The sequence below is a fragment of the Parasteatoda tepidariorum genome, chromosome 3 (assembly GCF_982258835.1).
Source record: "Parasteatoda tepidariorum strain Cologne lab strain chromosome 3, Ptep-v5.0, whole genome shotgun sequence".
In the NCBI taxonomy this organism is placed as follows: domain Eukaryota; kingdom Metazoa; phylum Arthropoda; class Arachnida; order Araneae; family Theridiidae; genus Parasteatoda; species Parasteatoda tepidariorum.
In genome coordinates, this window is record NC_141757.1 from 65,733,391 (window position 1) to 65,853,288 (window position 119,898).

Sequence of the window (119,898 nt, forward strand, 5' to 3'; positions counted from 1 at the left end):
TTTTTTCAGTAATTTTATGTTAAACTATATTTGAGATTTACTTGTAAAATAAAAGTTCATGGAGCCTAAATCTAATTTGATTTTTAAAACCTTTGATGGATTGTAAAATTTTACTTGTAGTAAAGAATTGATTATTCTGCGCTTATAAATAACCGGATTTATAAATTCTGTTTGTAACTAGAGAATAAACTTAATTAAAAGTAATGAATTGAAGGAGCACTTTACGCACTAGACAAAATATTTCCCCGGATTTGGCCTCCATTCTTGCCAGCCTACTACTACCCTTAACTACTTCCAGCATTTATGTAAACAAATCCCTTTGGTTTTTTTTCTTTTCTGAAATTATTAGAAGATGGCCCCAGAAATAATCAGTGAATAAATAGCTTATCAAAAATATTTAAAAATTAATGCTGTTGGTAGGAAATATTCTTCCTACCGACTTATATAAGATAAAAATGCTTAATAAAATAAATTATCTGAAACTAAATGCGTATGTGGTAGATAACTCTTTTAAGTTTTACTGAGTTGAATTAATAATTTAACTTTTCGATCAATTAGTCAGTGATCCCTCTTAAGCATTTTGAACTAAACAAATATTGTATAACATAAATGAGCTAAATACCACAAAACTTCACATTTTCAAAATTAAAAATTATATAAATTAAAAAAAAAATTCTGCAAAACACGCGTGGACAGTAACTAATTTATTCTGAGATTAAGACGATATATGAGATGTTGAGAAATTTTAAGATATTTAAAAATGTTGACTACATATTAGCATTAATAATTATAAAATATATAGTGAAGAAATCGATACACATATTATTCCAAATCTATGCCTACCTTTGTATATTATTAAAATTGTATCAATTATTGAAAGAACAAACTAAAAAATAAAATTAAAAAGAGCTGATGTATAATTACATTCTATCAGAAACATGCTTTTATAAAACTCAACATTTGTTGAAAAAAATGCTTTTTTTCAATAAAATGTTTTATTCAAATCTCTTTATTAAATTACGAATAGATTTTTAGACGACTGAAAAGGAAACACCCTATTTTATAATTAAAAAAGAAAAGGAATAGCAATCGGTTATTCGCGAAAAAAATGTGAATGAAATTTTGCTCTTTGCGCGCGTAAGTCAAGTTTCTAAGTTAACCACTTTTAAATATTAATCGTCCCATTTAAATACGTCTTCATTGTCACCAAATTATTTTTTTAAAAATAATTAATTAAAATTTTTCTGGGCTGCTACCATATAAAAACTCTTGGAACTTTACATTTTGAAATAGAAAAATAAGTAGATTAATATGGTATTAAAAAAGTTATACCTCATAATTTAAGATTTTTTAACCCGCAATTAAATAAAATAATAAATATTCATTAAAAATTATTTTTTGCATTAAATAATCTTTGGGTAACTGGGTATAAGTGAGAGCAATTAGTTTTAAAAATATGACTAAAACTCAAAAAGTGAAATTCTGTCCAAACTATGGGGACCGTATTTTCCAGATTGCGGCTACCTCCTATGTTTTTAAACTATTACCTTAACGCTAGTTTCGTGTACAAAATGAATAAATTATGAAAATATGACCAAGATTACACTTAATCGTTCTCATTTATCTGCGAACTCGTTTTTCTGCTATATAACCAAAGTTTTTCTGGAAAGTTGGTATATCGCCAACGAAAGACGAAGCACAGCAGTAAGTTGTAATTCTGGGATGCAATAACCCAATACCTAGTTTTGTTAGGAGAGCAGTCCAAAGTTTTGAGCAATTAATGTTAATTCTACTTTTTGATTATTTCACCATATCCCCAAAACCTTTATAGGAATTTGAAATATTTTTGCGCTCAGTTATAAAATTCGTTTATCTAAAAAGAATTCTATGCAAAACATAACTTATAATAAATGGTAATTATTTTATTTAATAAGAGTCACAAAATTGAATAGCAAAGTAGAACTTTCACTAATTGACCGATTTCACTGATTTTTTATTTAAAATTGTTATTTAAAATTGCATTCTCTTAAATGATTGTCATTGTATACAATGCAAAATTTTTCCGACTAATATTAAATAAAAAAACTAATGATTATTTACTAAACGATATATTTTGTGTGGATTTATATTTGAATAACCGAATTTGACAATTGTGAACAAAAATTTTTTTCAATTCGATTAAAAAGTATTCCAGACTTAGTAAAATACACAAAAAGTAAAATTAATATTAAGGGATTCAAGTTTTGGAACTCTCTTCTGTTCAAACTATTAGAACCATATTTCCTTCGTTCCGGCTACCCATAATATCTTGGGGGTCAGAAATCCACACGCGTAAAAAAAGTAGATTCACTCAGAGAAAGTGAATTTTTGTGTCTGATTTCGTAAAATATTATTACTGTAAGACTATGTCTTTTTTGTGTTAAAAGGGCATTTATATTCTATTTCTTTACGTTTTGATTAAAAGCATTTAGAGGCCAAATACTGTTTTAGGGGATTCTGGACCTCATTTTAAATCAACTTAAATAGAGTTAAACCGTTTAATTCTCATTATATGAATTATTTGTATTTGCTTAATATTACATGGTTACTGCTACTTTATAACCTGAATTAATAGTGCTTTGTTTTTTTAATCAAGTGGAAAACTGTATTCTTTCTTCTAAGATGTAATTTATCTGTGCTTTTAGCATGACGCTGATCCACCTTAATAGGACCAACAGAACAGAAATTAACAATAATGCCTGCTACGTGCCATGAGGACATATGTTGCCCGAAGTGGTGGGCATTGAAAAAATATTTCCGAGAAGTATTAATCTTCGGAATGTCTCGCACATCATTAAAGGTTATCTTAAGAACTAACAGTTAAAATTAAGTCAGTCACTTTCAAAAAAAAAATCTTATTATTTTTTTCTTGTTTGTGTTTGAAATTTTATAAATTAGAATGTTTTTAAAGAATAACAGAATATTATATTTCAAGTTTATACGACTGTATAATATTTTTATGACTGAATTAAATAATAAATTTTATATTATGCCTTTTGAGCTAACAGTTTTAATAACTTTTTAAATCTGTTCTGGCTCTTTCTTATAGTATATTTTGCTTTTTTTGATGTCTCATGTTAATGCATTCTTTTATATATATTTAACGTCGTTGCCGTGAGGAAGGATAAATACTAATACAGGTCTTAGACAGGGAAAGAGGGCACAATATTTAATTTTTAGAGACAGAACAATCATCAAAGTTATACAAAATCCTTGAGCTCCTTAATTAAAATTTTCCCGTAACTCCGGCTTTTCTTCAAGTCAAGTACTAGCTTCTATTGGTCAATGCTTTCTACTAACATACTTTAGGACGTATTTTCTAAATTTAAGAAGTTTTTAATTAAATGTAGTAGCATTAAATTCTAACTTGAGAATCATTTAAACTGAAACAGTTGTAGTGATATAGTAGAAATGATAAATAAATGAATAGCTTGTATATAAAGTTAATTAAATACCTAGAATAGATATTCTATAAAATAGTGTATTTCTCTTAATATGTATCTTCAAGAAATGATAAATAAATGAGTTACTTTTTCTTTTGATAATCTTTATTTTAACCTTTTTATTTATTTATTTTTTAAGCATAGCTGCCAACACTGATAGGAAAAAATCCAGTAGATGTTTACTCAGAATTTTGAATAGTAATAGGCATTTAATTCATCAAAGATAGTTAAAATATTTTTTTAATTAAATTAAAAAGAGAGTTCTGAATAAAAATAACCTGAACATTTTTGAACAAAAAAAAAGTGTTGAACTATTTTTTATAAATGAGGCTTGCATCATTATGAATTATTAATACTTATTTAAATATTCAAGCAATAATCTGCACAAAAATTCTATTTCAATAAGGATTTTTTTTAGGAAATTTCCTCAATATTAAGGAATTTTCTAAAATGTACAAAAACCAGGAGAAATTTTAATGAAACCAGTAAACCAGGAGAAACTGGCCTAATCCAGTAGAGTTGGCAGCTATGTTTAAGTGGTAATTAAGAGATAAGCATATGTATAAAGTACAAAATAGGAAGAAAAAAAATTTATAAATTTGGATCTGAGTATTGGTAGCCAGAGTATTTGGACAAGAGTATTGGTAGCCAGCTTGACTCTATGAAGGTGCTTGCTGGTGCCATCATATAAGGTCTATGCCCACTACTAGTGGCAACATCCTGAGGAAAGGAGCAGCTAAAAGTCTTCTTTATAACTATCGTCTGGTTAACCAGCTGTAAAATAGAAGCATTTTTCTTGATAAAAAAAAAATAGAAATCATGTTACCTTAAAATTCTGCAGTGGGTCAGAATTTAATCTAAGACTTCAATTATATTAATATCTGAAAACCATGCCAAACAATAAAGAGCATAATTATTTTTTATGAATTTAAAAAATATACAATAATATTTATTACAAATTGCAAAATCAATGACTGAAATGTTATCATGTTATGGCACAAAGATATTCTTCAAAGTAAATGAAAATCTGCATAAACCATTGTAGAAACATAGTCCTGGTAAACATATCTCACAGAAAAGCTTTAAGCAGACAATGCTGTGAGACTATTCCCCGGGACAAATATGGATCATCAGTAGAAGAACAAGCTGCAATCTGAATACTAATTAAATTTTTAGATTAAAAACAAACTATATTAAATAAGTAAAGAATAATTCCATATATAATCCAGGCAAAAGCTAGAAGAGAACAAGTTGCTTCTAATAAGTATTGCAATTAAGATACCTTGTAAAGATTTCAATCAATGGTTAAGTATATAACTAAAAGCACAGCTTTTTAAATTGTAAATCTATAAAGGATTGCATACATTACCTTGAATCAACTTGAGTAACAGAGTGACATTCAACACAAAAGTATACATTTTAAGATATTTTTAATTACTGGAAAAGTGTTAAGCATGCACACATGCAATTACATATATATATATTAAAAAAAAAAAAAACATTCACAGGCTCACTCATGTTGACGCAGTCAACGGAACATTGGAGCACACATCCACAATTAGACAATCTCTCTAGTGCTTTGCTAGTTGACCAAGCCCCCATTATTAACAATAAAAAATTGGCCCACTTCCTCCATATATGTCTAACTTGTCATGAGGTTGAACTAATTCTCTCAATTCACTCTTTTAGCATTCAGATGTATTACAGTTATTATGGGTTTTAGTCAATGAGAGTTAAATTGCTAAAATTAAATAAATTATTGTTATGACAGGTTTGTTGCTCGGTTTCAGACTTTCAATTCTTTTGCTGGTTTCCAATTTAGTCAGGTTACTTATGTCTAAAAGAGAGGGGTAGTGTCTGTTTAACCTTATTTCATATTTCTATTGCAGAACCCATCAGAGTTTAGACATAAATACTAACAGCATTAAGAAAAAGGCAACCATAGGACATAACATCACAACATTTAATAGTTACTCATAGCACAGATTTTTAAAAAAAAATAATTTTCTTTACATATGACATAAACGACCTTACAGCCAACTGCTTGGTTAGCGGGTGCACTGCCTACCAAAGAGACTAGTTGTAGAAATGTGGTGGGCAATAATTTTTTACAAAATAAGAGATTAACAGCAGAACAACAATTTTGCACTTTGTATAAACAACTGAAGTTAATCTTTGCCTGGTCCTGTGAGTGAGCCATTTACATAGCAAATGTGAAATTGTATTGAATGAAATAGCTGTAACTTTATCATTAGTCATTATACAATTACTATGTCTGGAATTTTAGATTCAAGAGAAAGAAATAATGGTTTCTACATCTAAACTGCTAGTAATAAACTGTGCTACTGGATAACTATGCCCAAACTATGTAACTGTAGTTTATTTGAAAACATGATAAATATTTGTGTTATGAATTATGCTAATACTACTAAATCAGCAAGTAAAATTTAAATAGAATCAAATATTAAAAAACAAACCTCATATTTCTTTTAGACTGTCTCTTATACCACACAACTTGCAAACTTAATTCTGGTTTTTCCGATCAGACAGTAACAGACTGATGGCTGAAATAAGAAATTTTAAAAAAAATAACATAAACAACTAACTTTCTGATACAAGAACTATGTTAACCTTAAAGGGGAAAATACAAATCTTTAAAAAATAACCACAGCATCAAACCAATATTAACAAAAATATGGTTTAATAATAAAAGTTTATAAACTTTTCATTGCTTTTTTTTCTGTTTTCTTCTTTAGCCCATATGTCATTTAGGGAGAAAAAAGAGACCTTACATTACTTTGAAAGTTTTATAAGTAAAAATCAACCATGTTGAATACTTATGCATGATAATTCATTTATTAAGAGGTTTAAATACTTTTAAAATCTTTCACCATTTTTAGAGATTGAATGCTAAAATAATAAATTTCTAAAATTGATAAAGCAAATAGAATAAATAATTTTTAAAATAATTAAAATAAAAAATATATTAATAAATTTATTGTTTAATAATTGTTGTCATTCCCTGGGAAGGATAGCTACGAAGTCTTTTTCTTTTTATACCGCCAGATGGCGTTCTTTTTAAATTTGCATGTGTTTGTTTGCTTTTTGTTAATAAACTTTTACTTTCTGTCTGAATCTCGATCCACGGACTACAGTTGGCAGCACGGCTGTGGTTTTGAAAATTATGACGCAGTAAATAGTTTCACTTAGTTTCGCCGTGATTTACATCGTTTGGATTCCAAAATCAAAATGAACAGGGATCTGCCGAGTATCCCACTGCTGAACAGTGAGAACTTCTATCAATGGAGTATTAAAGTCAATGCTTTGCTGACACTTAAGAAAATTGCTAATGTGCTAACTGAAGAAGCCCCCGTTGATCCAAAATTGCGGGAACAATGGACATTAAACAATGATGACGCAGTTGCATACATACAACTATCGCTTTCTGATGACCAAACCCAGGTAGCAAAAAGATATGATCTAATATTAGAAAGGTGCAATATAATACTGCCGTGCTAGAAAACGCAATACTATTGAATCCTATTTTCTAATATTAGAGCTAATATTATATAAATTTAAATAGTATTCGATCTAACATTCGAACTTTCAAAATTATCACCTATTTCATTACTTTTGGTCCAGTGCCACATTTTTGCGAAAGATTATCCCATATTATTAATAAATAAACATTTATTTATGAAAGAAAACGATAAATTAAATATTACTTAAATATCATTTTTAGCCAATGCAAAGAAAACAAAAAATAATATTCGCGGTAGTTTGCGAACGATTGAACTCGAAAAACTTTTTCAACTGTTGTTACTTCTCAAAGTTTGTTTACGACGCCATTGCTCGAGCTTGGCATGGGAGCTTTCTTTTCAATTACATAAAGTATTTATAATTTAGTATTTATTTGGAAACTTTGTAAATTTCAATGATAATTACATGAAACGTTAAGAAGTATTGTAAGTAATGTTTTTGCTTTAGTTAAAAATCAGCTAGAAAAGTAATTTAAAGCACGATGTGTTTGAGATTGTAGATGTTGTAGAAACATTCAGTGTACCTACTTAATAAACTTCACCGCTAAATTAAAACATCTAAGAATTAATTTATTGATCATGTATTCAATAAGGTCAGTAAATATTTTATATTGTGATCATTATTGTTCACTCGTACTTGTTGACTTCTTTGTTGATACGTATTGTCTAGCTGTAAGTAATAAGCACTGTTTTTCTGCAAAAATGAAAAAGACAAAAGTAATGGTCTGTAAATAAATTAGCCGTGTTAAATAAGAAATATATATATACATGTATAATCTGCTACTTTTAGCGCAGTTAAAACCATTGTATTGTAGAATGTTTAAAGTTTAATACAAACAATATTGCTAGCATATTAAAATTTCATGCTTAAAATATTGTACAACAATCAATTAAGCATTTTTCTTTAAATATAGACTGATTTTTATTTGAATATAGGCTAATCTGTATGTTTTTGAGGCATCATTATTTATATTAATTTGTAAATGATTAAAAAATAAACAATAATATTGTTTATTCAAAATGGTTATTATGGTGAATGTAGAGCTTTGATTAAATTATATTTTTTAAATAAATTCCTGTTAAAAATAATCTAATGCTGTAAAAATTTAGTTAAACTATAAGAAAAAAAAATATTTGACAAATGTTGGGTATGCATACTGACTTTTAAGGAATGCTATGTCAAAATATTTGGGGGAAGGGGCGAACTATATTTTATATATTTACAACTTTGAATTATGTGGATTGTTAGAGAATTCTCCTTCTATATGATTTTTTCAACCATGAATTGATGATTTTGAATTCTCATAGTATCTTTTTACATTTATGTTCCTTTTACATTAATCAAATTTTAAATTATACAATGGAAGAACATTAGCAATTGTTTATTTAACACTTTTCACCACTTTTTAAAATATAAATAATAAGTAATGTAATTGGTTCAAAATATGCTTGTAAAACAATGTTTGCTAAGTAATTCGACCCTGACAAAGTTTTTCTGCAACAATGAAAAAGATAAAAAATAGTTGTCTGTAAACAAATTAGCCAAGTTAAAACAATTAGAAAATTAATGATCTGCTACTTTTAGCTCAGTTTAAACCATTACATTCTAGAATGTTTAACATTCAATACAAACAATATTGTTACCGTATTAAAATTTCATGTCTAAAATATTGTAAAAAAAAGAATTAAATATTTTTATTTAAATTTCTTGGGGATATTTCAGTATCGTGATCTGTCCCGCCAACTGCAATCGCCAAATAGATTTTAAACTTGCAATTTTTTTTAAAAAAATATGTGCATGTTTGCCCGGAGTTATAACTTTCGAGTTCGTCCTATTCTGTAATGTTTCTTTTAGTTTAATAAATATTTATTAAATAATTATTACAATAATAATTAGTCTAATAAATAATTATTGTTTTGCAAAGTTTTTAAATAAATTTCTATTAGATATAATCTGAGATTAAAAATTTAACTAAACAATAAAAGATAAATATTATGCATAGTGACTTTTAATCAACGTTATGTAAACATATTTGAGGGGAGGGGCAAAATATAATTAATATATATATTACAACTTGGAAATATGTGAATTGTTAAAGAATTCTCCTTCTACATATTTTTTTCAACCATAAATTGATGATTTTGAATTCTCATAGTATCTTTTTACATTTATGTACTTATACGATTTTTAAAATAAGCATTTGTTTATTTAATATATTACGGCACTCTTTTTGTTGATTTGCCACATAGCGAGTAGTTATTTTCTGTTCTAATAAAAGAAGTTGAAAGGTTTTGATTTTTTTTTTTAAATATATGATAGTTTGCTTGGGAGTGCTTATGAGCTAAATTCTTTTTGTTGATCTTCTCACAGTGTTATTTTTTGTGTGACACTAAAGAAATTTTTTTACGCTGGTATCGATACCAGAATTAAACCATTTAATTTCGTTGTAAAGGATATTACAATTTCTGAAAAACATTTTCAAATTAAATAATTAAAGTTTCAAATAAGTATTAAATGTTTAATAGTTTTAAAATTTTTTTTCCCTTGCAAAATCTGATGTATTTTCTTTTTAAATTTCAGTATAGCTTTTCATCTTCAAGGAAATCTACTATCAAAACACTATGAATGGAAATGGCTCACTCTGATGGAATTTTAAGTTCAATTCTTAATGCGAATGATTTTAACAGTGATTATTCAGCAAGGACCACTTTAAATCTGCCATTTAAGTCATCATGTTGAAGAAAGATGCTGTCATGTTGAAGTTTGGAGAAAGAGGGAAACTTGTGAAATTCATCCCTGTTTTTTTGTGGTGCATACAAAAACTGTTGCTGAATTTTTCATAAAAGCATTTAACGACCACTTGGAAATATATTTTCAAGCAAATATAGACTAACAATTAGAACTCAAACTGTATCAAACATTTTAAAGTTATGAAATGAAAATTATTTTATTTAATAACAATTAAGTATTTTTAACTTTTGTTTTACCACAAGGTTGTCGACGTTAATTTTGAACAATGAAGGTAATGTATTGCATTTACAATTGGATGAAATTTATATTACAGTGTGTTTTGTTTTTAAATAAAAGTATTATGCTGTGAAATAGTTATATTTATTATGGATTTCTTTTTTCTTAATTACTGTAACGGTTGAATATTTAAATTTTTTTTTTTTTTTTTTTAATCTTTCGGTATGATATCGAAAGCAATTTTTTTTTAATGCTGATTTTGAAGTATAACTGAAACTCTTGAGGATTTTCATTATCAACATTGAGTTTATTATTTTAATTTTGGAAATTTTAACATAATTATTTATTTGAAATTTGAGACAAGAATTTATGCTTTTTTATTTTTATCATGTTTAAAATCATATTGTAAAATAATTATAATCGTGAAAAGTTCTTTTGACTGAATAACATTTATATTATGATTAAAATTCCTAAAAGAATATTGCTGAAACTTTCATCTTAAAGGTCTTGTATATTCTTTGTGAAAACGTGTAGAATTGCATCGTCTTTTTTTTTTTTTTTTTTTTTTAAAGTCTCATTCAAGACATTTGCCTATAATGTTTTGTTTGTTTTTACTATGTTCATGAAGCTTAAACTCTTATCAGCGAAATACAAACAATGAATTAGTTGATTTTAAAGAAAAATTTTGTGATAGCAAGGTTTTTAAAAAGTAACTGATGGCAGTCAAATTTGGATCAATACAAAAGCAACTCATAGTAAAAAAGTATGTTATGTTTTCTCGTCTCATTCTTGTATGCAATTTAATGTCTGTGAAAATTTAATTCTGATAAAATACAATATTTACAATTTAACTAATTATTGAATAGTTAAAAATTTCTGATGTCCCAATGTAAAATTATTTTTACATTACAAAAAATAATTGCAAATTTTTTTTAATTAAAAGTCATAAAAGCTTTTTTTGTTTCCACTCCCTGATAATATTTCTACAGGTGCCTTTATGTTTCGTTTCTAGTGTTTCGTAGGTAAAATTTCAGATTCTAAAATGATAAAGTTACGTAAGTATTTCTCTGTTTAATTTCAGTGAAAGAAGTGAAATAATTTATGCAAATAAGTAATTTGAATATTTTTCAATTTTCTTTATTGTGTCAGTTATTACAAAAAATAACAATTTAAAAATTTGAGATATAATTTAATTTTAATATTTTTGGAAATGAATAACTTAGTTATTTACTAGTAGAAAAAAAAGTTAAGGTAAATTTTCAACTCAATTCAAATGTAAATTTAACTTAGCAATTATGTAGTGTGGTTTTCTTAATTTACAATTTCAGAATATAAATAATGATTGATAATTGTAAAATTACAAATGGCTTAAATTACAAATTTTAATATATATATATATTACAAACTAACAAATTCAATTGAGCTTTTGATAAAATAGGCTTTTTTTTTAAAAAATTAAGAGTACATTTTAAATTGAAAGACTTGAAAATTATTAATGATATAAATTTTGCTTTAAAACCCATTGTATGAAGAAAAGAAAAATATCAATAAAAGTTGCAATAAAATATTTCCTAATTAAGTTTGAAATATTCAAAAAAATCTATCTTTGGAGTAAAGAGGAGAAAAATGGAAGGTAGCAGAATTCACTGATATAACTTTATTTAGTATTTCTGTATTGCTAAGTAAATAATGCATTGAATGACATAAAACTATTGTTCTATGTTTTATTGCTTCACAACAATACAGAAAATTAAGTAAAATTATATCGCCGAATTTTTCTACTACTATCCATATCTTCCTCTTGCTTACTCCAAAAAAAAAATAAAAAGCAAACCAAAATAATATCAGAAAATACAAAATCTAATATTATATAGCATAAAAACTAATGCAAAATAATATTATGGCGAACGCTAGATAATATTAGTTTGTATAGAATCTAATATTATATAAGGCTGAGCAAACAGCGACCTTTTGTATCTTTCTAATATTAGAAGTTGTGCAAGATAACGTTAGATTTTGCCGGTTTTCTGATATTATCTAACATTATGTGCTACTTGGGAAGTCTTCAGTTCGCAAACGAAACTAACGCAAAAATTCTATGGGAAAAAATTCAAAGCACATTTACTGGTAAAACCGAAGATCGAAAAATCGATGCAAGTAACGAAATAAAAAATCTTGAAATGAAAGAAAATGAAAATGTGTCAGACTATATTGCAAGATCACGAGGACTTCAAACGAAATGTTCATCACTTGGACTGCAAATTTCTGAAAGAGAACTTGTTTATTATACTGTTAGAGGATTAAGAGGAAAATTTACAAAAATAAAAGAAATCCTGAAAACCCAACGTGAAAAACAAATGGATGAAATTTTAGAAATACTGCGTGAAGAAGAAAACATCTTATCAAGATTAAGAAATGATATTCCTAGACGAGTAGAAGCATTCGGAGTAAAATATAAATATGAAAATAGAAGCAGGAAGAAATGTTTCATCTGCCATAAAACGAATCACCTAGCTAAAGACTGCTACTTCCGAAACAAGACCGAGGGAAATCAAAACCAAACATCTCAAGAAAAAAGAACATTTTCGAACTATAAATCGGGCATGAACAAAATCAAAAACAATAACGCTCATTGTGCATTTGAAAATCAAGATAAACATTCTAGTGAAAATTTCGCACTTACCGCTGAACAAGAACAACATCGCGTAAATTCTAGTGCTACCGGTAAAAACAAAACTGTTTTCATTTTGGATTCTGGTGCTACTTCACACATGGTAAAAGATTTAAACTTTTTTGAAAACTTAAATCATGTTAATGGAATAATACAATTAGCAGGTAAGAAGTCAAATTTAATTTTGAAAGGTATTGGTATTGTAAAAGCTACAACAACAGTTGATAATTGCAGTAAAAATCTAACAATATACGATGTACTATATGTACCAGACTTACGAAACAATTTAATTTCAGTATCTAAATTAATTGATAAAGGTTATAAAATAGAATCGAAAGGTAATAATATTTTGATTTTAACTAATGATAATCGCAGTGTTTTAAAAGCTGTAAAAGTAAACAATCGTTTTGAAATTTTAATGGAACCGTGTAGTAACATTTCACCTAAATTTTTTGATTATAAAGATGTAAATAATTCTGAGTTAGAATGTAATGAAGTAAGTAATTTGGATACTTATAATATTTGGCATAAAAGACTATGTCATTTAAATCCACAATACATGGTTAAAATGCAAAATGTTATTGGCATAAATTTTAAAGATTTTGAAAATTATCATTGTGAATCTTGTGATATAAGCAAAGTAACTCATAAAAGTCATCCAACAATTAATATTGCACAAAGTAATTCTGTATTAGAGTTAATTCATGCGGACCTTGCAGGCCCTATAAATTGTGATTCATTAGGAAATTCAAAATATTTTTTAGTACTAGTGGATGATTTTTCTGGGATGTACTTTTCTTATTTTTTGAAGCATAAAAATGATGTATTTGAAATGTTTTGTATGTTTAAAGAAAGGTATGAAAATTTAATGAATAAGAAAATCAAAAGATTCAGAACAGATAACGGTCTAGAATTTGTCAATAACGAGATTGATAGTTTTCTAGAAAAATACGGGATCATACATGAAAAAACAGTACCGTATAATCCTTCGTCAAATGGGCGTGCTGAGCGAGCCATAAGAGTATTAGTAGAAAGGGCTAGGACATTATTATATGAAAGTGAATTACCATTAAAATTTTGGGCTGAAGCAATAAATTTTAGCACACACATTTCTAATCTTACACCGCGTAAAAATAAACAGAATCTTCCGATTGAAATATGGTCAGGAAAAGAACCTAAACTTAACTACTTAAAAGTATTTGGATGCGTCGTTTATTTTCATATACCTAAACAATTCCGTAATAAATTTGATGTTCCGGGAAAACGTGGGATTTTCGTCGGTTATTCTAGAGAAAGGCGCGCTTATAGAATATATGATGTCGATAAAAATATTGTAATTGAAGAGCGATCTATTAAATTTAACGAATCATTAAGGGGAAGTAAATTTCTTACAAACAAAAATGAATGTAGCATATGGAACATTGAGGATTTGACCCAGTTTAATATGCCTCTACCACAGATCGAAACTGAAACCCAAAACTCCCCTCCAACTGAATCAAGCAGTGAACATTCTTTTTCTCATAAATCTTCTCAAGAAAGTGCTGATTCACAAAATGAAAATAATCAAAATACTCCTGCATTAAGACGTTCTGAAAGAATTAAAAATAAAATATCCGCAAACGCGAACTTAGCCTTGAAAGGATCATCTGTTCCTCAAAATTATGACCAGGCGATAAATAGTAATAAATATTCCGAGTGGAAAACCGCAATGGAAAACGAACTTCTTTCGATGGAGAAACATAAGGTTTTCGAATTAATTGAGAGGCCTAAGAAGGAAAAAATAATAAAAAGTAAATGGGTGTATACAATTAAAAATGACAATAATAACAAAATTTACAAAGCGCGACTGGTTGCAGCAGGGTTTAATCAAATAAAAAATGTTGATTATTCTGAATCATATTCACCTGTGGTAAATATTGAATCATTCAGGTTATTAATTGCTTTAGCAGCAAAATTGGATTTATTTGTTAAATTTTTTGATATCAAAACTGCATATTTATATGGTGATATTGATGAAACTCTGTATATGGAAATATCTCCAGGTTTTGAAGATAAATATGGTAAAAATAAAGTGTGCAAATTAAATAAAAGTATTTATGGTCTACCGCAATCTGGTAGAAATTGGCATATAAAATTAAAAAATGAACTTAAAAAGATTGGTCTCACTCAACTTGCATCTGACAATTGCGTATTTACTAAAATTAATGATAATGACTTTTTCGCAATTTGCGTATACGTAGATGATTTGGCAATATTTTCTAATAATTCGAAATTATACAAGGAAATTATTTCAAAACTTAATCAAACATTTGAATTAAAAGAAACAACTAATGATTCAAAATTTTTAGGCATTGAGATTTCACAAAAAGAAAAAGGAATTGGTCTATCTCAAACTCATTACATTGAAACTTTAATGAAAAAATATGGTTTGGAAAATTGCAAGAAAACAAATATTCCCATAACTAAAGGTGAAGATAGATGTTTTAATCCTACTGATGATTTAGTAGATCAGACTGATTATCAGGAAATCGTCGGTGAACTTTTATATTTAGCAAATAGAACCCGACCAGATATTGCTTTTGTAACTAGTTATTTATCACAATTTAATAAACGTCCTGAAAAAAGGCATTATGTTTTGGCCAAGAGAGTTTTGAAATATTTGAACGGTTCAAAAGATAGAGTCTTGTTTTATAGTAAAGAATTTGGTTTTTTAAGCTGTAGTGCGGATGCCAGTTGGGGCAATGCAGAAGGAGGAAAATCTTTTTCAGGTTGTGTAATTATGATAGGTAATTCTCTTATAGCATGGAAAAGTAGAAAACAAAGATGTGTAGGACTTTCAACATGTGAAGCTGAATTATTTGCTGCAGCTGACACAGCTCGAGAACTTACTTGGATAATAAATATGTTAAATGAACTGAACTGTAAAAAATTTATTGATGCTCCTGTTACTATGTTTTCTGATAGCCAAGCAGCTATTGACTGGTTGAATAATGGTAAATCTTCGAACAAAACCAGGCATGTAAATCTTAAATTTCGTTTTGTGCGAGATATGATTGAAGATAAAATATTAAAAACTGTTTATAAGAATACTAATGATAATATTTCTGATTTTTTAACTAAAGCTGTAACTTTTGAGAAGTCAATTTTTTCTTTGGAAAAAATAAGTTTAATTTGAAATTTATGTTAAGAGAATTAATATTTTTTATGTGTATATTGTTATATGTGTTAAAAAGTAAAATCCTTCTCGCAGGGGGAGATTGTTGTCATTCCCTGGGAAGGATAGCTACGAAGTCTTTTTCTTTTTATACCGCCAGATGGCGTTCTTTTTAAATTTGTATGTGTTTGTTTGCTTTTTGTTAATAAACTTTTACTTTCTGTCTGAATCTCGATCCACGGACTACAATAATAATAGAGGAAGATAATAACCAGCAAAACATTGACTTTTTCTTAACCTACATTTGATTAAAGACAAATACTGATAAACATTAAAAGATATTTATTTTGACTTTTATTATTTTATTAAAATTTTAATTTGCAAACAGAATATTACAACAATATAGTTGAAGAAAAAAAACTAAAACACTTAAAATGCCACAGTTAATATACAATTAGTTGAATAATCAAAATAAAAAACATTATACTAGTAGCAATAGTACTAACTACTGATACTAACTGAAATACTCGTATTGGCTCCTCTTAATCTGTCTGTCATTTAAGCTAAAAAAAGAATAAAATTAGATGAATCTCTGTGCAATAGACAAATTTTTATTACAGTAATCTCTCTACTTAGTTTTGTATAATGTTACTTTGTATATACCAAATATATTTAAAGTGAAAGAGTATTTATAATTCAGGGGCAATGTTCTTAGCGATCTTCCCTCTGTCCCTCAGGGGCAGAACCACAACCGTTGTGAGAATTAGTACTTAAATTAACTCATAACATTCTATTGCCTCTAAACATTTTTCTCCATTGTGTAAAGTAGTACAAAGAAGAATATCAGGGAAAAAAACACTTTCTACTGAATATTTTTCCTTACAGCATCAAAGTGCTAAGTCTGATGCCGTTCTTTGACTACTCTCTCTTGTTTGAATGGGCTGAGTTGTGGTGATCAGGCTTAAATGTCAAGACAAGAGTACAATGTTTTCATGAATCTAGTTAACATATATATAAGTAAACATAAAGTCGTGTATACATACACTTTCTTTTTAGCAACTTTGTCATGCATTCTTCACAGACTGAATATTGCCCTGTCAGTTTTAATGAATGCCATCTTTGCTAATACATTCATCTGCGACAACATCAATATCTCAATAAGGTTAAACATTTAAGAAAACAGTTAAATATGTCACCATGGAATCCCTTAGTAAAAAGAGTAAAGGGGACAGAAGTACAGAAGAAATAAGCAAGGTTTGGTTTACATAGTAGTTTTTGACTTAAACATTAACTGTAAAAAATCTTGGAATTTTGAGAAAATAAAAATTATAGATAGAAAAAAATATAAATAGTTTGTAGTAAATGAAAAATTTAATTTCAAATTAAAATCTAAATAAGTTAATTTAAATTGTTATTAATTTGTTAATATGAATTATATTCTAAAGAAATATAATAATTTTACATGCATTTGAAATAAAAATTAAATTATGTGTACAAATTGTTTTGCACATAAATGTGATACATATAGAATAAAATTTCTTGATTATAGTATGCATGCTCATAATTTATGTAATAGTTTAGACAATCTAAAAGAATAATAAGAGCAGTAATTGTGAACGAAAATGATACATATTATCTAAAATTCAAAATAAGAATTTTTCTGTTTCTTTACAGATTCATATTTAGAATTTCTTTTTAACATAAGTTTATAATAAAATTGAAACAAAACTATTTTGAATATGATTTAAGAACTCTCCCCTGTTATGAAGAAAATTCAATACAAAAGCTTCCTATCAAAATAAAATTTAATTAATATATTTTCTAGAAAAAAAATCTCTTTGTATTATGTCTCTGAAATAAACGTAAATCAACTCATTTAAATTTAAGAAATTTCATTACTAAACTGCGTTGCTAATTTTAGACAATCTAACTAAAGATTTCTGGAAACATGGAAAAACTTTGATAAATGAAATTTTTTTCTTTTGGTTTATGATTTTCAAAAATACATAAATTTTACACATAAAGGAAAACAAACTATGTAATTTAAATTCTAAATCTTTGCATTTTCAGGAAATTTAGTATGATCTCTTAATATTAACAAAATCTCATGATTTTTTAAAATATAATGCTTTTAAAACATACACTTATATTATAAATCTTTAATTAATAAGAATTACCTGTAAATAAAATTTTCATGATGACAAAATATAAAATCCAGCTCAATCAAATCTAGAAAATGGCTTTGAAAAATAATTTTGTTTATGATATGACAGGAAACTATAGATGCAAAATAACTGATTTCAGTAGTTGCAATATATGGGTAGCAAGTAAAAATATCCAAGGCATTTTGAATTAATTGAGCAAATGGTGCAGCTCTTAGCATTCGAAAGAACATTGGAGATAATATAGTAAATTTACAATTAAAAATATGACTTACCTAGCGAATTCGTTTCATTGCTTAATCATTCCGAGTACGTCCAGCTCAAACATTTTCGCCATTTTCAATCACGTTCAAAAAGCGGGCATCCAAGCAGTTGGCGATAGATTTCGTTTGGCAATCACCCATTTCAGCTGATCGCCAAAGTTTAGGGTTATAAGAGGGCGGTCAGCCAAGACAGTGCGATAAAATTTATCCACTTAGTTAACACCAGTGGCTGCTAATCTAGATTTTAAAGTTTTTTTGATATGGAATTAGTTACATGTAACTGTGACCACCTAAATATTTGTTTGTTTGTAAACAAATCGGTGAAGTGTATTACCAATTTCTCATATATTTTTATAAAATTGTTAATGAGCAAACTTTCAAAATGTCCAAGTTTAAGTTTTTCAGATTACTAAGAAAATCAAATTTCATGAATAATCGAAGTATATTTTTAAGTGTTAGTTTAAGGGATTCACAGACACTGCCAAAGAAGCCAAATTTGAAATCTCTTTTGAATAATTCAATTTCATATATTGAAAATAATGTGTTGGATCCTTGGATAACACCAGAGTATTCCGTGAGAAGAAATAATCAATCAGATCATTCTATCCGTTTGAATGTCAATCCGCGTGAGACATCTGTGTTACTATTTCCTGGGCAGGTTTGCTTATTTTAAATTTTTGTTTAAGAATAGGTATTTAACTTCATTGAAGTAAAAACTGTTTACAAATTTATATCTGTTGCTATTTTGTATTGTTCTATTTCTTATCAAATGATCAATTTGTATTTTATATTTGTACAATATTTAATTTATTTTTATTTTGCTGCAAGAAGTATTAGTTACTTTATCTACGTCGAACTACAGCTGCGCACTTGGCTATTGGTGTTGGATAAATCTCTGAGGATGATATGGATCTGCCGCAAGACTTTGTATTAATTTGTGTGCACACAAACTATTTCACTTTTTTATTTTGCTTACTTTACTATTTTGCTTTGTTACTAATTTTACTTTGTATATGCTATTATATGATAAAAAAATTTCATTTATAAAAAGTGTGGGTACTTATCCTTTATTGTGATCATAAAATCATGTTTTCTATCATGTACAACGTCTGATTCAGATTTACACTAGTTTTTGATTTTGGCTATCTATCATACACAAAAGTGTATCAAATACGACAATATCGCAATATTTATATAACGATACATATTATGTATGATTATACTGGAATTATTATTGATAACATGTCAGAAAGATAATATCTTAAATATTATACTTAACAATAATTATTGAATGTGATATTGTGAGCGTTGGTCAAAGGGAAATATTAACCTATGTAAAAATAATATAAATTAGTTTAATTGGAGAAATATTGCAATACATGGCAAATTATCAATATTTTTTTAACCATTCCCTGCAGTATTAAAATTGTTATAGGTATCAATGTTTGAGTTGTCAAGAATTTAGAAAAGCTGTTGACTCAATATGTGGTTCCTATAATTGTTAAATACTGAAGTGTGAGATTTCTAATATTATTGCATGTTGTATCTTTTGTTAAAATTTGTTTTAGGACTTTGCAAAAGTGTTATTGGGTTGGTAAGAATTTGCATTACCCAGTAACTTCTTCATATTTCCCGATTAGTTGATACTTATCGATCTGAAATTGACGGGATTCAAGGTTCCATCCCCAGGGGTTTTAACCTCAGTCTTTCATAATACATCTCAGTTGCTTAACCACCGTATTAAGGTTACTCATATATATATACCATATATTTTTTAATATAAAAACTTTGTTTGTACAGCTGTTGTACCAAATTTGTTTCGATTGTAACCTAAAAGTGCGGACTACCAAATCTAAAAATAAAAATTTATTTTAATTAACATTGATAAAACAGTAACAAAATGAACATAATGTCATGTACTGGTGCATACTGAAATTATTTTCTTAAAAACCTAATACTTCTTTAAAGGAAAATAATTATACATTATGTATAATTGGAAATTTTTTTAGTATTTGTTTGCTTTAAAAAAAGCTAAACATTTTATTCACATGCTGGTTTCGAAATGATTTTAATCTTGCCTTTCTTTGTTTAAATTTTTTTTTTTTACAGTTTTTACTACTTAAAAAAACTGAAATAGTTTAATTTACTTTTAGGGTTCTCAATTTGTTGGTATGGGAAAATCTCTTTTGTCATATCCTAATGTTAAAGATATGTTTGAGTGTGCTAGTGAAATATTAAGATATAATTTATTGGACCTTTGCATAAATGGACCCCAAGACATGCTGAACATGACTGTACATTCACAAGTAGCTGTTGTAGTTACATCATTAGCTGCTGTTGAAAAACTAAGGGCAGAATCTCCCAAGGTAATATCTCTTCAGAAATATGTCATTAGTATACTAAGTATATAACATTCTAAACGTTTTTTCTTAATTTTTTACTTTATTATATTTCTGAACAATAATTTAATATTTTGATTTGATTTCATTCTTTACTTGTGTTACAATTTATTTTTATATGTTCTTTATTTTTTCATGTTTTTTAAGCTGATATACTTGATCTCATAAAATTCTGGATATTTATTACTTTTTTTTTACAAAATACCTTTTTTCTAAGCAATTTTTTTCCACAAGCTATTTCTTATTTTGAAAACAAAAAATATTTCAAAGAGCTAGATCAGCAGCTCCCAAAAATAATCCTGTAGTTCTGTAGAAGAGATCCGGGGGTTCCAAGAGTTAGGACTTTTTATGATTTACAAAAGCGCAACATGAACATCATTCCTGTTAAGTTACAAGGCAGGACGAGTTGGAAATTTTTACACCATTGCAGAAAATCAAGTAAATTATGTATGACAATAATAGTTGGTTGTAAACTTGAAGATGCAGTGAAGAACTTCTTAAGAAAAATGGCATCTCTAATTTTAAGTTGAAAACTGCCATAACTACAAAATACCTGCACAAATATGGTTTAGATTTTCAAACTTTCCTTTTTTTATGTAATGCTTACAAAATGTGAGTTGACTATTTAGATTCTTGTTCTAGGCTTGGCGATTATATATATGTGTGTTTCTGAACTGTATTGAGCTCTCTTTCATAGGCTGATGTTGGTCATTCCTATGTTTGGCATATGATAAAATTTTTTTTTTTTTTTGCTTTCTTTGTCATGTTAAAACTAAAATTTTAGAATCTATCATACAAAGATAAGAAGAAACTGCATCTTTATTAGTTTTTATGACTATGAGTTATTTTTAAAATGGTTTTAATGTTTTTTACATAAAAAAAATATATTTCACTTTTAAATATGATTGTTTTTTCTTTCAAGGCAATAGAAAATTGTGCTGCTACAGCTGGTTTTAGTGTTGGTGAATATAGTGCTTTGGTATTTTCAGGAGCTCTTGAATTTGAACATGGTACGATTTATTTTTTTAATTTTAATTCTGATAATTTATATAGTTTAAGTGTTATATTTTTTAGGAAAACAAAAATCCTTAAATAGTCTATACCCTTGTTTTATTGTCCATTAGAATGTTCAGACTTAGATCCATTCTTTGCAATTTTGAATCACTTCTGAAGGAAATAATTAATGCATATCTTATATGCATTCTAAGCCGAGATGGCTCAGTGGCTAAGGCACTGAACTGTCATTGTGAAGAACTGGGGTTCGATCCCCAGTGGCAGCTCGAAGTAAATACGGCCTGTGCGTAGTGCTAAGCATATTGTCACAATCATGCTGTTGGTCATAAAATTGAGTAGCCTTAACCTCCATCACTCCATGGCCATGGGCGGATCGTGAATTTGTGGGGCCCTGGGCTGAAACTACTTTGGGGCCCTAATAGCCGTTTTGTCAAAAAACTGTTTTCTATAGGAATGTAGATAAGTATATAGAAAAAAATAGGACAGTAAATTAATCTTATTTATTTTTTTTTTTTTTTTGTCTATACAAACAGCAACTGTACAACATTATTGCAAAAGAAATAGACAGGTTATGTGTAGTTATGTTATATAAATTATAAAGCAACCTTTCTGCATTTTGGAGCTGCAAATTCCTTTATTTACTCATCACATTGTAAGTCCTTCGTTAAATCACAATTTATGGAAAGAACTGGTTAATGATTTAGTCGATGGTTCGACATTGTTGTCCTATATTTGTTTTCTATATATGACATCCTGGAGAGAGAGCGCTCAGCTTCACAGCTAGTGATTGGCAAAAGTTAAAAAAATCTTTAAGACAGTGTAGCAATTTGGGAAAACATCAACAAATTTATTTTCATAAATTAGCATAAAAATTTCACTGCAAGAGGTGTAAGACTCTGGCTTAGACTGAAGTAAATAAGATTTTAACTGAATGCACTCATTCACTAAATGCTCGTCTACGTCATCTGGATAATAATCAACATTATTACGTACACTTTCCAGATTTCCATATTTTTGTCTTGCAAATCCATTAAAAATTTGAATTTCTTGTTATACATCTCATAGACTTGACTCCTTTTATTTAAATCCATAATCAGCTTATCCAACGCAACGTTTAAAGTGTCTCTTTTAAATTTTTCTGCTCCGTATACTGAGAATTTATCTGTAGACTTATCTGAAAATTTTGGAGTAATGCGTCTCTTGTTTATGTCATTGTAGTCTATTCCCACACTAGTACTTAATTCTTTAGCTTTCTCTCCGTATTCCTTTAGCTTCTGATCTGATTGGTGCCTTATGTTTTTCACGAGGTCTTTTAATGATACAATTAATTTGTTGCCTTCACAAATAACTTGTTGCCTTCACGTGTCAACCACACTAACATTGATTTCTTATATTCATTAGAATTTTTCATGATTTTCTAAACAAGTTCCTATGTGTTTCCAATCAGAAAATCCGGTTGTGTATTGAGAAGAAATTTTAGAAAAAAGTTTGCAAGTCAAACAAAAAACAGTACCAACCCTGATTGAATAACATAACCAAGATCTTTCCAATGATTGACCATTTTTCATTTTCTTAATGAAATACCTATTTGAAAATGTTCTGTTTTGTTCTTTGCATTTCTATATTGAAGCTGAATATATATTTTTCGGATCTTTATTTTGAAAGTCAGTCATTTCATGTGAGAGTATGTCATTAATAAAATCATTATTTAGCAATTCTGACCACAAGCCCACGTCAACATATTTCTCAAACTTAATATTCTCTAAATTTCTTTCCGCCTCGGTATTACCGTCCTCTTGCTGAACACCAATATAGTTTTCAGTGGGATCAGGAGGTTTCTGGTAGTCAAGACAGTTATTAGTAAACTAAACAAGTTTGTCACTTTGACGACGAGAACAGAAGTGTGGGAAAAAAACAAAATTGCATCGGGCGTTAAGCGGCGCTGCGGGAAGTCCCCCATAATAGACGCGAAAAAATACACTGACCAAAAACAAGCGACGGGTAATTCCCTGTTCCGTTCGATAGACGCGCACATGCATGGGTTGATTGATCTCAGGGTTGCCTACCTTATAATATATATTTTTTTTAATATTAGATATTTTTTTAAATTCAAAATATCACATATTGTTTCCAGTGGGGACTGGGGCCCTTTATATCCACGGGGCCCTGGGCTGCAGCCCAAAAAGCCCTTAAGTAGATCCGCCCCTGTCCATGGCCCACAACAGGTTGTTGTGGCAATGTTTTACTTTACTTATATGTATTCATTAAACATAATAGAGTACAATAAAGTTTAATGTGCCTGACAATATAAAATAAATGAACAATGTTGACTACGCTTCAATGGATAGAACAATCACCTACCTCTCAGGTGATCCACGTTAAAATCCGAGGGATAGCTGGTCAATAAATATTCTGCTCGCATCTCGATCCGACCATAGTGCTCATGTAATATATTTTCAGTGGTTGACAGATCATGGGTTAGAATCCCCTTGCTGTCAGGCTAACAGCCGGAGCTTTTCATGGTTTTCCTCTCCATGTAACGCTAATGCAGATTATTTTTATCAAAGAGATCTCCACAAAAGGCAAATTTCTCCTTATACTTGATCTAGAGCTCCCATGTTTTTTTGATTGGGTTGAAAATTACAAGGCTACAGAGTTGATCATTGGTAGTCGCTAACTCAAAATAGAGTCGACTGTTTGACGGTAAATATAAAATTAAGAATCTACATTCTTTGCTATTTTGTAAGGTATTTTAAAATACATTATATTTCTTTGTGTAAAATATAACCAAAATACATGGAAAATTCTATAAAAAGTTATTTAAATAAATAATAGTTCAAAAAGTAAACTATAATTTTTCTTTTTACAAAATGTTGTACATTGTGTTAGTTCAGTTATACCGTTCAACTGTGTTTTTAATTTGTTAGAAATTCTTACTCAAATTCAAAATATTCTAGCACAATAAGTGTATTTTGAAAATGGCATTTCTTTTACCGAATTTGCTTTTTTGTATGATATTAAGTTTTTAAAATATTTTACCTAGTCTTGTAATAAAATAACTTTTGCTATGCTATTTTTGATAATTCAGTGCATTTTTTTACTTTCGATAAATTACTCACAAACATATGAAATTAATTAATAAAATGCTACTTTTTTAAGAAAAAGACAGAAATTTCTGTAAGAATAAACATTTTAATTTATCCAAAGTTGACCAACATGAACTGTGAAATTACTATGACTTGTGTAGAAAAGATGCAATATTATTTGTGCTTGTCCATTAATACTAATGTTTCTTAACCCTTTCATGAAGAATTTTCATGTAACGTATTTTTCATACTTTTTTCAACATTTTTCATTAATTTAAGTCAAAATAAGTGAAAAATATTATATTTAACATTTTTATAATTTATGATTCTAAAATAATTTTTATAAATTATGATCCTAACAATAATACCTTCCCAACAATAATTTTTCAAATTCGTACTTATTTGCAGTTATTTTGACCTAAAAGAAACAGCTATTCACCATTTTAATTTCTTTAATTTACAAAATAATTTATTGATAAATTTTTGAATGAGAGTTAAAAAAAAACTACTTTTTTTAGATTTTATATTTTAATACAAATATAACACTGATAATCTGACAGATTATTTTTAGTGACTAATAGACTATTTTTTATAATGAAAAGATATCAAAATATATTTTTTCCTTGTAATTAGAGCAATATAAAAGGGACACTGGTGTCCCATTTGTACCAAAGGGTTAAGAAGAGAGCATTTACTAGAGCATTAAGAAGAGAGCATTTATATTTATTTGTTGAATACAACATTGAATTACTGATATTAGTTGTGAAACAAAAAATCACATTGTTCATTTAATGTATAGGATAGATTAGTAATTTCTAAGTAATATGAATGCAAATATAGTTTATGCTATTGTGGTTTTGAAATACATATTCAGAGTGCCTAAAAAAGTTAAACATTTAATTGTTAGTTTGGAATATAGTTCAAGGTGCATGGTTTTCAAATTGCAATACGAATTTTATTTTTGAACAGATAATAAAATTTTTATTCTTTGCATTGCAGCTATCAAATTACTAAAGGTACGCGGTGAAGCAATGCAGGCGGCCTCAGATTTGGAGCCTAGTGGCATGATGACAGTTTTCTTGCATCCAAGTGCCAAAATTAAATCTGCATGTGTTGCTGCAAGAGAATGGTGTGAAAAGCAAACAATATATAACGCTGAATGTAAAGTAGCTATTTACATGTTTCCTGATTGCAAAGTTCTAGCTGGTCATATGGAGGTAATATTATGTTTTAACATCTGAAACCAGGTGTCCTAAATATGAGAGAGGATTTTAAAAAAATCAATTGAAGAAAAATAGGAATGGTTCAAGTTTGGGGAACCAAGTAATTTATCCTCACCAAGTTTCAAAATTAATTGCAAAGTTAGTTAGAAACTGTAATGTGTTGCTGGATGCGATCCATGCACATCTGATAGAAAGAGAAGGAAGGAAGAAAGGTAGAGAACCTGATTGGTAGAATATATCCATCCGCGGAGAGCTTCACCAATCAGATTATCCCTTTCTTTTGAGGGCATTTGAAGGTATACAGATTGCATACAGCCTGAAGTCCCTAAAAGAATATTTTCTGCTCAATGTCAGACTATTCCAAATGAAATATTTGTACAGAGGTTTTTTGACTTTGCCCTCAATTACACCACTTTGTTGCTACAACTGGTGTATTTTGAAAACATTATATAGTTTTCTCATATAGCAGTGACATCTATTTATGAGCTTTGTAATTAATTCTAACTCTTGGTGAGAATAAATTTCCAGTTTCCTAAGAATGCTGCAAACTTTCGTGATTCCCGTTTTCTTTAGTTGATTTGTCAAATTGCTAATCATTCTTGATACATACAATAATTTCATATTTTTTTTGCATTACAAAAAACTGTAAACTTAATATTTTCCCCAGGCTTTAAAGTTTCTGGAATCCAATGCTAAGGAGTTTGGGATAAAGAAGATGAAATACATTCCCGTTAGTGGTGCCTTTCATTCAAAACTCATGAATCCTGCTAAAGTAGTTCTGAAAAAAGCTCTAAAAGCAACACCGTTTGAAACTCCAATAATACCAGTACATGCAAATGTTGATGGCAGACCATATAGTAGTGCAGAAAAAATAAGAGAAAAACTAGCAAATCAATTATGTAGTGCAGTTGCATGGGAACAAACAATGCATATAATATATGAACGACCTCCGGGTGATAGTTTCCCAGATACCTATGAATGCGGACCTGGAACTGCATTGAAATCTATTTTGAGATTTAATAATGCACCTGCTTATAAGCACTGTTTAAATGTATCTGTTTAAATTCATGTAATATTTTATTTATTAATAAATTTTTAATGTTTTCTGTTTTAATTTGTTTCCTGAACAATTATAGATATTCTCACTAACTGTAAAAATTTCCAAATACCGCATATTAATGCTTATGCTTGATTTTAGCTTCGATGAAAAATTGAATTACAAAAAAAAATTTGTAAAACTCAAAAAAATTTAAACCGAAGATTAACTCTTGTTTCTACACAACTTGGTGTGGTCTAACAATTTATTAAGCGTACATACTATTATGTACAAAAAAGAAAAAAAATACCCCCCCCCCCTCGTTCAATATTCTACTTTAGAAAATTGCAAAAAATTAGGAATAAGGTAACCCACCCATTATATTGTTCCTAAAATTATTCTGTTTTCCAATAACAAATGCTTGATACCATGAAATTCACTGGATTTTTTTCACTTCGATACATATGATTATTTTAAAAAAAAAAGGTTTGGTGGGAATTGTTTTTCTTAGGTAAGTCAGATTTTTAGATTCTTATTAAGATTGTTTGACCAAAGAATTTTCAAAAGAAATTATGTTGAATGCAGAATTTTAGGAATTGAATCTAGTAATCTTTACATATCTAATTTGTGAATTAAAATTTTCAAACTGTGAGAATTGCACGGAAGAAAATAAAGGTGATTACAAACATTTGATTCACCCCCCCAAACAAAACTATCCTCTTTTTTAAATAAAAATAAATAAAAGAAACCATTTGATTTGTAATCTTATTAGAGTGGTGCCAGAGAAATATTTTTATTGTATTGTAATTGATCATAAAGGCTGATAAAAAAAAAACACAGTTGTTACTTTTTAAAGAACTTTTAAAATTAGGTGCAACTATTGAACTTTAAATTTGGAGTATATTTTGCATTATTAAAACTATAAAATTACAATCCACAAAATTTGCCATTTGGTGTGAGAACTACATTAATTTTAAACTTGTTCTCAAACGAATGGTACCCCAAACAATGTGATTTGAGTTATTTAAATAAGTTGTAAAACAAGTTTTTAAGATGTGAGCATGACTTGGGAAGTTTTTTAAAAAAAATTAGTATACACAATAGAAAAAGGTTACACAATTGAATAATTTTAGCGTTTGAAGAAACAAAATATTTTGTGTTAGAGAGCAGACTATATTAATAAATTTCACTCTGATTTCTGTACAAATTTTCTTATTTTTAATCAATTTTGTTAGAAAAATGAGCTGGCAGAAAACTAATAAAAATTTGTAATTAAATAGAATGTTTTTTCGGTATGTTTCATTAAATTTGTTATGTCCAAGCGGTGTTATAGTGATATAAGTAACAGGCAGAAATATAAAAAAAATCTGTTTATATTTTCATATAAATGCACTCAATAAAACTTATATTCCAAGACTAGCTCATGTAAGTATAAAATTAACAATTTATAATGTAGCTTAATATAATATCACCAGAAAGTATTTACAAATCAAATTTAAGAAATTTTATACATAACAAGTTTATTTAAAGGACTTCATAAACTGCGTATATATATAGTCATTTCAACATTAAATTAGTCTTAAACAAAAGAATAAACACACATATACATAAAGGGGTACATAATGTGAGGAATGTTTGATATTAAAGGTATGTACAAGCCAAAACATGATATCTGCCAACTAAAACAAATTTTTCGAGATTTCCTTTTCATATTTTAATTGGTAGAAATGAAACTTCATGTTAAACATTTGATTTAAAATAGGTTTGAGTACCATGAAATATAAATCGTTTAATTTAATATATCAAAGATCTAATCAGCAAACAGACCAAATTAAACTCTAGTTGCAATTATCCTCAACATAACAAAAATCTCTCATAGAAACTAAAAGTTATTACATATGTAATATTTTTAATTGTATATTATTTTCTACTCACAAAAAATGTAATTATTTTCATTTCTTGACTTAATTTTCATAAATATGGTTATAGGTTTGAACATTATTATAGGCATTTAGATTGATTTCATTAACGTAACCTTTAATGTTAGTTATAAAACATTTTTAACTCCACACAAATTTTTGTGATTGATTAAGAACTTCATCATCATTGCATCTTTTTCTTACTCATTATTCAGTTTATATTTTAATTTGTTCAAATAACTAGCAGATATAATTTGTGAGATGCTAATTTACTGATTTCAGGGTTGCTACAGAAAAAAAATGAACAAAATAGTTGCTTTTAGTAGCCTAAAGCATGAAAATAGTTGCCTAAATAAAAACTAAAATTCAGTAAAAATAAGACTAAAATGTTATTAACTGACATAATTGTCATACGCCATGATCCATTTAGTCAAGTTGGTGGCAAATATGATAATTTTTACATAAACATTAGTGTTCTAGCACTAAATTTATATATTTATAAAAAAAATTTAGCATATTTGCAGAAAATTAAATACTTTTAATTACTAAAATTCATTCAAAGAATTATTTTTCATTAAAAAAAAAAAACACTTTTTCTAAGAAATTTTCCCTTTTATCAATAATTGATTTAGCAAATATTTATATATTATGAAAAGTGATTACTCAGATTCGAAATTCAGGCATTGTAATATCATATTAAAAATTGTTTTTTTTTTATTTTTAAATCATGCAGAATTTCATAGCAATAACCATTGAAAAGGCAATCGAAAAACGAAAGACTTATGATAGAATTTGTGCAAATTGAACGCATTTAAAAGTGATGACTGAAATTTGCAATCTAAATTTTTTTATTATTTATTTATTTTTTGTATTTATTTATTTTTACATTTTTTATTTTTTAAGAAAAGAAATTCCGTGTGTTCAGAAGATTTTGCGGTTCGCAGGTTTTCAACCCAATTTATGCTAAAAAACATTACTAGAAGTACAGAAAAGTCTCCTAATAGTCTCCTTTTCCAGAAAATAGTTGCTTTTTTAGCCTTTTCAGGCAAAAAAATTGCCATAGTCGCCTCATGCTGAAAATAGTTGCATTTTAGTCGCCTGTGGCAACAATGTGATTTGGAAATGAAACTTTTATTTCAAGAAGAACAAATAATTTATGTTTTAGTTGAAATGTTAAATCAAACTTGTAGTAACCTTTATATTAAACATTCCTCATCATTCAATCAAAAATAAATAAAATGATATATTATTGTCATGTTCTGAATATTATATAACAAGCATATTTTTAGCACAAGAACTTTTTAAATTAATCCCTTAATGGTAAAAAATATCTATTTTCAAACTAAAAGTAATACATACCTAAATTTCTAATTATGGAAACTTGTGTATTGAGGTCCCTAAATAGTGCATCACCTTAAACTGTCTATACAAATGCAACATGACAATTGTAACATTTTTTAAAAACAAAATAAGATAAATTAATGCAAATTAAAATAGAAGGCTTTTTCAAAACAGATAATATTAATAACTTAACATAAATATATTTCAATACACTTTTTACTGGTGATTCAGGATCTTGCAGACCACTTAAATTAATTCCTAATTTCATAAAACTTTTAAAAGTAAGCTAGAAAAAAATTAGAACGTGAGGTTAGTTTTTTTCCCTTTCTAATTCATTTACAAAAATACATTTAAGTGGCACATTGAGAATTACATACCTGATTTTAAACACAGTTATTCAATTCGTTTATAAATCTACAACATAAAGGTACAAATAAATATTTACCCACAAAATCACTTGTGTATATAATATGGATACTTGTGTAAAATTGCATCAATCAGGAAAGTTGGCACAAATTCTGCCAAATTGACAACAAAAAGAGAATAAGAATTAAAGTAAAAACTGTTGAAATTAATATTTTAGAACATGATTACCAAAAATTGAGGCAGTTCATTTGAAAAAATAACTAAACATAAGTATTCTAAATTAATTATAGGGCAATTCCATATGTGACGGAATGACATTTTGACTTGCAAAATAACAATTAATTGAAGTTTCTATGTATCTAATTTCAAATAAACATTTTTTCTCATGCATATCATTATTATTGGCATAATGCGCTTCATAAACTAAAAGAAACAGGATTATCTATCTTTTTTACTTTTAATTTTACGAACTTTTTATTTGCGTGACGGAATGACATTTTGGCAACCAAGCTTTTGGCATGCCACTTAGAACTGGTAGTTTCTGCAAATTTTGAAGCTATTATTTTTCTGAACTATTTTATACTTTTAGTATAATGTGTAAGCAATGTAAAATGTGAATTTGGAAAATTAACCTCAGGTTGGCTAGCAGTTATTAACATCTATTTGCTGTGACGGAATGACAAAAATTTAGTAGAAGAAAGTCTTCATTTAAAAAATGTTTTATTAATATGTAAATGATAAACAGAATGTAACAGATAAACAGGATTAATATTTTTGTAAGAATTAGTAAAAATTTCAACAGTTTGAAAACTAGGTTGTCTCTGAAGAGGTTTTATATCTAACTTGCCAATGTCACATCTTATCTTCGTTCTCAGGAAATTTATGCATTATTAAGACATGTTACGGAATGACGTAAAAGTTACTTTTATTTTATATATTAAACTTAAAATGATAATGTTTTAAATGTTTAAATATTGTACTATATGCATATTTTTATCAAAATATTGCAAAAGAAAGATACATTTCTTTTATTTTATAAGTATTTTTCAAGAAAAGAATTTGAGCACAAATGTGAACAATTCACTTGTCAGCCATGTGATTACTTTAGAATGCCCTCCGATTCAAAAAATTTAAAATTATCAAAAATGAAACGGCAATATGTAGACTTTGGCTATTTTTGAACATATTTTTAAAATTAAAATATGCAATTAATAAAAAAAAATTTCACTTAAAAGGTGACACTTCCGTGGAATTGCCCTATATTTTAACAATAACAACAAAAAAAGCTATATTAATAAAAAACCTTTAAAAAAACCCCCAAGCATTTGGTATATAGTTTTCCATTGTGGGCAAAAAATTATTAGGTACCATTTTTTGATTTTGCTAAAAATGGTCAGCAGGATTTCACACAAGTACCATAATATGAAAAAAATATAATATGTAAACTATATTGGTGTTGGTCACATTTTTATGTATGAGGCTCATCATTCGAAAGGTCTTGGACATAGTGTAAATAGCATTGTTTTATAAGGTTAAAATATAACATTCAGATTGAATATTATGAAACTTATACACAAAACAAACCTTTTTTTACAAAAATAAATTGAATGAAAAACATAAATTTGTTTTATGAAACTTATACACAAAACAAACCTTTTTTTACAAGAATAAATTGAATGAAAAATAAAATGTAATTGTAATTAAAAAAAAATCAAGTATGAAAGATAAAAATCCAAATGGATAATCTGAAATTTTTTTCTTCAAAATAAATAATAAATTTTTATTATTATGAAATAAAATGGGATTAACACCAAAATAAGTTACTTTATGCAACTAAGTATTAATAATTTGGATTGAAAATTTTTAGTTGAAGCAGTAAATTAATTATAAACAATTATTTAAGAATATTTATACTTTAATTAAGGGCATTTTAGTTTTGATCTCTAAGGGCACTTTCAGCTACTTACACAACTATCTCTTTAATAGCCAGCTTTTTTTTTTCCTTCTGAATTTACACGCAAACAAGTCACAGTATTACTTATATATTTTACTTAAAATATTTACTACAAATAAGAAAAATATATGATACATAACATGTGAATATATAGTATACTAATAAGGCACTGAGAGGTAAAAAGTTAATCAATGAAACAGTCAAATTTTGACTTTGAGTATGAATCACTCAATTGACTAGACAATTTCTATAGAATAGTGAGATAAAAAGGTATAGAGAAGTAATAACAATTAAGAATTGGACTGATACACAGTTATTAATAACAATAAAATATAAGCACCAAATCAGATAAAATAATTTATAAACCAAGTTAAAATTTATAAATGTGTGAAATTAGAAAAAAATCTTTTTTTTACTAGCTGGTGCCATAAAGAAATCAGAAGATTGAGAAGAATTTTGTGAGTTTATGATATATACGTAAGATGACTTTAAATTTTAACATTTTTACTGAAATTGTTTTCATCTGGTGTTCAACTAAAACTTTTTCTAGCCTACTCACTTGTATATAAAAGATTAAAAAATTTACGTTAAAAATGTGTCAACTCATCTTAAAGCTTTTTTATTTTTCATAATTGAATGATTATAAGTTTGCATATCATCTTGTATTTTCATACACATCTCTTCTTGCCTTTTCTTATGCAGTTGTCTTATTTTAATAAATATTTCGCTTGTAATGTGTGAATGCAAATGTTATTTTTCAATAGTCTGTTTAAGAATGTTTACTACTTAAGTACAATTCTTCACAGTTCGTTGAAAGTCTTAACTGTATAAAATTAGATAATAACTGTATAAGTTAAAATAATATTAACTTCTGAATTTTTGCAAGTGAATTTTGCATATACACAAATTGAAAAGAATAGTTTCATATAAGAAATTAATCAATATAGATGTCTATAATTTTATTTACCAATATCCTATTTTTCAATAATGTGCTTAATTAATGAATGCTCTGTAAGCAACTGGAAAATACTACATAGAAAAGTGAAGGAAACCTTTTACTTCATTTGAAAAATTTTGGGACAACGCAAAATGTTAACAATCTGTTATAAAACATTACAAGATTCTAAGAAAAAATAGTATTTTTAGAAATTTATTCTTTAAAATATATATTTGATGCAAATTAACTAATTAATGAGTCATAAAGAAAATTTAAATCACTTTTTCACCTGAACATTGCGAAAATATTTTCCCTTTGACTGTTTGAGAAAACATCTAAGGTTTCAAATAAGTATTAATATTATATTCAATAAAATCTATCATTTGTTTTAAAGGTTCCACACTTGTCATTGGAATGCATTTCTTTTAAGATACAAAGGTATATTTTTTAAATCAAAAATTTAAAACATGAAGTTGGAAGTTTAAAAAGTTTGGTCATAAGTAAAGGTAGATTGAAATATAATTTAAGTACAACTAAATCAAAGAATGTTAATACTACAACAATTTGTATCAATACCGTCTAATAAAGGCACATTTTATTACAATATTTTAAAAATACAATAGTGCTTAGAATTTGTATTAAATGAATACTGTATACGAGAATGTAAAGTTTGAAATTGGGACAATTAGCTAACTAGCAAAAATTTGAAAAGAGGGGAGTTATTTTTTTAAAAAATATCTAAGAATTTAAGTTTGTTCAATCAAAATTTTCAGACATATGTATGTTCCATATACAAACTTGTATATACATACATATTGATAAGCTCATCTCATTAAATCAGAAAATTATAATTTCAGAATAGATAATAAAACCACTGTCAAAATTTAATTAATAAAATATTAGGTTTCTAGGTTCATTTTATTTATATTTTAATGTTAAATTTCTATTGATTCTGTTTTACACAGACAGACACTTTAAATTTCTTGTAATAAACATAAAATAATTTTGAGTGTAAACACATCAAAATTTGTTTAAAAATGAAAGAAATCTTTTTAAAATTATTTATAATTAGTTACATTCTAACCTTTGAATAATGTTAATATTTTTCTACACATATCTTATAAATTAAAGCTGTATGATAAAATGACTAACTTTGACATAGTTTCAGCACTTAAAACACAATTCTGAAATTTTAATTTTATTTATTGAAAATAAAAGCTACAATAATCTAAAAAATAATTTGTTTCATTGATCAACTTTAGTTACGCAATTAATAATTTTTATTTTATTTTACACTCATCGCAGCTAAATTTGAGTTAACATACATTGCAGGTTTCTAATATACAGAGTAATGAAACAGAGAAAATAATCATTAAATGATAGAATAAATGTAGGCAATAAAAAAACTTCAAGTACCTATAAACAACTTTTTGCTTTCTAAGATTTCATCTAATAAAGCAAAAATTTACTAAAGCACGTGAACATTTATAATATAAAATATAACAGAAATTGTATTATTTTCTTATAATTTTTTAATAGTGTTTTGGTTTGCCAAAGAACTTTTTAAAATTAATTAGAAATATTAATTAATCCTAAAGACTTGTGTACAATAATTTGGTCTCATGATGAACAATAAAATGATGAGATCAACCAGCATATAAACTTACTGAGTCGCAGAAACATAGACGTTTGAAATTCTGATGAAGTTCAATAAAAAAAATTATCAACTTTGTACATGATTTAGGCTTAAACAAGAGACACATCCCATTCTGATAAAAAAAGTATTAAAAAATCACTCATACGTAATGACTTGAATTCATCTGCTTTGATGAAAAACTACACCAGTAGCAGGGCACTTTACTCAATATTCAAACAAGAAAATACAACACTGTTTTTGTTCTTCAGTAAGATCAATTTGCAAGCTAAGAACAATTTGTGCAGATATTTGTTGATTTTTTTTTCATTGAAATTGCAAAATGCTGTTGCATTGTAAAGCAACGAACACTGGGAAGCCTTTATTTTAGGAAGCAAGTAATAGTCAACTTTGTTAACTAGGGACCGAAGATGTCATCATAAGGTTCATCTGCGCATTCCCATTGCTGTAATTGTCATGCAACAAGGCCAAGTCTAATTACTTTAGCTGAGAGGAAAGTATGTAAGGTGAATATAAAAGGTTTAGGTGATTGCAACAAATCTAATTCCTAAAGAAAGAATAAAAATATGTTTGTAAAATTTATCTAAAAATAAACAGAAATCACTTAATTAGTTCATACTGTTGAAAAGTGACACTATTACATACATACATATGAAATGGTCTAAACAAAAACTGCAATGGTGCCAAAGCATTGTTAATATTGAAATGACTTTCACTTAAGTTTAGTTTCAACCAACTATATTATAAAATACTAGGAGGCTCCACCCCCTGCTCGCTAACCCCCGAGAATTGCTAAGCAATCCTATGTGGTTCACGCCGTGAACCATGGCTCGCTGCGCTCGCTCGCCAATGAGCACAATGTTCTAGCACAAAGACATAGTATATTATCATCAAAGACACAGTATTTTATCATCAAAGACATAGTATTGTTCTTATGTAGAAGAATTCTATCAATGTTCTTATTGGCTTTTAAAAAAAATATTAGCTATTTAGATTGTACATGGTGAAAAAATCAAAACATTAGCTAAATGAGAAACATATTAGCAAAATAAATTATCAAATATTGAAGTTACTCATCTAAATTCAACTAAATGTGTATAATAAATTAGTTAATGCTAGAAATTCTGAAAGTTTTAGAAAAAAATTTTATTATTTAAAAATATCAACTTTAAACCCTAACTTTTCCTTGTGACACAATAATCCAAGAACACAAAAATTTGTTTTATCGCCAAATGAAATATTTTTTGGTGATCAGCATTATTGAAATCAATTTCTATATTAATTAACATTTGTGATAAAGTACATAACATTTTAGAACAAAATAAGGATGTTTTACATACAATAAATTAAAATGTATGGCTGTTAGCAATACCCGAGAAATACCACGTGGATGTCGCCATGCTGCATTTCTACTCGGGGAGTTTTGATTTTGGCAGTTCCCCTTGCCTACTGCCAATAGAAGTTTCAATTAAATTTTTTCCAAAAAACATTTTTTTCTGCAAAGCTCTAAAAAATTAACACTAAGCATTTAGAATTTCCTTAAAAACACAATCATAGATTTGGCATCTTGGAGCAATAACTGAAAGGCTGTCAAATGACTTAACAGGCCAACATAAAGTTGTCCATGACTAAAAATTTGTTTAGTCAATACTAAACTGATTTTCTCAAAAGTCTGACCTTGTGACTTATTTATAGTCATGGAGAAGGCCAGCCTAATTAATTCCTAATTGAGTATTATCATGTTTTTAGGGCATGAATCCGAATTGAACAACCTGATAATGCTCACTCTGGTTATTGTTTCCGTTTTTAAAAGTGCTATATGTTGAGCCACCTCAAGTGACATATGCCATGTGACATTTTTAGCAGCAATCATTGGTCGATTTTCTGAAGTTGCCACGGGGAGTAGTAATGAGGCTTTTTTTGGTGCCGTGTAAGAGAAATATATATATATAGATATTACAGTAGAGAACCAATTATCCGGTATCCAGATAACCGGAAAAAATTTTGCTCGGTTTTCCCTCCATTATAAACTAGAACGATTATGAAAAAAAGCGGAAATTGGACTCATTCTTGAAGTTGAGTAGAGGAAAATGTAAGGAAGGGGAGAATCCCCCCCCCCCGTTTACCCAGAGAAACGTCATTTCCTCCGTAACCTTGAAGATCGAGTGGAGGCAGGGAAGGGAAGAATGTTTTATTTTCTCCTTTAGGCCGTCAATCAAACTCAAGGGTGTGGCATGCTGATTTCGTTTTCTATTTGATTTACGAGGGGGGTGGGGAAAATGCATTGCATGCATATCAGTGAACAGAAGATGAAAGAGAAAAATATATTTATCTATTTGACATCGATTAGTAAAAATAAAACCTTTTTCTTTTGAATAAATTCTGATTCTTTGGAAGTGCGATATCATTTGCAAGTTTTTCTTGATGTGGAATCACATCTGCTATAATTAAAAATCGTGTTTTTATCAAAAAAAATCATAATAAAAGTAAAATTGTTTATTAATTTAAACATAGAATTATTTTGTGAAGCAGATTGCAGTTTTGTTTTTCTGATTCCAGTACCTTTGAATTTTTTTTTTCTTTTCACAATAAATTTCGCACTCAATAAATTAATTCTTTTTATTCATAAATTTTATCATTAGGTTTTTTTTAAAAATTCCGTTTATCTTGCCTTGTTCTGGGATTTAATATTTATGCTAGTGCCTTTTTTAACTATCTTTTTGATTCGATAATTTTCAAGTGTTTTTTATTTAGATAAATAAGTTTTCCTTTTATTTTATCTTTTTTCTCTTACTTCAAGCGCTAAACTTTTCCCATGTAGTTCGGGTTCGATAAAATATAAATTAACGACACTTTTTGGTCGATCCAGAAAACCGGGAAATTCAGACAACCGGGATAGCGATGGTCTCGAGCATCCCGGACAATTGGTTCTCTGCTGCATTTATGAAGAGAAAAATCTAAAATTGTAAACTCAAAATAGTAAACTTCTGCAGTGTGTTCCAAATAAAATCAAACGGACAGGAAAAAAGCAATGAATAAGTAAAAAGTGAAGGGGGGGGGAAGTGTCCCATCAAAATAAAGCCACTTCTGATTAAAGCTAATATATCCGTCATTTTAATATATGACTTGAAATGCATGATTATTTACTAAAGCCTAGTGGACATTTGTGTCAGTATTATTCCATGATTCAATGATAGCAACCTTCTATACTGTTACAAACTGAAATTACTACTTTTTTATGCATATAATCCTACTGAGGATAGCCCTCACGTTTTCTAGTGGATATAGGTCAGGCCATTCATGGCATGCACCTTATTATCCAAAGACTAACGCACCAAAGATTTTGCAACCTAAATGGGGGCACTGTCCTGCTGGAAAATCAAACTTGGGCAACCAATTCTCTCTGCTAATGGAAATAAATGGATTTCTAAAACTTTTTGATTGACGGCAGCCTCCAAACATTCTGAAGAAGAGGCTGGGCATTGTTTACTGCCATATCTGAAGCCTTCCCACACAATTAATGAGCCTCCACCTTGTTTTATAATGGAGAATGAAATTCTCTTCATTTTTCACGCCACAGTAATAGCAAACAAAACTGTCTGGGTCATTTTTCAACACAAACAGGGTGGCCACTCAAATCAGATTTTAAATTTCCCTGATTTTTCCAGGTTTTCCAGATAAAAATCTTAAAATTTCCAGGTTTTTGTTTCTTTCTTCTCATAAAGTGTATGATGTGTACAACAAAAGTGTCTACATTATAAAATATTTTATTCAAAATGTTATTTTTTTAACATATCATCTTGAAAAAAAATAACTTATTTCGACAATTTGGCAAGATTTTTTATTTATTTTTTAATGTTTTGGTACAAAATTTTGAATCAAAAATCAAATTTTGACCAACAGAAGAGTAAAATTAAATATCAATATATAGTTAGTTCTTAAAAAAACCTTTTTATTTAAAACTAAATAAGCTATAAAAGGTTAAAATGAAATAGAAAAAATTAGTATTAATGCAACAATTGTAATAATTTGTCAACAAACATTGCTGTTAGTGAATGTAAAAAAATGTGTGATTGGTTGGTTTGCTGAGAAAAATTAATTCACAAATTTCTCTGAATGGGAATACAAAAGCTTTCAGAAAAAGAGTGCAATATAAAATCTATTAATATTATTAAATTATAACCAAATAATTTTTGGAGAATTTTATAAAGTTAAAAATAAAAAAACATTTTGTCAAAATGGAAAAAAATTACAAAATCATTGGAACAAACTTAAGCAATAAATTGATTCAGCCCAAGGACAGAATTTAAAAACAGAAGCTAATATCCAAATCCCTTCTTCCACCTCCACCACAATCTTTCCTAAATTGCATAGCGGTCAAAGGTTTCCACATTCGTTTAGAAGCAGTGGGAGAATTTTATGTGGCATTCTAGTTTAACAGAGCTGTAATGAAGCAAATTTTGACGCAAGCAAAGTATCGCTAAGTTGATGATATTTCAACTGTTTGGAGATACATTTCCGTCTAAAAAAAGTGGGTATAATGGATGAAATAATTTAAACTAATGAAATTAAACAAATAATCAAAAATTTCCATCTTTTCTTTAAAATTCCCTGATTTTTCCAGGTTTTTATCCAAATTTCCCTGATTTTTCCAGGTTTTTTCCAGTATAAAAAAATTCCCTGATAATTCCAGGTGGGTGGCCACCCTGACAAACTACTGCTAATTTCTTGCAGGATATTTAAAATAAAACAGTAGATGAGAAAAAAAAGAGAATCTTTTCTGAATGGACAGCTACAATGTGAAGGCTCATAAATGCTGTGGGAAGACCTCAGCTATGGTGGTAAACTTAATTAGTCAACTTTACAGTTTTCACTGTATTAGCAATAAAAAACAAATGGTTATATGATTAGAGAGAGCAATAAGCAAAGGTATCAATTGGAGTGGATATTAAAATTTATTTTTCAACCTTTTAGTGCAATGATAAAAATTAAATTACTTTTTTTAAACTTTTTTTGTTTTTACAAACATTAATTTGTTAACATTAATTTTTAGGCATTAATGACACGTGAAAAAAATCATCTTTGATTAAAAAGGCTAACATTAATTAAAAATCAGAAAGTTATATAAATTTAAAAAAAAAGCCTCTAAATGACACACAAAGCAATAAAACCTGTTTACCTTTTCACTATCTTCTCCTCCAAAGTCTAACCAAACTAAACGCATACCATCATCAGCTGACATGCGTAATTTTTCAAAAGGGTATTGCCACAAGATACTGTGGTGTCTGCCATCTTGTAAAATAAAGCCGTTATCAAAATGAACAGTAATCACACATTCCTGGCCTTGAAACAAACAGGCTGAAAATTAAAGTACAAACTGTTAGGATTTCATTCTTTTTTAATAATAAAAAGAATTTAGGGAAGTATACTTTTGAAATATAAATATAGGGGTTACAATATACTAACAATGGGTCATACATTGACGTTATATCCACTGTTATACCAGACACAGATAAAATGGAGAACTTTCTGTGATCACAAAACAACTCTTTTTAAAATTATAATTGAAAATCAAAATATTAATACATATCAAAATAAATATTAATCTTGAAACTAGTTTCAACCCTTTTGTCCTTTACTACTTAAGTGAAATTTGAAGACCTTCTACTTTTTGAAATTTGAAGATCACAGATTTTAAAAAAATTTCTTAACTTTTATAAAAATCTATGTTGTCTGAAAACCTTGTATACATACCAAACATGCCTGAAAATCAAATGTAATGACGTAATCACAGGAAAAATGTGGTCGCACAAGGCAGAGAAAGAAATTCTTATATCAATCTCTGCAAGATTAACCTGTGGGTCATTATTGGGAAGTTTTAGTTAATTTCCTTTTTTTATTAATTATTAAAAAAATTTCACCATGTTGAAAAATATTGACTACAGATAAAATAGGAAAACTTGGGCCGTTTCATGTTTATGAAGAGTAATAGTAAAAAATTTTCTGGGATGGTGACAAATTTTCTATGAACAGCATTTGCTCATTCATATCTGTATTACATCCCAATCAAATTAAGGTTGATGATAACTTAAGTACTACATTGCGAATACAATAAAATAATATATTTATCCAAATAAATAAAGTTTTAAATGAGCATACAATCAAAATACTTTAAGGCCACACTGTGTATGTCAATTTCAATACTTTTTCTGCACATACTGGAATTTTTTTAACATGCAAAGTGAGGCTAAACTGAAAACAATAATCCGAATATTAATATCATAACAAGCACTATGTATCAACACAGTTTTGAATAAGCTAAACTATAAATAATTTTTAAATAAAAGGAGCATTTTATTTCTCAAAGCTTAGCAGGTGCAATTTTTATTTCAAAGGATTTACATGGATTTAAAAAAAAAATATTTAAAGAGAATGAAATGCTAACAATACTTAGAATTTCTATTGTTTCTAAATAATTATTAAATCTTAAAGTAGTCAGAGAAAAACTTGAGTAGGGATTCTCAGGATGCATTTATACTACATTTTATAAGAATTAATATTTTTTGCACACAACTTAAATGACAAAATCTCAGATAATGAAAAATGTCAAATCTGTTTTTGACAATATTTCAAACTTCATTTCTTTTTTTTATACAAGTAAATTTTATGTAGTAAAAGTGTGAAAAGTTTTGACAAGATTAGTGATTTAATTTTCAAATTAAATTGAATGAAATATATTTTTTAGCCAAACTTATTTTACAAGGCAACATACAATTTAAATTTTAAAATTAAATTATTTTTTTTACCTACAACTGTCAAAGATACAAATTTTAACTTTCATGTAACCCCTTAAAGCAATTCAAGTAATTAGTTAACTACATCTTATCAGACCTTTAATCTACAAAAAAAAAAATATTTAAAACTTTAAAAAAGAAAAATTTAGGAAATAAAATTTTTTGGAATAGATAAAGAAAAATTTGTTTACAGAAATGAGCTTCTTTCATGGCAAATGCAGCATTATGAGCACCTTGAACTAAATGCCTTGCCCAAAATGCAAGATCCCTATGCGTCTCCACTCGCATTACTCTAGATTCAATCCCTTGCCTTGTACCTAGTCTTAAAGTAAAGGTTGTCACATCAGTTATCCCAGGAACATTAACACCGCTAGATCTTCTTGGTGTACTGGAGTGTACAAGTCTGAAAAAAAAAAATAATTTGTTATCACGAAAAGGATTTCAAAACACACATGCAAGACATTGATACCAGTTTAAAAAAATCTCTAGTTTCTTTTTCAAAAAACAGTTTACAATAACAATACTATTTAGTCACACTGAAATGACTTGCTGATAAAAGAGAACTTAATCACATAGGCCAAGGTGTATCACCTCTGAACTAGCAAAATTAAAAATGGGAAGAAAGTTTAAATCAAGAGGTTATTAATGGTATGTATATAAGGTAAAACTTGTGCTCATTGCATGCCTGATTTAATTAGAATTCAGGTATAATGAGGTAATTTCCAATAAATATTTGGTTATTATGTTAAGAAAAAACATACAAGCAATATATGAATTGAATGAGGAAATCATCATACACTCCTTGAAAATGATCGCAGTTCGAAAAAAGAATATTTGACAGTTAGTGGATATTTCATTCTCATTGAAAGAATTTAAAAACTCAAAACTCCTATATCTCAGATTGTTCAAAAAATATAAGCAATAAGGAGTCGTAAAAGTTATTTTACATTGTTAATTAAGTCAACAGTTCGAATAAATTGTTTCCTAATAGAAAAACTACATGCTTCTATTTCAAAGACTTCAAAATTAATTTATAAAATAAAAAATTTTGTTATTGATATACTTACTTATTTTCACTAAATATAATTTAAAAAGAAAAAGCATTTATGTAATGCAAAGTCCCAAGCTTAAGATTTGCTCTACAAACAGAAGTATTCATTTTAAGGCCTTACCATTTCCCTCTGAAATATAATTCCAGTAAAAATTTAGTGATTTTTTTTTTTTAAATCACAAGAAAATCTATAAAGGGAATACCATTGAAAATTCTACAAAATGTAATAGACCATAAAATATAGAGATTAAAATATATGGAATGTTAAAGAAAAGATTAACTGCTTTTCTTGTTCAATAAGACAAAATATAAAACTTATTTTACCTAGTATGTACAAGAGGTATACTATTTACAGGTACAGCCCAAGCTTCTTTTGTCCAAGGCACCAAGTCATAAAGCAAGAGGTCTCTGTCTGTTATTGCTAAAAATACTGGTCTCCACTGAACAACTCCAGTATCATCATGTATCTATAAATTATCACACATTTAATATTTTGTAGTTATCAGAAAGTTAGAACTTAAATAAACATTATAAAACATTCTTAAAAGCAAAAAAATATAAATGTGATTATGTTAAAAAAAAGGCACATTATAATCAGATCACACTATTATCAGATCTTAAGAATATGGTTCAAACTCTAAATCAAACCATTTTAATATTCATGAAAACACTTAATATCTCTATATTCATACAAAAGCTAGCATTATAATTTTTATTTTTCCAAATTAGTACAAAATATTAAGTGCTCTACAAGTTTTACCCTTCAGGTTTTGCCCTGTTCTTTTTAGTTTCTTCTATGTTGCTGTTTGATTATTACCATATCTTAGCAACTATTTTAGAGCAGGTATTGATACAGAAATTTCTTAAAATTTAGCTCTGTTATCAATGGTTAAAAGCATAACTGATTAACTAATAAATTTTATATTATATATGTCTGAATTAATGATTTTATCATAACGGGTAAAATTATCATCTTTAAAATTTAAAAATACAATTTATACATTAAAACATAAATGTAGTTTACAATTAGGAAAACTTTTTTAAATGAATCAATCTACATGACAGTTGATATTTAAATTCAATATAAAATAATTTAAAAATGCTGTCCATAGACAAATACCAAATATGATCAACAGAAAAAACCATTTAGCTTTTTTATAGTTTAACTATTCCTTTTAAAATATTTTTAGACAAATAAAATGAAAATATAAATACTTTTTCAGAAAGCCAGCCCATGTGTCTCAGCTCTGCTCTTTCTAAAACATCTTTTAAAAGATGGCCAGCTTCTACAACAGCTTTAGACATCAAGGCATCAACTGCAGAATGGATAGCATTGAACCATGCCGAACATTGGGCAGCATCTGGACACCTTAAAACACATGAATGTCGTCTATCTGGGGAGTGAATTTCTAATGTGCGATTGTCAGCATCTGGCATAGTAAGATTACGACAAAGGTGGCACAATAAAAGAGGAACTTGTCTAATATCAGCTCTTCCACTTTTCCTATGCAACTGAGAGGATGGCAAGAAACCTCCTTGTTGAAACTCCCACCCTACTTCAGCTAATGCAGCTCCTTTACGAAAATATGGAGTCACTTCTTTTAGATACTTCACTAAAAAATAAAAAAGATTTTTAAAAAAAAGTAAATAATTATTAATGATTTCAATATATTACTATTAACCACTTATGAAAGCTAATGAAATTTAAGTTGAAGTCGTAAGTAGTAATAAATATAGCAACAGAAAGGTAACTGATTTGATTCCTGTAGATCACAATCTTTAGGAGCGATTTCACTGTATCACTTTTGTAACAAGTAAAAACCAATATATTTGGCAACCAAGATGGGGCACGAGTTTTGAAAGCCTCAGGATGAAATTAAGTGCATGCTGCTTCCTCACTTCACAAAATGTTTTATTTTCTAATTATGATAAATTTATGAAGACTCTTTATTCAAAATAGTAGTTTCCATGCATTGTCAAAAAATATTTAGCTATATTTCTTATATAAAAAACTAATTAAAAAATAAATTTTTAAGAAGAAATTTGACTAGATCCTCAGTAAATCTAGATCTGGGACAATGGGATATGCGCACGTTACTTAATGTGAATATCTCTATCCTGATTGGCTGTTGTAACGTGGTATTTGTTTACATTAGCAACTATTCTTTCCATTCTATTTTGAGTGAACCAAGCCCATCAAGTATCAACTACTTTAAGTGACACATTCTAAATTCCTTCACAAAGAATCTTATTCAAAGATTTCAATACTTTTACTCTATAATTACACAGAGACTTAACACAAAGACAGGTACGAAGCCATCTGGAACCTAAACTAAATATGCTTCGAAGTTGCGAGGTACACAAAACAAAAATCCATCACGGTTACAATAAAATACATAAACAAATAATAAATCTAAATAAAGTAAAGGTGCAGATGAGGAAGAATTATTTCAACTAATTCGATGTGCGATACGGTTTTATATTCAATTAACTTTCCGATAATTAACATTCTAACTTATGTAGAGAAATTTAGCTTGACTTCGATACGCCATTTTGCTGATAAAAATAAGCTGACGTTATAAGTGACCTGTGTGAGCATGGAACTTCTTCTAGAAGTGCAAGTACTCAATTGTTCTCATCTCCCCCTCGAGAATGGCTTTCTGGCAACTATACCCAAAAAAAAAAAAAAACAAAAAAAAACAATTTTATTATTTGAGAATCTGGCCAAAATAAAATAAATGCTAGTTACCCTCCCTCCTAGAAAAAAAAATCAGGTTTGCAAAAGATAGACTATTTGAAGTCTAAAATACCGGAATTAGTAACACAGAAAAATATTCACTTTACCATACTCTTGAGCAGAAGCATTGGACTACCATAAGAGCTGTACCTCGATAAAAACAAAATTAAAACAAAAGTTTTCAGAAGCACAGCCCAAATATAGGACATCACCGCTCACATCAGCATAGTTATATGACTCACACTTCGGTATGTGTGCGTGATATCTATGCACTTGTATAATAAGCAAAGTTTTAAATTCTAAAATTTAAAAACTGTTAACAGGTGTGTAAGTGCAACACAGCATGTAGCGTATAAGCAATATTGGAATTAGCGTGCATGGTTAAAAAAAAAAAGATTAATAAAAATAAAGTCTTCAGAATTATAAGAAAATAATATCATAAGTGCATCAATAATTATAATTTCTAAATTATTTAATAAAAAAATGAAATGTGTTCACAAATCCACAAGATCTTTAAAGTGAGAAACTAAAAAAAAAACATTACAGAAAGGGACCAACTCGAAAGGTATAACTCGTAGCCACCCCTGTGCAAACATTTACATGTTTTTTTTAAAAAAAATTGCAATTTCAAGATCTGTTTGGCTCATTGTATTTAGCGTGACAGATCGCGATATGGAAATATCTCGATGACGTGCTTGCACAGCTGAAAACACAGAGATTTCAAGGGGGACATGAAAGTGTCAGATTTGGCATAGGTGATTTGTAGGAACAAAAAATGCAATATGTAATTTTTGGTTGAATTTTATTAAAAAAATGGAATTCGATTTTTAAAATCTTTTATATCAACGTTATAATAAGATAAGTGAGATTTTGATAGTGAAGTATACAATAAATTGGGGATAGTTCCAAATCAGTACCAATTACAATTTAAAGGTACCAAAGGGATTTCAAACTTAACTTAAAAAAGGTTTAGAATTATATGTAGAGGATTGTACAAAAGTGGCCATGAGTTTGCGTTCTAACCCTTCTATTGGTTCCGTTCTGTGATGTTGTTCTAATGTCACTGCCCAAGTGTTGCCAAAAATTAGAATATTTTTTTGGTGTAGGTACTGGAATCTTTCCAAGCAATTCTTGCACAGCCAAGCAATTTTTGTTAAGCAGTTTTTCGGATGATTTCTAAAGAAAAATTATATTTCTAGAATTGTCTATGGCAAGACTGGTATGCCCTAAAGGTTTATTCTTTCAGGCTTAATCAAAGTGAATGAACAAGCCTTAAGAAAAGCCGTTTAGTTACAAGCGATATGTTGAGTGAGAAGTGAATTTAGAAATGATGATATTTAAATAATTTGTGGTTTACAAATTAAAACACTCCCAAGGGTCAAAAATACAAGTAAGTATGTAATAATATCTCATTAATACACATCATTATAAAAGAAAGAGCAGATTTGTATTGTGCATATCATTTACCTTCAATATCAACGATTTTTCCGGCACGTTTTAAAGCTCGCACTGCTTCGTCATGAGTAGCTTCGCGAAGATCTTCGCCGTTAACGGAAATAATTGCATCTCCAACATATAATTGTTCAGTTTGATCTGCAGCCATACCTTTAAATATTTTGCTTATTAATATGGGCATTTTGTTCTCTTTACCACCTTTTATACTTATTCCTAATCCACTATTATCTTGTTTTACAACGCGAACTACTCTTTTTTGATTAGCTATACTTTCCGGTATATCAGGAGGTTCAGAATCTGAGAGACCGTTTGATGGGCCATTGCTTATTTCATAACTTTCATCTAGGCTTATACTTAAGCAATCCTCTTCTAATGTAACCAATACTTTTTGCCATTGCTGACGGGTGTATACTTCTAATAATCCCGTCCGAGAAGTGGAACGAAAACTAGCACTAGCAGCGGACATTTTTGACGTTTTTATCTTAGTGCCATTTCTACCTTTATAAATATTTTTTTAATTCAAAGTATTTTAAGGCCAGTGTAGCCGAGAGACTAAAGTTAATCTCGAGTTGGACTTGTTTTTCAACGAAAATTAAATTATTACTACTTTTATAAATGGCAACAAAACACAACTTTCTATTCTCCTTCAGAAAAAATTAATAACAATAATCACATATTAGTGGTATAAGGAAGCGAATTTTCGATTAATTAAAAACAAATCTATATTTTAGGTAACCACTTCATGCACTACCAGCTTATTAGCTACATGTGAATAATTTTTTACTGAAAAGACAAGTTCATTTGACTTGGAATCTACTTTTACAAACAAGCCTTCAAAAAAACAAGTATGCTTGCATTACCTCTTGTAACTATAATTGGTTAAATAATTAAAGTACCCTTACTGTGATAGTATTTTGTAGTGTTGTTTAGTTAATTATATGATTATTTGTACTAACTAAAATTAAAGTTGAGAAATGCTAGTTTTAATACTAATGCGTTTTTCGTGTGCTGGACCAATTTGCGAACACATGATTATTAGGAACCGTTAAATTTAAAGTAATTTACTTTTCGTATTCGAAACCTATCATGTCATTAGATAGTTCTCGAAATTGACTGCTGTAGGTTGCTTTATTTGAGATTAATTTTCAATATGGTTCGAGATAGTTTATTTTGCGTTGATTGTTTTTTTTTTACCCTAACTAAATGCAATATTAAAAAAAGAAAATTGCTATGCCACAATCTGCTTACACTGTATTTAAACAGGGGTCTGTCTAGGCTTTTCTGAGAAGTACCTATTTTGTGAAAATTTAAACATAATTTGTGAAAAATTAAGAAATATATTTAAAAATCAACCCAAAAATATGAATTTATTGTTTTTTAAGGGATAAAAAAATAAAATTTTAATATGAAGTATATAGTGAAACTACCGTTTTTCCTATAGTTGAATTTGTGAAACTACCGTTTTTTCTTAAGTTGAATTTGTGAAGGTGGGTGATAAACGGTAGTAAATTCGGCCTGGACAAACCCCTGCAAAATTACGTTGCTATAGTAAGAGTAGTTAGCTACTTATAATAACTTTCAGTTGCACTTTAATTCTACTTAAGTTTTTCATTCATCATAATAATAGAGTTTGAATATACAATTCTGAAGATTTTAGTTGCGAAATTAAATGCCAAGTTTAGGCAATAATCTGCTAGAAACAAGAATGGAAAAGGGAAAGTTAACAATAAATAAATAATTATCTATATTATTATCCATTCTAAGTTCAAAAGACTGACAGTTTCAGTCAATATTTTGGAAATTTCTCTATTAGTTTACTTTTTGCAGTGTGTAATTTACGAAAATGACAATTTGCTATTCGAATTTACAATTTAGTCAATTTTTGGGGTCTCTATACTGCAGAAGTTTCAAAATACCCAAATGTTTATCTATTGTATATACCTAAATAAAAAGAGAATAAAATGAGGTTATATTTTAGACAGTCATGGATGATGAGTTAGATGTGGAAGCTATGCTAGATGCTCCCTTTGCTAAACAGGTACAGTTATATTAATATTCATATTTAAAGATTTCTTAGGATATTTCCTTTGCATAAATTATTTAAATTTATTTTAAATTCATGTTGGATTTTTTTTAAATGCTTAATGAATTTCAAAAATAAATTTTTGGAAATTTACATCATATTATGAAGGTTTATTATTGCTTTTAATATTCTCTTTTATAATTAGCATAAAAAATATTTTAAATGTTTATTTGATAAATCTAACACATTGCTGTTTCATTAACTTCTATTACAAGTAATTCTAAATAAATATATTTAAGTTTCTAGATATAAATTTGAAGTTTATTGTTTTTACACACTAATCTAATGCTGGCCATTACAGATAAAATTAATGAGATGCATTTGGACAAACCATTAGCAATTTAAGGAAAAGGATGACTTAAATGAATTCGTTTCTACTTTAGTAAGTCTACTTTACTTCAACTAAGCTTGTATAATTAAATTAGTGGCTATTCATGAAAACAAGTTGGGCGAGAGTACATTTTAACAAGATTGGGCTGCTGGTAAAACTTGGTACCTATAAATACATTTTTTAAGAATAGTGTACTAACTCTAAATGAGCTATAAAAATTGCATACGTAATTAAGTTTTATTAAGTCTTATTTAATAAATTTATTTAAAGTTATTATTATTTTGCAGGATGCCAGGTCTGTATCGCCTGATCATGACAAAAAGTAAGTTTGTTTTTTGGTCTGATTTTTAAAATTTTATTAAGCCTGTTTTTAACACCTGTTTGCAGTCTACTTATCTGTAAAATAGTCTGGGATTTTAAATAGTCCTGTTAAGATTTTTCTATTGTTGATCTTTAAAATTTTGACAATATTTTCTTTTATATAAGAATCATTATAATATAAAGAATGATTATCAATTTTTGCAATTTTTTTTATGAAAATAGGCTATGCAAAGGTGGAGTAATTTAAAAAAATTTCAAGTTTGATTAAAAAAAACTTTTATTTAAATGGAAACTGTGACTTTTTTACATTTTGCATTATTTTCTTAATCATCGTGAAAAGTGCTGTCTAAAGCTAGATAAAATACAGTTGAACCTGTTTATCTCAAACCTCTTTATCTCGAAAACCTCCATATCTCAAAATGTTTAAAATTTCCCTACATTTACTGTTTGAAATCAATGTATTTTCCGCGTTTATGTCAAAATTTTTTTCTCCAAAAATCTCCGTTTCTTGAATTTCTAATAATAGAGCACAAATATCCAAATGCCAAAACTTTCTATATCAGTAGAACCTGCAGACAAACATAAATTTCTTGAACCCACTGGAAGTAGGGATGAGCAGGTTAGGGGTGTTTCTACGAATTTTGATTACAATCCCTGCACTTCCTTAATTAACAAGAAATACGATGATTCTAGCAGTAAGTTGATGAATAGGACAGAGTAACCACCAGGGGTTAGCTTTTTAACATAGATAAGAAAGTTAGGAGTAGAAATTCATTTTCTCAAATTTGCAACCAATGTATTAAAGGATAATTGGAACTTTTAAAGTGAACTCTAGATAACAGTTGGTACGCAAGCTTGTAGATGGCATCGATGAAAAACTTTCTCTTCCAAAAATAAATGTGTTGGAGGCTATCAGAATGACTTATACCCTGAAAATGTGTCTATAAAAACTATCCAAATTGGTTTTAAAAAGGCTGCTTTTGAGAAAAGCTGTGAAGAAACTGTTGACACTGGAAAGGCAGGAACAGATTTTCAAGTAAATAAAATTGGGATTTAATGTTGACATTAATTTAGAAGATTTTTACAAGTAAACAACTGCCTGGCAACATTTGGAACGGAACATTGACAAATGCGGAAATCATAGATAATGTCAAAGGAATAGCAGATGAAGAGGAAGAAGCTGAAGATCATATTGATGAATCAAAAGTGAGTGCTAAAGAGGTAGAAAAGCTGTAGAACTCTTACAAAATATTCTTGAATCCCAGAAAATGTTGTCAATGAGGGATTTGCTGCTCTTTCTGACCTTAAAAGAATAATAAAAACAAAGAATGTTAGACATCAAATCTCTTTGAAAAATTATTTTCAGTGTTAAATGTATGTTAAAAAATGTTTTGCAAATAGATGTATCTGGTATAATTAATTTACAGAAATGCTTGTATTTTTCTACTAAGAACAATTAAAGCACTTTTAATAGAATTTCTTAATAAAATTTTTTTAAAGTGTGTGTATAACTTAAAACCTCTTGATCTCAAATTTTTTGCTTTTCCTGTGAGATTCGAGATAAGCAGTTTCGACAGTATAACCTATCAGTTGCAAATACCTGGTTGAACTCAGAATAACTATAAAACAACATATTATATGCTAAACAGTGCTATTTCAAGTTATAAAAAAAGCATTTCAAGGAACAACCTTCAAGTTTGATTATATAACACATATCAAAATAATTAGGAAAGTAAAGTGTAAATGCCTTTAGGATTTGTTTAAAGAAGTTAAGTTTTTTGCTATTGTTGTTTTGTATGCTGGAAAAGGTTATTTATGAAAATATTCAATTGATATTGATGAATTGATGCTTGGAAAAGTATTTTTATATGTACATAGCAAAACACATAAAAAAAGGTTTCCATGACAAAATTTAGAGGATGAAATTTCAAAATTTATTGACTCTGGATATAAAATAAAGTTAATTATTTTTGAAAAAAAAAAAACATTGAAAGTCATTTAAGTGTTTAGAAAATCTAAAGTTTATGGTTAAAAAAATTTCTGAAACTTACATTGATTTTTGCAATCGCTAAAGCAAAGTAATTTGTCATTGTTTGGAGGTGAGAAGGTACAAGTTTTCATAACTACACTATAGTTATTAATATTAGTGTAGTATTTGCAAGTAATCATAAATATGCACAAAATGCTAAAATATGTTATTAGCCATGCAGTACAAAGTCAATGTAGCTGGAGTTAATGGAATATATGCTGGTATACATAATAATCAATATAGAATTTTATGAAAGTTAAACACTTTTAAAAAAAATAGTTATATTAGAGCAAATTTTGGCAAAAATTGGGTGGCTAGCTACAAAAGGATTGATAAATTTCTTGCAGAAAGTGTTTTGTTTGCAGACAGTTTTTTTATTTTATTTATATTATATATGCTTATAAATTGTGTTATAAAGAACATACATACTATTCAGTACTAACTTTATAAGTTTCAATCAAATATAACAAATTTTGTTATTAAATTCCTTATAATTTTTTTTTTTCATTTTTAGAAAGAAAAGTAAAAATATTATATACTTAATAATTGTGTTTACATATATAATATTCAGTATGAACTTTATAAGTTTCAATCAAATATGGCAAGTTTTGTTATTAAATTCATTATTATCATTATTTTTTTATCATTTTTAGAAAGAAAAGTAAAAAAAAGAAACATAGCAGAAGTAGGAGTAGAGAACGGAAAAATTCTCACAAGGAGCATAAAGACACAAGTCATTCTAAAAACGGCCATAAGAGCAGCAGAAGAGATAGAAGTCATAGTCGAGAAAGGAAGGATTCATCCAAAAGCAGAAGAAATGAGTATCCCGAAAAAGAAAGGAGGCGAGTAAGCCGCAGCCCTGATCGAAGACGCAATTATCGAAGTAACTATGGTGGTAGAAATTCCTATAACGCAAGGGATTATCAAAGTCGACGTACTCACAGAGATATTCCTCGACGCAGGAGCAGGTACTACAAAATTTTTATTATTATTTTTAATATAATTAAAAGGCTTTTGTGAAGTTTGGTATTTATTTATGTTGATGCTATGAACTAATTGATTCTCTTTTTGTCTATTAAAATTTTATTGCTGTCACTTTAGAACATTATTTTTAAAAAAATTGAAGAAGCCTGCAATTTATTAAACAAGATTTTTTAAAGTTTTTCCAGCTATTTTTATCTGTTGCAGTTGAAGAAATGAGGTATTCTGTTATAAAAATTTTAAAAGAATGTTTTAAACAATGAAAGTCACTAGTTGCTTTGTTTAAAAGCTTCCAGTTCATGTTTTTTGAAAAACAATTGTGAATAGTTTAGTAAAAAAATATTAGTTTTATAGTTTCTAAAGTTAAATTAAATAGTTTTAAAATATTAAAATGTTAGGACCTAATATTTTAATAGATTTTAAATATATTATTATATCTATCTAAAATTGAGTAATTTTCATTGGATATTAAATTTTTAATTGTATTTTATAATTTACATAATCAAATAAAAATTGCAAAGTAAAGTTAGGACTTAAATTATTAGTTACTATAATTAGTTACTGTTGCTCCTAATAAAAAAATTATCTACTGTTTACTAGATACTCAGTCAGCATGCTTATCTTATAAGTAGTATAACACATATGTACATCAGTTACAATGCTTTAAAGCATAAAATTTTTGAAAAATCAACTGCAAAAGCATCTAATTTGTTACAAAAAAGATACTTTGAGCACAGTAGTGATGAAAATAGATTGTAAAAGATTTTCTTTTAACCTATTTTTTCAGAAATGTGATGTCACATAATAGTATAAAATTAAAAACTGTATAATTTTTTTTTTGAAGAAAATAAGAACTACCTTTGACAAATGTAATTACATTATAGTTTTTTTTATCTCAAATATTCTAACTTTGTTAGAACTATTACTTTTATATAAAGTTTAAGCTTTATAACAATTGCAAAATATTTGAGGAACTTTTCTTGATTTTAACTCTTGAAAAGTAAAATTAAAAATCTAAATTTATTAAAACTTATTACATAAAAGTAACCAATTTCATAATTAAATTTTTTTTTTCTTCATAAAACATAATTTTAAATTTTCTAAGTAGGTGCTTTATGTATTCCTCTTGCTTTCTTTTTCCTCTTTTATCTAAATAAAGAAATAAATTGTGTAGTTTCTTCTATTTGCTATATTATTATTTGCATATTTCTATAATACATGAAATTTTTAAAATTAATACAGAATTTTCGATCTAAAAATAATTTTTTTCAGAAATCAGAGAATGTCATACTTATTAATGATTATATGGCCTACCTATTCATGATGAGTGTTCCAGAAAACCAAGATTCGGTCTGAAAATCAGCTGTATTGTGAGATGAAAGAGATCACTAAAAATGATAATATATGTGGTACTTTTATCTGTCATAGATAATAGGCAGCATATAAGAGGAAAATTTTTTTACCTCTTATTGGATTTTGTAATTGCTGTTTTAAAAATAAGAAAAAAGAGGACAGATTGAAAAATAACAATATTTGCCATGAAAAGTTTTGCCATTTTTGAAGGAAACCCTAGCATTTTTGTTTGCCCTGAATTCCTGCAATCAAAATAGTTATAATGAAACGGAGTACTACTTGTGTTAAAATATTTCTCATATTTTTGCTAGTTAGTCATAACAATCTGTTAATCAGGGATGTACAACTTGTTCCTTGCTAGCCAAAACAGACCACAAAACCTTTTGAAGTATAAACTGTCTTAAATTTAAATATTAATGTAAGGAAATATCATAGTAGCAGAAAAAAATTATTTTTTCAGCTCTTCTCCATAACAGTAAGTATCTGATTGAGTTCAGCTTTTATTAGATTGTGATATTTCACATTGTTTATGGCAGTGTGTTGAATGTTTGCGATGAGAAGCAATTTCTTACTGATTTGCCTAAGCAAATTTTAAAAAATAGAAATAGAAAATTTTCTAACTCAAAAAGATAGATAAATTAAATAATTATAATTTCAAAATTCTAACTGTAATCTGATACTGTGTTAGCAATATTTTTTTCTAAATAATTGAAGACATTAACTTTTAGGTTAAAGAGAAATTATTAATTTTCTTTTGTTTATTCATGAATTAGTCTCAATAATTATTACTTTTAAGTGAAATCTAAATACATCCTGGATTTTTACGACTGCAGCTTTAAATTGCTTACGTTGCCCCCCTCTCTATTTTTTTTTTTAAAGTTTTGTCCACCATTTCAAATATGGTTGTGCATCCCTGTTGTTCATATGCTTGTTAGTCAGATTTTTGTGAAAATGTTGAAATTCTCTCACAAAAAACTTTAAAGTGCAAATTTGTTTTGTGTGTTATTATTCATTTGCTATTAAAAAGCTATTCAGGATTCCTTTAAATAGGATTATATGCAATCTTATTTGAAGGTTTAATGTTCAATATTAAGAGTTAAAAATATAGACTTTCTGTGATATATTTGTGTTTCACTCCAAATTTTACTTTGAATACATGTTTTTATATATATATTTCTTTGGTTTGAAGACAAGGAAAATGAAATTTTGCTTTAGAATCTTGGAGAAGTTCTTTCAGCTAAAGATAGTATCTCTCATTTAATCTTTCTTTTTACGGGAAAAGTGTTCTAGGTAAAATCCTAAATTATTTTTACCAAACCCATTATGAAATTTTTGGTTGCATTTGAAAAAAATGAATAAAAAGTATTTTCATACCTTATAGAAAACAATTTTGCAAAAAATGTCTCCACAAGTCTAGTAATAAAATATTTTTACAAGGCACGACTTTAAAAAGCCCTTTTAATTTCATTTGATGAAGGAGTAATACTGAATACGCTGTGGGGAACGGGAGAGAACATGTGAAAATTTAATTGTTGGAAGAACATTTATTATAAAATACTGTTTCCATCTATTACAATGGGAATATATTTTTATGCAGGAAGATTTACAAATATCTTAAGAGTAGAATATAAATGCAAGAAAAACCACATTGTCAATGAGTAAAGAAAACCATGTCTATGATTTTCTCTATTGCGAAAGTAAGTTTAAGGATTTGTTTTGTTTTTTAATTTTTGAAATGACATAGTCAAGCTCCTAACCAGTCAATTTCCTACTTTTACCTTTTTCCACTTTTAAAATCTTAACTTAAAAATATAGATACATATTTTTAAAGCAAAAATTATGAAACTTAAGATAATATACTCATATTTGCATTAGTTAGATTTTTTTTGATGGAATATATTAATCAATTGTCTCTTTATAAAAATCTTAAAAACAATCTTAAAATCTTAATAACAGTTTTTCGTGTAGAGTATAATTGGTAAGAAAAGCCAATATCGATGATAATAAATGTTTCCCCCTGAATGATTTTATCTCTTGCCATTCCAACTATTAATGGACAATCTTGTCTTTTTCCAAAAATTTTTTTAAAACACTTTATTGAGGCAAAAAAAGCATGTCAAATGTTTTAAGAAGTTATGGGGGAAAAAGGAAAGAAAAACTGGAAATCACAATTTTAAAATAAAGTTATAAATAAATTTTATGCTACAAAATAATTATATTAAGTTAACACTTTTTCTAGTTTTCTTTAATCTAACCCCCTTTTTTTAAAAAAAATTGTGACAATGTTTGCAAGTACTGCTATTGGTAATATTTTTTGTAATTTTTATATATCATTTATCGTTTATATATTTGCTTTATATTTTTAACCCAATAATCAGTTTCTCTTCAATGAAATCAAAGGTTACATTTTGATTATATTTTTCTTTTACTTGATATCTGGAGAATGTGTGCTATACTTTGCTATTTCAATAATTTAAAATTTTACTTGCTCTTTTTAAACCTTTTTTTTTTTTTAATTTCATTTACAAATAATATAATTAATGATAGAAATGCATCTTCACCATGATAATTTAGAAATGGTGAAGTTTATTTTTACTATCTTTTATTGTGTGACTTACATTGTAATTCTAAATTGTTTTCATTTTTAGAACTAGAAGTCCAGAGAAAAGACGCTCCAGCAAAACTAGAGTTCACTCACCTTCACCAAAACGGGAAGACAAAGGGTATTATATTGAAATTATTCTAAAACTTTTAGCTACCAAATTTTTCCATTTTTACTGTTTCCCAACGTATAGTGCTTAACATCTTTATACTCTTTTTATTATTTTTTTATTCTTGCTCTTTCTGAGCAATTAGAACAACACAATACCAATACCATTCTTGAAAGTTAATTTTTTAAAAAAAACAAGCATTGATGCTAAAACTGAAAAATGCATTATTCAATTTTCAATTATGTATTTCTTCTATAATTTATTTTTCTATTATTAAATCAGAAAAGTAACAAATATTGGATCTATTACACTTAAAATACTGTTTCTCTATATAGTCTAGTTTAAAATTATTTAAAAACCTGCTAAGGTGGCCATTCTCTGTGGAAACAAGGAAAGTCTTTTTTTTTCCAGGGAAATAGAAAATCATGCAATAAATATCTATTCTCTGATAAATTTATTCTAGTGCATTCTCTCTAAAATGTACATGTGATAGCGTTGGAAATATAGATCTTGTAGCAAAACTCTCAGAAGCACCAAAGATTGCACATAACCAGTTAACACAAGAGCACTTAAAAGTAAATGCTAGGTTGTGAAAAAAAAGATGTTTCCAGAATAGAACTCATAGAAGTGAGAATTTTAGTTGAAGTTTATTGAATTGTGGACTTTCATTGTCAAATGGCTGTTTATGGTGTAAAATATTAGAGAATGCTTAGCATCTATACCAGACCTGTTAAGTCCGATTGCAAGCAAACAATGCGATCTTCAATGAACCCATTGCTCAGGGTTGCCACAGGCTACTGAAATTCGACTATTTGCTACTATTTTCGGCCTTAGGCAACTATGACGTCTTTTTTTGCCTGAAAAGGCTAAAAAAGCAACTATTTTCAGGAATAGGCGACTATTGGGAGACTTTTTTACTCTTAGCAAAGTTATTTTTATACTTATACTTATTTTTCGTAGACCTACTGTTACTTTGCGATTGCTGCACAATCGCTGTTATCTTAAACTTTTGTTCTGAACTCAATAGATCAATGAAAAGAAAATATAAATTGAAAAAGTTTCTTCATTGGTTTTTTTTTCAATTATTATTTTTCATTTTAAGGGATACAGTTTAATAGGGGTATTTTGTACTTAATTTTGTTATAAAAAGTTAGTTTTTTTTTTCTTCAAATTTATTTAATATAGGTAAGTATAATAATTTGATTATTTTTACACCAATAAATGTTCAGTTGTTTTTATTTATAAAAAAATTAAAATAAAGCTTACCTTTATTTAATTTGTTTTTATTTTTGAGAAACTGAAAACAAAGTTTTAAAAAAAATTGGCTATTAGTTAAGAAACAAATTTTTTTTAAAAAAATTAAATAAAGAGTTTAGTAATGTTTGGATGCTTTTTAATAATTTAACATTAGTACTTAAAGTATTTTTCTTTTTTAAATTTTATTAAAATTCTTTCAATACTTGTTTGTTTTATAATTTGTTAGATAGTCAGTGTCATTTTTAAAGAAATAAATCTTTAGTCAATTTTATTTTCAAGAACGAAAATAATAATAAATAAGTAAAAATATTTTTACATTTATTCAGTACAGAATTTGACCATTAGTTAATACTGCTTTATATTATTTTAAATAATTGAATAAAAAATGGTCTAATGATGTTTCAAAAGCATGGTTTTTTTTTCCAGCAAATAATGAAAAAAAATTTTTTTGGGTGACTTTTTTGGTTTGTTTTCTACTTTCGTTTTCTTTTAATTTTAATGCACGTATGTAAAATATTTTGTCACAGTATTATTATTTTTAAACTAATAAATCTTAAATCATTTTTAATTTAAGAAAAATGAAATAAATCTTGGGTTTGCTTTTACTTTGACTTTATTATTTTAATTGAAAAAATTAAGCAATGATATTGATATTATAGTAGAATATGTTTAGAATTAATATTTTCTTTTGTAATAGATTTATTCCTTTTTATTTATTTTTGATTGATTTCCCATAGGTAATTTCTGAACATATGCTAAATCGCGATGTCAAACGGACGATATATCACGATTTAAAATTTCTGACATCAACCAGTCCTTATCATAGTATTCGACAATTAAGCTACAATTTTAATTATTTGGCTACTATTTTTGATAAATTTTTGCTCCTGTTCAGGCAACTATTTTTATAGTTTTAGGCAACTATTTTCATGCTTGAGACTACTTAAAGCAACTATTTTTGTTCATTTTTTACTGTGGCAACCCTGATTGCTCCTATTGCTGGAATATTGGTAATCAAAGATTTAGGACTTGGGGTATCTGTGTAACTTCTAGTCTATAACTATCACCTTCTGTCACTTAAAATCATACCACTTTTTGTTTTCAAGGCATCCATCTTAGCATGACTTGATATTCACTTTAAATACTCTCATGTGAATGGGACAATTAAGACATAATGCCGTCTGCTATAAAGTATTCTTTCATTTATAACCTGAAATGCTCATGCTGCTATATTTACTGCATTTCTGATGCTGTCACACTTGTCCACTTTTCATATCAGCAACTAATACAATGCTGTATCAGCAACTAATACAATGCTGTATCTGCAACTAATATAATGCTTTTCTTTCAAAAGAAATTTTAAATAAAAATATTCTGATTTATATTCTCTTATTAAATATTCATTTTATTGTCCAAAAAGGATAGGATATACTTTATGCTATGTAGACTAAAGTAAAAAACAATGTCAATGTGAGCAAAGCATAAATGAAAGTACTGAAATGGGCATACTATAGTTACAGTTCTGTAAACAAAAACATTCCTCATTATCTAAACACCAAATGAAGGTAGAGAAGTAAGTCAATTACATGCAAAAAGATTTAACCAATATGCACAGGAACAAGGGGAGATATGAAGCAGATGTAAGAGGATTTAGCAAGAATACCATAGTGCAACAGATTTAATAAAAATAGACTTCCAAAGTTTGGGAAGCAGTAGGATACTAGAAAAAGCATTATCTAAATAATTGTTGTATCTGTTTATTACTGCTAACTGATCTTAACTTGGATAAGGAAATTTTGCCGTAAGATTGTGGTTTATTTAAAGTATCTAATAGTGAAAATGAATGAAACACATACATGAATATAACAATTATTAAATCACTGGCCATATTACAACTTAATTACAATCGACAATTGACTATATTACTTAATATATTACAGAATGACTCCCAAAAATTAAGTTCGGTAGATGAAGAACTGTTTTGGATGATAAAACTCAAACCTGCGATTAAAATTCGAACTATATCGAGCCATGGATGATCAAATCCATCAATAAATCGGCTCTAATTAACATTACAAAATAATGCACAAAACTGAAAAACGTATACTGACACAATTAATTAAGCTAAAACAATTCCAATTTTTTCTGTAACTATTACTTGCCCATACTGGTGGCTTTATGTTATCAAAGAGCAAAATCTGTTTTTAGAAGTTCATCCCATTAAAATAAAGATAAATTATATTCTGCGACATTTGACATAATGCTATCTGTTAAGGTCAACTCTTGGATATCAAAAATTACCATAATCAGCAATTTTCTTCAGTTTTTATCCATTTTGGTGGATGGACCATAGAAACCTATTTCCACAGTACTTATATTATGTATCTTGGTACCAAAATAAGTACATTTAGTACGTATCGAAAACAATAATTAATATAAAACAGTTAAATTTTTGCAGACAGTCTTGGCCTGCAACAGGCTGTTAATTCTGAAAATTTTTTCTTTAAGGCTGTAACAACGGCTGTAAATTATGAAAATCTTTGACCAATAATGTACCTTTTCTCCATTAATTTAGCATTTTAGAAAAAAACTTTTTTTATTATTTCAATTTGTGTTTATTACAAAATTTAAAAGCATCATTAACGTCAATAACAATTCGGCAATTTTTCACAGTTCACATATTGAAATTATATTGATTATTTGATAAGTACATTTTCTTCATTTTATTATTTTAGATTTTTAATGCCTAGTGTTTTTGTTTCAATTTTTATAATTCTCAAAAATAATTAGTTACTATACTAACATTTTTATAATCATATTTGCAAACCCCTAAAAAATCACTGAACTATTTTTGACATGAGTGATGGTTAATTAAAAGTGTCTTTAAATATTATAAGTATTCATATTATAGATACTGTGATAAAGGTGAACCTATTATACCAACTTAGGTTCCTAATATAGGTACCGGTGAATCGGTTTTTGTTCCCCATCCGAACATTTGAGTACCCTAATATCTCCATACTACACATACATGACTCCTAATACCCAACCTTAATTTTTTTATTTGTTGCATTGTTCTGACATGGTTTTATAATATTTAATTTGCCATAATATAACCGAAATTCACTGAAATGAAGATTAACTATCCATAAACTGTAATGTTCAGAATTTCCCTGTGGCTAAATAGATCATTACATTAGAACAATTTTAATTTAGTTCTTGTTGAGTTTCTATCAAAGTTCATAGTGACATGCCTTAAAAACTTAAGTATCTATTTAAGAAACAAGTAGCCCCTTTTACCTTTTAAAATCTGAATTTGATGATTTCATTACCATGCATCATAAAATTATACAAGTGTGTGATAAAACTAATTTTTGATAAATTAGAGCCACAAGCTATAAAAAATGTAGACAGTTTTAAGGTAGACTGTTTGATTTGCTGTGTCTTTAAACATATATACATCAAATTTGGTGCAGATTGATTCAGTATTGGGGATTTGTATAAGATACATGCATGTACACCTACGTACATATAAATATTCTGCTTTATGATATTGATTTTTATGAATGAATAGTTTTTTAAGTTTTAATGGGTGGATTTCTCTTTTAGTAATGATTCTGCAGATGAATTTGGAAAACCTGCTCGTCTGCACAGGTATGTGAACGAATTTTATTTTTGTTATAAGATTTTTTTTTTCTTCTGTTTAACCTTTAGCTGTTGATCTTGAACTTATTTTTATGTAAAAACATATTACAACCTTGTTTTTTCACGTAAAAAACCATTTCCCTCCATGTTATTTGCCCGTAAAATTGTGGTTGTCCGAGAAATGTTTGTATGAAATTGCCAGCGAGTTTGTTAAAAGGTTAATTTAAAATATTTTTGTCTGAATTGCATTCTATTACATTCTTTTGTCTCAATTGCAGTTTTTACTGACGACTGAAATTAACTGTTTGCTAATAAAATTAAGGCGAGACAACTATGACTTGGTTTCTATTTTTTACAAAAAATAGCTAAAAGGGAACTATTGTCAAATAGTTGACTACTTATTAGAAGATGCTTATTTTCAAATATTATGGTTATGCTAGTGAGTCATGTGGAATCTAGTTATCAAAACTCATATCAAAATATTGCAATTTTTAAAACCACATGGAAATGACATTAAAAAAACACAAATAACTGCACCCCCCCCCCCAAAAAAAAAAGATCATAAAATAATGTGGATTTATGGCAAAATTGTTGCAAACTGGAGACGTTATAAAGTGATCACTTGAACTGGAGATCCCTTGTCATTTTAAATCATATTAAATTAGAATGTTAAAAACATCACGTGGAATCGGCTGAGAAATTAGAAATAAATGCCGAAAAATGATTAGGAAACATATATAGGGGTTTTCATTCTAATCAAGAGTGTTAAAAAGTTATTACTCAAATTCGAAATTTTGACTTTGGAAATAGTATGGAAATGAAAAAAGAAGTTATGGGAAGAGATCAGATCAGATTGGATAATCCGAAAATTAGATGGATTAATGATGGTATGGTTCCATATTAATCTGGTGAAGAAGTCATAGTTTAGAAAATTCTTTGCTCATTATAGTATAATATTAATATTATTGGAAATGACAAAGTGGTAATGAGTAAAAAACAAGAAAAAGGCATATGTAGTTAGGAGCTAATTGGCGTGTATGGACAAGGGAACTAGCATGTATCTTTATTGTTTAAGCATTTATCAGAGTGTGTAATCAAGTTTAAAGGGCAGAAATTTTTTTAACCAAGTGGGTAAGCAGAGCAGTGCGTCTTGCAGATAAATTTTAGAGAGAACCCTGTGTTATATATTTTCTTTGCTTTCTTTAGATATTTTTGTTTTAGTTTTTACCTTATGTGCTATTTTTTATGAGAGATTACTAATTTAGGCTACAATTATTTTTCTGATTATACCATTTAGATTATTATTTTTAACCTTGAGAACTATTAAAGTCATAATTTTTTTATGATTACTTCAGTGGCGACCTTGAATTTGCAACTAAAGTTCATTTTGTTTTCGTGCATGAATAGGACTTTTTTTTCATATTGAAATAAATGTTTCTTTTACTTTTTACTTATTTGCCTTAAGTTTTAAAATCTTAATATTTAATAGCATATATACTCGCATAGATCAAAAATTTAGTATATAAAAACAAGATTTAATAATTGTAACTTATTCGCATGCTATAAAGTTAGTAACATTTTTCGGTTACTTATTTCTCCCTGCAAAACATATTCCCATTCCCTGTGGAGAGCTGTAAAAGCATTGAAAAACCACATGACGTGAAATAAACGATCAGAGGAAAGACAGTTGTGAATAATAATGCCCTGTCTGGTATTAAATGGTTTTGTAACACCAGTGATGGCAGCTATCCTTGCCTTTCTATCGTTTAAAAGCCTCTCTCCGCATACAACCCCCCGAATCTTATTGCAAATTGTTTTATCTTGTTCTGATCTCGAATGCACCTGCTTTTTTTCTTTCTTTTCACTTCTAATTTCTTATATTATGGGGAATAATTTTAAAAAAAGAAAAGAATGTCTTATAGTGCAAGGTTTAAACTTAATTATATCTTTCAAGGAGACTACAAATAACAGTGCTGCCTTACATCAATTTGGTGTCAATAAGAAATTGATTTAAGATTGGCAAAAGAAACAGGCTGATTTGAAGACGATTCCAAAATAAAATATTTTTGTTAAAAAATTTTTTTTTTAAAATAAAAGTTTTCTTAGTTTTTAAAAGTCTGGAAAAATTTATGAAAAAGGAAATTGTGGATTTCTTTAAAAGCAGGAGGTAAACTTGTATGCAAGATAGACTTGCATGCAAGATAAACTTATATGTGAACATAATATTCAGTATAAAATTTATAATTTCTACATTCATGAATTTTTTTTATTAAAGTTGTTGTAATAGATATTTTTCTTCTTCTTTTTCGCTTTACATAGAACATTAAATGATTGAATAACAAAAAAATCAAGATGATCTAAGAGTTTTGATTTAATTAATAAAAAATAGTATTACTCTGCACTTATTTTACTTTTTTGCTTTACTTTTAGAATTAAGTGTAAGATTTTTAAACTATTACTATATGAAATCCTTGTTCTATATCAATGACGTCACACAATTATGAAAGTGAGTGATCTTTTTTGTGCCTAATACTAGAGTTCTTAATATGCTGTTATAGTTACTCTGCTAGGAGCTATGACAATACTTTGTTTCTATTAAGTTACATGAAATTTCCATGTACTTTTGGCAATTTGTTTAAATTTTAAGGATATATTTTTTTCTAGGTTCAAATCTGGTATGCATTCTCAAAGTTTCAAAATACTAACTTTTTATAATAATGGTTATTTTTTATTAAAAAGTTATTTTATTATTTTAATTAGAAATCCTGATTTAACACCAGAAGAAAGGGACATGAGAACAGTATTTTGTATGCAACTGTCTCAACGTGTTAGAGCACGAGATTTGGAAGAATTTTTTTCACCTGTAGGGAAGGTAAAGATTTTTTTTAAAAATCTATAATTTAACGTCTCTGTTTCTGTTATTTAAACTGATATTTATTAATTTTATTGATATTCTTAATTGTCACGTTAATATTTCAAAAATTAATATTCAAACTAATATTTTTAACTTATTTTTTTATGGATTCTGTTTTATTTAAGACAACTAAAAACATTTGCCAATGAGAAAAATTTATAAGTTGTTTCAAATAATATTACTTAATCCATTCACATTAGAAACAGGAATTTTTCTAATGTGAATGGATTTTGATGTTTTTAGGAACATTTTAAAAGTGATGTTAAACTGTTTAATTTTCAATTCGAAATGAATAATGTACACACTATTACCATTAAAATAATTTAGATGACCTGTATTCAGTATTACAATAACTTTGTAAATTGAATAAATAAATAATTAAAATTTGTGTTATGGCTACAGTGAAAGGTTTACATTTCTTAAAAGCTCGTTTATGAAAAAGCATTAGTATATTTTTCTTACTTGTGAAATGACTTAATTTTTTCAGTTATTTTTTAAAACATTAACTTACAGGTTCAAGATGTTAGAATCATCATGGATAATAAAACAAGACGCTCTAAAGGAATTGCTTACATAGAATTTCAAGAAACATATTCTGTGTCCTTGGTAAGTAAAAGGAGAAATGTTGTTTTCCTCATTTTAACTTTTGTCATTTTCTCTTGTTCTTTAATAATTTTGTAATTTATTTTATGATCTATATTTAGTTTACTTTTTCAAATAGTTTTACTTTTAAGTATGTGATTCTAGCTTGTCTGTCTTGTGTAGTTTCTATGTTTTTACTAGTTTCTATATTTTTATAATTTAACGTTACGTTACTTTTATTCTTTGTTATGTTGAATGCAAAAATAATGGATTTCAATAACTTTCACTGTAACTTTAAAAAATTGCACAAAGTTGTGCCATGTACAATTTTACTCAATTCAAACACAAAACAATCCTGAAAGCATCACTTCAACAAATATTAATTTTAAATATCCCGACTCTATGTAAACTAAATAATTAAACAGTTAATGATAATTGAAAAAAGTCATAAAAAAGCAATAAATAAACACAAAGAGCTTATAATTTATGCTGAATTGTATCATGTAGAACAATTGCATCACATCTTTTAAATGTATTTTGATTTGAAATATCTAAATATATGCAATCCAAATGATCAAAGCCCTCAAGATGAGTGGAAAAAAATCTTGTTTCACGCAACACTCAATGTGTATTTAATTTGAATGTTTTGATTATTTGCTTTATTTTTCTAATTTCTTGTACAGAAAACTGCTAAGATTTTTTTTTCTTCCTAGGCATTAGACTATTCTGGCAAAAAGTTACTAGGTGTGCCTATTATTGTTCAACTTACCCAAGCTGAAAAGAACAGAGCTGCTGCTAGTATGATGAGTGTTCAACGTGGCAATGTTGGTCCAATGAGACTTTATGTAGGATCACTACATTTTAACATAACAGAAGAAATGTTGAAAGGAATTTTTGAGCCTTTTGGAAAAGTAAGTATTTTTTACTCCTGGAATGTTTTCATACCCTCTTTTTCATTTAAAAATATTGTTAGTTAAAAAGTTTTTTTAAAAATGCATTTAGCATTGCTTAAGAATACAGAGATGCTTTGTGAAACTAGCCCTCTTTAGTTGCTAAACAGTTAATTGGCATACTTATTGAAAAATTCTATTATCTCTTTATAAGTTTAGTATTTCCATAAAAAGGTAAACTTTTTTATTTCCCAATTTGGTCTTCATCCGTGAAATAAAAAAATAGATATGTTGGCATTCGTTGAGATTTAAGTATTTATCATTAAATAGAAGTTCAATTTTGTATAGGAAAATGTGTGTATTTCATTTGAGGCTATTTTCCCAAAACCTTAATTGTGGCAACATGGAAATTTACAGATAGACATATTTTATTCTATGTATGAGAAGGTTAAATAGCATCTTTGGTTAGAATCAGACATCAGCATGTTTGGCAATGAAAGAATATTTAAATATCACCATATTTGTCAGAGAGCCATGTTTTCTTGTGTTGCAGAAATTAAAAAAAAATTTTTTTTGCTACTGTTTTGAGTGAATGATGATAATTTTTAGTTGCGACAGCTTGCCTAAAATAGAATATAAGCTTTTTTTTAAATTTTTTTTTTTTAATTCATCACTGGCAACTCTATTTATTCTTTATGTTGTAAGGAGTGAATCTCATCTCCTTTAGTTTAACCATAAGTATACAGTGATTCAGGACGTGTTTCATTTTATCTGTCGTGTTGTGTTAGACTGAGATGTTGCGTGTTGTATTGTACATAGTTTAAGGTTGATAGACGTAATATCCTCACATAATTAAGCATAATATTTTGTTAGACGAAATCCATCAATGTCAATAAAAGCTAGGAAATAATTTGAAAGAAGCTATAGATTAAGAAATTACAATTAGAGGGACAAGTGAAAAATATTTATCTCAAGAAAGCCCACTTTGAACTTTAATCTACTGAGCTATAAAAAAATTATTTATCGAAGAAAAGCTTAAGTGTCTGATATTACATTCTCCTACATATTACTTACTTGGAAAGGTATTAATTTTCTTGACATTTTATTTTAGATGCTTCAACTATTACCAAATATTCAATAATGATTTGGTGTATGTAAATGCTTATTTCCTGCAAACGTGTGTATTTTTGTTTTCTGTAATTCTTTGCTTATATAAGTTTTAAGCATCATAAAAAAAAAAATATCTTCAGTTTATAGTAATTATAAACTAATATTATTATTATTTTGAAAATAGTTTTAACTCCTTTATTTTTCTATTTCTAGATTGATAAAATTGAACTTCTGAAAGATACAGAATCAGGCAAATCGAAAGGCTATGGATTTGTAACTGTAAGATTTTATGCTATTAGTTTTATTTGAGTGAAATTATTTTAAATTCATTTTAAAGCTGCACAAAATTATCATTTAAATTTAAGTTTTATCATTATTGCCATGTAAAATAATTAATCTATATTTTTTCAGTTCACTGATTCTGAAAGTGCTAAAAAAGCATTAGACCAATTAAATGGATTTGAATTAGCCGGCAGACCTATGAAAGTTGGCACTGTTACGGATCGCACTGACATTATTCAGGGTCCATCATTTCTTGATACTGAAGAGATGGATAGAGCTGGGATTGATCTAGGTGCAACTGGTCGTTTACAGTTAATGGCTAAGCTAGCTGAAGGTAAATTAATTCATAATACTTAACATAATTTCAAGAATTTTTTTTATCTGGTGTAATAATATTGCAATGTAAAAAAAGTTTGTAAATTGAAGGAGTATTTGTGTCAAAGAGGTACTTGTTTGTAAGAAAAATGCATTTACAGTTGGACTATCACTCAAACGTCTTTAACTCAAAGTATATTAGAAACCCCGGCAACATTCCCTTTTTAACTAAAGTACAACAAATCTGCTTTTTTTGATAATTTGAAGACAATTTTGTTTCCTGAACGTTAATTCTAATTTAAAAGTCTGCTTTTTTTGGTTGTTTTTAAGGAAATAAAAAGCATTAGCAATCTAAAAGAACTTTCTAAATTTCCAAATGATTTCCAGCAAATTAACAAAACTATTCTCTGCAGTGGTAGAAAGAAACCAGCAACTTCAGAAAGAAAATTTCTCATTATTATTCTGAGAACTCTATTCAAAAAGTAATGAAGAAGAACATGTTTAAATTGTAGTTGTCTATTATTACTCTGAAAAATTCTGAAGATAAAAATGCAAAAAGATCTTTCTTTTTTTCTTTTCCAACACTGTTGCAATAGCTTTGAGTGACTGATTCCATTTTGCTCCCTTATCTATATTCTATTGGTACAAGGATGTTATAATGCTAGTCTCCAATTTTTATTTCCGAGTGGTTTAAATGTTTGACATTCATTTTCACACTTGTGTTTGAAATGTAAGAAATGATGCACAGAATTCTAGATCTTACAAGATTGTTTCGAGTGAAATTTGACCGTGTACAGTTGTATCATTCTAATGTGTGTATAGTTAGAGAATTCTGGTTTTGGCTTCCGTAGCTGTCTGGTTTGCTAGTATTTTGGTTTAAGATGTTTTTTAATTATTATTTTTTTACTAGTTTTATGCAGAAGTATAAATTTAATATTAATTTTAAACTTTTCTAAAGCTTAACAACATGGTTGGCAAGTACAATTTTTGAAGAATGGGTACTAAAACTTGGAGCCAAAATTTTCATGTGGAAAAGAATTGTTTTATTATTTTTTGACCATCCAAATATGACTCAATATTTGCAAACTATCAAGCTTGCTTTCCACCCAACATGACTTTGGAATTTCTTTGGCTTGTAGACTGAGGTGTTATAAAAACCTAAAGATAACATATTTTATATTAAGCTTTGGATAACTCAAAAGTATTTTTGGCTTCTGTTTGTGCTTTGAGTTATCAAAGTTTCACTGTAGTTTTAAATCATGTTTTCATGTAGTTTTAAATCATCTTCATGCTAATATTTCTATCAACAAAATTTCTACTGTGACATTATCATTGTTATAAAACTATGCCTATTATTTATCTCCTTGTAGTGCATTGAATAATTTAATTGACTTAATTTCTTTTCAAACAAATGCTACATTCTTCTATTCTGATTCATTGTTTATATTTTTATTATGACACAACTCTTATTAGTTTAACTCCTCACAATATACCCAGGGTAACTTCTCCTTGTAAAGTAGTTCATGTTTGGTAACCAAGTTACTTCATATCAAAATTATAGTTCGTTCCCCACTTGGCTCCACCTCCTCGGATGAAGAATCATTTCAGCCTGGGAGTAAGAGAAGAAATGTCTCAGCCCTTGAAATTGAGACAACCCTTACTGCACACCAAACGCAGACAGTAAATTCTTTTTCAGTCACTTACTTCCCTTTATCGTCTGCTATTATACCTTTTGTTACTCTAGCTAATTAAATATATTGCAGCAAAATGTTTCCAAAAGGACCAACTATTCACTCAAAAGAAAGAAATATCATCAAATTTATGAAGTATTTAATGTTAAAAAAACGCACCTAAAGATTGCGAAATAAATATTTTTGTCATACGATCGCCAAATAGCAACCTTGTTCAGGATTGTTCACATCTTTCTCCCAAAAATAGCGAAATAGTATTGTCGGATACCTTGTGATGAAGGTGGAGCCAAGTGCCAACTCTTATTGAACGAACTATTGTTAGCTTTACTTTTTGGAAACACACACAAAAAAAAAAGGTAACAAGACAAAATTATAATTTTGTTCAGTTAGCATTAATCATTTTATTGCTGTGCAAAAATTATGCAAATCAATACTTGCAGGAAAATTTATAAACAAGTATGTAAAACTATTGGTTTGTTTGAAAAGATATTTTAAAAATGTTCCAAAAATCCAAACAAATTAAATCTAAGGTGGGGGGTCAAGAAGGGCGGAAGCTTCAGAGAGTTCATGCATAATTTTTACCTTTACCTAATTTTACAAAAAATATGGTGCTATATATATATATATATTAATAAATTGTACGTGACTTATCAATACCCCTACTATTTGCACTTAATATATTATTTTAGGGGTCATAAAATGGTGAGTGTGTAAATGGTTTTATTCCTGCAATTTACACTTAAAATTCTTTCTTCTTATATATTGCCATAAGTTCAGAACAATGCTGTCAAGGGTAGCAGGAATAATGTGTTGAGTTTGCGAAACAGCATCCACATGCAACCAGTAGATTATTATATATAGTATAGGATGATATGAATATAAGATTAAGAAAAAAAGTTAGAAAATTTATATGCAGTGGGAAATCACGTGTAATGATAACCATTCCTAAATTTAAAACTTCATAAAGTTATGAATAAAATTTTAAAACATATATATTTTACTTTGTTTTTTCCATAAATTTCATGTAAAATTAAAATATTTTCTATAAAATTCTACAGTTATGAACACAAATAATATGTTAATAGTTTCATATTTTATAAAAATAATTAATTTTTTAGGCACTGGTTTGGAATTACCCCAGGCTGCTGTTAAAGCTCTGCAACTTACAGCTCAAGCATCTGCTTCCCCAATGGCTGGAAATCCACCTGTATCTGTAGCTACCCAGTGTTTCATTTTATCTAACATGTTTGATCCCTCCAAGTAAGTCTTTGTATTTTTTCATCTCTCAATATTTAATCCAACATTTCCAAGGTTTTATTTATCTTTTATCATATCATTTCAGTTTATTGAAGTAAGCTTTTTCTTTCTTTTTATTTTGTTCACTTCTAAGAATTATATTCTTCCTTAACATAAAAGTTTATCAAATGAACCTCAAGTGTCAAATATTTTTCTAATTTTCTGAATCCTTAAAAATAATTAATATTATTTTACTTTTTTATACTTTACCAACTGTAATTTTTTTATTCATTAGGGAAAATGCATCTAACTGGGACGAAGAAATAAGAAATGATGTTATTGAAGAATGTAGAAATCATGGTGGTGCTCTTCATGTTTACGTCGATAAAAACTCGGGTGAAGGTAATGTTTATGTAAAGTGCCCAAATCTTACAGCTGCAACAGCATCTGTCAGTGCTTTACATGGAAGATATTTTGCAGGTAAGTTACTTAACTAAGAAAAGTATGTTTTTCATTAAAAAAGTTTAATTTTATAATCATAAAACCTTTGTATATAGTCATTTTGTTTCTAATTGTTTCGTATATAATCATTATAAAAAGGTTTAGTGGTAACTCTTTCACTTGTGTCGACAACTTCAAATTGAAATAATGTATGCCTATGACTATTGTTTCCTATTTTTATTATAAAACTTGTTTGTAATCAAACTCATATTAGTATCAAAATTTTATACCAAATTGAATTATTTTTTTTTTAGTGTCTCTTTGTGTATAGAAAGAAGCTTCAGGTTTAGATAAACATTGAATTTATTGTTCTACTGTCAAAACAAGAACATTTTAATTAGCTGATATTAACAAATCTGTGTGTTTTATTACATGGGACATTATATTGGAATAAGCATTAAATAAAAATGTTTTATTTTAGATTAAAATAACATAGTTATTTAATAGCAAATAGGACCTTATGCATCAATTATTTTAATGGAAAGGCATGTTAATGAGTATTGATTATAATAAAAAAATTGCTCTAATCAGTATATACGCTAAAATGAAAATTGTATTTTTATTTTATTGTTATTTTCATCTGTGTCAAAAATTGAAAATTTTTGCTACGGAAGTGTCCCACACACTTTTTATTAATTTAAAACTTCTCAATAAAAGTATAACTTCTAATATTAATAAAGCATTTGTATAATTCCCTGATCATATAGCAAACATATCATTTTGAAATAAAAAAAGTAATTTGACCTGTAAAATATACTTATTTTTCATTTATATATATTTTTTTGAAATGCATAAAATATATTTTGTTTCGTTTACAGGTCGTGTGATAGTTGCTGCATATGTACCTGTTGTAAATTATCATATGCTATTCCCAGACTCAGCAACAGCATTAGTTGCTCTCTGAAAATCAAAGATCATACATGAAACATTTTGCTTACATATATATGGAGCTTTTACCATCAGTGTGATGTAAATCTTAGTCACAAATATGTAAATGTGATTTCAAATAAATTTTTTTTTCCAAACTTTTTACTAAATAAAATTCTTTTTTTTTTTTTGAAAAACAATGCTATTTAGAATAATTAGAAGCTTTCTTGTATTTTAAAAAGAGTAAAATAATTGAGATTATAAAGAATATTTATATACTGATTTTTTTTAAAGATTGCTGACTGGTAAAAAACTGGTTTTAAGTTGGGGTCATTTGCATGACTTGGTGTCTGATTGTTACCTGAACTCAATATTTTTACAAATTTAACGATGTTCAATAAAACTATAAGCATTTTAGAATCTAGAGTGCAGAATGTTATACCAAAAAACTAGTTATTTTGGGGTTGAAGATATTTATTACAGAGGTAAATTAGTTGATAATTTAATAATTGAGAGCTTTTTCAAAAATGTTAGATTTTATTCAGCAATATACAGGAACAATGTATAAAAATTAATTTTGTCAGTTCATTAAACATTGTTATTTGATGGTAAAAATACTGTTGTACAAGTGCTTAATAAGTGTTATGGATACTTTGCACCAAGAAAATTAACTATTACCGACTCATATGCTGAATTTAAAAACACAGATGATGCTGTACACTTTGATGACCCCCTTTATAATTTCTTTTACTTTAGATAAATAGGAGGTATATTGAGTGTGTGTTATTCCTTTTTATTTAAATACATCTTTTATAATTTCAAGTTTCAAAATACTGTTTAATCTTATATATATATTAAAAAAAAAGCAATCCTAATGGTAATTTGGTTCGATGCTTTAGAACAATAAAAATTGTAGTCTTTTTTAAGATAAAATAACTGTGAATTATAAGATATTAAAGGAAGATTTGTCACAACAATTGTTAAACGCAATGGATGAATTTCCTAATCCAAACGTAAAATAGTTCTACGGGCAACATTGTTTTTGGATTTGAGGTAACCAAGTCATTTTTTGTTTTCTTTGTCATTACAGCCATGTGAAGCCTTACTTTAATAGCCTATAAACAATTACTTAACGCATAGATTTGAATGTGGGAAGGGATTATAGTACAAAAGAATAGCCGGAGTGAGGTATAAAAATAAACGTTTTATTATTTAAACATAACAAATTTATAAAAAATCAATATAAAATTTTGCAGCTGTCTCTAAATTTAGCCTTTGAAAGCTTGCAACCCAGTTATTGCTCTTCCTAAAATCAAGGCATGGATGTCATGAGTTCCTAAAAAAGAATTTTTCAATTAATTTTTAACTAGAAACAAAGCTCTTGAATATTTTTTTTTCCTTCCTAGATTAAAGTTCTGAGAGCATATTGTAAGTTTCATTAATTATCACACTGTCATTATATATATGATGTCCTTTAATTGACTTATAATTACAAATTATTGTCATATTTCTTTATTCTTTACAAATCTAAAAGTAATGAAAGCTTTAAATTAATCAACATGGTTTTAAAAAAAATCGTGTTAAAAATGTGAGAACAGTTATTATTTAATGGATTATGTCATACATAAAACATTTTTCTGTCAACATGATAAGAGTTCATAGTTTTAGAAAGTATTTGAATTTAGTTTCCCACATTTAGAAACTAATTTTCATTGGTTTGTTAAAACATCTGAATATGAACACATCTACTTATATCAATAAACTTTTAAACTATTGTTTAATCGCTCTTCTATAGTTTATAAAATCTATGAAATGTACCTATAATTTTAAAATTTTGCAATGAAAAAATTTAATTCTTGAAACTGATAATGCCATAAAACTGCATTTTATGAAGTACAATCATTTCTACATTTATTCTAACAACAGTACAAATGTGGAGTTTTCATCATACTGTATTTTAAGCTTCCCTGTTATGCACTTCTTCCCCATCGAATAACAAGAAAAATAGGTTTTTTGATGCAGAAAGTCTGCATGTGAAATTTTGGGAAAAGCCAGGTTGACCTTAAAAGGTTTTGAACCCTTTTATATGCAGGTTTATATAAATACAGCCAATTAAAATATCAGCAGTTTGAATTAAAAATCTCACCTTCATATGTATTCACAGCTTCTAAGTTCATGACATGACGTATAATATGATACTCATCACTAATACCATTTCCTCCAAGCATGTCTCTAGCATTTCGGGCAATATCAAGAGCTTTTCCACATGAATTTCTTTTGACTATAGAAACCATTTCAGGAGATAATCTAAAGATAAATATAACTAAAAATTATAGTTTATACTTAGAAGAACTATTTATTATTATGTTACACACAATATTTATAAATTGGAAAAGCTAAAATAAAAAGTAATAAAAGATTTTATGCTGTAAATAGTTTACAAACTATTCCATATTTTCTCATAGAACTTCTATAATTCTTTTATTTTCTTAAAATTCATTGTTACAAATAAAATAACTTAAAAAAAAAAGCAATGTATACAAAACATTTTGTTTTTTTTAGAAAGTTCTGTCATTTAGAAAAAGACCATAAAGAAACGAGGGTTTTGTTATCTTTCTTAATGTTGTCAAAATGCTCCTGTTAAGATCTGCGTCAATGTCACCTTCACTGGAGTTCCTAGTAAACTACTTTTCAGTTTCTCCTGGTCTACTAGTTCAATCAAAAAAAATTTCCAAATTTTTTTTATTTTTGAATAACTCCCTAAAATTGAGATGGTTTCTGAAAAATTTCCTTATCAATTTTTTTTTAAATGTATTAATTGTTTGCCTTAGTTCTTAAATATTACTGCTTGCAATGGTAGAAAAAAGTGTAAAAACGAAGTTTTCTCTCGATAATTCGAAAAGGTCTTTCGTTAAAGAGGCGGTTTAATTTTTAGTAATAGTAAAAAGTTTCTTCAAAGGTGGCAAATTTTTCATGAAAGGCGTTCGCACGTTGGTGAATATTATACAGGTTTGTTGATGACTTATTTATTAAAGTCATAACTACAGCCAATATAGCATTTTTACATATTTAATTGATTTAACTATAAGTTTGGAGTATGGCGGCACAGGAACTAATTTTCTCTTTTGTAAATCACTGAAGTAAGTATGCTCAAGTAGCATAATTAAAAGGGTTAAATGGCACATACTTGCCAGCATCTTTTAGTCTTCCAACTTGAAGGCAGGCCTGCAAGCCTATGGAAATTTCTGTCAACATATCAGCAAGCTTTTTTTGGATTAGCTGATTTTTACCAAGAGGTGATCCAAACTGTTTCCTGCAATATTAATATTATAAAATTAATATTATACAACATGTTTCTCACCTTTAGTTCTGTGCTAGGTTAAATGTTGATTGTTCACAAGTTTTTGCATGTTATATAAGAATCCTCTTAAGATATTTGTACTTTCCATTGTTAATGTAGGCAAAACTTAATTGTAAGAACTGGACTGCATATGAATTGCATAACACCAGTTAATGCTGTCAGCTTCATATCTGTTTCCCTCTTAAAATATTATTGCATAAAAATACTTTACATATTTAAATGAACTCACAGTACCTAAAAATAACTTATAGATATCTACTAGCAAATCCCTTCTTAAATTTAAGTTCTATTCAATGAATAATTTTTGTTTCATCTCTAAGAAAATTATTTTCTTATAACTCTTAGTTAAAGAAAATATATACTTAAGATTTTCGATAGTTTTTCTCGAGTATAAGGTGTAATTCGCATGTTTTAAAATAGAAATGAGATTTTTTTTTAAAAATTAAAATTGATCTTATAAGTTTCAATATATTTTTATGAACTTATACAATATCTATGTTTCATGTAAAGTAACTTGATAGTAACAATATCATTATTTTTAGTAGAAATATTCAGAATTAGATGGAATTGTGTGATTAGATTTTTAAAAAAATAAAAAGAAAGAACTTTTCAAAATATGACTTACTAGTAGAAAAAATAGATTTGAAATTTTAATATTGTTGAACTTATTTTTATCATTTAAAACTTTAAAAAAAAATGATATTTACCTTTCCATAACATAATCTCTCGCTGTTTCTAAGCAAAATTCAGCTGCACCCAAAGCTCCCCATGAAATACCATATCTGGCATTGTTTAAACAACCGAAAGGACCCTAAAAAAATCATGTAATAAATTTATTTTTAATCAGATATTTTGTACATTATATATATATAAAAAATATTCAAAAAGATATTGTTTTATATAGGTTGATTAATTCTATCAATCTTCTGCCTAGTTAATTAAATTATTGCCGATAGTGAAAAAAAAAGTTAATTAATGTCAACTTAATTTATTGAAAATTATGTGTTTAATTTCTGTTCAATTGCACAAATTTTAATTATTTTAAAATTATAAGTCAATTGAAGCAAAACAAAATATTGTGAGAGAAATAGCTATATTTGTTTTGTGTGGTCTATCTAAGTTGACAATAACTACAGTAAACTTTTGAATGATTTAGTTCTTGCAAATTTTCTTAAAATTACTATCTTCTGGTTCATTCTACAATATTTAGCATTCATTTTTGTTTAATTATTCACCTGTAATTTTAAAAAATGTTTTCATAAATTTTTATTTCACTTATCTTAAAAATAATTGTGATAAAAAAGAAAGTCTACTGGAAATGAGAAGAAAACAATAGTTAAGTTTCTTTTAAAAAATAACACCAATATTAAATCACGAAAGCTAACATCATTTGCAAATAAAATGTTGGTGTTAACTTTCAATGTGCCAGTTACAACAAACACATTGAAAATCAACACTAGCATAGGGTTTTCACATAAAGAGGTCTCCGGATATCGGCTCTTCTGTGTACATATAAAATACCGTAAACACATAGATTTTCTTATGGGAGAGAGAGATTTTCAAAAATTTATGTCACTAGTCTATTTTGCACTTGTGCAGAAGATGCTATATACTGAGATGTTAACATCAGAAACTATTCTGACGTTATCTTCAGCAACTATTGTAAGCTGAAGCAAAGCTTGGCAGTATTAGCGAGTGACATTTATAAAAGCAATAATACAGTGGTGTGCAAAACTTATGCAACAAGTGGTTTTTCAGCCACAGCTCCCCAACAAAGTATAAGATAGCCATGAAATTGTAGTATAATATGCACGTAATTCAGTAGAAAGATTATTTGTATGCAAATTTTAGAAATAAAACGTCGTAGGTGATGTAAGTGTACATAACCTTGTGGGTCGGTGCGTGCAGGTCAAAGCTGTGATAAAAAGATGAAGAGCACCGTAGTTTAAGACATTCGCTGCAAGTGCAAGTGATTTGTTTTGTGAAACATGTCTTCAAGAAATCATTTAGACGACTTTACTCGAGGAAGAATGATTGGGAAGCTTGAAGAGGGGCGTAGTGTGACCAGTGTCGCCGAAGAGTTCGGGATCAACAAAAGTGTTGTTTCTCGTGCTTGGAACGCCTTGAAAACTACTGGTCCAGCTGTTCGGAAAGTTGGTGGTGGCCGTCCAAGGAAAAAAACACCAAGAGATGACCGTTACATTGTCCTCCAGGCGAAAAGAAACCGTTTTCAGTCAGCGAGCGCCATATGTCAGCGACTGTGCACAGCCACAGGACGACAAGTATCACGATTTACAGTGGCCAGGCGCCTCCACAAAGGTGGCTTATTTGTTAGATGTCCTGAACGCTGCATATATTAAAAAGTTAGCCATCGGCGGCACCGTTTAGAGTGGTGCAGAGAACACGAAACCTGGACACCTCATCAATGGAGTCGCGTCCTCTTCACAGATGAGAGTCGGTTTAGTGCTACAAGCGATTCTCAACGTCAGTTGATCTGGAGAGAGGTTGGAGCTCGATTTCATCCCAATAACATCGCGGAAAGAAATCGTTACGGTGGTCGTGGAGTTATCGTCTGGGGTGGCATTATGTTGAACGGGCGGACTGAGCTTCAGATCTTCGACCGAGGTTCTGTAACTGGAGACCGCTACTGCAATGAGGTAATCCTACCCCATGAGCGTCTGTTTCGAGGGGCCATTGGACCAGACTTCATTTTTATGGATGACAACGCCCGGCCACACCGTACTGCCAATGTTCAAGAGCTACTGGAAAGTGAAGATATCACACGAATGGATTGGCCAGCTTACTCTCCAGATCTGAATCCCATAGTACATGTGTGGGATGCATTAGGGAGACGTCTTGCGACACGACAGTATCCTCCTGATTACACCCATCAGCTGAAAGATGCGTTAAAGGAGGAATGGAGACGTTTACCCCAAGAACTCCTGGATAATCTGGTGCTTAGCATGGAGAGACGATGCCAAGCAACAATTACAGTAAGGGGAGGGCATATCCCATACTAGGGAACATCTGCCAGTTGTACTTACGCTTCTTCAGGCAATCATGTGTAACACCACTATATGTCAAATAAAGCCTTTTTTTGTTCCATACCCTACTTTAAGCTTTATATTCATTTCTGCACCATTATTCTTTTACCATTGTTTAAGTACAAAATAATGTACATCATATTCAAATTTCATGTCAATCGGATGATTTCTTGTAGAGTTATGACAAAAAACGCACATGTTGCTTAAGTTTTGCACAGTGTACTATTGTGAACTGATGCATAATGGTAGATGAGTTAGCAAAATTAGTTAAAAATTAAAACTGTTCTTCTCACCAATATTTTAACCTTATAAAAATACTTATTGATTTGTAAAAGTCATATTAAATGAGAAGTTGCAAATAGACTATAAATAGGAACTATTAATATATAAAGAACCATATTAGCTGCTGCAATATTATAGAATAATTCTTAAAACAAAATAAATATTTAATAAGAGAATTAGATCATGCAAAACTAACAGATTTCACATTTTTGTTTTAAAATATTTACAATAACCCTTTTTCCACAATTTAAAATTTAATTTTTACTTGTATTTTTCAACCTTTATGTAGCTCTACCGACCTAAAAGCTTCCCCGTCAAGCGCTGAATAATAATGAAGCATTTCTGTTTTTTGACATCAAACTCAGTTTAGGGATTGACATCCTAAGTTTTTTTTTTCTTTTTCAAATCTTCAAAATTTGTAAATTAAAACCTGCTAATTAAGTTTTTTTTAATACAGTAGAGAAAGATACCTTTTTTTAGTCGAATAGTAAAATGGTTAAAAAAAACATACATACATACCTGTAAACCTTCAATATGAGGAAGTAAGTTTTCTTCAGGCACTTCAACATCTTCCATCATTATCATACCAGTAATAGAAGCTCGTAGAGAAAATTTGCCTTGAATTTTTGGTGCATATAAGCCTTTCATACCTTTTTCTAGTATAAAACCTCTAACTCTGTTATTAAGTTTTCCCCAAATAATGAAAACATCTGCAATAGGAGAATTTGTAATCCTAAAATAAAATTTCAGACAAAATTAGTAGAGGAATTCAGTCTAAAAAAAAAAAAAAAATATTACGAGCATTTTCAAAAAATAAAATTAATATTGTGCATGGATCAAAGTTACTAAACAGTAAAGTTTGCTCTAGCCGTGGTCTTTTTTCTTCCTTCTTTAGAGAGGCGAAATTATGACATCACATAATCATAGACACTTAAGTTATCCCATCTTTTAATGTTATTTGTAATTCTAGCTATTATTTCAAGTCTCAGATTTGATTTTATCTCGTACTTTGACTCGTAATTGACTACTCAAATGCAATTCCATTAGCAGTTTGTTTTAAAGTTTATGATAGAAATTTTAGAATTAAATGATAGAATCCAAGTTCTAATCTTAAAGATAAGGCAAAGTTTATCTTCATGTTTTCAATGTAAAAATTAGATCTATATTTTTACATAACTTAACCCAAAACATTGCGTGGTTCTATCCAGAGTAAAATTTATAATTCTCAGGACAGTAGAAGAAACTGAAAACCCAGAAGATAAAGAAAAAAGTAGACCAATCGTAAAATAGGCAAAGCAAAGAGAATTAGTGCATAAAAAAAAATTACCAATCTTATTCACAGAATAGTTTTTATTAAATTTTATAGCATAATGTCCTTTTATATAACTTAATCAAATTAATTACTTTTTTGTATTTAATTCCATTTTACAATAACTTTTTCTGATAAAATTTATTAGAGTCAAAAACCACCTAATTTTGGTTTAGATTTAATATGAGACAATTAAATTTTCCTTATATTTTTTCAAAGTTGTTTTAGAACTTTTTGTGCATTATTTCTAAAATCTGTTTGAAGTAATAAATATTATAATAACATGGCATTTGAATCTTCATTTAAAGGGGAGTGGGAAGGGTTGTGACAGAGCCATCTCTAGTGTTTCACGCTCTTTTTTTGCAAAGGTAAACTTTCTTTTCATTATGATAAATATACTCGCACAAATGTTTTCGAATTCAAAGCGATAGTACCCTTTTGATTAATGTTAAAATACATTGTACTTTTAGGAAAGCATTCATTTTTGCAACTTTCGTTGATGACTTTTGTTAAAGTTTAAAATTAAAGTTTTGTTTATGATCAAGCTAAATATATAATTATGCCATCCATTATATGCGCCCTAGCATGCAGAAACTGGTTCTAAAAAACAAGAGGAATTTAGTTATCATTGATTTTTAAAACAAGAAGCATTATCAAAAACTTAAAGAACAGAAATTTAAAAGGAAAGATGTTATTAACACATTGCTGACCGGCAACTTTTCTGAAAATTACCCCATAAGCCCGGCTATTGTTTTGAAAGTGGATGTGGGAGTAAAACAATATAAATAAAGTTCAAAAATTTTTATTTATCATTCAATTCTTAATATTTCTTTTTCGTATGATAAAAAGTATAACAATCACCTACGTGTCATGGTACACCACAAGTTTTGCAAATATATTGGATTTCGTAAAGTTATAATAAATTGGTAGAGAATTAAATAGTAAAACTTGAAAAGTAAGGAAAATTATGTCCACTTCACGCATTTGCTCACAATGCTACAATGTCATTTCTAAATCTGGCTCTCCAAGGAAATATACATAACAGCAAAAACTCATAACATAAATTCCTCGATACAGCTTTTTATAAAACTAAAACTAGTTTATTAAGCTTATAAAATTTTAGGTATATTTAAATTTTTTTGACACTTTATTAAGTTTCCGTTTTATTAATTCTAAATCCAAATGAATAATATGAATTATTAATTTGGCACAGCGAGTGTGAATGATCATTTTTAATTTGATAAGTTTTACCATTTTTATTTAATAACTGTTTAATATAAGATGATTTCGATTTCCAATGTTAAATTTTATCTTCATTCTGAATATCAATTTTATCAACAAAACAATGATTTAATTGTTGGAAATACTTTTCTGTTGCATTAAAATTTGTACTAAATGTTGTATAAGAATCTTTTTCTTTTCTTATAAATGTTTTAATACTATTTTAAATATAAATTTCTATTTGCTTTTTTGATGAATGCTTAGTAACATGAATTCATAATTTGAGAACTAAAAAGAAAAATTTGTTTTTAAAATACGTTTTTAGAATTATAAATGATCAATCTATTCATACATTTTCTCTGTTTACCGCATAGAATAACATTGGTTTGAGTCAAAGTGTAAAATTTTATTTAAATAATACCATTACTTTCTTAATATTCTATTATTCTACAATTTATATTACATGAAAGTTGAAACAGAATAAATTAATGTTTTTTACATGATTTTGTTTAAATTTTTTTTGTTTGGATTGGAATTTTATGAATGAGAATTTAAAGAAAAAATAACATAATTTTAATAATATTTAAATTACATTGATAGTTTTTTTTACTAAATATTCCCCCCAGATACTACCTATATTTATCATAACAAAGTAACATTAATAAAAACAATAATCTGAAATTGGATTTAAAAATTTATAATAACATTCAAAGAGCTACAACGAATCAAAATACAGTGATGAAATATGTCTTGAGTATGCAACATTATAAAACATGCTGAAGAACGGGTTAGAGAAACTTTCTCCAGAATAGCACAACCTTATGTGTCTAATAACTTTGTGCATGGATAACTCTAATTTATTTTATAAAGATTTAAGATATTTGAAACTGAGATTGTATGCTTTCAGATAATAATTCTATTTAATAAATACAATAAAATAACTACTTTTTTTAATATAAAAGCAAATTAAGTCATTTTTATTTTACTATGACAAACAAAATCAAAATTATGTGCTTTATCCAAGAATAATCAATGAAACATTGTTTTTTTGTGTGGTTTTTTAAATTTTTGCAAATAATTTGCAATTGTATTCTTAATTGATATTATTCATTGAGATATCACAATGGAATAGCCAATTAAGAGATAAACCTTTCTCTTGAAGCTAATTCTGTTTTATTCTTAATCACATGTAGTGAAATAAATAAAAAAATAAATAGATTCTCTATGAGGCTTGTTCTCTATGCTAATGCAATATTTAATTTTTAATATTGATGGTCAAATGTCTTACTTTTCTTCCAGCATTAAAAGGTGTATTTTAACATCACAAAAACCTTTTATAAAAAGATTTTAGCTTTCTATTATATGTTAATAATGCATTCTAAATTCATATTCAGTTTATTTATAATATTCAATATATAGTATAACTTACATTAAATATAAAAACAAACAACCATGATAATATAAATGAAAGTTAAGTTTTTTACAATTCCAGAACACTTTAGTGCAAAGTTTTAAAGTTAAAAGTGTATTTCATGTTGCTCACTACATTAAAATCCACAAAATTATGATTTATGTATCAGTAGCAGCAAATAACTATGAGGCAATTTTTTTGAGAAGAAAATCATAGATTAAATATGAAGATATAGTAATGCTTATAGTTATGTATAAATTTAAAGAATGATAATGTAATTGACAAAAAAAAAATTATTAGAAAACTGGAACATTACCAAGTCTTTGAACCATTGAGAGTAAATGTTTTTTTGTTAGCATTATACACCGCATTTGTTTCCATACCACCAGGATCACTGCCATGATTTGGTTCAGTTAATCCAAAACATCCAATTAGTTCTCCTTTAGCTGTAAATAAAATAAACATTACAAATAAGATGAACAAATAATAAAGAAACACTTTATAAAGGTTTAAAATTGTAAGGTATGCTATGCAAGAAAGAGGGAAAATATATAATCAGTAAATAAATTGAGATTTCTCAACATTTACAAAATGTTGAGATTATGTTGATAATGTTGAGAGAAAACACAGTTAACATTTTCAAGGAAAATTATATTTTGTTGCAGAAAAATGAATATTCATTTAATCAAAAAGCTTGGAAGGGGTTTTCCAGTGCCAGATTAAGTGTACGCTGGGCCCTAGGCCATTAAAATTTATGGGGCACTTAGATTAAATTTTTTTTCTCATATATTTTTTATTTATTCAAATATAAAAGTATTTATATATCTTTTCATTCAAGAAAGCATATTTAAAATAAATAAAATTTTATTTCGTTAAATTAGAACTAAAAAATAATCATAACATTTTGAAAAAGTTTGAAATTTATTAACACTGTACAAAATCAACGTTACTATAAAATTGGTATTGAAAAATCTTTTTTTCTGCTCTTGCCATCAATAAACTCATCTATAATGTTATCAAAATTAATTTTACGGAGAACATCTGATTCGATAAACATCAAACTTAGCATGTCTAATCGTTTCTGAAACATGATGCTTCTTTGATCACTCTTGGATTCGTTTCATTTTTGAAAACGAGCGCTCAATATAAGTTTCGTGAAGTTCAGAATGAGTGAACTGAGTTTTTGATTTTATGTAACTCTTATGATATGTAACTTTATATAACTCTTTTATATGATTAACATTATGTCAAAAAATTATCGTATTTTATTAACATATGTTTGAAATAATTGTTTTTCTTAATTTTTTCAAATTTATTTTCAAAAAATCCATTTTAAGGGGGCCCAACGCCATGGTCTAGTCTGGCCTAATGGGTAATCCAGCACTGGGGTTTTCCCAAGTTTGGGGTCATTCAAATCTTACATAAGCTTGTTTTTGGTAATTTTAGATTTCCCCTTATTAGCAAAAATAAGAAAAATCACAAACTTCTTCCATGCTTATGTAAAAAAGTCACAATACCCTCCCTTATTTTTGCCTTAACTTAGAGAATTTTAATAATATAACCTAATTATATAAATAAGAGATGCAGTTTTACAAAAAATGAAATTCGTGTTTCAATTCATTTTATGAAATTTTGAGTATTCTGAAGATGTCTTTTTCTGTTTTAGTTTTCGGTATTTAAAAATCTTGGCATCAACTCCAAGATAAAATTTTTGTTTAATTTTTTTCCCTTAACTTAAATTTTATTACAAATTGAAATTTTTCTTAATGTAAATTTTTGTCAACTTTTTTTTAAAACTTTTTAAAAAAAATAATATAGTTTTAAATGTCTAACGTAAGCATTGCTCATATCTCTGCTCTTCTCAGCAAAAATAAGCAAGTCACAAACCCCTCTCTCCCATTAGGCGCTTAAGCAATATTTGAATGGCCCCTTTCATTTTGCTATTTTTGTAACAAGTACTATTCGCTTTGTTGGTTGTAGCAAAACTAATGACCCGAACTGCCAAACTTGCCAAAGCAAACAACTTTTTCCATGTAATGTGGGGTCAGAAAGCGAAGGGTGAGTTGTGAAAGACACTTGTTTGGTTAAAATATAGAATACAATGAAGACCAATAATAAAAACAAAAAATCTTTCTTATTGAAAATTTTACAACAAAAGCTCAAAAAACAGTTCTAACTTGGTGCAATGCAGATTCCACATTGATGATAGAGGGAATCGTGCAGATGTTGAAAAGTTCCAAACATTTCACTATCATCTAAAGCAACGGCGCTGATTCAGAAAACAATTTTCTTAGGGGATTACAGTTATCACTATAACTTTGTTACATTGTATAATTGAATCTAATATAAGTCAAAAGCAAAACATGTGACGTTTAAAAAAAAAAATCTTTATTCAAATAGTTATTCTAAAATGTTTTTCATAGCACCTGTATATCCAGAGAAAAAAAAAAACACCAAACTTATGATCGCAATTTTTAAAGAGTATGAAGATTCATTCTTAATGTTTCAATAGGGTTAACTAGTTATTTAGTGTCAATGATGTGAGTTACACAACAAGCAAATAAAATAAGAGTATATTTTAGAAAATTTATGTTGTATATGAAGTGTTATATGAGTGACTAACCTAGCCTGGGAAGATATTTTTCTTTTTGTGCGTCTGATCCATAAGCGTATATTGGATGCATAACAAGGGATGATTGGACACTCATTGCAGATCGGTAGCTGCTATCTACTCTAAAAAGTAAAAGTACAAAAATTATGACTTGTAAGAAACAATTTATTTTAGAAATCTAATAGAAACATGTATAAACATCCATGATACAGTTTAATTTTAATAAATAATTAATAACTCTTTTTTTAAAAATAAAATAAAAATTGTAACTATAAATATTTTAATGACATTTTACTTTTAATATAATTTAACGATGTTTAATAGTTTAAGTAAAATAATTAAATGTTATATTCAAAACCAGCTAAATGACATACATAAATTAAGTTTGAATGCTGAGAAGCTAGTTCTTATTTCTCAACTCAATGTTTTTGTCATCATTAAAATTAAAGCCATGAGAAAATTTTATTTTCTACCAAAGAAATAACCATTATTCATCAATAATTCAGTCACTCCAAAAATCAGTTACATGCATCAGTTCTGGTTTCAATCAACCTATATCAGGGGTGGCGAACCTTTATACACCAACGTGCCATTTTTTCTAAAAAATTGTTTAATGAAATCACAGACGTGCAGTCAAATAATTTTGACTTCATGATTATTGGGAAAATAATAATACTAAATACTATCAACTCAAAACTCCTTATATACATTGAAAAGAAAATGCATTTTACAATGTCTCAGTTATACGCGTAATTCAACTTAAAGTAGCATCAGTGGGAAATAAATGTCAAATAACTTATATTAGGTTGTAAGATATTAGTTTAAGCAGGACTGTTGATTTTTTTGCTAGTTATTTTTTGTTAGCTTGTTTTTTATGGTTATTAATTGTTTTTTTTTAGCATTAATTGTTAATTTTTTTTATTAATAATTGTTTATTATTTTGTTTATTTTTTGTAAATTTTAATTTAATTGTTACACATGCTTCATAGTGTGTGACATTTGTGTAATAACAATTCATAGTGCAATAACAATTGTGATCGGTGACGTGCCCAAAATATTGTGTCGCGTGCCATAAATGGCATGCGTGCCATTGGTTCGCCATCCCTGACCTATATGATTGAAATTCTGTTATATGAAGAACTCTTTATTTACTCTTAAGAATTTTTGGAGGGCACCTTTGAATAAAGTTATCAACCTTTTTAAAAACAATAAAATAGGGAACAATTTACCTCTCAATTTCTCTAGCAATAAGACCATATGCAACAGAAGATACACCAGCACAGCCATACCCTTGAATTGTTGAACCTAGTGCTCCTAATTCTCCCATTTCTTTCATAATGACTGGATCAAAATCTTTAAAAATTTTTTTTGAAAAATAGAATTCTTATTTAATTTATTTCATATACATAATGATATCAAAATTTAATACAAAACTGAATTGTGTTAATTGTGAACAGTAAAAAAAACCATACTCGTTTGGATAAACATGTAGCTGATTGAATTTTTTATAGCGTAATCTACTACACTTAAGCACAAATTCTCTTTGTCTAATGCTTATACATATTTTCCAATGCATGATTTCATTAGATACTTCCGTTAAAAGAATCTTCAAAACTAGGTTTTAGAAGTGCAAAAATATTTGAACATTTCCTTTATGGCTATTTTCTAGGGAATGAAAAAAAAGAGAATATTTTAAAAGGGTATATTAAAATAGAGGGTAAATTTGTATATCGCAATGTTGTTCATTTATTTTCCATGCTATCATTTAGTATTGTACCCTGTCATTTGCAATAAAAGTATTTATATAATATTGCATTTATGAGAAAGCAAGTTGGACTTTACATTATAAATGGAAGGATTACTGCAACAGAAGATTGTACTGAAGAGCGTATACTTCATTATTGTGTACATATAAATGCACAGCAATTTTTCTATAAGTGTGCATTAATAGAGTACAAAACTAAATACATGAGGAAAACTAAAAACTTCTTTTAAAAATTAGGATTACATTTTAAATCGAATTTATTATTATATTGAAATATATAAAACTTGTGAACTAGCTAGTAACTATTTTGAAATAAGGCAAACATTTCATAAGTTTACATTTGCATACATCTTCCTTATATAGGGGATATTTTAAATTCTTTACTAAACTATTATTATCATCAATATTTCTGTGAATTATTGTTTAGTAACAAGTAGCATAAAATACTTTATTTGATCAAATCAAACTTGTTTTAACCATTAAGTTTAACACATAATTCAGTTTTAGGCAGAGTTAGAATTTAAACAGAATTTATTCTTTTTGAGGAAATTTTCAAAATAAATTAAAGACTGAATTCATTTGTTCTTTCTTTTTACAATTTTATAAGTAATTTATGAAGGTGTACCAGTATGTGTACAGCACATAATTATACTCCATAGTACAGACAAAAGTTTTACCTAAAAATATTTTTGAAGAATATTTATAATATCAAATATTGCAGAAATAGAATATTGCACATTTTGATAACCACACTTTAAACTATGACTCCATAGAATAAAATAACTTAGAATAATAAAAAAGACTGCCGAAAGAAAAAAAAAAGGTTAACTTTAAGCTACTTACTCACCTACACTGAAAATAAATATCTTTATGTTATTTTTTAAAAAAAAAAAAGATAAGAAGAAAACTATTATATAGTACTCAACACTTAAAGTGTTTGGGAAATATTTAATCTTCCAGCATGTGCTTCTCAGCAAATTTTACATGAGCATGCACGTCACATTTTTTACAATAGTATTTTACTATTTTTGGCACGCAAACTGATAGAAATTAATGAATATTGACAATAGATTTGTCAAGAAAAAAAATATTTAAATGATTGTTGCAAAATACAAATTACGTCACATTCAAACGAAAGTAAATTATTTTTGAATGCTTATATTAGGCAGGTAGAAAGGCAATGTTATATTTTATTTTAGATAATTTAAATTTTATTAGTTAATAACTATATTTTAAAATTCAATGTATTTTTAATATTCATTATAGGCAAGTATAAAAAAGTAAACAAGGAAACCTTGGTAGAGAAATGTAAATTTAGCATTATTTACTTCTCCAAGGAATTTTATTTCTATAAAACAGGTCAAGAAAATAAATGACTAGTTACAAAAACTAATTTTAAACTTACTCTAATTTTAATATTTTTATTTCTTTTTAAAAATTAGAAATGAAAGAAAAAAATGACTTGTAATTATACAAACAGAGTAAAGTAGAGTAATACAGTACAGAACCCGTTATCCGGAAATCAGAAAACCGGAAAACAAAAAAACCGGAACAAAATTCGATAAATTTTCTCGCCATTAAAAAAAAAATTTTTTTTTCCTTGTAAGATTTTACGATTTTTCTTTCTTTTTTTTTAAAGAGGTTTACTTTACCATCATTTTGGAAATAATCATTAGTGTATTACTTAATCGTTTTTTCTTATTTTTAAGATTATTTCCAATTTTTTTTTTTTAGTTGGGTTTAACAATAAAAAAAACGGCTTTTTGTAGTGATTCAGAAAGCCGGAAAAATCAGTTATCCGGAATAGCGATGGTCTCGACAGTTCCGGATAATCGGTTCCCTACTGTAATAGAAAAATAGAATTCTGAAGAGATTTCTTAATCTTCAAAATTCCCATTACAATAATTTCAGTAATCGAATGACGTTTGTATATGTATCTAAGGCATGCCTCGTATTTCATAGATGCTGGGAATATCTTTTTTTTCTTCTTCTAGCCCATCACAGCTCTCATTATTTCAATTTCAGTGCCATGACTTGAGAACAATTATTTTACATTAATATTAACTTTTTTATTCTTATCATGAACAACAATCCAGAGTATGCCATTATTTCCAACACAGTCAACAACAGTTTGTATCTCTTGAGTATTTGCTATTTAGCAAACTTATATATTTATTTGTATACTCCAAAATTTCACCAATCATATTGATGAGTTGTGACAAATAAATAACCAGACTGTGCATGCCCTAGTCATTAGACTTGGTGTGTGGGAGTGGAAACAGATAGTACTTGACTTTGGTGCTTGTGGCATGTTATTCCGTCCTTCTGCCTAGTTTAATTTGTTTTTTATCCTTGTTTAAGTAAGAAGTTGTTTAGCCAAAGTGCCGCAACCGTGATAAGCTTAAAAATCGAGCAAGACATTAATTTAAATTGCTGGTGTAATTAAAAAAAAAAGTAAACAATAAACTGAAATGATTTAAAATGACCAAGGAGATGTTTGGAGATAATTGCGTGTCACATAGTCAAATTTTCGGATGGCACTAACTATTTTTGGAAGATCTGGTGCTTGTTGAAGACGAAGAACGTTTTGGGCATCCTGTGACTTTAAGAACTGGTGAAAACATTGCAAAAATTAATGGAATCGTGTTTAAAAACCAACGTTTAGGTATTCAAATTAAATATATTAAGCACATTCACACTGAGACAATAAGAGGAATTTTAATCAAAGACTTGCATATGACGGAGGTACCAAAAAACCTGACATGCCAGCAAAAAATGAACAAGAAAAACATTTGCTCTGACATCATGAAACGCTTCATAGAAGAGTCTGAACATATTGAAAAAGCTATCCCATGTGATGAAACATGAACTTTTCAATACAACCCTGAAACTAAAGGACAGTTCATGCACTAGAAGACCTCCACATGACCAGGGGCTGAAAAAGCTTGAATGATTAGCTTCAAATTGAAAGTCATGTTCTCGTTTCTTTTTCAATGTTAATAGTATGGGTACCTCAAGGCCAAATGGTAAACCAGCAGTTACTACATAAAATTCCTAAGAAAAGTTAGAGAAGGAGTGAGAAAGAAAAGGCCAGATTTGTGAAGCAACAACTCGTGGATTTTGCATCAAAATAAAGCCCCAGTGTACAAATCACTCTCTGTGAAACAGCTCTTGATGAGAAAACACTTTATTGTGCATGAGCATCCACCGTACTCACCAGATATTACACCATGCAACTTCTACCTGTTTCTAAAAGTGAAGAGTGCATTGAAAGAAACATATTTTCAGTCTGTAGAAGACATGAAGGCAAAATCGGCAGACTTTCTGAAGAAGGTGACATCTAATGATCTGCAGCACTGCTTTGAACAGTGGGAAACTGTTATGCAGAGATGTATTGATAGGGAAGGGGAGTATGTTTAAGGGAACTAAAAGAACTTTGTAAAATGTTTTCAATAAAGGTAATTAAGACCAGTCCAGTTATATATCGTATATCAGTTATTTTTGTAATGATCCTATTCCATCCTCTACATCCTTGACACAGTGCTTTAGGTCATGTAATACTTTCTCAATATTTATATTTTATGTCTTTGAGCAGTTTGCATACTAAATTTAGCTACTTAGAATGCTTATCCTTGCCAAAATAGAACGTGTCATCATAATTTCTTTTCCCAGAATCATTATTACCAGAAATATATTTTTTAGATTCACTACTGATATTATTTATTTCTATATATTACTTTAAATTGCTATCAATCTCAAATCCAAATGTTTCCTTCCCTTCTTTTTATTCATCAGATGATTCTCGAAGAATGCGGAAAAAATCACCTGATTCTACATATTTCTTTTGCCATGAAAACAATAAAAAATATAAATAATAAAATTTTAAATTTTTTTTTCTCAAATTTATACAAATTAAATAATACAAGCCAATAATTAACACAAAATTACAAAAACATTTGAGAAAGAAATATTTTTTGAATATCCACCCAGGATCACGCGTGTGTAGTATAGAAATGACCTTTACCCTGCAGCAAGATATTAAAAAAGTGCATTAAAAATCGAATTTGTCATAAAATTTGCACAGACATGTGTGCTGGAAGATTAAAGTTGGTTTCATATAAAATTTAAGATACAATTGACAGAGTGTGGTGGAGCACATTTCCTTCCTTGCATGTTTTGGATACAAAAATTTCTTTTCTTTTTTTAATTAGTTCTTGAAAAAATAATGTTTAACAGAGATCATTAATATTTTTGTTTATTTATTATTTTTTTGCTCTCCTAAATTGAGCAAAGAAACAACATTTTAAGCATATAATTTTGAGAATGGGTAAAAATAATTTTTATGTTAAGAATTTTTCACTGCTAGCTATTGTTTCATAAGTAGACAAAATGTTGTGTATTTGAAATACATATACTTTTAATACAATTTATACTGAAAATTTAAAACAATAAAAATTTAAAATTAACCTCAGGTTTAGAAAATTACAAAATCATTGGAAGATAACAAGTAAAAAGGTTACAAGTTTCAATAATTATAAAAAAGTTTTTTAAAATTAGATTAGAGAGATTTGTATAAAGCAAGGTATTTTAAACTTTTTTCAATAAAATAATACTTCCAAACAAACCTTCATTTCTGTTAGCCAATAATATTCGAGACATTAATTTTTCTTGACAATATTGTCTAAACTGATCTTGAATCATTACTTCTTCATCAGTTAATTGGCTTTTCAATAAAAATGCATCTTTCCAATCAAATGTTTCTACACAAAAATGAATAAAATGATTAAATCTATTTATCAAGAGAATAGGGTGAAAATAATAGTAATAAAATATGTAACAGATGATGGTTAAATCTATAATTAATTGAATAAAAAATAATTAAAATTGATTAAAACTTACGCTTTTTACTATCAACTTCTTTAGTTTCTGAAATGGAACAAGAAATAAGAATTAGCACTCAAGATCTATTTTATTTTCTTAGAGGTCTATATGATTTTTAGGTTAAACCTGTTTAAAAAATTAACACTAGATTTCTAAAGCCTAGCTAACTTTTACATAACTGTAAAAGCCAACTTTTACGCAGATGCAATGCTCAACAATTACACCTATTTTGGAACAAAAATGTAATGTTTTAAATTTTTTCTGTCATTTTAAAATTTTTTAGGTCAGATAGTGCGAAAGCAAAAGTTGGGGAGGAACTGCACTGCAGTAATATAATAGTAAGAATAATTGTTGATGAAGAGGAGAACAATAACTCAGTATAGAAATTTTTAAACTGCTTAAAATAGTTAGATGCATAAGTTTAATTAATAAATAATTATTAAACTGCAAGCTCTTATGTATTGTAAATTAATTTTTAAGGAAGAAAAAGTAAAAATAAACATGCAAATGAAAGTATTTAGAATTATTTTTTTATAAATGGAGAGAAAAATTATACAGGTTACAATAAAACAAAAATAAAGAAACTTTAGTAAAAGAACTTTAAGAGAATTTATAATTGTAGATGAAAAATTACACTTTCCCTCCCCATGGTCAGATTACTTCCATTACGATGAAGATTTCTTTATCACAACAATGGTAATATGACAAGTAATTATATAGTTGAAGACCTGATTGTAAGAAAGGATAGATTCTTATTTCACATTTTACTGTATACTGTATAAGAACTAATATTTAATTGCATTAATCAAATAGTATAGCTAACTTCAAGTTGAAAATATCTCTTTCCTAATTAAAGCGAAAACAAATAAGAAACACGGTAAACTGAAGCTTTTGGTGTTAGAAAACAGTAAATAAATCTTTGATTAATGTTAATTTCATTTACACATTAAGGATATGAAAAGCACAAATCAATGCACACTGTAATAATTAAAATTTCTTTACAACTCAGTAACTCATAAGACAACAATCTCGCAAGTGGATAAATATTTACACTTAATTTAATTTATAATATTACTTATAATTTAAATTATTTGTAGGTACTTGTTTAAAAAAATAATTAAATTATTTCTTTTAGAAATATTTCCATATCATGAACTATGCCAAAAGTATTGGAGGGTTCCGGGCAGAGGCTCGTGAAAAATTAAAAAAACTGTCTTAAGGCTACGTCAAATATAGCTGGAAACATATTTAACTATAAAGGTTTTTTTGCAAGAATTAGTTATTCGCATCCTTGAGCATTTTTCAATCCTTGTGGTGGTCATTCTTTCAATTTAGTTGTGGGTGATGCTGCAGCATCATCAGTAAAAAGTGCATTGCTATTTAAAGTAATTTAACACCTGTTGTTTTATTTATTCATTAAGTGCTTCTTCAAAATGGTGGAAGGTATTAAAAGAGCATGTTCAACATATGACTCTGAGCAAAGTTTGTGAAACACTATGGGAAAGTTGGGTCGAATGTACAAAGTCCATGCTATAAGAAATGATTTTCGTTTTAATTGAACTTTCGAAAGAAATTGATATTTGCTGTCGGCCCCCTTTCTCAAAGCACTAAAAGCATTATTTACATATTTTGTAGAATTTCTGAAAACCCTTCATAAAAATTGCAGTTTTTATATAATTTTATGTACTTTTTTGAAGATAATTCTGCAATTTTCTTATAAAAAACAAATTAAAAAATACAGTATTTTTGTAAGGAAATTAGGTCACGCCCTTAACAGCCTCAGTCTAGGCTCTACGACAATTGACCCTCTTTCTTTCCCCCACCCTTGAAAAATTAAACAACAATGCGGAAGTTACAGCACAATAAAATAGTTTTCCAAGATAAAGAACTTTCAAATGGATGTTTGACTTTGCAAGATTATATGAATGTTCGAGATAGAGAAGCAGCATTATTGGTGAAGAAAATAAATCTGTGAAGAAATTGAACAAAGTAGACATTTCATAACTGGAGAAAATATATCTCCAATTATCTCATAAAGTTCACTCATAAAATTAACTTTAAAGATATTTTTCCTCACTTAAGGATAGGTTTAAGAATTTTGTTAACAATCTCCACACATGTAAAAAAATTGTGAACGTTCTTTTAGTTAATTAAAAACTAGTTAAGGTCTTTAATGGCAAGAAACAAATTAATATCTTTGGCAATAATTTTTATCAAAAATGTGAAATCGCAAAAACAATTGATTTTGGCGAGTTCATGCTGTTTGTGTCTGCTAAAGCACAAACATTTTTTGCTAATGTTCATGCTTACATAAATATTACCTATATTAAATATTTATTCTAGAATGTATCAGGTGATGCTCTCATCAATTGAACAAATGGCTTTCATTTCTAATCTTGAATGTGTTCATATTTATCTTGTTCATATGATTCTTGAATAGGCATGTAGGGTTGATATAGCTTTTATAATTTTCTGGAAGAAATATCATAACTTAAAATACAGAAGGATGAAGATTTTCCTATCCTGTTCTGTGATAGAATAATCATTATGTCTTGACAACTTCCAGATAGCAGCCACGAAAAACTAAAAAAAAAATCACAAACCTCTACATGTTTTTTTAATTTTTTAATAAAATCCATTTGGCGCCTTGGCAGATCACGATACGGAAATATCTCGATAATAAGTAATAGTCTACAGCAAAAAATAAATAAGCTTAGTTCTTAGAATAAAGCAGTTTCTTTTTTTTTAACAACAAAAAAGCAAGATTCCTTTTCCGAAATTTAGTTAAGGTTACCTACTGTTTTCATTGTTGCCCCGGGGTTCTCAAATGGCTTACGCCAACATCTGGCAAACCTCTACATATTATGCATGTATATATATATATATATATATATATATATATATATATATATATATATATATATATATATATAAATATATGTAAATTGCTAGTTTAAAATCCCTTTAGTTCCTTGCCAATTGCAGTTAGCGCGACAGATCATGATACGGAAATATCCTTTTTTTTTAATAACTCATGAAATAATCAGTGGGTTAAATTTCAAAACCCTGATTGATTTTTTTGAACTGGTAATTGATGCAGTATAGAGTTTCTGAAATTAATGTAATAATTTATAGATACACATATATCACTCATGGGCTGCAATAGTGGCACAACTAAAAAAAAACACGCGTTTTAGACAAATACAGGTGTAAATACGAAAATACACATTCTTTCAGTAGCAATTCTAGCACAACTCATAATTCAACTTGAAGGTAATCTCCGTTTAAGCAAACTAAAGAATTTCTTATGCATTTTGCTTAGCAATGAAAACTTTAAATCCACTTATCTCAAAACTTGATTCTTTGAGTTCTGCCACTATTGCAGCCCATGAGAGATATGTATACTTATTTAAATATAGATACTTAGAGAGGGTACAGTTGTTAAAGATTTGTAATTCAGTGATGATAATTCGTGAGGGACACGATTTAGCACTCGAAGTATCTGGTTATTTCGATTAATTGCAGATCGTAATAAAGACATTATTAGTTTTTACTTTCTTAGTTACTGTAAAATAAATTAAACGCACGAACAGGCAACTTGTCAAATCTAAACATTACGTAATTTTTGTGTACGTATCGTATCGAAATTATTATTAATCAATATTGAAATATCGATTAAAGAAGCAAAAACAAAACGAAACCAATAATTATTATTTATTTATTTTTTTTAAATTAGAAAGAAACAAACAGGAAAATTCTTTTATCATCAAAGTTAGCTAGAAAATTATCAACAAATCAACTTCATTTCTTCCTGATTTAAGCAGGATTCCACATTTTTTTTCTTTTTAACGCACATCTGGTACTGCATCAAATAAAAATTTTTTTTATTTAATATTTATCGGAAAAATAGCTTTATTTTCAACTGGAATTGTTTAAAAGAATTTTCCTTAGATCTCAAGGAACTAAATGAATTGGAATTTACTAATCAGAAGTTTTAAAAGGAATTTTTCACAATTTAGAATTTTGCAATAAAGCTTAAAATTCTCACAAAATCTATTCAAAAATCGTTCTCGAGTAACTTTAATATTTAAATAAGCTATCATTTAGACTGCATCGTGATTTAAGTGATATTTTAGATACATTTTTAATATAAAAATTAGAAAATGACTCGATAAGGTAAAAGGCCATTTGAAAGGCTGGAATCTGGCATTGACTATTTTAATCTTTCGACTTGTTTGCAACCAATATGCCGGATATTGAGGCGACTGAAACTGCGCAGGACTCAGATTTAGTGAATGTGTTTTTTGAAGATTTATCTGTGTTCCAATGGAAAATATTAGTTTGAAAAATGTTCTTAACTTATAGCAATTTATGAATTTTCACTCAAAATAAAGTACTTAAAACATTTAACCTAAAAATTATTTCTTTTATCTTGACGTGGCATTTGACTTGTATTCGATACTAGTTATGTCTCGTCATGAAGGTGAGTGAAATTTATTAAAAATGACACAAATGAACACCATAATTCTCGAGTTCTAGCATGATTACACTCCTAATAAACTGTACTCCTTGGTTATCCGTTAAGCCTAAACCTTCAAGTAGTATCTCGGTCGTCAAGTACACCCTTCCTTTTCTTATTGATATCTCTAGTGTTTTCTTATTTTTACTGTCACATATTTCGATAACAGTTTATTTGTATTCTAAAGATTGATGAAACATCAAAATGGATCAAGGTTAAATATTGGGTCTACTATTGCTGTTTAATGAAGCATTAATACCTACATGTTAAAATGTTCGACATTATTGAAATAGGTGAAACCACTGAATATTTTTTAACATTCAAATAAATTCGCATATGTTATCTGTAATTAAATATGTTTCAACCAGTGTATTGAATTATTTTCTGTGTGTTAGGTCAGTAATCTTATTATGGCCGATTGCTTAGATTTCGTTAAAAGTTAATTTATAAAGAGAATTATGAGATTTATATTACTAAACTAAAAATGTATTTTGTTCCGTTTTAAATCTGATGGATTCTGTTTTTCTTTTTATAATAATAAAACATTTCAGTCATTCTACATTTATATAATATCTGTAGTAGGTGTATTTAATCTGTTGTATTTTGATTCTGTGTTAGACTTGATGTTAAAGTTCAGTGTAATATTTATGAACTTTAGTACTCATTAAGTAGTCAATTATTGTTTAAATAAGTCATATGCACATTATTAATATAGTAATTATATCACATGCTAACACATAATGTTTCATGGACTTGTGAAGATGGATTAATCTGAATCTTAAAAAGAAAAGATTATTTAATAGAGAATCTTTTGTTTACTTCTATGCACCATTTTGGAAGCGCAATTTAGTATTAAATTTAGTCTTTATTCTAATTTGGTTTTAATTTCATTATATATCGAATTGTTTTTAAATTTCTATGTAATAAAAATGTTTGAATTTATATAGTCAAAATAAATCCATATAAATCTTATAATTTTGGTGTTTTAAAAAGTGCATCATAAACATCTTTTAAGCAATTAAATTTTATTTTGAACTGTAACTTTATCTATATTTACACACGAATGAATATAATTATAAAAATATAAAAAAAGAATTTTAATGCTAAAATTATGGTTTTATTTGCTGTTATACGAACAATAAGAATTAAAAATCTTTTATTATATATAATTTTTATAAGAACAAAAGCATTTTTTAAAACTATTAATATGTTTTCCTTTTTGCTTTTTAATACAGATTTGTTAAAAATGGACATTTTTGTTTTTAAGACATATAAAAGATTCTCGTGAAATATACTCTCTAAAAAATATGTATTTATTAAAATTGTTATCTTAATTGTATGTTGCGAATAAAATGTCTTGATTTACCATTAAAAAAAACTTATTTCTTTGAAAAAAGAACAGTCTCTTAGGCATTAATTTTGAAATTTTTAATATTGTCAGAAGAATTAGAGCTTGAAAGGCTAAGCTAATTTTAATACATTTAAAAATAATTACTCTTAGAAATAATTGCATAGAATTTCTTTTTGTTTTAACATCCATGAAGAGCAATTCACACAATTTCTTTGTTTTAACATGCATGAAGAGCAATTCACATGTTTTCATTTTAAAATGATTCTACAATTTTATTATTGGCTAGAAAATATTTATAGTGTATCTTAGACTTTTACCACTATATAGCAGCAACAGAAAACCTCAAATGTAAAATTGAGTGTAGAAAAAGTTATACAAATTTAGTAAATTCAAATAAGAAGTTATAAATTTTATTTTATGAATTGCTTTTTATTTTTAGGTGTCAGCTGTGATTCTTGTTTGAAGGGTAACTTTAGAGGCAAGAGATATAAATGTCTGGTATGTTATGATTATGATTTGTGTGCAACATGCTATGAAGCTGGAGCTTCTACTACTCGTCATAATGCTGATCATCCTATGCAATGTATATTGACAAGATCAGACTTTGGTAATTTTATGTGCAAGTTATAATTAGTGTAGTAGTTAAAAGTTAATTTTTTGTCTTGTAGCTTATACATTTTAATTTCTGGTTATTTTTCAATTAAAAATTATAATTTTTTGATAAATTTAAATTATGTTGTAAATTTGCTGAATATTTTTCTGCATTTGAACATAAAAGTTAGCATATGACATTGTATTTCTTTTAAAAAAATTTCTTTCTTGTATTGTATTGAAAATTTTATATTTAGAATTGTTACTTCTTCTATAACTCTTGTTTGGATTTTGTGTTATTACTCTTAATACAAAATGTTCATAAAATATACACCTTTACAAATTTATTAAAATGCTTGATATAATTTTTCCCAATAATGTCTATCTTTTATATCATCCTATGCCTAGTATGGGCTAATCGACCATATGCTGTTTTGCTTTCTATTATAAATCCAAACAGTCTCTAGTGTCAACATCTTTCTGAATAATATACTTTTTGTATATTTTTCTGAGTCAATTTTTCGTATGTTTTTTCTGAAGCTTAAAATAAATATATTATTTTATTCAGAAAAATTCTTTTTTCCTTATTCTTTTCTTTTTTATATCATCCTATGCCTAGTATGGGCTAATCGACCATATGCTGTTTTGCTTTCTATTATAAATCCAAACAGTCTCTAGTGTCAACATCTTTCTGAATAATATACTTTTTGTATATTTTTCTGAGTCAATTTTTTGTATGTTTTTTCTGAAGCTTAAAATAAATATATTATTTTATTCAGAAAAATTCTTTTTTCCGTGCTTGAGATAATTGCACTAAATTTTGTCAACTTTGCTCATAGCTTTATTTACTTATAAAATTTTACGTGAAATTGTGTATGAAAAATTGACCATTTGTTGAAAGTAGTATAAACATTTTATTTAGTGTTTGGTTCCTTTTGTTGTCCAATGTTTAAAGACTTATATAAATTTTTTGTCTGATTTTATTGACATTTAAATTAAAGGTGCACAACCTTTTTGAGTGAAGGGCCACTTCCATAGCAGGTAGATTAATGGAGGGCAGCACACATATTTAGTCATTTTAGCGGCAATTGTGATAATTTTTATCTAAGTATTAGTGTTCTAAGCACTAAGTTTTTTTGTTAGTAAACTTAACATGTTTGTGGAAAATAAGATACTTTTAATTATTTTAATTTATTTAAAAACTTATACTTCAAAAAAAAAAAAAAAAAAAAACTTGATCCATTTTTCACAATATATAATTTATCAAATATATGCATAAATATTGTGGGGGGGGGGTATAAATTCTTACCAAAGGGAAAAAAAACTGTAGAGCTTACTGAATGAAAAATATATACTCATTTTATAGAGCAATATAAATTTGAATTAAACATTTTTATAAGAGAAAATTCATGTTAAAACAAAAATTAAAACAAATCTTTTATAGTACAAAATAAAATTCAATATTTATTTAGTATTAATTCTATTTCTGGAAATTTGAAATAGAAAACTTTTTGTTTTTAGTTTTTTTCCTTTAAAAAATCACCTAAGCTAATAAAATTTTTAAAGCAAATTAAATTACAAACAGTAAGCAGTTTATTTCAAATTTTTCATGGTGCAGTAACATTGCATTAAAGTATCAGGATTTTAAGTGATGTCAATGATGTACAAATGCATGGTGCCCACTACTGAAACAATGAAAAAATAACATATTTTGAAGAAATAAGCAAAATTCGAGTTAAAATTCGCATGTCATAATAAAAATCAGGATTTTAAAAACTGTGCAACTGCATAGCAGAAACTGCGGGAAAAAATGATTAAAAAACAACTTGAAATTATATTGCAACCGGTACAAATGGAATGCATCAAAAAGTGATCAATTATATGAAAGATTTATAATTCACGAGACGTAATATTGTAATAAATGTATCGGGAATTTATGAACCACGCATAAATTTCAAGTTAATAATGTCACAAAACAATCTACACGTTGCTTGGATTTATGATGAAATTTAAAAAAAGTGTCAAAAGGGGATTATTTAAATGGGCAATTCAAAATTTGCATGACTGGGGGCCGCAATAGTCTAGACTTTTGATGCTATCTGAAAATCCATGGACACGAAAGCAACAGGATTTACGTGTTATAGTAACGTAAAAAAAAAAAAGAGATTTTCAAAAATATGGAAAAACGTTCCAATAACTTTGCTTAAAAAACATTTAAATTGGCTCAAATAAAGCCCGTCAAAAAGTGATAAATTTGATGCACGATTTGTATTTCAGGCGACGTAACATTGTAATAAATGTATCGAGAATTTATAAACCACATGGAATTAGTAGTTATAAATGCTAAAATAAGATCTAAACGTCACTTAGATTTATGATGAAATTGGAAAAAGCAAAGTGAGCCAAAAAGTGATTATTTAAATGTGCGATTTGAAACTCATGTGTCATAATAATATTTTAATAAAAATTCTGGATTCTCAAAATCACATGGTAAAGTGTAGCACTAACTGCCTTTTAAAGAAGTCATTGAAATTTATGATAAAATTTGTAGGTACAAATAAAGAAAGTGAAAAATTAGATGCACAATTTATAGCTCACAAATTGTAATAAATGTGTTGGAATCTTGTAAACCACATGGAAATAGGTAATTATAAATGCCTAAATACAATTGAAACGTCACTTGGATTTATGATGAAATGACAAAAATTACTCAAATTTGAATTTCGCGTATTGTAATATCATATTAACTATATTGGGTCTTTTGAAACCATGTGGAATTTTGCAGCCATAACCAGTGTAAAAGCAATTGAAAAACAACATGGGTATACAGTAGAATCAGTGCAAATTGTGAGCACATTAAAAAATTATGAGTCAAAAGTATGCGATTCAAAATTTTATTTTCTAAAAAAAGAAAAAAAGTTTCATTTAGTTCAGAAGCCCCTGTGGGTCGCACCTCGGCAGTCGTTGGGCCGCAGGTTGTTTGCAGGCCGCTGGTTGTGCATCCTTAATTTGAATGATAATGAACTTCCTATTTTTATTGCACTCAGACCCTGATTTAATGATTCTCTATTTACTGAATCTTAGGATTTAATAAATTTTTCTTTTATCCCTATTAATATGAAAGCTAAATAAATCTCAATGCAACAGATTTTTAAAAAAAATTTCGGGCTTTTGTGATGAATTTTTTTTAACATTTGAATAAAATTTTAACTCAGACATTTCTTCATCTTCACATAAGCTTATGAAGAGATAAAAGATAAAAAATTTTCTTGTTAATTATTTTCCAGCTCTCAATCATGTCATTTTTGCTTTTTCCTGCAAATTGTACAAATGCGTGTGTTTCAGTCACTAGATATCGTTAATATTCATTCTACTAGAATTGGTTATGAGAAAAATAGCATTGTTTGGAGAAAAATTCAGAGAAAAGATAAAGAGCCAACTTTTTGATTGCTCTGTATTTTGAGAGATATTCTTGGACCAAGTTTGAGAAAAATCTTGTAGAAAGTGAATTTCCAGACACTAAGAAAATGAACTAGTGCATTCAGAATTAGCTTCTTTTTTTGTTGTTGATCTGTTTAATAAAAAGTGTACATCTTCTAATTTTGGTTATTTTGGTGTTTATATATTTGTCTGTTAACATAAGTGCTGAAATTTATTTTTTATTTTTGACCCTAATATTGGTAAAAAAGCTTGATTTATCAAGCAATACTTTCATTTTTAGAGAATTCATTAAATCTGGTTTTGACTATATTTTTATGTTAGAAAGTCATAAAATGTTTTTCTACAATCCAGCTATTAATTTCAGTTTGATTTTCTTACTATATTGGTTATCAGGTTTAAACCTATTAAGCTATTTTATTTAAAAATAAAAAGTTAAAAGGAGTTAGAATTTAAATTTATAACTTTTACTTTATAAAAGTACAATATTCCAGTTTGCATTTCACTAAAAGAATATTGTTTTGCTTTTAGATCCTTTTATTTACTGAATCATTATTTTTGTGACAGAAAATATCAAAGCAATTTGTCCTAAACTTTGTTTCAAACATTTCAGTTCAATTATTGAAAATATTGAAATAAAAAATTAATTAATTTTAAATGGTTTGGAAATAAATTATAATAATTGAAGTAATGTATATATAGTTTAAAATTTAGTATTTTATTAGCCTCAGTAGCAGTGCTGGTGCTGCTAAATCTTTTTTTATGCAATGTATTGAAATGTAGTCTGCTAAAGGTTTTTTTTCCTTTATTAGGCAGACACTGTTATTCTAAGCTTTTGTTTCCTTACTATTATACCATGACTTTGTGCAGGAAAAGGGTAAACAATATATGCGAAGTAGTTCTCAAAACTTTCTCAGTATGGTGCAGTTTAATGTGTGATTTGCAAAATCAAATACTGCCTGCTTTTGACTATAGTAATGTAAAAATGAAAATTTTTGGGCAATAAGTTTTTTTTTTTTTTTTAATATTTGGTATATGTCCAAGCACACTAAATAGTTTGGGGGAGATTCAGACATCAAAGGGAAAATTTTAGGTCCAGTTAAAAAAAAGAAAGCTATATTTTCTGTTAAATATAACACAAATTTTATATCAATTTGTTTATTTATTAGTTTGAATTCCTTAATTTTTTAGAGTCACCTTAAATTTAGTTTTATAAATTATTGCAATATATTTTGATTTTTAAAATTTAACACATATGTTAATTTTTTCAAGAATTGTGTAAACAAAATTAATTAATTTTTCTTTTTAAAGAAAAAGTTGTCAAAATTTTTCAAGTATAACTTTATAAAAATATTTTGAAAAGTTTATTGTAACTGAAAGAAAAAATGCTATAATTTTGCAAAAAATTTCAAACCAAAGACCTATTGTTTCTGTGGAAATATAAGGCTCTGCGAATTTTCTGTATCTCTGCTTATGTCTGTGTACATCAAGTTCATTGAAATCTGAGTTATACTTCATATAAAACTCCCCAATTTTTGTAGATATTTATAATAATAAAAAAACAAACACATTTTCTATCCATCTATATAAGTTTTTATGTGTAGGTATTCGATTTTAAGATCTTTAATCTATTGTCTCCCAGAAGACTTATTTTCCTATTATGTTTCTTATTGCTAATTTGTTCTAAAGATTGATATGAAAATGCTGTTAAGACTGGCATTTGAATATAACAAAAATTATTTTTATGTTTTAACTATCATAGCTAAGCTTTTATGTATGCATGTATTTTGATTATAACTATTTTGCTTCAAGTAATAATTTTTTTTTAAAGATTTATATTATGGAGGGGAAGCAGCATCTGTTGAACATCCTCAGTCATTTACGTGCCCTTTTTGTGGTCGAATGGGTTTAACTGAATCTGCTCTGACAGAACATGTTTCTGCTGAACATTCTGAATCGTCTGCAGAAATTGTAAGTTTTGTATTTTGTATCTTAACAGAAATTAAAAATTATAAACAAACGAAGAATTGAAATTTAAATATTGATATTACATTGTCTGTTCTTTAGGTTATGACATACTTTCAAATTGTTCCAGATTATGAATATCAGTAGTTTCAATATTATAAGGGAATGAATTAGATATAGGAAAATCCAACTCCCCCCCCCCCCAAAAAAAAGAAGGGGAAAAAATTATGAAAAATAAAATCAAATCATGAATTAAAGTTTGGAAACTTAGTTTTTCAAAACTTAACTGGTGCAAAAAAAGGTGCATCTTTTTTTCAATGATTAATTTACTTATATTTTATACTTATAACTTATATTTCTAACTTTATACTTATAACTTATATTTATAACTTATATTTATAACTTATAAGCTTTTCTTTGCTAAAGATAGAGGTTTTTAAGAATCAATTAATTTTTCGTTCTACATTGTTCCCAGTTAACATCTGATTAGGGAAGAAACTATTGACCCTTTTATTATTTCCTTTTTAAGCGTTAGAAAAGTCTCAGGGGGTGTAAAAAAACTCTTGCAGGTATGTGATTGTTCTGGTAATTTGCAGAATTCAGCTTATCTCAAGACCGCTGATTCACAATTTATATATCGACCAAATTTTCTCAGAAATCCGCTAACCTAAAATTTAAATTTAGTTGCTTATACAAATTGAAATTAACTAGGCATTTATTCGGCCCTTACCAGCACATTTTTTTTAAGAGTTTCATTCACATGCGATAACTAAACTTATATTTTAATAGCTATTTTGTTGCTAATTCCGATTTGAAACAGAAAAAGTATTTAATTAATATGGTACATATGCCTTCTTTTTTATTTGGTAACAGTCAGATCAAACTAATTTCAATTTGATATTACGACATAAAATTTTTTAAACTTGTATTTCATTAATCATTTTGCAACGCGCTTGATACCATCATAAATATGTGTTTCAACCTTTTTTTTTTTGCAGTTAATTTAATTTATTTTCTCTTGGTTTTTAAAATTTTGATGTTATCATGATACGTAAAAATTTGAGTAATCAGTTTTTGATGCGCTCAACTTGTGTCGGTACCATCGTTAATCAATGTGGAGTTTCAATAGTTTTATGGGCTATTATTGCCATGAATTTTCTCAGGCGTTTTCTTTTTTAAAAAAATCCCTCTATTATTTATACATCATTATTACGACACACAAAATTCAATGTATGCATTTATTAGTCTAATTTTGACGAGATGATTTTGCGATAGACTTTTTCCCAGTTTTTGCTGAAATCCGTGTGGTTTCTTATGCTTTGATATTTTCATATGATATTATTAAGAAATGAGAAATTTGTATAGTGCACTTGAATAATTTGACTATGTTCAATTTGTGTAAATTCCATGTGGCGTTACAATTGGCTCTTTTTGGTGGCAATTTCTGTTGATATCCACATGGTTTTTTAAAATCCCATTGATATTATGATACAGGAAATTCAAATTGCGGACCTTACTATTCACTATTTGACGCTTAATTCCATCATTTTTTTTTCAAAATTTTTTTCGACTGTTATTGCTATTGATTTTAGCATATTTTTAAAATCTCGATATTTTTTATTATAACACATAAATCTTGAAATGTAAATTTGATTAACCCCTTTTTGATGCATCCGAATCATGTGATTTCAGCTTATATACATGTGGTATTATCTTTTTTCAGTTATTACTATAAATTAAAATTTTTTTTGTATTTTGGGATGACGACTTGTGAAATGCGAATTTTTGTTCGTTCTCTCTTCAATTTTATAAATGTTACTTTTGTGCATAGAAACGACAGTCTTTTATTTGTTTTCTATGCACACGAAAATATAAAAGCAGGCACTAAAAAATAGAAAATAAAAAATTTCAGATAATTTTTTCTTCCAGAAATCACGTGTCTGCTTTTGGCTTAATGTATTTGAAAAGGTGTTGGGGGTCTTGGATCTTCCCTTTGATATTAGGGACTTATTTAGCTTCTTTTTTTTAACTTTAAACCAAAAATATTGGAGTTTAATTTTTAAATGGGTTGGATTTTTAAGTGAAGTCTGAATGATATCTGGAATGTCAAGTGATCTTTTTTTTTATTGCGTAGACACTTGATTTTGCATCATTGGCATCCATTTATCTGTGATGCATGGAGGCCAATTGAGTTGCCAAAAAAGTAAATGCTGTGGAAGTTCATCCATTTTATTTCTCAAAAATGCTATTTTAATTCAAAGAGAGTATTGAGCAAGAAAATTAATATTTTATGATTTTATTTGTTGTAGGTATGTCCTGTCTGTGCTTCACAACCAGGTGGTGAACCAAATCACATGACTGATGATTTTTCTGCACATTTAGCTCTTGACCATCGGAATAGAGATATTATATCCTTTTCAATATATCTCATATTTCAGAATTGTTAAAATGTTTTCGTATTCATGCTTGATTTAAAAATAGTTCATATTTTATTACTATTAATCATATAAATCATATATTTAGTGAGTATTATATTTCATATTTACTATTAATTATTATTTTCATATTATGCAGTGTAGTGTTAAAGTTATTAATTATGTATATATTATTTTAACAAAGAAATAATAATTGTATTTCCTGACTTTTTTTTTAAGTATAAGAATAATTAAAGAAGAAGGTAATCACAAGTCAAATTTTTTTTCTTCTTCTTCTGGGCATCAATTTCTATGATTTTTTAAGATGTTTGAGAAACCTATTTTTGAGTTGAAAAAGCTAAACTTTAGATTTTTTTGCACCATTTTTTTCCAAATTATACACTTTTGAACTTGTAGAAATTCTCAATTTTCTTTTTACAGTTTTAAAATTTTTAAACAGCTATAACTTCAGAATTATTTTACCTTAAGAGCTAAATTTCATCTTATAAGTATCAGTAAATTTGCTCAAAAAACGAAATTTATTTGCGTCGATCTGCTAATAAAACCAATTTGCTCCAAAACCAATATTTTTTCTGCTCCAAAATCAGTATGCTGCTGTTCTATCCCTGCTATAGTTCCCCCACCCCCCAACATTTAGCCATTTTGCAAAAAAACCTGTCTGCTTGAATACAAGTTATTAATGTATTGTTTTTGCTGTATTAATAAGCTATACTAGTCTAAAGAGTGTTTCTACATTGTTTTATTGAAAGACTTTAGGTGTTTTGTGATTTGTGTAGATTTTAATTTCAATTGGAATCAGGCTTTTGAATTTTATGGAAAAGTTCAATTTCTTGATATAGTTCAATAACCTCCTATCTCTCTTGTACTCTTTTCATTTAGTAACTTTTACTGAAATAACTAAATAGTTACTAAAGTTACAACCTTTTATTTTAGTAACTTTTTTTTGAAGTTTGAAGATGAATCCCTATTTTTATTTATTTTTTAGTAATAGATAGAATTATTTGCTGGTATTTAAATTTAAATAATATATATATATATATTTTTTAAGATTAGTATTGTTAATCTTCATATTATACAAAACAAATTTTGAAGCTTAACATAATTATTTTGTACTATAGAAAACGATTGCAATTAAACTGAAAAATATTGTATTGACGCTATAGAATAACATCAATGTGATATGGCATCACTGCTCTTGTGTGAAGTCTTATAATTGCTCTAAACAATTTTTTCTGTATCTGTCAAATTTTTATTTGTAATTTACTAAAAAAAACTCAATAACTTTTCATTATTTTATAAATTTTTATGGTAACGTATTCTAAGGTCATACGCTTGTATATTATTTTTAGCATATGCAATAACAAATCTTGTGCATCTTGTTTGAAAAATTCTTGATGTCGGTCAACAATACAGTTATCATACCATACAGTTTTTAAATGTTTATTTGATAGAAAATAATATATATTATTATTATATGTAAGTAAAGCAATTTTAAGTACTTTTATCTAGTTTCTCATTTGCCATTTTTGAAAGTAGTCTTGTCATGTTCCAAAAAATTTTTAGCCTTGATTTTTTTTAAAATTCCAAATATATTGGCCCACTATGTCACCTGATAATGTTATGATTTATTTTTCTTAACTAATTTTCACCAAGATGAGACAATTAGTTCAAGACATGTTCGAAGAATTCCACATGCTGGAAGAGGAATGAGCAGCAATCGAGCTCGGAGATCTCAGATGCAATTTACTTCAGCCGGAGGCTTAGCATCCCTTTCTCCAAATAATAGAGATTCAATGGATCCAATAGCTGGTATGTTAACCGTGCATAAATCAAAAACCATTAATTTTTTTATGTATTGTAAACAGAAGTACTTTATTTTTTATGAATGTCTCTTATTGTATACATATAGATCTTAAATAAAAATCTTTGAAAATTGATGGGTATTACACTTAAGTATAGAAAGTGGACATATGAGATATTATATCTCCTTTTCTATAGAAACTCGGAATTTTAAAATCTTATTTATACATCTTCTATCAAAATTTTTAGATAGATTTAGTCAATTCTGGTCAAAGATATAATCCTATTTATAATTTTACACTCCTGTCTAAATCTGTAGCTCTTTCATATGCAGGGCTGATTGTGCTCCAGAAAAAATCTGGATTTCCGGATTTTTCGCTAACAGTGATCCGGAAGTTTCTGGAGATCAAAGTTCCAGATGTTTAAAGAAATCATTGATCACAGAAGTTTCCGGAAATCAAATTTTCAAAGGTGGAACTTAAAAACACAGTTTATTTTATTTGTTTGTAAGGGAGAGCCAGAGATATACTTCATAAGCTTATATTCATGATTAATATTCATTTTTTATTAGTAAATAGTTGTTGTAATCATAAACTCAAGAAAGAAAGACATATTTGTAAATTTTAATCACTTCTCCAGGTCATCATAGGTATGTGTAAATGGTATAGATATGTGTAAATTTTTTAAAATATTTTAAGTAAACTAAGAAATATTGAGAAAAAGAAAAAAAAACCTTGTTTAAATTTTTTTCAATTTCAACTTTTTTTTTAACTCAAGAAATTTTCCGGAATTTTGACTTGGGCTCACAATCACCCCTGCATATGTATTGTTAAAAGTGTACTAAAACGAGAATACTGATTATGACTTTCCTTTCTTTGTGGGATGGTTTTATTTCGGTTCGTTTGTTTAGATCTGCTGAATGATGACAAGGACTTTTCATAATATATACATTTATTTTGGGAGTTTTGACTATTAAGGTTTAAAATTAAATACGAAAATATACATGTGCTACATAACATAAAAATTCTGGAGCTCCATTGCTCCCTTCTGCATCTATACTCTCTCAACATCCAATCTATATTAAAAATCCCTTTTTCTAAACGATAAAAGTCCTTTGCTTCACCTAACTCCCCCACTCTAGGGGAACAACACTTCCTGTGTCCCTCACCCTCTGACCCTCAGGTCAGGGGTCAATCAAACGCATGGGATAGGAATCAGAATCCTGACACTGATTATCAATCAAAGAGAAGTGGTAAGATTTTTCTAAAAGAAATTAGATTTAAATTAGGAAGAAGCTTCTAAAACTTTTTGTTTTTATTTAAAAGTATATATTTTATTCTCATTTGCTAGTTGTCTTTTTATTTATTTCAATTAAAAATAAGGCTTAAGTTTTAAAATTGAGCTGGGAAATTGTCCAGATATTGTATATCTTTTTTATTCTACCTAATATCTTGTTTCAGAAATTTAGGACTTATGAAAAATACAGCTTAATTTTTCTTTCTTGAAATTATATAAGAGTTAATATTGTAATTTACTATTTTGAAGATGCAGTTATTAACCAAATCTTGTATTATTTCATAGTTTTGGATTGCTCATTTTATGCAGTTAATGTAAAATAATTTTAATTCAATCAGCAATTCAAGAATCACAGAATTTTTAAAAGAAGTGAATTAAGAGATCATTCGCAAATTGCATTTCACTTAAAAATGTTTGGTTTAATTTAAAATAACTGTAATACTTCTCTAATTAAAAATTATTTACTGAATTACGCTTTTAACAGAATTCTAAATTATGTCATTGACTCTTTATAAAAATTAAATCCAATTAAGAGTTAAATTAATAATGCAATTTTAAAACATCTTAAAATAAGTTCACGAATTTTCATTTAAGGTATTTTTCTTCTTTTTCTTTACCCACTATGTGCTGTTATCAATTCATTATATTAAATTATCAGCTGGTATCCCTTGATCATATTGATTGAATTCACGAAAAGTTCAATCTGAAGGTATTCCAAGAATAGCACTCCTGCTCACTTAACATTGTCTTCAATCAAGTTTAATTTATAAGGTATTAAATGTATTTTGGAGTAAATTTTCTTTTTAAAATTATGATTCTATAGTAAAATTTGTAATTAACGTTTTCGTTTAATTTATAGTAAAGTTATAAAACACGTTTCTCGAGTTTCGCATTATCATGTGTCCAACTTTTTTCCTTTTTTCAAAATTGTTGCATTATTTGTGTATTAAAGCTTAAGAAAATGTATATATATATATATATATATATATATATATATATATATATATATATATATATATATATATATATATATATATATATATATATATGTGTGTGTGTCATCAGAAAAATTTTCTTTTTGTGGAATGCTAGTCACACATAGCTGGTAACTATCCTGAAAGTTCCAGAGAATATCTGGAAATTAATGTGTGCCTTGGATGTTCCGCTGAACGTCAGTTTTATCCAAAAAAATAAACCCAACAGCTATTTTCATCCTTCCCCACCAATGAAATCACTTAATAGTATTTCTGCTTTCGCTTGTCGTTCATTACCGCTTGATTTTATCACCCGATGGACACCTGTATTTTTCTGCTTTTACTCTACACACTTTGCATATACTGCTGACTTTATTGTAGTAAAAGTGCTTGATTTTGTATCCTGATGTTTGATGCTATATTTTTGCTTTCGTTCATTGCTCTTAAACACTTTATTTTTTTTTCCTGGTGGAGAGAGGTGTTTTTGGCTTTCACTTGGCGCTTTTTGCCATTGCGTATGTCTTCAAAACCGGAAGAAGAAAATTGAAGAAGTTTTTAAAGAATTATGCAGCCAATTTTAATAAATCGTAAAATCAGTTATTTATCACTTTTTCTGACACATTCACATGCTTTTTCTAAGTCTAATAATTTCAGTTCGATGCTATTGTGGTACCCCATATGATTTATCGCTTTTTTGCAGTTATAACAAATATTTATAACTTCTTCTCAAATTCTGCATGGTTTCTTAAAGTGCAATATTAATTCAATGTGTAGAATTTTGAATACGAACGATCACTTATAACGTTCTATATTCTGTCATAAATTCAAATAATTTTGTGATTGATTTTTTTTTCTTCTGTTACTCATTATTTATCTTCTTTTGTTTTACTTTTACTTTCATTTTCTAAAGTGCCAATATTTTAAATATGATGCTAATATGATCTGCAAAGTTTGAGTTGAGCATTTTGATAATAATTTTTGACATGCAATTTTGAAATCATACAAATCTAAATGGTTTTGTCTATTTCCATGGATTTTCTTGTAGTTTTTAAATTACTAATGATTTTTATATAATATTATTATGACATGCAAAGTTTTCAAAATATGAGAATTTTGCACATTTTGAAACCGCTTTATCAAGTGTGTGAATTTATTACAGTTATATATTTTTTAGCTTGTACTGTTTCTGTTTAAAAATTAAGAGTTTTTTTTTTTTTTTTTTAGATTGAACTAAGAACCTTGAATATTAAGAGTACATTTTGAAAAGTACTCTGATGAAATAACTGTTAACCAATGATAATTCTTTTTATAGTTAAGATGTTTTGCTGTAATGCTCCTGCAATGTTACTAGATCTGGTTTCATAATTTAAATTTTATTCAATATTGACAGTCTATAATCTTACTATTAATTTGCTACATGTTTCTAAACATAATTATGTTCTGCATGGAAAGAATTTAGATAATTGGTACAACTGTGAATCAACCTGAATATTTTTCATTTATTATGCAAGAATATGTTTGGATTTCTTTGTAACAACTTAAGCAATGTAGTAAATATCAAATAGACTACATATTCATAAGCGTATACTTTTATGTTGAATGCTTCTGTTAAACTTATTAAGTTTTTAGAATAGTTCTTATGAAGAAGTTAATATTCATTTATTATTTCTTGTGAGATATTGATTTCTCATTTGCGCATTAAAATTTTTTTTCTTTCTAGAGCTACTTTCACAGCTATCCTCTGTACGTCGTTCCAATCTTGCTCAATCGAACACTACTTCCCAACTTCAACAGCTTCAGATGCAGTTGCAATTGGAACGGCAGCAAGCACAAATGGCTAGGCAGCAATTAGAAAGATTGCCCCGTCGCCAAACTGTGACCACAAGCATTTCTGCTTCAGCCGGTGCAGGGGGTAGCAGTGCGCTACAAACCCATTTTACTGTTTCTCTTGATTCTTCTAGTCCTTCATCGGCCTCTTCTGGACCACAGTTCCTTTTATCAAGGTGAGAAAAAAAATTCCGGGGTTTTAAAATAATATCTTTTGAAATATCTTTTTTTCCCCCATTAGATTAGAGATTACAATTCTCTTACTTAAAAAAAATCTCTGTTTACTTTTTGCAAAAATTGTCCGTATTTTAACTAATTTAATTTCTTGTGTCTTTCACTTGAGGCAATAACTGTCTTTAAAGTAACAAGTTTGAGAGAGCCTCTTAATGGTAATAAGGACAGAAAAAAGAGTGAATGAAAGTAAACTGACAAAGTTTAAGCATTTAAAAAATTCTTCATAGAAACAAATTGTAGGTAGGTCGTAATAAAAAAAGTATGAATATCCTCTTCAGCTAATTATTGTCCTAATAATATACTGAAACTACTTTCCATATTTTGCACAACTTATGAACTGTTGTTGTAATTTTAAATCAATTTGCATTCTAAAAAATACTAATTTATGTAAGTGGTTTTTCTTTAAATGAGTACAATTTCAAATTGTCAATTTGTTAAATCAATAAATAAATAATAATTTTTTTAGAATCATTCTCTATCTTTTATTTTATAATAAATCAGGGACTAATCTTTTGAAGTTCAAATAGTTTTTTAGTGCTTGACTTTAATTGTTAAGAATCAAATGTTCACTTTTTTTAAAAATTTCTTTTATCTTTGTTATATAAGTTTTGTTTTATTTTAATGTTTTTTAAAAATTTCTTTCTATTTTCTGTTAGGAGTATCAAAATTTAGCATCAAACATTTTAATTGAATTTAACATTGTAATCAAATTTTTAAGCAAGTTTAAAAATATAAACTGTTAAAAAATATTACTAATATATACTTTATTTCAACTGTTATGGCTAAATTACCCCTATGACTAAATATTCTTATTACTCTTTCAACCTTATTCCTCTTATGGAAAAAAGGGGAATTTTTTTTTAATACATGGAGATAAAATTTAATACTTTGATAAGAAGACTTTAATCTGATTATATCAAAAAGCTACTTTTTTAAAAAATGAATAATGTAATCGTAATGAGAAAATGATTGTGTTGGAATAAGTGATAAATAAATTTTCGGATCTAAATTAAAATAGTTAATAATTTTTCAAATTTGTGAAATATTTTTTAATTTTGAAACTAATTTGTATATGCTCTTAATTAAAAAAAAAAAAAAAGTAGTATTATTTGAAATTATTCTACAAATTCTAAATGCTATAATTTTGTATGCATATGTATATATTGTATGAAAAAATATTAGTTGTGCTACTGATGTGGATAATATATATGAATGCGCAAACGCTGTTTGCAAAAAACTTGTTTCATTCATAAAAAATTTTATTGTATTTTTCATTATAATAAATAATAGAAAGGAAAAGGCTACTAAGATTTTAGATATGAAAAAAGTCAAGTTTAAGGTGAAACAAGGTTAATCAATAACTTGTTTTATGTCTTCAATCAATTGCTAAACTTATATACAGGTTAGAACTGAGCCATACATCAATGCATCTGAATATCCATGTTATTCAATCATTCTCGATGTTAAGATTGGCATTTTTCTTTCTTTTTTCAAGCATCGGAAGTTCCGATTTCCCCACAATGTGCTTTGCGGTGCATTACTGGCATCAATGATAAGGCACATATAATAATAAGCATTGTTCCTGATAGTGCATCAATGGTTTTAAGCGTGCATGAAGAACAATTCTCTCATTCAGATATCAATGACTTGAAGTTCTCGTGATTAGCTTTTTTCTCCCCCGAATCTTAAGTTAACTGTGGTTGCCTTGGTGATTATGGTTATCTTTCTCCATGTTTCTTCCATCGATTCATCAAGCAGAAATATAAGTTTGGCTAACACAATTTTTCTCACTGTGACTGCTAATAATTGAGAATCAAAATGTTGTTGAATCTCTGTTTTCAAAACGTGCTTTCTTTTATTTTTGCAAAACCTCTGATGTTTTTATTTTTACAATTAATCCTGCGATTTATCATTTTTAACCACTATTTTGCTGAAATGTACATTTTTAATTATTGAAAAACAATAATCATTGTGTGAAAATTAAAAAAAAAAATGTAATTTTTATTAAAATTGCAACAATAAATGTGAATTTTTAATATTTTCCTTTTTATTCAATGATTTTTTTACCCATTCATTTTTATAAATTAAATATTGATAGTAATGTACTAAATTTATGAGGGAAGGGTGTGACTAGGAAGTCGCACCTTTTTGGCTTTAGCTATTCTCAAATTTTCATTGTTCCCAATTCATCACCAGCAAAGTTTTTTATTTTTCTGTTGATAATGAATTTTATAAATGCTGCCTCAATGTGTGTTTAAATTTTCATTTTATGTTTATAATTTTTTAACTTTGCTGCAGGCTTGCCTCGGCTATTCCGCCTTTTCCTTTCTTTTCTTTTTGTTTTCAATGTGTTATATCACTGATATGATTTATTGATTTTTTTAAATTTTTTAAATTGAATTTATTGTTGATAACTCGACAAGTTTATAGCATTTTTTGACACTTTTTATGTTGGGTATTTGAGGATTGAGTTAATTACGAAAATGTAATTGTCTTAATCCTCAAACATAAATTGCAAGAATTCAAAATTGCGTAATACCAAATATTAATCATTAATGTAACATAAATTTGCAATGTTAGAGTGACGATACATCGTGATGCCAAAATCTTAACATCGCTCAGTCCTAGCTGGTATGTGAAATAATCAATATTGAGTTTTATAAAAATGGAATCAGTTTTTTTTTAAAAAAATCAGCTATTTTTGAACAAATTTCATCATAATTAGGTAGCAATACAAGGGTTAAAACTAATTACAAAAATTAATAAATTACTTGTTCTAAGTTTTTTTGTTTGAGGTTTTCTGTTTATAAGAAGTTTTTCATTTAATCTTAGTCTGGGTGTGCATGCGAAATTTTGTTAGTACTTTATTATAAAAAAAGTCCTAAATGCCTATAAAAATGTTATTTTTGAATTGTTTTATTCTGATGAACAATTAAAAACATTAATTGGCTCTAAATATTATATACATAAAAACTTTTTTAGTATGGTTTAAAATTACTGAATTAAACATTGTATCTTCTGATGAACACTACATGGAACACTGCTTCTTATCAATTTATGACTAAAGCCTTATTTTAAGTAACAATGATATAATTTTGAGTTAATACTTTAGTTTTTAATTTAGTAACAAATTTATTTAGCTCACTCATTCATTAAAATCTCGTGATATTGCATAGTGTACCAGCAAATAACTTTTGCATATCTTATTTTATTATGCTATAAAGTGTGCTATGTTTTCTGAAATTATGCTGGCTAATTTTTTAAACTTAAGATATTTTATTTTTCAGAATTTAAACTAGAATGTTTAATCGTATCAGTAATTAAAACATCTTTTCTTTTTCTATTTTATTTTTCATAATTATTTTTGGTTAATATAAGATGATATATTTTACCATTTATTTTCATTTTCAGATGCACTGACCCCGTCATTACTGAAGGTGAGCAATTAGCCCAAGAAATTGAGCATGCAGAACGTAGTCTATTTGTCCAAGAACTCTTACTCAATACATTAGGCGAACAATTTAATAATGAAGAATTAGACAGTCTTGTTAAAGTAATTGATCTGAATTCAAACGGAGAAGAGGCAAACCAATATCCCGATGTTAATGATAATCACGGTCCTCGGAGAGAACCCATAAGTGCCATAGCAGAGTCTGGTTCTCACTCTGTGCAATCTTCTAATGTTGAAGAAATACGGCAACCTCGAAGCAAAGAAGAGCCTCCAGCCCAGCGTCCTCCACAACAGGGTAGGATTCATAATCGCGGTGCTGGCAATAGTTACAATAATCCAATTGGAAGAGGGGGTACATCACAACGAGCTAACAACAGGGATGCTTTGAGCAGCGGAGGAAGACCCATTGGTAGGACAAGTAATAGGGAAAGGGGTACATCGCCTACTAGGAGAAAAGCTCTAAGACAAGTAGATGATAGAAACAAAACTACTGAGCCTCCACCTCCTCATTGATATTTAATTTGTCTTTGAGAGAATGAACTTGAACTGCCTCTTTTTTCATTGTGTTTCTGAGTAATAAGACATTATTAGAACTTGAGGAACTTGCTTTCTAAAAAACAAAAACTACTTGGACTAAGAGATTACAAAAAATAAATAAACACTTCATTTGGCATGCTGTTGTTTAATTTTTATTCAGCATGTTACATGTTTAACAATGCAGATTTGTCCATATAAAAACAAAATCCAGATTAAGTATTTAAATAAAGTTATGTTATGATTCACCTTTTCTCATTGCTGAAGTACATATTTTTGAGTGAAAATGGTTTGTTGCAGTATAGTGAGAATGTATTTACATACTTGTAAAGCCTTGTATACTCTAAATTATAAAGTTATGCTTTAAAAATCAAAATAAATGACAACAAAAAACTGTCTTTTTGTGACTAATTTTATTTATGATAATTTTCTTTTAATCTGAAAATACTTAATGTTCAGCAAAAATATTTTAGAATTTTTTTTTGGTGTAACAGCGCATTAAACTGGCTGTTAAAAAAATGCATTATTATTTTGTCTAAATTTAGGATTACATTTTATTTTTATAATATTTTGATGTTGCTTGTCATTTGGTTTATTTTATTTATTTTTTGAATGAAGTAATAATTGTTACTTTGCAGACGAGTTTTATTTCAGAAAATTAGTTTTAAATTTTAGGTGAAATAATTGAAAAATTCCTAGATTATCAGAAGTCTTAAGAAAATTTAAACATTTATATTCAATAATTATTTGCTCTTGTTTTCTCATTTTGTTCCTCTTTATTGCACAGCTCAGAAAGCAGTGTAGTATGATTGTGCACAGCTTTGATTGCCTATCTCAAGAATATTCATTATTTTTAAAGTGAAATACAGTTTAATATATCTGGTTTTTATGTTTCCTACTATGTTGCTTTTATGATGTTTTGAATCCTATTTTAATTAATTGAAATGTTTTAACTTAAATAAAATATAAAACAATAAAATATTGTTTAGCAATATTAAATTAGATGTTATAAAAGTTCTTTTTCGCCTCTTTTTTTTCAAGCTTAACTTGATAATAACATGTTAAATATAACTTATGAATGATCAGGCCGAATGCTCAGTCACCCTCTTCCTGAAATGGATGATTATAAAATGTAATCGGTAGGTAGCACTTCATTCTTAAGTGGTTATAAGTTTTACTTTAATGATCTAATAAAGTTCAAATATTCTCAAAAGATGTTTTAGTACTGTAATATGGGGTACTTCTTGAAAAATTTCAGAACACAATATTAGGAAGATTGTCAGAGTCCTTCATTGTGTTTACTCACCAGTATTTAAATGATAAAAATTCGTTGTTTCTCTATTGCAGTAATTAAGTGATTATCCAAACATGTAGGCAGTTATTAATGATGGTAAAATTTATGTCCGATTAATATGTGTTAGAACAGCACTGGTTTTGTTGGTTATTGCGCAAGAATGAGTTTGCTTTGTTACTAGGATACATTTGCCTATTTTGCTCTCTGTATATTTTACGTTTATGGAAATATTTTACTTATCTTTCAGACATAAATTTTCTTTCATTTAGCCATTGTCATATAACCGAATTATCTTACATCACTATTAAACTTTATACCATCAAATGCATTTTCCCCCTAACTTAATATTTCATTTATTTCTCAAATTTATATGCATATTTAATAATTATTCCTTTTCTCAATAAATTATGATTTTTATTTTTGTATCATGACAGTCATATATCAGTCTATTTTTAAAATCTTTTTCTTAACAGACCAATTTCATCAAGAATTATTATTCAAGTTATACAACTGAAGATCAAATTCAGTTTTCTTATCTTTCTTCCTTCAGCCATTTTTACATTATAGCATAATACATTATTGGTTAACTTTAATTCTCTAAAAAATGTTTCCTTTTGCCTCACATTATAAATATCTGTGTTAGATATCGTGTGTTTGGCTTGACTTTAGGCTAAATTTATTCATATAAAGCACCAATAATGGATCTCTATATTCCAAAGCATATATTAATATTTATTTTATTTTACTTGGGTAGGTTAGTTACAAGGCTACTACAGAGCTGATTGTGCTCCGGGAAAAATTTGGATTTCTGGATTTTTTGCTAACAGTTATCCGAAAGTTTCCGGAGATCGAAGGTCCAGGCGTTTCAAAAAATCATTGATCACAAAAGTTGCTGGAAATCAAATTTTCAACGGTGGAACTTAACACAGTTTATTTTATTTGTTTGTAAGGGAGAGTCAGAGTGATACTTTATAAGTTTTTATTCATGATTATTTATCAGATGATTTTTTATCAGTAAATAGTTATTATGATCATAAACTCAAGAAAGAAAGATATATGTATTTGTAAATTTTAATTACTTCTCCAGGTCATCATAGGTATGTGTAAAATTTTAAATATATTTTAAGTAAACAAAGAAATATTGAGGAAAAGGAAAAAACCTTGTTTAAATTTTTTTCAATTTGAACTTTTTTTTTTTTTTTTTTTAAAGCTTAAAAATTTTCCAGAATTTTGACTTGGGGCTCACAATCACCCCTGCTACTAGGAATTCCAAAAAATTTGGTTTGCTTTGCCCCTCAGCCTGACTCTTAAGAATTATTCAAAATTTAAACAGATAAAATTATTTCTTATTGTTAGAAGCTTGTCTTTCACCATCATGGTTGTTTAGTTTAATATCACTATTAGAAACTTTGAAGGATTACAGGCTTATCAGCGGCCACCTTAAGTCCCTTTCATTTGAGGGTAGTATTAAAATCTACCCTAACTGCCCCAGGTGCCACAACATGCAGGCTTCCCCCCAACATATCCTGGACTGTCTTGGTCTGGACAAAAGGGACATTCTTAATAACACACTTATGGTGGCCGACTTCCTCCGGGTGATGAATTTCATGGACATTGTTTAGCCCTGCTAATTTTGGGGATAAGGAAGAAGAAACTTTGTTAAAGATTTTGTGGCACTACTTATATTTTTCTGCATACTTGCAATAAAAATCTGCAGTTTATTAATCTGCAGTTGTCAGTTGTACTGGTTTACTTTTTGTTATCGTTATTTTAAAGTTTTTCATTCAACAATATCTTCAACTTGAAAAACAGCATTGAAATCTTCATTAATCGACCAGTGATTTAACTTTTTTGAAATGCTGACAACGAGTCAACACTACGCAATCAATCAAATCAATTTTAATTCAACAGCATTTTGTAAAGTAAATTTTTTGTGTGGAATCATTAAAACCTTTAAGAAAATTTAAGCATCCTTAACTTAAATAAAACTTACCCAAGTC

The 119,898-nt window shown here is 27.7% G+C and overlaps 5 protein-coding genes and 3 long non-coding RNA genes across 12 annotated transcripts; 4 read left to right on the forward strand and 4 right to left on the reverse strand.

Moving 5' to 3' along the window:
- Positions 1 to 3,565: 3,565 nt before the first annotated feature.
- On the reverse strand, positions 3,566 to 18,354 carry LOC122273006 (uncharacterized). Its single transcript, XR_015432590.1, has 3 exons — positions 18,252 to 18,354; positions 5,960 to 6,046; positions 3,566 to 4,256 (listed from the first exon to the last, which is right to left on the reverse strand). It is a non-coding gene; the product is annotated as an uncharacterized LOC122273006 (long non-coding RNA).
- LOC107452979 (uncharacterized) lies at positions 6,954 to 10,124 on the forward strand. Its single transcript, XR_015432589.1, has 2 exons — positions 6,954 to 7,447; positions 9,603 to 10,124. It is a non-coding gene; the product is annotated as an uncharacterized LOC107452979 (long non-coding RNA).
- Positions 18,355 to 18,450: 96 nt separating the features above from the next.
- beg (malonyl-CoA-acyl carrier protein transacylase beg) lies at positions 18,451 to 27,075 on the forward strand. 2 transcript variants are annotated; one of them, XM_087159472.1, is made up of 5 exons: positions 18,451 to 18,897; positions 20,393 to 20,605; positions 21,561 to 21,648; positions 25,738 to 25,955; positions 26,629 to 27,075. In XM_087159472.1, exons 1-5 carry the CDS (start codon positions 18,622 to 18,624, stop codon positions 27,022 to 27,024), a joined length of 1,191 nt encoding a protein of 396 aa, XP_087015598.1. In that variant the 5' UTR covers positions 18,451 to 18,621; the 3' UTR covers positions 27,025 to 27,075. The 2 variants fall into 2 exon arrangements, with proteins under 2 accessions (XP_087015598.1, XP_087015599.1); XM_087159473.1 differs by having other exon boundaries at positions 18,527 to 18,893.
- A 4,770-nt stretch (positions 27,076 to 31,845) lies between these two features.
- Positions 31,846 to 33,109, reverse strand: LOC147813881 (uncharacterized). Its single transcript, XR_015432591.1, has 2 exons — positions 32,277 to 33,109; positions 31,846 to 32,207 (listed from the first exon to the last, which is right to left on the reverse strand). It is a non-coding gene; the product is annotated as an uncharacterized LOC147813881 (long non-coding RNA).
- A 23-nt stretch (positions 33,110 to 33,132) lies between these two features.
- Syn1 (Syntrophin-like 1) lies at positions 33,133 to 47,710 on the reverse strand. The gene is made up of 6 exons (XM_016055409.4): positions 47,218 to 47,710; positions 44,229 to 44,626; positions 43,338 to 43,480; positions 42,154 to 42,365; positions 40,348 to 40,526; positions 33,133 to 35,715 (listed from the first exon to the last, which is right to left on the reverse strand). The coding sequence occupies exons 1-6, from the start codon at positions 47,669 to 47,671 to the stop codon at positions 35,623 to 35,625; spliced, it is 1,479 nt and encodes a 492-aa protein (XP_015910895.2). The 5' UTR covers positions 47,672 to 47,710; the 3' UTR covers positions 33,133 to 35,622.
- A 97-nt stretch (positions 47,711 to 47,807) lies between these two features.
- Positions 47,808 to 72,462, forward strand: LOC107441981 (RNA-binding protein 39). The gene is made up of 14 exons (XM_071180626.2): positions 47,808 to 48,050; positions 49,184 to 49,243; positions 49,907 to 49,941; positions 52,623 to 52,937; positions 56,952 to 57,026; positions 61,881 to 61,925; positions 64,677 to 64,788; positions 65,344 to 65,436; positions 66,126 to 66,323; positions 67,626 to 67,691; positions 67,824 to 68,028; positions 70,819 to 70,960; positions 71,232 to 71,416; positions 72,256 to 72,462. Exons 2-14 carry the CDS (start codon positions 49,190 to 49,192, stop codon positions 72,339 to 72,341), a joined length of 1,611 nt encoding a protein of 536 aa, XP_071036727.1. The 5' UTR covers positions 47,808 to 48,050; positions 49,184 to 49,189; the 3' UTR covers positions 72,342 to 72,462.
- Positions 72,463 to 73,488: 1,026 nt separating this feature from the next.
- Positions 73,489 to 95,981, reverse strand: LOC107441985 (glutaryl-CoA dehydrogenase, mitochondrial). 2 transcript variants are annotated; one of them, XM_016055412.3, is made up of 11 exons: positions 95,613 to 95,981; positions 92,208 to 92,234; positions 91,934 to 92,068; positions 86,773 to 86,896; positions 85,556 to 85,665; positions 83,249 to 83,378; positions 79,511 to 79,724; positions 76,373 to 76,476; positions 75,492 to 75,617; positions 74,451 to 74,611; positions 73,489 to 73,640 (listed from the first exon to the last, which is right to left on the reverse strand). In XM_016055412.3, the coding sequence occupies exons 1-11, from the start codon at positions 95,728 to 95,730 to the stop codon at positions 73,573 to 73,575; spliced, it is 1,317 nt and encodes a 438-aa protein (XP_015910898.1). In that variant the 5' UTR covers positions 95,731 to 95,981; the 3' UTR covers positions 73,489 to 73,572. The 2 variants fall into 2 exon arrangements, with proteins under 2 accessions (XP_015910898.1, XP_071036743.1); XM_071180642.2 differs by having other exon boundaries at positions 95,595 to 95,832.
- Positions 95,982 to 96,255: 274 nt separating this feature from the next.
- Positions 96,256 to 117,002, forward strand: Kcmf1 (Potassium channel modulatory factor 1). 3 transcript variants are annotated; one of them, XM_071180633.2, is made up of 8 exons: positions 96,419 to 96,806; positions 96,896 to 97,001; positions 98,499 to 98,666; positions 103,920 to 104,059; positions 106,363 to 106,461; positions 108,138 to 108,297; positions 112,279 to 112,561; positions 116,031 to 117,002. In XM_071180633.2, exons 2-8 carry the CDS (start codon positions 96,980 to 96,982, stop codon positions 116,581 to 116,583), a joined length of 1,425 nt encoding a protein of 474 aa, XP_071036734.1. In that variant the 5' UTR covers positions 96,419 to 96,806; positions 96,896 to 96,979; the 3' UTR covers positions 116,584 to 117,002. The 3 variants fall into 3 exon arrangements, with proteins under 3 accessions (XP_015910897.1, XP_015910896.1, XP_071036734.1); XM_016055411.3 differs by lacking the exon at positions 96,896 to 97,001 and having other exon boundaries at positions 96,256 to 96,672; XM_016055410.5 differs by having other exon boundaries at positions 96,415 to 97,001.
- The last annotated feature ends 2,896 nt before the right edge of the window (positions 117,003 to 119,898 follow it).

Coding starts and splice junctions, on each gene's coding strand:
- LOC107441981 (XM_071180626.2), top strand. CDS start 49,190: ATGGATGATGAGTTAGATGTGGAAGCTATGCTAGATGCTCCCTTTGCT. Junction 52,938..56,951: donor ATTCCTCGACGCAGGAGCAG/GTACTACAAAAT, acceptor TTTCATTTTTAG/AACTAGAAGTCCAGAGAAAA. Junction 68,029..70,818: donor AATGGCTAAGCTAGCTGAAG/GTAAATTAATTC, acceptor TTAATTTTTTAG/GCACTGGTTTGGAATTACCC.
- LOC107441985 (XM_016055412.3), bottom strand. CDS start 95,730: ATGTCTTTATTACGATCTGCAATTAATCGAAATAACCAGATACTTCGA. Junction 92,069..92,207: donor AGAAGTTGATAGTAAAAAGC/GTAAGTTTTAAT, acceptor ATTTTTGTGTAG/AAACATTTGATTGGAAAGAT. Junction 86,897..91,933: donor ATTGGCTAACAGAAATGAAG/GTTTGTTTGGAA, acceptor AAATTTTTAAAG/ATTTTGATCCAGTCATTATG.
- Kcmf1 (XM_016055410.5), top strand. CDS start 96,980: ATGTTCGACATTATTGAAATAG. Junction 104,060..106,362: donor CTGAATCGTCTGCAGAAATT/GTAAGTTTTGTA, acceptor TATTTGTTGTAG/GTATGTCCTGTCTGTGCTTC. Junction 108,298..112,278: donor TTCAATGGATCCAATAGCTG/GTATGTTAACCG, acceptor TTTTCTTTCTAG/AGCTACTTTCACAGCTATCC.
- beg (XM_087159472.1), top strand. CDS start 18,622: ATGTCCAAGTTTAAGTTTTTCAGATTACTAAGAAAATCAAATTTCATG. Junction 20,606..21,560: donor TAAGGGCAGAATCTCCCAAG/GTAATATCTCTT, acceptor TTTTCTTTCAAG/GCAATAGAAAATTGTGCTGC. Junction 21,649..25,737: donor AGCTCTTGAATTTGAACATG/GTACGATTTATT, acceptor TTTGCATTGCAG/CTATCAAATTACTAAAGGTA.
- Syn1 (XM_016055409.4), bottom strand. CDS start 47,671: ATGTCCGCTGCTAGTGCTAGTTTTCGTTCCACTTCTCGGACGGGATTA. Junction 43,481..44,228: donor TGGGCTGGCTTTCTGAAAAA/GTATTTATATTT, acceptor GATAATTTATAG/ATACATGATGATACTGGAGT. Junction 40,527..42,153: donor CATGAAAGAAGCTCATTTCT/GTAAACAAATTT, acceptor TTTAATTTTCAG/CCTGTTTGTTTCAAGGCCAG.